The 133,632-nt window shown below is 46.0% G+C and overlaps 1 long non-coding RNA gene across 1 annotated transcript; it reads right to left on the minus strand.

Moving 5' to 3' along the window:
* Positions 1–13,596: 13,596 nt before the first annotated feature.
* LOC137616941 (uncharacterized) lies at positions 13,597–77,069 on the minus strand. The gene is made up of 3 exons (XR_011039523.1): positions 77,007–77,069; positions 41,218–41,362; positions 13,597–14,080 (listed from the first exon to the last, which is right to left on the minus strand). It is a non-coding gene; the product is annotated as an uncharacterized lncRNA (long non-coding RNA).
* Positions 77,070–133,632: the final 56,563 nt, after the last annotated feature.

The following is a 133,632-nucleotide window of genomic DNA, read 5'->3' on the forward strand; positions in this document are numbered from 1 at the left end:
GATTTTATCTCTTCTCTTTTCCTTTCTCTCCTCTGACAAAATTACCTACACTAAAAAATACACAAGCAGAAAGGCGATACAGTAATGGCAAGTACACAAAGATAATGTATAGGAAGAGTCGAACGAGATAAATCACAATTTCTCAATTGCTTTTTCTCAGTCTTATTTAAGCATATGTGATCTGAAACACCACAAAATCATTTTCATACTCACCAGTATGACATTCCATTTTGTTAACTCCATTTGAAGACCAACAATCTCGTAGTTGTTCCTTTCCTCGATACTTGTTCCTCTTGAGCGATGTCCCATACAAGCTGCTTTTCATTATCCTAGATTATCTTGTGTCAGGTGTGGGAACATTAGAATTACTCAAATGCTGACTGCAACACTCAAAGCATAATCTGCATCAAACTGTTTGTTGGCGCCTTTGACTGGCCAGACAGTGCTACACTGGATCCTTCTCTCTGGTTACGGTTCACTTTCCCTTTGCCTACACATACACCGAATAGTCTGGCCTATTCTTCCACGTTCTCCTCTGTGCTCAAACACTTGACAACACTGAGATTACCAAACAATTATTTTTCACTCGTGAGGTTAGCTACGGCACTATAATTGTTCAGTGGCTCATTTGGCCTTTAAATATTAGCCCCATGAATTTAGAAAATAGGTTCCTGACAGCCCATAACTTCTCAAGAAAAGGGATTTTGACGAAGGAAAAATCTATTTCTGGGGAGAGACCTGTGACGCCCGGCGAAAAAGTCCTTCTTTGTACTTTTTCTGATATAAATCTTCCAAATATACCAGAGAAAATTAAAAGCATGGAATGCAGAGGTTACAACCCTCGCGCGAGCACCTTGTTGGTGTCGTATATCTAACAAGGGCGTTTGTAAAACACTATTCACAGGCTGTCTTCCATTTAGATAATCCCTTCATCAAAGGGGGAGGGCCGTGACAGGCCCTAGAGAATACAGTTGGGTTACCCTACCGACACCCACCACTCGCGCTCACTAGGTCATCCTTCTGCAAGAACATATGGCTTGGCAAGGAAAGGGTGGGTCCGTACAAAAATCATCGGGAAGGGTTTCGCCGGGCGTCACAGGTCTCTCCCCAGAAATAGATTTTTCCTTCGTCAAAATCCCTTTTCTGGGTCGAACCTGTGACGGCCGGCGAAAAAGTACCAGAGAATGCCTTCCAAGCCCAATAAATTAATAACATAATGAGGAGAATACAATCACCATGTACGACAATACTATGATATAATAAAGTAATCGTCCAATTACCAACCAGCCAAATGACATAGGGAACGTAAGGTTAAATAATAATGACGACAAGGAACCAACTGAGTGTCGAATCGCAAAAGGCATCAAACCTTACATGTCTAAGTATATCTAAACATTAAAGGAACGGTAACTACAATAACAGTTAAACCATAGGAATTAAACATGGCAAATATCATAGGGCTAACGAACTACCAAGGAGAGCGGCGACGTGGTGTGAGTGGCGGGTAGGAGGGAGAAGAGAAGAGATGGAAGAAAGGAAGAAGAGGAGATTAATGGGGAGAGATAAGGCTCCCCTCTGCCATCGTTGGGTATTTAAGGGCCTGTAAGATCTTTAGATATTGGCGTTTGACAACCATAGGGGATTTCCAACCCGTATATTTTTTAAAATCACCAAAGTCCCTGTTCTGGAAATCATTGTTGGAGGCATCTACTGTCCGTATATCATGAGCCTGGGGAAATGATTCCGGATTAGTATGTTTAATGAAGTAGAGGATTTGTTGCCTGATACCGTGAATGGAAATAGTACCTCCTTGTTCCCTGATAACCAAGGAGCCAGACGAGCGGGTGGCAGTTCTAGCTAAAAAGGGGCTTGAGAGTGTGACTGTACACGGAGAAAAATCCTGGGGATGAAGAATAATCTTCCGAGAGGAGCACCTATTTTGCGGATCCTCATTTTTTAGCTAGGGAAGCTTTGTCTGGAAAGGAGTACTTCGGCTGAAGGGAGGAAATCTATGTTTTCCGGGTTTCGTGAGAGCTGCTAGTTCTGATGTTCCATCACCTGAAGCTATAGCCGTTAGAAATAAAGTCTTCCTAAGAAGAGTGATATAAGAGCAGGATTCATTGTCCGTGTCCATCGCAAGTTTGAGAACACCGTTCAGAGACCAAGAGTCCTTTTGTGGCCGAACCGAAGGTAGAAGCCTAGCACATGTTTTTGGGGTTGATGAGAAATAGGAATCAGCTAGGTTAATGTTGAACCCAACAAGGTAGATCTTCTTCAAAGCTGACTTGATGGTGGTTAAAGTGCTAACTGTTAGGCCTTTGTCAAATAGGAACCTCAAGAAAGAGATGGCTAAATGCGGGGACATACGAGTATGGTCTGCACTCTTAGGGGACCTACTAGTTGTTAACGGCCGAATCATATTGGCGAATTGTCGAGTCCCTTTTTGTCCCATTCGATGAAGAGATCGTTTCCGGTTCAATGTTCGCATCTCTACGAGCTGCCAACTTCCTGTAGTCCACAAAGTTAGAGTTTTGGCTATCCTTGAGTAATCTGACACAGTGAGTTTGGATACTCGGGTCAGTTTGAGGAACAGGATCCGGATGGGACTGAGTTTCAACTCGAGGAGGAGAGGAAACCAACTGTTCTTGGCCAGTGAGGTGGTACTAAAGCCACTGCGCCCGGGAAGGAGCGTAGTTTGTGTAAAAGTTTTTAGAAGATTCCCTGGGGGAGATAGGGAAATCTTCTTCTAATGGTTCCAATCCCGGGGTAATGCGTCCATGGCATAAGCCCGAGGGTCCAGGGTTGGGGTCACATAACAAGGAAGTTAGTGATTCATCTGAGTTGCGAATAGATCTACCTGGAGGCCTGGAACGAGCCTGAGTATCCACCGGAATGAAATTATGTCTAGAGACCATTCTGACTCCAGTGGATCCGTCCTGGATAGTGAGTCCGCTCTCACATTCTGGCCTCCCGCTAGGTGAGGTGCTGACAGGAACCAGTTCTCTTCTGTTGCCCAGGCGAAGATAGTGACCAGGATCTGATTCAGGTTGGGTGACTTGGATCCTCCCCTGTTGACGTAGTGTACTGCGTCTGTGCTGTCTGACACTACTCTGATGTGGGTCGACCTCGGAGGAGAGTCTCTCTTCAGGGTCAAGAACACTGCCATGGCTTTGAGAACAATGATATGGGACTGTTTCATGGAGAGTGACCAAGAACCTGAAACATCTGATGTTCGGAGTAATCCCCCCCATCCACTTAGAGACGCGGCTGTATGAAATGTCACTTGTGGAGGTGGGAATTGTAGAGGAACCGATTTGGAGAGGTCCTTCGGTTCGGACCATGGGTGTAGTCTCATTTTCAAGACAGAGGGGATCTTCGAGACCATGTCTCTTATAGGTACTGTAGCTCTCTTTCTCCAAACTCGATTGATGTCTTTGAGTTTGGCTTTTATTAGATCTGTTACTGAAGTGAATTGGAAAAGTCCGAGGATACTTTCTAAGGCTCTTCGGACACCTGTTTGTGTTTGAGAAAATTTTTTGATCTTGGAAACTATTCCTCTTACCTTTTGGAAGGGAGAGACAACGTGTGCTTCGAAAGGTCCCACTGAATGGCTAACCATTCTAAGCGGACTGATGGTTGCAGGCGAGATTTTTTTTTTTTTTTTTTTTTTTTTTTTTTTTTTTTTTTTTTTTTTTTTTTTTTTTTTTTTTTTTTTTGGAGATTGACCCGAAATCACAGGTTGTCGAGAAATTGGAATAATTCCTTCGTAGCTCTGTTGCCTTCTATGACCGGCCGGGCCCAAATGAGCCAACCGGCCAGATAAGCAATGATCTGTATCTCTTGGTTCCTGAGTTGTTCTAACACTCTCTCTCCTAGTTTTGTGAATATCCTGGGATCAATATTGAGGCCAGAGGGCATGTCTTGAACACAAAGGCTTTCCTGCTTAGGCGGAAACCCAGATAAGAAGAGAAGTTTCGAGCTAAAGGCGCAAGATAATAGTCGTCGGTAAGATCGACAGAGGTGGTGACGGTCCTACGGGGAAGTAAGGTCCGTACCTGAGAGATAGTCAACATCCGGAACTTGTCGCAGAGAATGTAAGAGTTTAGCTTGACAAGTCCAGGTCCACTCTCAATGCCGCCAAGCCTTTCTTCGGAATTGTGAACAGGTGGCTTTGGAACTTCAGTGATCGATCCCGTTTGATTGCTTCTTCTTGAGTAACCCTGTGGTGTACTCTTCCAGGATGGGAGTGGATTTCTGGGAGAAGGTCACTGGTGGAGGAGGAGGACCTTGTGACCATTTTCACCTCAAACCTTTAGAGATTATGCTATGAGCCCACAGACCGAAGGTCCAATGGTCTCGAAAGTGGTAAAGTCTACCCCCTACCGGGACCACCGCGTTGTGAGGGGGTGAATCTAGGTACTTTCCTTCTCCGAGCCCCCTTTTTTCTAGGTCCGTCTCGATGGCGAGACTGTCTTCTACTCCTGTAGCTTCCTCTCTGGTGTCCACGAGAGGAGCCTGAGGGTTCGGATCTAGGGCTGTATGCAGGTAAAACATCCCAACGGGGTTGGGCTGTGTACCTGGGGAATCAGTGAGGTAGACCACCTGATGAGGGGGATTTGGATGCATAGACGTCGAATCGGAGGGAGGCTGTGATGACGAGTGGGTAACCGACTATCGATTCCTGTCTGATAGAGGCCTCAGACAGAACGTATTTCCCACAACTAACCCGATCAGACCATCAAACGTGTAGGTCGAATTGGAAGGGCAGATCTTGGAATTATCGTAACCCCCAGACTGACAACATCCTGGTCCAGACAGATCGGGCCTGCCCTTTAGGAAATATTACTGTTACCTTCGGTACCTTGTCTAACCTAACCAAGGCAATCTCTTTCAATCGAATGAATCCGTTGAACGGGAATTCTAGTACCTGGGAGTAAATTCTAGGTCCCCCAGAGGGAGGATGTCTATGCCATCCAGATTTATGGTACCATCTATATATGGAACATGTAAGGCAAATCTCTATGCGTTGTTTTTATCGAAGGAGGTTACTTCGATATGCCTGGGGCTGTAGGGGGAAACTTCTGAGTTCCTGAATGGATCTGACTCACTACCATACTTTTGAGCTCCGTCATAGCCCCTTGGTTTTCCCTAGAATGTGTTGCTTTTAGCAGTCACGGTTTATGCAGGGTAACATGAACATCAGGATCCATTAAGGGTCCTAGGTCGGTGACGTAGGTAATTGCAAAGCTGAAGGCTCAAAATTCATCCCCACCTACCTGCCCGTCCATGGGGTCGTCGTCCAACCTTAGAGAGGACACTCTGAGGAGATAGGGACCTCTAGATGGAGCATTTCTTCCCAACCTTGATAACCAAGGGCGGAGAGCCTCTCTTGCAGGCCAGAGAGATTCATCATCATCCTGACGGGAACCATGTAGGCGAACCTTCTGTAAAAGAAAGGGGACATAAGTCTGGATGTTCCTTGAACTTTGGTTAGTGATCCTATTCACAGGCTGGGATCAACTGTACAACTCATAAAAATCATTTTTAAAGAAAAATCATTTAATGTACTATCTTTTGGGGTATAGTTCGACACTTGTATTCATGAAATGTGACACTGTTGGCGCATCCGCCACAGGTTGGCCACCCCTGACTCAGACGTTCAGAACCGGGTCTAACATTATTTACTGGCTATTAGTATTCTATTGATTCATCTGTTCACTGACCAGAGTTTCAAGGAACAGTAGATAGCCTCTCATGGCATGGTTAGTCTCGACCCGGCCCTTCATTAGAAGGGGCCAACGTTTGGTTCCCAGTACTGAGTGGAAACTTATTTCTATTTGAACACTATGTTGTATGGATATTTATTCATATTTAGGCATAGTTAGAATTGAATATGTATAAATATAGGCATAATCAATTTATTTCTATTTGAACACGATGTTGTATGAATATTTATTCATATTTAGGTATAGTTAGAATTGAATATGCACAAATATAGGCACAATCAATTTATTTCTATTTGAACACTATGTTGTATGGATATTTATTCATATTTAGGCATAGTTAGAATTGAAAATGCATAAATATAGGCATAATCAATGTATTTCTATTTGAACACGATGTTGTATGGATATTTATCCATATTTATACATAGTTAGAATTAAATATATGCATAAATATAGGCATAGTTATGTTCATATATTTTTATTTGGACTTTCAAGAATAACTAATGAATATTACCAACGCAAATTCAAAGTGTCATTAAAGTAAGTACAGTTTACTTTGTATTCATGTTAAATCCTTTCCTTTACAGCAAAACAAGAGATTGGCCACCCGTGGTCTGAGTGAGCTCTGTCTGTAACGGAGCTCCGGTAACAATCCCCGGTACAAAGGTCCGTCATAGTGACAACGTGAACACCAGAGGAAAACTAATATTAACCTCAATGCTGATCGCCTGTACGATATCCGGTTAAGCCGGAGATTCGATGAAAAGGAACGTAATAACGATATTGTGATTATTTATGAAAAAGGGGTTCATACCCTGATTCTGATCGTCTGATTGATCTCTGTTTGTAACGGAGAACTAGTGACAAAGGTCCGTCATCGTGAAAACGTGATCCTTAGCGGTACGATAACATTCTCTAATACTGAATGTTTGTGTTATCTCCAGTGAAGCCGGAGATTCGATGAAAAAGGGACCGTAATAATGAAACTGTTTAGTCTTCATCGGTATCACATTGTTAACTCCGGTTCTGGCCGTCTGCTTGATCTCTGTTTGTACCGGAGATCCGGTAGCAAAGGCCCGTCACCGTGATATCGTGACCGTTCCCGGTACGATAACATTAACCTCAATGAATGATTGTGTTATCTCCCGTGAAGCCGGCCGTAACGGTGTAATTATGATCAAACATGACAAAGGTTCGTGTGTAAAAGGCTTCAGCCGGAGTCCGAGTGCCGGATTACACCGTTGCACTCCAAAATCTGCTCCTGAACGTTAACTAGTTCTCACCCAATGAGTATCCATATAACGGAGCATAACTCAAGGCGGAGATAAGCATAACTTCGGAGCTAAGGGTGTCGGTATAAAACGACCCCAATTAATGACTCATACACTAACGTACCTATTAATATTGTTAGCTATATTAACAGTAACCACATCAATAAAAACGTTTATAATATTAAACGTACTATCATCAACTCTGATACTAAGAGGAGGCTTGAATAACTCGTGATCGTATAAAAACGGAGAACGGGAAATTCACCTCTCTTACTCGAGCTAACAAAGAAAACGAGAGAAGGAATAACTCATATCTGTAGAACAGGGAACGAGCAGTCTCTGTTTTCGCTCTCAAGGTTACATAATAAAAAACTAACATCACACAATAAAACAAGAACATTAATAAAATTGATTGCTTTTCTTAGTAATAACCAAGAACGAAGAATAACGTAACAAAAAAACAAGGATATAGTCTAAATCGAAGCCTCTGAGGCGAGAACAAACTAACAGACTAAATCGCTAAACTTTAATTCGCTATTCTTTAAATCGCTATTCTTCGTAGGTCCAAATTGGACTTGCAAGCAAATAAATACCATAGTAAAAATTAATGATAACACTAAAAGGCCATAAAACGTAAGTGATATAACCAAGATGACAGAGTACCAGATGGGCAAAATTAACTAGAATATTTACCGAAGCAAACATAACCCAAAATGGCTGCCGATACCTCGGCAAGACAATCGCTTCCAAAACTAAAAACCACCATATTGGAAACAGAACAAATGCCCGGTACTGTCAAAAGCTGCCAAAACAAACTATGGTACTTAACATTGGTAAGGGTGAAGTATCAACGTCAGTCATGTTGAATTAACGACAATCACTTCGAAAAACACTGGGCAAAACACTTATCAACTTTGCTGGCTAGTCCAAAACAGAAGGATGACCTAGTGAGCGCGAGTGGTGGGTGTCGGTAGGGTAACCCAACTGTATTCTCTAGGGCCTGTCACGGCCCTCCCCCTTTGATGAAGGGATTATCTAAATGGAAGACAGCCTGTGAATAGTGTTTTACAAACGCCCTTGTTAGATATACGACACCAACAAGGTGCTCGCGCGAGGGTTGTAACCTCTGCATTCCATGCTTTTAATTTTCTCTGGTATATTTGGAAGATTTATATCAGAAAAAGTACAAAGAAGGACTTTTTCGCCGGCCGTCACAGGTTCGACCCAGAAATAATGGGGAACTTCAAATGATCTTTTCAAATCTAAGGGTAAAAGAGACTCTTTGGCTATGATAAGCTTCTCTTCTAGGAGAAGGACACTCCAAAATCAAACCATTGTTCTCTGGTCTCGGGTAGTGCCATAGCCTCTGTAACATGGTCTTCCACTGTCTTGGGGTAGAGTTCTCCTGCTTGAGAGTACACCTGGGCACACTATTCTGTCTAACTTCTCTTCCTCTTGTTTTTAAAGTGATTATAGTTTATATATGAAAGATTTATTTTAATGTTATTACCATTCTTAAAATGCCTCATTTTAAATATTAATTACTTCTTTTGTATTTTATTTCCTTATTTCCTTTCCTCACTGGGCTATTTTCCTTGTTGCAGCCCTTGTGCTTATAGCATGCTGCTTACCATCTAGGGTTGTAGCTTAGCAAGTAATAATAATAATAAGTCACAGTTCATAAATGAGAACCTTAGTAATAAGAGATCCCACTCACTTTCTCACTCTCACTCCTCTGGGTCCAGCCCCATGTGGTCCTTAGCTGCCTCTACCATACTATTCACTGCGATACCATGCCAGCAGTCAGGCGCTCCAGGTCCCAGTTGTTCCACATTTCTTTTAACGTTATCTTCCCACATCATACGTGGTCTTCCCAAGGGTCGTCTTCCTTCTGGTCTACCAAGCATCACTCCCCTGGCAATCCAGTTGTCCTTCATTCGGACTACATGTCCAGCCCAGCGCAGCGTTTGTGCTCTTGCGATGTTGGTTATTAAGGGCAGCTCCTTCGCCAAATCTCCTCTTTGTTGTCATATACTGTACTGGTCTCCATATTCTCCTCAAAATCCCATTTTTAAATACTAAAAGTCTTCTTACAATTCTTTTATTAACCTCAGCGTTTAACAACCATAAGTCAATATTCACCTGACTTCTATTGTATGCCTGACTTTTATTGTACAGGGCAAAAGGCACAAGAAGAATTGGAAGACCCAGGCCCATACCAACCTACTTCACGCTTCATAGCCCCCAGCCATGTAGGCTGGGGGCTACGAAGCGTGAAGTAGGAGATGATGAATGGAGAAGTATTGATTTAAAGGCTCAAGATCGAGACGACTGGCGAAATCTAACCGAGGCCCTTTGCGTCAGTAGGCGTAGGAGGAGGAGATGATGATGACACATTATTGATTTAGTTTTTCTTATCAGGTTTCTGGACTTGACAATTTCTTTCAGTGACCAGAGGCACCTTGCTCCTCCTGTGGCTTTCCTTATCTTTATTTCTTCTTCAACTCTGTTACCTGAGGTCATTGTTGATCCACATAATTAAAGTTATCTACCCCTCCAAATCTAATCCCACACATGCAATTTTAGCAACTTCACTTCCTTGTCTTGAAACCTTTGGAATTTTGGTTTTTCTTCGCTGATTTTTAAACCAATTCATGAAGTGGCCTCTCTAAAAGCTCCACACATATGCTGCAGTTCTTAGAAATACTCTGTTTAGGACAACATCATCAGCACAAGCCAAACGATTACAATTGACTTCGCCTAGGTTTATTGTTGTTGTTGTTGTTTACCTCATTATCCACTCAAGGGCCAAATTAAACAATTATGCTGACAAAGTACAGACTTGTTTACGTCCCCCTGATACCAGGAAGGCATCTGTTGATTCGCATCCAACTCTTACTCCAACTAGGGTTGTAGCTTAGCAAGTAATAATAACAATAAAAATATCATATTACTGTAACACATTTGTGTCAGCCTAATCAGTTTGTCCGGGATTTTAAAGTACAAGAGGATCTTCCATAAGGAATCTTGGTGAATGCTATCATAAGCCCTTTTAAGATCAATATAAATTTATATTTTCCAACTATCCTTACTGTACTCCCAGTATTCCTCTAAACTCTCTCACAGGGTAAAAATTTTATCAACTGTGGATTTCCCTTCCATAAAACCGGTTTGGTAATCACAAAGTTCTCTCTTGCAATAAATATAAAGTCTTTTGGTAAAATCTTATAACCTACTGACAGTAGGCAAATCCCTCTAAAACTTGAACACACCGTTCTGTCATTTTTCTTGTGGATTAGCACTATTACTTCTTCTTCTTCCCCACCGTTAGCCCTACATTAAGGGTTTGGTTTCCTGATGCGCCCTCTCCAATGCCTTCTATGAAAGGCATCCTCTTCCACCAAACCTCTCCTCTCCATGTCATCCTTCACCTTATCTCGGCATCTAATTCTCTGCCTCCTTCTTGATCTTCTCCCCTTTGCAAGTTCCTACCAAACCCTCGTCTCCTTTTTCACATATACCATCCATATGTTAAGGACAATTTCTATGATTTATCTGAGTAGCCTCTGTCCTCCATACTTTATAAGCTCTGCGATGACACCATCAATACTTTAATATTTTTCAAATCTTTGATTTCCCACCAGATTTCATCTCTTGCTGGTAACTCTACTACCCCTTGTGGTCTCTCATCCTGCATCACCTCTTATATCGCTATTCTTCCTCCCTCTGGTCTATTTAGTAATTCTGGAAAATATTCATCCCATCTCGGGTTGACGTTTTCTTTGTTAACCGGTATATTTCTCTGCTTATCCCTGATCAATTAATGTCTAGGTTGGTATCCTTTTCCGATCTGATTTATTCCCCGATAATGTGTTCTTGAATGACCATGTCTCCTATTTTGTTCAATGTCATCCAGTTCTCTAAGGTTTGTCTCTTTTTCCTCCTGTTTATACTAACAGCAACAACCCTCGCCTGGCTAAAATACTTCTCTTCCTATGATTATTTCAATCTTCCAGCCACTTCATACAATACGTCTTCATCCTCTCAGCTATCGTACAATCCGAGTGAAACCATTCATTTTTGGAGCTTTTCCTTTTGAGGCCCAATTTCTCCTTCCCAGCACCAATAACTGTCTTGGATACCTTATTCCAATCTAATTCTGTGTTTTCATCTTCAAGTACCTGGAACCTATTCTCCACTTCCACCTGACACTGGCTTCTAAATTCCATGTCCCTTAGTTTTTCTGTATCAATTTTCCCAGCCCTTTGGATTCTGCTTCTTCTAATTGATAGTTTCATTTGGATCTTTGTTCTCAGCCCTTGGGATTCTGCTTCTTCTACTTGATAGTGGTAACAACATATCATGTCAAGGTATTCTGTCTAAAAACACTCTGTAATAAATCATAACATTTGTCTTTCTCTTGGTCTTCTGATACTTCAGATGGAGCATGTGCTAAAACAATGTAGGTAAGCTGCAAAAATTGGAATGGGTTTATCAGGGACGAGTAGTACTATGAAGGGAGAGGATATGTAATGGCTCCTCACCTATCCTCCTCCTTAGATTCCTAGACCGAGTTAAGTCTGTTTGGGGTGCAGATATCTAGGGTTATCTACGGATATGTCTCTGATTATACACGATAGTCGTTCAGGGGGTTAGAACCCTGTGATACCTGACGGTAATTCTCTTGTAATATCACTCACAGAAATGTCCTACAGTAGGAAGCTGCCCGAAGGAATTTCCATCAGGACGACATGGCTCGAGCCCAAAAATAGATTTTTCTAAGGTCAAAATTTGTTTAAACCATCTTGCATTTAGTCTCAACCTTACAATTCTACTACTTATAGCATCAAATTCCTCTACTGCCACCATGGACCTTCTGCTCAGATCATATCCGGCTACCTTCCGATGAAAACCATCATCTCTTCCGCTATACATATGAGCTCCTTTCTCTAAATCCCACTTTCTTGTCCCAGGCCATCTAACCTCTTGTAATGCAACCATTTCTGTACCATACTCCTGTAGTTCCCGCTCAAGTGTCCAAGCATATCCTGCTCTATATAGGGATCTCAAATTTTTCAGGCTGAAATCCTTGACATTCCTGTCTAATCAACTGTAAGGTCTGTCCGGGAGCTTTCTGAAGAGGCTTCTGTAATAAAATGATTTTTTACAAATTGGGGCTGTTAACCCCATGATCAATCCTCCTCTTTCATCTGGGCTTGGGACCCAAATGCTAAAACCATGGCAGTTTACAATTTGATTCTAGAGCTATGTTTGACCTAATTGACAACATGCCAGTTACAGGACCATGTGAGCTTTATAATTACTCTGTTCAGGGTAATGTCTTACCCTCATCTTTAACCTGGTGATAGATAGAGTAGATTTGTTGCTCAATAATGCTTCAGTTAACCTATATCTGTGAGTATTTCATTCCCACAGGCAGTAGTCTGGGACCTGTGCTAGTTATGGTTTTTAGCAGTGATAAAATTGTTTTTCAAGTCCTTTAACTAAGAAATAAAGTCATTGCATGCCTCAACAGACAATGAAATAGTTTGTGAATAGGACTTGACGATTTGCACCAGTTTTTAATGCAAAGGTTTAATCATGTTCTGACCTTATAGAACTAAATAATGTGTGTCTGCTAATACTTGATGTTCATCATCTTAATTTCCTCCTACGCCTAATGACGCAAAGGGCCTCAGTTAGATTTCGCCAGTCGTCTCTATCTTGAGCTTTTAAATCATTCCTTTTCCGTTCAACATCTCCTACTTCACACTTCATAGTCCTCAGACATGTAGACCTGGGTCTTCCAACTCTTCTAGTGCCTTGTGGAGCCCTATTAAACATTTGGTGAACTAATCTCTCTTGGGAATGTGAAGAGCATGCCCAAACCATCTCCATCTACACCTAACCATGATCTCTTCCACATATGGTACTCGAGTAATCTCTCTTACAGTTTCATTTCTAATTATGTCCTGCCATATAACTCCCAGTATTCTTCTGAGGGCTTTGTTCTTAAATCTACAAAATCTGTTGGATATTGTTTCATTGTCATGCTAAACTGATATATAGCCTGATCTTTATGTCATTTCAGGCGATTTGATTTCTAAATTCTACTTAACCTAGCCATTGTCTGATTTGCTTTTTTCATTCTTTCATTAAACTCCAATTCTAAACACCCTGTTTTAGAGATCATAGTTCCTAACTACTTAAATGATGTTATATTTGCGTATTTTCCCACAGCACTGAAAACCATATCCTCTTCTTTTGCTATAAAATTATGTCTTGTAACTTTAACGTCTTTTATTCTTGGTGATGATGGTACAGTATTGGCAAACCACCCTTCAGATCTATATATCATTGCCGGATTACTGGACTTGTATCTCGTAGCTCAAGAGCTTCCGATATCTTGCCCCTTTAGACGAAAGCCTTCTTTTTCCCAATTGAGGTACTGTATTCCACTTGTCCATTTCTCAAGCAGCCTATTCCAACAATCAACTTCCACAGACAAACACCAATATGTGATTCACGTTTTCCAACACATTAGCATTCGCAATTTGAGTGACAAGCTATTGTGCTAGTCATTTCCAGAAGGTTTTTTCGTCTCCATCGTTGCTGATCTTGAGTGAAAAGCGCCATATATAAACATCTTTTTCTGAGGTGCATCCACTTAGATTGCCGTGATTTCAGCAATCATGTGTCATCTGTTGACCCCGTTTGTGAGTACTATCTTTAGAAACATTTTAACTTTGTCCATTTAAGTGATTATTGCCTGGTTAAGTTGAGTTTTATCTATAAGATTGATTCTGATCATTAACTTTTCTCTACTATCTATTTCCATTCTAGTTTTGCAAGCAACTAGCATTTCAAGGTCTTTACTTGGAATGTCTCTTGATGTTGAATAACAGCAATGATAACATATACTCATATGCTGAAGACTGGGGCACTTCATAGATAGTGGACAACGGGCTTCGTGGGACTCGTGGAGAAGAAGCAGAGAGTACACTGGAAATGAGGCCTCTGCAGTTTCCTTCCAATGCCTGGGTTGGAATGAACAGCTCGGGAGATGACGATTTTAGTGCATCCCTGAAAAATAAAAGAAAAGAATTAATAACCAAAGAATACAGTGCATTACAGAGTACATGTTTACAATCACATGAAGAAAAATACTCATATTACAGTTGATTGAAAAATGACAAATTTCGTAGATAATTTGTATTTTTCCTACCATACAAACCTTAGCTATTTACATGGGGTATTATTTTGGCGGAGCTGAAATGACGAGCCATTAAATTTTAACGAGGGTTAACTACCCCCTCGCTAGTTAGCGGGGGGTAGGGAAGGGGTAGCTAGCTACCCCTCCCCCCCTCACACACTGTGAATAGCTCAATTCACTTAAAGGTAGGACTTAACTTGGGGGTCAGGGCTGGCGGGTAACATTTGCGTAAATAGCTAAGGTTTGTATGGTAGGAAAAATACAAATTATCTACGAAATTTGTCATTTGTTCCGTAACCTAATACAAACCACGCTATTTACATGGGGTGACTTACCCTTAGGAAGGGCGGAAAGTCCCCAGCCTTCTGGCTTCGGCTTTACCCGGGGACTCCAATTCCGAGTTGTAGAACTCAAGGAACGGGAGTCCCTAACCCTCGCACGTTGTCATGTTTGACCATCGTGCGGCCTACTAGGATGTGTGTGAGGGAGAATAACGTGACTCGTCCAAGGAAGTTGACCTGGAGTTCTTTATGTGGAACTCTAGGCTAGGACGTTCCCAATATCACCTCGTCAGGGTATGGGGGACGCGACAGTATTAAGGCTAATACTAGGAGCACAAGGAAGCACGGTTTACCTGCAGAGGTTGAGGTCAGCTGTGCAAACACCTGGATGCTGCTATCCCCAAGAGAGGGGAGAATGAAGAAAGAAGTAAAGGCCAGACATACTCTTTCATTCACGCAGACTAAAACCGGATAACAATGCCCTCAACCTTCTGCTACTTGTCCAATAAGGAGCCTGAGGTTAGACCAGCTGTTGTGCAGCCACCACAAGACCGATAGAAAACGTATCGAGGTTCCTGTGGGTCACGTCCTGCAGGTAGTGGGCTGTGAACGTCGTCTGACGTTTCCAGACCCCAGCTTATAGAACCTGCGTCACAGAGAAGTTTCTCTTGAAGGCCAGGGAAGTAGCAACACCCCTGACGTCGTGAGCTCTGGGACGACGTGACGGAGGAGAGTCGGGATTCAAGGTGCTGCTTATCACCTTGCGAATCCATGAAGAGATGGAGTTCTTGGTGACCCTCCTCTTTGTCCTCCCTGTGCTCACAAACAAAGCTTGCACATGAGGACGGGCTGCAGCTGTTCTTTTGAGGTAGCGCCTCAGACTCCTGACTGGGCACAGTAACAGATGGTCTGGGTCACTTGTTACAGAACATAGACTCGTTACCTTGAAGGAGTCGAATCTTGGATCCGACACCCCAGGGTTTTGAGTCTTAGCAATGAACTCAGGGACGAACTTGAACGTTACCTCCCCCCTTCCCCTTGAATCGGCAACGTCGTAGGAGAGACCATGAAGTTCACTTACTCGTTTGGCCGAGGCCAACGCGAGTAGGAATACCGTCTTCCACGTTAGATGGCGATCAGACGCCTGGCGTAATGGTTCAAAGGGAGCTCTTTTCAGAGCCCTGAGCACTTGAACCACGTTCCAAGGAGGGGGTCTGACTTCCGACTGGGGGCAAATAAGCTCGTAGTTGCGTATGAGTAGAGAAAGTTCCAACGAAGAGGAAATATCCACTCCTTTCAGCCTGAAGGCTAAGCTTAAGGCTGAGCGATAGCCTTTCACCGCTGAGACCGAAAGGCGCATTTCCACCCGAAGATATACAAGGAACTCCGCTATTGTTGGAATAGTGGCATCGAGCGGAGAGATACCCCTTCCACGACACCAACCACAAAAGACTTTCCACTTCGCCTGGTAGACGCTGGCAGAGGATTCTCCCAGGTGTCGAGACGTCCTGTCCGCAAGCTGTTGAGAAAATCCTCTCTCCGTGAGGAGTCGCTGGATAGTCTCCAGGCGTGAAGCCGAAGCGAAGCTACAGCCTTGTGGAAGATGTTGCAATGTGGTTGTCTGAGTAGCTCGTGACGTGGAGGGAGTTCGCTTGGGGTTCCGTTAGGAGTTGCAGAAGTTCCGGGAACCATTCCGCATGATGCCATAGCGGAGCTATGAGAGTCATGGAGAGGTTGACCGATAAGTTGGCCTTGTTGAGCACCCTTCTCATCAGACAAAAAGGTGGGAAGGCGTAAACGTCCATGTTGTCCCACCTGTGTTGAAATGCATCCTGCCAGAGAGCCTTGGGGTCTGGGACTGGAGAGCAGTAAAGGGGCAGCCTGAAATTCAAGGCTGTCGCAAACAGGTCTACAGTCGGGGAACCCCACAAAGTCAGGACTTTGCTGGCTATCTGAGGATCCAAAGACCACTCGGTACTCACTATCTGCGTCGCCCTGCTGAGGCTGTCGGCGAGGACATTCCTCTTGCCAGGAATGAAGCGAGCTGACAGTGAGATCGAGCGGGTTTCGGACCATCTCAGAATCTCTACTGCAAGATGGGATAGCTGTTGCGAGAAGGTACCTCCCTGCTTGTTGATATAAGCCACTACTGTGGTGTTGTCGCTCATCACCACCACGGAGTGGCCCGCCAGGGTTTGTTGGAACTCCTGAAGAGCCAGAAAAACGGCCTTCAATTCTAGCAGGTTGATGTGGAGGCACCTTTCCGATTCTGACCAAAGGCCTGAGGCTCTTTGGTTCAGAATGTGGGCCCCCCACCCTTGATTTGACGCGTCCGTAAACAGAGTCAAATCTGGGGGGAGGATGAGAAGATCTGTTCCCTTCCGTAGGTTCTCGTCGTCCAGCCACCATCGAAGATCCGCCCGTTCCGAAGGTTCTATGGGAACTAGGAAGTCCGGGGAATCGTTTCCCTGATTCCATCGTGACTTCAGCCGCCACTGAAGGGATCTCATCCTGAGGCGGCCGTTTGGAACAAGACGAACCAAAGATGATAGATGGCCTAAGAGACGTAACCACAGTTGGGCTGGAAGCTCTTCTCGTCTGAGGAAAGGTTCAGCTACCTTCCTCAGCCTTGCTATCCTTTCGTCTGGTGGAAAGGCTTTGTGGAGAATCGTGTCTAGTTTCATGCCTAGGTATACCAGTTTCTTCGTAGGGCGCAGAGAGGACTTCTCGAAATTTACCAAGATCCCTAGATCTTGGCAAACTTCCAGAAGCCTGTCTCGGAGTCGCAGAAGGGTCGACTCCGAGTCTGCCAGGATTAGCCAGTCGTCCAGATAACGAAGGAGACGGATGCCGTTCCTGTGAGCCCACGACGAGATCAGAGTGAACACCTTGGTGAACACCTGGGGTGCCGTGGAGAGACCGAAACATAGCACCTTGAACTGGTAGGTCTTGCCGTCTAGGCTGAATCTTAAGTACTTCCTGGAAGACGGATGGATGGGGATCTGGAAGTACGCGTCCTTCAGATCCAGAGTGCACATAAAGTCTTGTGGTCTCGCTGCAAGTCTGACCGTGTCCGCTGTCTCCATACTGAAACGAGTTTGTACGACAAACTTGTTTAGTGCTGAGAGGTCGATGACTGGTCTCCAGCCTCCAGACGCCTTCTTTACAAGAAAGTCGACTGAAGAAGCCTGGGGAACCGTCGTCGACCTCCTGGAGAGCATCCTTCTTGAGCATGGTCTCGACTTCTGCCCGGACGGCCAACCCCTTTGCCGATCCTAAGGCATAGGAGTTCAACGACACAGGATTCGCTGTCAGGGGAGGTAGAGATGTTGTGAACGGGACGCAATACCCTTGACCTATCACAGAGACCGTCCAAGGGTCGGCCCCGAGTTGCTGCCACCTCTGCACACAACTTTTTAGGCATCTCCCCACAGGTGGACACGCAGGGGGGCTGCCACTCCTAGTGTTTGCGACCTTTGCCGCTTCCTCTAGGAGTTCTACCTCCCTTAGAGGACTTGCCACGTTTCTTGTCTTTCGGCTGAAAGGACTGCGGCTTAGACACGCTTGTCTTAGCTGCCAGAGCCTGCTTAGGTGTCTCGCGAGGCTGCTGTTGACGTTGTTGAGGGGCTGGAGGTTTATAGGGCCGAGATGGCAGGGCCCTTTGGAGGAGAGAGTCCTGGTTCGATCTCCACCTCTCAGCCGTCTGCTCAATGTCACGAGGCTCCAGTAACTCCCCTCCAAAAATAGAGGAGTGCCTGAGCCTGCTGACGTCTGCAGTGGGGATCTTCGGATGGAACCTCTCGGACACTGAATCGCGTCTTTTGAGGATCTTGTTGGCCCACAGGTTAGAGACGACCTGGTGGGCTAGAAACTCAATAGAGCGAGTGCTTGAGAGGAGGAAGGTCTCCAAAGCTTTCCTATTGCTCTCCTTGGACAGATCCTCGGATCGCAATAGGATGCCCAGAGACCCAAGCCAGAGATCAAGCCACGAAGTTGCCTGCATGGCACTCTTCGCGACTTTTTCCAGGTTTTGGGTCTCTGACGCTGCAAACGTCACCTGCCGGGTAGAGAGCTTCTCGAAAGAAGTTCCCTTTGCTAGTTCTTTCACGGAATGATGGAGTGGGAGAGACAAGACTCCCCATCGATCTCTTAAATACCTCCTCTGATGGACTAGAGGAGGTGGGAGGAGTTTGAACCCGGCAGAAGAACGTCCTGAGGAGGCCAGACCGGAGAGTTGAGCTTTGACCTTGTCTCTGGCGCCTTTCACCCCTTTAGACCAGGGCAAAGCCGCACTAGTCTTGGGGGGCTTCTGGACACCAAAGACCTCGTCAAGCACGGTGTCTTTCCCCTCGCGAGGGGCTGTCTCCGGGTCCTTGATTTTGTTGAGCTCCCTCATCAATCCAAGGACCTGCCAGAACACATGTTCTGCCTCGCTGTGCTCTCCTCTTGGTGGACTGGCAGCTAAGTCTCCCATCCCCAAAAGGTCTTCTTAGGGAGAAACGTGGACATCCTCCCCAGGGATAGCTGGCTTTTGACGAATCCTCGATGAAGATTTTGGAACAGTCTTGGTGTCCTTCGATTCCCTCCTGGGAGGGAAGTAGGACTCCAACAAAGACGCCCGAGGAGGACCCTCCTCACGTGCAACCCCTCCTCTATCCGGAGAAAATTCTCCCCTTGGTGCCAAGGGAGAATTCTCCGAGTTAGAGGAATCCCCCGAGGACGAGATAAACTCATCTACAGGAGGGGATGGAGCTGCAGAGGTTGGAGAAGGAGAAGGGGTCCGCCTGATGGGGTTCCTGGAGACCAGCTTTTCCTGGGGAGGAGTCACCACGAAGCCCACTCCTTTCCTTTTCTTCAACGGTGGAGAACCTGTCACAGGGTCCCGTCCCTGATCAGTGCTGGAAGGCTTAATAGCCTGGACCACAGCATTGATCATGTGGCGGAACCATGGTAGACGGGTAACTGACGCTGTGTCAGCAATCCCCGCTGGAGAAAAGGGGATCTCACGACCCTTAGGAGTGGACACCACGGGGCCTTCCTGAAAAGAAAAAGATGATTGCCTAGACCTCTCTGCCGATCTTTCTTGTTCTGCCGTTGTAGTGGTTTGCGGACTGTGGCCAGAGGTAGCACCCGAACTGCCTAGTGTCCGAATGCCGACCACAACCCGACGTTCACTACACAACAAATATACAATGGTGGAATACCCAAAAAACCTAGAGGGGGGGAATGTGAAAAAAATTAATAATAGTTGGGGAAAATACAAACCATTTCCACATATAACATTTTATTCACTGTAAAGATTTCAATTTTTCTTAAATAGGTTTAAATGTTTTGCAAGCATAATGTATATGTTTAAGGGGTATGTATATATTTTTGTTTGGTCCTACTGTTCTTTCAATATCCAGTTCACCACTAAAATGCAAAGTCACTTAAAATTATCATACTCTAAACGGTAAGGCCGCATACGATGCCGTGCAGGTCTCTGCAGGCCCACAATAACAATGTCTCAAAAATTTTGTCAACAACACGAGCAATCGCCAATGGCCTTATAATACATTGGTTGTGGTATTATTCAGTCAAACACATGATGGTACTTACAGATCACAGGCAGTGTAAAATGAATACAGAGCAGACACACACACCACTACACACTGGTAACAGGCCATCAACCACATTCATAATTGTTATGAGCAGTACTAGACAGATTCTCTGTTCCTATATACTGTACATACAGTGGTCTCGAGTAAACTTCCCTTACAATTGGGAACTTCTGTCAACATAAATGTCTGCCGTATCTGTTCTTTTTTCTTTTCTTGATGAAGGAACCTATTCTTGTAAAGTACAGTACTTCTATTGACTCAAACTCTGGTTACACATTCAAACCCTACAGAGAGTAGGGCGTGCTGCAAAAACAAATGTTGTTAAGACAGTTGGTAGGACCAAACAAAAATATATACATACCCCTTAAACATATACATTATGCTTGCAAAACATTTAAACCTATTTAAGAAAAATTGAAATCTTTACAGTGAATAACGGATTTTGAGAGAAGCGAAAAATCTATTTTTGGGTAAGATGGCCATGTCGTCCTGATGGAAGTTCCTCTAAGGTAGCTTCCTAGGGTATATTACAACTACGGCAATATTCCCAGAGAATTTACCTTAAGGTACCCAGAATTCTAACTCCTGGAGCGAATATCCCTAATAAAAGAATCAGGGATATCGCAAAATATCAGCGGACGTATTCTTGACACGCCACATGGCAATCTGTACCCCGAACAGAGTTAACACTTCGTAGGGGTCAAATGGCAAGAAAACGAAAACGATAAGAAAGGGGGGAGCCGTTCGTAAGGCATCTCTCCTCCCCGTTTCGTAAGCGTGCTACAGATACTGTATGTAGGGAGGGGTCCTACAGCCCTTTCCCTTTTTTTTTTTTTTTAAAAGGAAAGGGGCAGGGCGGGTCCATCAGGACGACATGGCCATCTTACCCAAAAATAGATTTTTCGCTTCGCTCAAAATCCGTTTTTTGGGCTCAAGCCATGTCGTCCTGATGGAAGTGTACCAGAGCATTACTGTATCTGTGGATTCTCAAAACGTGCTGCACTCCTCAGAAATATTTCCCTAGTCAACTCAACTGAGAGACCTAAGATGTTACCGTTATACATCTTTTCACTAACCATAAACCATGATAGCGCTTCCTGCCCCCTACAGGGAAGAGTCCTACTAGACTCTGGGAAGGAACGAAGAGTACATATACCTATGTATGAATCACTGGCAAGCCCATATAGTGGTCTCACCCTATATGAAGTAAAGCATAGTCTGTAAGGAACTACAACATCAAAAGGAAATATCGACCAACCCCATGGTCGAAACTGAGTTGGACAAAAGGTTTATATCTGTGTAAGAATAAACTTGCTGCCGCTACCGTCCTCTGAGAAGGATGGAGCCCTTTACACTAAGGAAAGTATAAACCAATGCAACAAGGCTTGCATCAAGGAACAGGCTATTATAGATATCCCCGATTAACGTACATAGGCTGAATGCTCCATAACTGATAAGAAATTGACATAGGTGAAGGAGACGCAAGGTTCCCGAGAACAAGTTTATTGACAAACAATAAATAGACATGGTTACAACAATTATAGACATATAATAGGTGGATAACCAATAATTTGCACAAGTATGGTAGTAAACAGATATATGTTTATCTGAAAGAAAACATTAGAGCCACTTTTCACGTACCAAGGTATCAAAGTTAAAAGTCCATGTTACTAGCCACTGACATCAGCGTAAAAAACGCTCGGCACACATGTCTGTACTTATGCTAAATTCACCTTAAAGACGGAACAGTCACTGTGGGCACCCGGTGCCCCCACTCCCAGTTATAGCACCGCATATAACTATGCACTCACCCTGGAATTAATAGTCCCAATTAAATCCACTGTTCCTCGCAGAGTTAAACAGCAGGGTTAACGACGCAACCAACTGCTACCACAGACCTCTTTAGCTGCTCCACTTGCTTAGCATAGTGGCGAAAGAACACCCTGGAAGACTTCCAGCCAGTATATGAACGAAGGTGTTCAAAATCCATAAAGTTAAAGAAGTTTAAGGATGAAGCAACTTTCCTCGGATCATGACCTGCGGGTGAACTGTCGGGATCCGCTCTGCGAATAAAGTATGTAATTTTCGCCCTGAGTTGTTTCAAAGATAAATTCGAGCCCGATGTTTCTCCTCTGAACAGTTGACCCCCTTTGAAGTCTGAAGTTCTACGAAGATAGACCTTTAGGCATTCTACGGGACATAAGAGATGCATCTTCTTTCAGAGGGCAGATTTTCCAGGGACCCCACCTGTTGGTGGGCAACTCGTTCTTAGCGAGAAACGTAGGGTCCGGAAACAGGTTCAGTTCTCCCCCATCCAGGAACTGAACGCGGCCCTCATCTCTCGAGAGGGCTACAATCTCACTAACTCTGGCCCCAGACGCGAGTGCAAAAAGGAAGATAACCTTTTGAGTCAAATCCTTCAGTGCACACTCCTCATTATTCAGTAATGAGGCGAAATGAAGGACTTTATCTAAAGACCATGAAATAGGCTTTGGAGGAGCTGAAGGTCTAAGTCTGGCGCAGGCCTTCGGGATCTTATTAAAGATTTCGTTAGCGAGGTCTACCTGGAAGGCGTACAGAATGGGCCTTGTCAAAGCAGACTTACACGTAGAAATCGTGTTAGCTGCCAGCCCCTGTCCGTGGAGGTGGATGAAGAAGGACAGGCAGAAATCCGTCGAGATCTCATGCGGATTCTTCTCTTTGACAAAGGCCACCCATTTTTTCCAAGCAGACTCGTACTGCCTTCTAGTAGACTTGCACTTATATTCCTCCAGGAAGTCAATGCTGTCTTTCGAGATCCCAAACCGCTTCTTCACCGCTAGGGAGAGAAAATCATGAGCTGCAGGGTCCGGGTTTTCTGTAATGAAGCATAGACAGTCGACTTCTGGACTCTCTGGGACAGAACTGGGTCCGGGAGTGGCAGAAACTTCAGTCGTAGTTCCAGAGCCAGAGGGAACCACACGCTGTTCGGCCACTTGTGGGCCACTATCGCTGCTACTCCCTTGAAGGACCTCAGCTTGTTGAGGACCCTCAACAGAAGGTTGTGAGGGGGGAACAGGTAGATCCTGGACCATCTGTTCCAATTGAGGGACATCGCGTCCACTGCTTCCGCCAAGGGGTCCTCGTACGGGGACACATATCGCGGCAACTTCTTGTTGTCCTTCGTCGCGAAGAGGTCTATCTGCAGTTCTGGGACTTGACTCGAGATGAAGGAGAATGATCCTGCGTTTAGGGACCACTCCGACTCTACCTGTGTAACCCTGGATAGAGTGTCCGCTGTCACATTGCGGACTCCTTGAAGGTGAACTGCCGACAGGTGCCACTTCTTCTTCTCCGCCAGTCGGAATATGGCCAACATCACCTGGTTGAGAGGTGGGGACCTCGATCCCCGCCAAATCAGACATTTCACAACCACCTCGCTGTCCAGTACCAACCTTATGTGGATCGAAAGACGCGGGGAAACTTTCCTCAGGGTAATAAGTACTGCCATAGCTTCTAGAAAGTTTATGTGGAAGGTCCCGAATAGCTTGGACCAGGTCCCTTGGACCTTCTTTCGATGAGAGTGACCTCCCCACCCTTCCTTTGAAGCGTCTGTGTGAATCGTCACTGACAGGGGAGGTGGCTGAAGAGGTACCGACCTCTTTAGACGACTGGCCTGAGACCACGGTCTGAGAAGAGAACGTAGCCGAAGCGGAACCGGTCTCCTCAAGTCCCTTCGCGCGTTTGATGCAAAGCTTCTCCAAACTCCGGCTGCATCCTTTAGCTGTGCTCTTAGCACCGGGTCTGTTACCGACGCAAACTGAAGAGAGCCCAGAACCCTCTCTTGTTCGCGTCTTGATATCCTCTCGGAATCTAGAAGTCTCTTGACAGACCCCGCTATCTCCTTCCTTTTCGACATCGGGATGGAGAATCGGTGTGACACTAGGTCCCAGTGAATTCCCAACCACTGGAACCTCTGAGATGGAGAAAGACGAGACTTCTTTCTGTTGATCTTGAACCCTAGATACTCTAGGAACTGAATCACCTGTAGGGAAGCCTGCAAGCATTCCGCCCTGGATGCTGCCCACACCAGCCAATCGTCCAGGTAGGCTACCACCTGGATCCCTTTTAGGCGTAACTGTTTGAGCGCTGCGCTCGCAAGCTTCGTGAAGATCCTTGGGGCTATGTTTAGCCCGAAAGGCATCGCTCTGAAGGCGTAAAGTCTTCGTTGCAGCTTGAATCCTAGGTAGGGGGAGAGACGGCGACTGATTGGAATGTGCCAATAGGCGTCTGACAAGTCGATGGAGACGGTAAATGCCCTCTTGGGCAGTAAGGCCCTTATGTGTTGCAACGTTAACATCTTGAACTTGTGGTTCACTATGAACTTGTTGAGTGGCGACAAGTCCAGAATGACTCTAAGTTTCCCCGAGTCTTTCTTGGGAACACAAAACAGCCTCCCTTGGAAATTGATGGACTTTACCCTCCGGATCACCTTTTTCTCCAACAGTTCTTGAATGTACTCCTCCAAAACGGGGGTGGAGTGTTGGAAAAATCGAGGGCACGGGGGTGGAGTGCTGTACCAGCTCCAACCCAGTCCATTTTTGAGCAGGCTGTGGGCCCAGGGATCGAAGGTCCAACGATCCCGAAAGTACTGTAGTCTCCCTCCTACCGGCATCACTTCACTTTGACTGCTGCCCTGCAGTCTTGGCTCCTTGGCCGCAACCACCTCTGGATCCCCTTCCCCTTGAGGGGCATCTAGACGAGCCTCTGGCTGCTCCTCTAGGCTTTGCTCGAAAGGTAGTAGACTGCCCTTCGAACACTGGGTTGAATGCCGGGGATGGCGAGGACACGGCCTGGGGCACCCATTGGAAGGTGGTCGGGGCCTGGGCTACCATCTGGGGCACCGGAGGCAAAGCCGACTGTTGCTGCTGCTGACGTTGCGGTTTGAAAGGCTTGGCTGGGCGGGGAGAAAACCTAGATTTCTTCGTCTTCCCCTTCGGTTGGGGACCCTCATCGGGGGAAGACTTCCTCTTGAGGGACAGGCCCCACTTAAGGAGAAGATTCCTATTCTCCGTGGCTGCCTTGTCCATCACCTCCTTAACTACATCACTGGGTAAGAGATCTTTGCCCCAGATGTTGGATGAGATCAATTTCTTCGGTTCGTGCCTCACTGTAGCCGAGGCGAACACAAACTCCCTGCAGGCCCTCCTCGCCTTGACAAAGCTATAGAGGTCCTTTGTCACTGTGGCCAGATGGGTCTTGGCCACCACCATGAACATTTCATGGACCTTGGGGTCGCTTGCCATTGTCTCCATGGTTGTCTGGAGAGACATCGAGGCTGCCAGACGCTCCTTTGTCTCGAGCTCCCTTCGCAGAAGGAATTCAGACAGCTTAGGAAGGTTTTCGCCGAACTGCCGACCTGCGATATCGGCGTCCAACTTCCCAACCGAAAAGGTAAGATGGACGTCCTTCCAGTCCTTGTTGTCCATCGGCAAGGCTAAAGACAAAGGCTTGCATTCCTCCAAGGAGGGGCATGGTTTGCCAGCCTCGACTGCCTTCAGAACGGCCGCGAACCCCTTCTGCAGAAAGGGGAAGGCCCTAGCCGGAGAGGATACGAAGGAAGGGTGCTTCTTACTCAAAGCAGCAACTTTCGAGTTCGAGAAGCCCCTCTCCTTCATTGCAGACGCCAGCGAAGCTTGAGCCTTGGCGTGATCCAAGACGATCACCTCCTTCGGCTCCGTCTCCTCCTTCGAGGCCGGTTCCTTCTTCAGACGGACGTAACAGTCCGGATAGGCCCCTCTGCTGGGCCAGAATTCCACCTCCTCAAGGGGAACTGAACCCAGCTTCTCCGACATGACGATCTTCCCGACCGTCATCGGCATGTGCTCGGCATACCTCCACGGGTTGGCATCCGAGCACACAGGAAGGTCTTTCACGTTGAGCTTTTTCTGAGGCCCACGTGATGCTGCAATCCTCTGCATCTGTAGTTCCATTGCAGCTGCCTTCTGATTGTTCTCCTTCTGCATTTGTTGTATCATGCCAACAATAGAGGAGAGAGCTTGTCCCAGCTCTGGTGGAAGAGCGGACGAAGTAGAGGGGATAGGTTCAGGGGCCTGAACCGGAGCGTCCGATGGCACGGCATCCTCTTCCTCCACGACGTTTGGATCTTGATCCTCGTCCTCGCCCCCTGCGAGGAGGTCCTCTTCCGCCCTTTCGGACACGTCCGACATCTTGTCGTCCAGCTGAATGTCTTGCATGGCATCCGCGACTTCAGCATCCACGGGGATCTGGACGAGAGGGATCTCCGGCCGAGGATGGGGGATGACAGCGTCAGCAGAAGCCTTGGGAAAGAGGTACGCCCTCATCTTCTCACTTGGAAGATAAGGTCAAGAGGTATTCTTTTGGAAACCCCTTACCCAAATACGAAGCTTCTCCCTCGCTGCATCCCTTGACTCCGCCGACCTAGGGGAATCAAAGGCCTCAGCTAGCAGGTTAGTACACACTGAACATACCTGAGGGTCCCAGTAACGGAGATCATCCTTGGAGGCTGCGCAAGCCGCGTGCCTCCTACACGAATCATGCCAGCAGAAGTTCTTACTGCGGACGTTGCAGAAGACGCTACCGCACTTCGGATGTTCCTCCTGTAAAAGAAGAAAATTTCCATGAATATCAGGTGAATTTCAATTCACATGTATATACAAGCATGTACCAAGTTTAAAGGAAAGACACACACTTGTGTTTCCCACACAGTCACTTGCTGTAGCCTTCCAGCAATTAAAATCAAATGGTTAGTCTTTGCTAGAATAACCAAAGTAAATGTTTCCCAAGGGAAATAGGTGTAGCTCACACCTAAGGTGTGACTTTAACATACTGGCTAAAGACAGAAAGAACTCTTTCAATCTCTGTAAGGCAACACCAAGTGACTGCACAAAGCAACACAAGCATGTTAAAAAACACAGTGTTGTAACATTACTACAGTGGTCCCTCGGTTATCGCGGTTAATGGGGACCGAGACCACCCGCGAAAACTGAAAATCCGCGAAGTAGCGGCGCCTCTTCATAAATGCTTAAAAAAACGTATATATACCCCCCCCCCCCTGTATACAGTACACCACATAGAATACGGGTAGAGAGAGAGAGAGTGAAATTCATGTTATAACAAAAAAAAAAAAAAAAACTGTAAAATATGTTGTCTGTTTACAATAACAATTGAGGGTCTAGAACACTGTTCTACCGAACAATTTACTTGCGAACAACCAATTATCGTTATCAGCTTTCAAAAACAAGCAAACACTACAACTAGCTAACATAATTAGTCCGTCGTTTTGCGCAACAAATTAACATTTATAATTTCTATTTCTGGGGGTTTAAGATTACAGTAATACATAAATAAAATTGTACCATACCATATAGAAAATGGGTGTAGAGAGAGAGAGAGAGAGAGAGAGAGAGAGAGAGAGAGAGAGAGAGAGAGAGAGAGAGAGATTCATGTTAAACAATCAAACAATAAAACAACATTTAACTTACCTCTTACAATAAGTTCTTCTAAGCGTAGTTGATGAAAAGACCTGTGCAGTACGATGAGGTGATAACGATGAATGACTGCACAGGGGCATGAAGAGCTTTACTGCTCCTCGGATGACGCCGCAGACTTGTCCAATAAACTCACTTTTTCGTTAATTGTTAACATCTTTCGCTTTTTCTTCGGTTCACTAGATGCACCAAGGGATAAAGAGCGTTTGGGAGGCATCACGAAGGGCTTCACAAAACTTTTACACTTAAAAAATCACCGCGAGGCAAAGACTAACTAACCGCGATCTATGGCGAGAAGCGTATACGAGAAAAGCGTGGAGCGATGGGCATCGGGAGAAGCTTGGGCTAGTGAATGGGCCAATGGGGAGTCGAGTTCTCAGCGAGTGCTGGCCAATCAGCTTGCGTTTATGCCCGTGATGCTTAGCGTATACGTGCATTTCTTTTTGTTTTAAAATTTTGTAAAATGATGCAATTACTAATTCTAATTGAATATTTTGTTTTCAAAATTTGTAAAATAATGTAATTTCTAATTTTAATTTAATATTTTTCATTATTATTAATTTTTTAATATTTTTTGATATTTTTAATTTTTGAATATTTTTTAGACCCGCGAAGCTCTGAACCCGCGAAAGTTGAACCGCGAACTAGCGAGGGACCACTGTATATCATAGCCTCTCCCCACAGTATATGCTATACGGGGGAATACTGATACAGGATATGGGGTGGCGTGCCGGCCGGCACCCCCCACAGGTAGGTCTCAAGTATACAACTTCAGAACTCTAAGGCGGCAGAACTCTAGTTCCGATGTCTGTGCCGGCCGGCAGTGACTGCCGGCCGGCAGCTACACTAGGTGGCGCCCGGCTGCCGGCCACCACTCCTAGTGGCCGGCAGCTACACTAGGTGGCGCCCGGCTGCCGGCCACCACTCCTAGTGGCCGGCAGACAGGGCGAGGTAAAGGCCGGCCGGTAGAGGTAAACAACCCATGCCGGCCGGCAGCCACGCTAGGTAGCGCCCGGCTGCCGGCCGCCACTCTTAGCGGCCGGCAGACGTGTGAGGAGACCGGCCGGCAAAGGCATGTAGCCATCGCTGGCCGGCAGCGAGAGAACTAGAGAACACCAACTGCCCGGCTGCCGGCCACTAGACCGGCAGTCGGCAGAGTACAACACACAAGAAGAAAACAGAATGGGTGCCGGTCTAAGAGGCTATACTACCTCAACGCCCAACACCCGAAAAGAGTGCTGAAAGGAAGGGGAGAATCTAATTCAGGCTTCCTAACCACTGCCCACTGGATCTACAGACAGGCGGGATGAGGGACCAAGGGAGGACCGGGCAGCACTCAAGGTAACAGGTCCTCTGCCGGCCGGCAGGGAACCAAGTCAGCTCCCCATCCTAACCTATTCTAGGCACGGATGTAGGAAGGCAGACACTAATGACATTACGGAAAGGACAGAAGGGAAAGGGACAAGAGGGTCCCGTCCAACCTTGCACTGGTTAAGGATCACCCACGGCCAAGAAAGCCCATCTCAGCCTAGGGGGAATCCGGGGAGGGAGGCCGGCAATACTTGCTGCCTCCCTATAACCAATGCAAGGAAGGTATTGCTATTCCAGGGAAAGGGACACACCCCACACCCGGAACAGCAACAAGGACAAGTCTGAAGGGTCACCGAACGAAGGGATCATAACTACAGAAACCTTCAAGAGTGACCGAAGGAGGCTAAACCTCCTATGTCTGTGTCAGACAGCGAGGGAGACTCTACCCCAAGCCAGACCAACACAGACTCAGACTTAAAACACTGCTGTACTGCCCCTCTCTGAACAAGACTAGCTGGAGCAGGAAGGTACAGTACCACCCCAATATAGTTGTATCGAAAGTTAATTCAGATAAACCACTAGGGTTAAGCCCAAGGCTTAAGCAGAGGGAAAGGGTTTGCGCGCCTTCCCCGAAGAGAAGGGAGCAAACGGGGGGAACAAGAAAGCATATCAATAGCCTAAGACAACCTAGCCTAGGCACTGGGAGAATCGATTACCTAAATCACCGAAACTCACTCATATACCATCTTGGAAAAAACTCAGCATAACCTTATATGTATAACGTTGCCTAACGCTTCAATAAAATTTAAATAACCACACTTGGAAGACTAAATATCATGCAGGAAGTACAAGGGCCAAACGACTAGGCTACAAGGTCTAGCGTAGGCCAGCCTAGGCAAATCCTTCGCCAAGGCACCATTACTACAGCATCATAAAAGTATTCCTAAATAAGCTAAGCAGTTAAATTTATTAAAGCGAAAAGGGGGCTGGGAACGTCGCTCTGGCTAACCAAATAAATCCTATCTAGCGAGCGACAGCGTCCAGGACGCCTCCAGCAGGCAACAGCTCTTGTATCAAAGATAACTCTTTTAATTACTTTAAATTTTACCAAGAGCCTACATTTATACATAAAATAAATGGTACTCAACTTATCGGAAGCAGAAGAAGTTGGAGAAAGCATATTAGCTTGAGTAAATCCAAGATTTTTGGTAGAAACACAGGGAAAACACCGAGTTGTATAGCTACGCAAAAAGGGATACAGATGGCGCCGCGAGCGGCGCAGGGCACGCTTACGAAACGGGGAGGAGAGATGCCTTACGAACGGCTCCCCCCTTTCTTATCGTTTTCGTTTTCTTGCCATTTGACCCCTACGAAGTGTTAACTCTGTTCGGGGTACAGATTGCCATGTGGCGTGTCAAGAATACGTCCGCTGATATTTTGCGATATCCCTGATTCTTTTATTAGGGATATTCGCTCCAGGAGTTAGAATTCTGGGTACCTTAAGGTAAATTCTCTGGGAATATCGCCGTAGTTGTAATATACCCTAGGAAGCTACCTTAGAGGAACTTCCATCAGGACGACATGGCTTGAGCCTCAAAAAAATGTTATATGTGGAAATGGTTTGTATTTTCCCCAACTATTATTAATATTTTCCACACCGTTGTCCTCCTCTTGCGCGGAGGTGAATCCTGGGAACGCCTCCCAGGAGGAGCGTCCTGCTGATGATCCTTGCGATCCGTATGACCCACATGGGCGGGTACGATGCCGCGCCCAGGAGAGCTCGTGAAAAAAGTTTCGCGTGCGGGTGAAGGTTCGCACGCGGGCGTGGGCGCGTGAGGGCGCACGAGTGTGGCGATAGGGTGCGCTGGCGCGCAGGCGAGGTAGCGCGATGGCGCGTAGGCGAGCGTCCTGTGGGTGAGCGTTCGCGCGTAGGAGAATGGCGACCATAGGACCGCGCGTGGTGGCGCGCAGGTGATTGGTGCGCAGGTGAACCCGCGTGGGGGCGCGCAGGTGAACCCGCGTGGGGGCGCGCAGGTGAACCCGCGTGGGGGCGCGCAGGAGGGTATGCACGAGGTCGAGTAGGAGAGTGTGCATATGAACGCGTAGGAGAACGTTCCAGAGAACGAGCTGGCGAGTGGGCGCACGACCTCTTAGGAGAGCGCTGGTGATGGTGGGAGGGAGAGAGATGTCTCCTAGAAGACTTGGTCTCCCTCAACTGGTGGCGCGCAGATCTGTCAGTGATTGGGGCGCATGAAGGAGAGGCCCCTTCTTTAGAGCCTGCAGGCCCCACAGTGTGTTGGCGTGAAGGGCGAGCTGTAGGAGATCGTGGGCGTGGGTGCGCCAAACTCAAGAGGCGCTCAGTAATCGAAGGGCGCGCAGGAGCAACTGGGAGTGCAGGAATCGACGAGTGAGGCAAAGGTGAACCCTTGCGAGTGTCTGAATCAGATCTTGAGGGCGCTGGCGAGCGTGGGCGCGCAGGGCGTGCAACAGGCACTAGTGCGTGCTTGAGCGCGCGCGCAGGAGAGTGATGGCGTGCAGTGCGCCCATCAGGAAGTTGTTGCTTCTCAGGCTGGGGGCGCCCTAAGGAGCGCTGGCGAGCAGGGGAGCTCTGGCGAGTAGGAGATCACTGGCGCGTTGGAAGGCGTTGTACCTTCTCTGGATGTCCAGGAGAGCGCTGGCGCGCAGGAGATGGCTAGCGCGTTGGGGAGCGTTGGTCCTTCACAGGCTGAAGAACGCGCCCAGAAAGGCTCTGGCGAGCAGGAGATCGCTGGCGCGTTGGGGAGAGTTGATCATCCTCAAGATGAAGAGCGCACCCAGGGGCGCGCTGGTCAGCAGGAGAGCGCTGGCGCACAGGAGATCGCTGGCACGTTGGAGAGCGCTGGCGAACAGGAAATCGTTGACGAGTAGGTGACGAAGATGACCTATGCTCAACTGCACGCAAGCGCGTAGGTGCGCGCGCAGGGGCCAGGGACTTAACCCCAGAGTCCTTTTCCCCCGAAGGAGACGGTGCCTGTAGGATTACAGGTGACGGCAGCACTGAAGATCTGGCAGGAGTAGGGGATCGTGAACGATCCGCAGAGAGGTCAAGGGATGTTGCATGTATGACCTTCTCCTGACAAGGTAGTTCCTCCGCAGGGGGAGGAGAAGGAGACCCAAAGAGGTGCCTCTTCACCCCTTTATAGGGAGAAGGGAGCCCCCTCTCTCGAAGAGGCCTAAGGGGCCTTACGTCGAATGCGACCCATGGGTAAGGAGTCAGGGTCATCAGTCCTTCGAAGAGGTGTCTCTGAAAGCGCGCTCCCCCGGGGGGGAGACGAGCTCGCAGGAGAGACCGGAGGACCCACCTTCCCCTTCGGAGGCTGCGCGGAAGGGAGAGGTGAGTCTTCAGCAACATCCGAGGCAGCAGGATCCAGGGTTTGACTTGCCACGTCAGAAGGGACAGTCAAAACAGCGTCGACAATGTCCGAAGGATAAACCTCCGGAATTACCGGCGACAGTTTGACTGCAGCCCCCAGCCCTCAGCCGCAATAAGTCAAACAGGCCTTCCTTGGAGGGAGTGCCCTTAAGCCCGAAGAAAGCCCAAAGCTGAAATAAACCATGGTTAGATACCGTACAGTCAAATTCATCAAAATATAAAATATCCTCCCCGGGGGAGGAAAGGGAACAACCTCGCTAAGGGAGGCCACGCCCTCTCCACCACCCCGAGGTTGGCAAAAACCACTAGGGCCTGCGATCTCACTCGGCGGTTTCACAGGTGAAGCCGAACGAGGGAGACCTTCGGAGGAGGTTCAGGCGGCGCAAGAGGAGTCCTTAGAGACCTCCTTCTTCAAAGTCACCTTCGAAGGAGATCGGTCTCTCTTGGACTTCCTCTTGCGCCTACGGCCGAACTTCTCCCACTGGGAGGCAGACCACTCCCTGCACTCACTGCACACATTTTCCTTGTCACACCGTTGACCTAGGCAAATGGGGGCAAAGGGCGTGAGGATCCGTATCCATAGAGGACATAAAAGTCTAGCACGGGCGATTAGGAAGTCCAGGGCAAGTACGCTTTGTTATAGAGTCGAGGCCAACTTCACACACAAACTGTTTAAAGAGAAAGCAGAAAAAGATTAAAGGCTGTCAAGCGGGGGTGAGAGCAGAAACGTCTGATCATCACCCGAGCCAAAAGTGAATTGAGCTATTTACAGTGTGTGTGAGGGGGGGAGGGGTAGCTAGCTACCCCTTCCCTACCCCCCGCTAACTAACGAGGGGGTAGTTAACCCTCGTTAAAATTTAATGGCTCGTCATTTCAGCTCCGCCAAAATAATACCCCATGTAAATACCGTGGTTTGTATTAGGTTACGGAACAATTATATATCGGAGAGTAATGAAAAAATGTTTGACTTGATAGATGTAGTAACTTGATGAATGAAGAACTGTACAGTACACAATGCGTGTCTATTTAACCCTACACTAGCAAAAAAAAATGGTAAAAAATCATTACAGTAGACAGTACTTGAGATTCTTAAAAGAATCACTGAGGCCTCAAGTTGCTTCAATATTTGTTTTCACTTTCTATTTATTCCTTTATGTTTTCATCCGATAACTTTGTCTGTCAATACAGAAGGACCTCAAGTTACAAACTTAATATGTTCGAAGAAACTGTTCACAAGTTGAATTGTTTGTAAGACGGGTTTTTTAATTTTGGCTCAGGGTAGGGCTAATCTGAATCCCATGCATATGATTTGCAGCTACAAAAGTCAACAAATAGTCGGGTTTCGTATGAGATATCAGGTTATTACTAATAATTTTTTGCTTCTTGTATTAAATATAATAATTTTTGATAACAGTATTTCTTTATCTTATCTTTGTGTTTGTATCTCCGAGTGTTTGCACGTCAAATGTTTGTACGTTGGGGACTGTCTGCATACATGAATATCAAACTACATGTAAAATGTTATTTTCATTAGTAAAATAAATTTTTGAATATACTTACCCGATGATCATGTAGCTGTCAACTCTGTTGCCCGACAGAAATCTACGGTCGGGATACGCCAGCGATCGCTATACAGGTGGCGGTGTACACAACAGCGCCATCTGTGAGCAGGTACTCAAGTACTTCTTGTCAACAAGAACTCAATTTTCTCCTCGGTCCACTGGTTCTCTATGGGGAGGAAGGGCGGGTCCTTAAATTCATGATCATCGGGTAAGTATATTCAAAAATTCATTTTACTAATGAAAATAACATTTTTCAATATTAATCTTACCCGATGATCATGTAGCTGATTCACACCCAGGGTGGTGGGTGGAGACCAGCATACATGTTAACAAAGAAGCTAAGTATCCCGTATTTCATTTTATTAGTTATTCAAAAATAACATAAAATAAATAAGTACCTGGTAAGGAAGACGACTTGAACCATTACTCTGCCTTTATTAAGTACGTCTTCCTTACTGAGCGTAGCGGTCCTCTTAGGATGCTGAACGACTCTTAGGTGCTGAAGTATAAAGGGCTGCAACCCATACTAAAGGACCTCATCACAACCTCTAACCTCGGCGCTTCTCAAGAAAGAATTGACCACCCGCCAAATCAACAAGGATGCGGAAGGCTTCTTAGCCGACCGTACAACCCATAAAAAGTATTCAAGAGAAAGGTTAAAAAGGTTATGGGATTATGGGAATGTAGTGGCTGAGCCCTCACCTACTACTGCACTCGCTGCTACGAATGGTCCCAGGGTGTAGCAGTTCTCGTAAAGAGACTGGACATCTTTGAGATAGAATGATGCGAACACTGACTTGCTTCTCCAATAGGTTGCATCCATAACACTCTGCAGAGAACGGTTCTGTTTGAAGGCCACTGAAGTAGCCACAGCTCTCACTTCATGTGTCCTTACCTTCAGCAAAGCAAGGTCTTCTTCCTTCAGATGAGAATGTGCTTCCCTAATCAGAAGCCTGATGTAGTAAGAAACTGAGTTCTTAGACATTGGAAGAGAAGGCTTCTTGATAGCACACCATAAGGCTTCTGATTGTCCTCGTAAAGGTTTTGACCTTTTTAGATAGTACCTAAGAGCTCTAACTGGGCAAAGTACTCTCTCCAGTTCGTTCCCCACCAAGTTGGACAGGCTTGGGATCTCGAACGACTTAGGCCAAGGACGTGAAGGAAGCTCGTTTTTAGCAAAAAACCGAGCTGCAAGGAACATGTAGCCGTTTCAGATGTGAAAACTATGTTCCTGCTGAAGGCGTGGATCTCACTTACTCTTTTAGCTGTTGCCAAGCACACGAGGAAAAGAGTTTTTAATGTGAGGTCCTTAAAAGAGGCTGATTGGAGAGGTTCAAATCTTGATGACATAAGGAACCTTAGGACCACGTCTAGATTCCAGCCTGGAGTGAACAACCGACGTTCCTTTGAGGTCTCAAAAGACCTAAGGAGGTCCTGTAGATCTTTGTTGGTGGAAAGATCCAAGCCTCTGTGGCGGAAAACCGCTGCCAACATACTTCTGTAACCCTTGATCGTAGGAGCTGAAAGGGATCTTACGTTCCTTAGATGTAACAGGAAGTCAGCAATCTGGGTTACAGTGGTACTGGTTGAGGAAACTGCATTGGCCTTGCACCAGCTTCGGAAGACTTCCCATTTAGACTGATAGACTCTGAGAGTGGATGTCCTCCTTGCTCTGGCAATCGCTCTGGCTGCCTCCTTCGAAAAGCCTCTAGCTCTTGAGAGTCTTTCGATAGTCTGAAGGCAGTCAGACGAAGAGCGTGGAGGTTTGGGTGTACCTTCTTTACGTGAGGTTGACGTAGAAGGTCCACTCTTAGAGGAAGAGTCCTGGGAATGTCGACCAGCCATTGCAGTACCTCTGTGAACCATTCTCTCGCGGGCCAGAGGGGAGCAACCAACGTCAGCCGTGTCCCTTTGTGAGAGGCGAACTTCTGAAGTACCCTGTTGACAATCTTGAACGGCGGGAATGCATACAGGTCAAGATGGGACCAATCCAGCAGAAAAGCATCCACGTGAACTGCTGCTGGGTCTGGAATCGGAGAACAATACAACGGGAGCCTCTAGGTCATCGAGGTAGCGAACAGATCTATGGTTGGCTGACCCCACAGGGCCCAAAGTCTGCTGCAAACATTCTTGTGAAGGGTCCACTCTGTGGGGATGACCTGACCCTTCCGGCTGAGGCGATCTGCCATGACATTCATATCGCCCTGAATGAACCTCGTTACCAGCGTGAGCTTTCGATCTTTTGACCAGATGAGGAGGTCCCTTGCGATCTCGAACAACTTCCTCGAATGAGTCCCTCCCTGCTTGGAGATGTAAGCCAAGGCTGTGGTGTTGTCGGAGTTCACCTCCACCACCTTGTTTAGCTGGAGGGACTTGAAGTTTATCAAGGCCAGATGAACCGCCAACAACTCCTTGCAATTGATGTGAAGTGTCCTTTGCTCCTAATTCCATGTTCCCGAGCATTCCTGTCCGTCCAATGTCGCACCCCAGCCCGTGTCTGATGCGTCCGAGAAGAGACGGCGGTCGGGGTTCTGAACAGCCAAAGGTAGACCTTCCTTGAGAAGAAAGCTGTTCTTCCACCACGTTAGAGTAGACCTCATCTCTTCGGAAACAGGAACTGAGACCGTCTCTAGCGTCATGTCCTTTATCCAGTGAGCAGCTAGATGATACTGAAGGGGGCGGAGGTGGAGTCTCCCTAACTCGATGAACAGGGCCAGCGATGAAAGTGTCCCTGTTAGACTCATCCACTGCCTGACTGAGCATCGGTTCCTTCTCAGCATGCTCTGGATGCATTCTAGGGCTTGGTTGATCCTTGGGGCCGACGGAAAAGCCCGAAAAGCTCGACTCTGAATCTCCATACCCAGGTAGACAATGGTCTGGGATGGGACGAGCTGGGACTTCTCTAAATTGACCAGGAGGCCCAGTTCCTTGGTCAGATCCATAGTCCATCTGAGATTCTCCAGACAGCGACGACTTGTGGGAGCTCTTAAAAGCCAGTCGTCTGACGGAGCCGGACACAAGATCATGGTACTGCTGCACAGTCTGTGAACTGTCAACCATGGGGAAGCGAGGAAGTACAGCGACAACCCGAAACTGTCTAGACTGTCTGGGTAGTACAGACAACTCCTTATCGGGTTGCTGAGGTTGCCGCACTGCGTCACAACAAGTCACCTCTGCTGGTTGTTGAACGTCTTCCCAGTGACACACTGACTCCGTAAAAAAAATCCTCTATCAAGGACTAAGCTTGGACTGCATGTCTTGCAACAAAGCTCAAGGTCTATGGGAGCAGGTGTGGCAACAGACGGGGTTAGCGACTGAAGCGGAACCATTTACCCTCCCTGGAAGCATGTTATGCTTAAATAAAAGTCCATAGGAGGCTAAGCAGCTTAAGGCTCCTCTCCAAATGACAGAGTCCTCAAGGGAATATCAGAAGGAGGGAGAACAGCACTTTCTCATCTACAGGAACCATATCCGAGAAAAGCTAAGTTCTCTCAGTGAGGGTTTCACTGGTGCAAAAGCAGCAGACCAGAAGGCAACGTTATGAAACTGCTTGACAGTCTGTGAACTGTCAAAAACTGAACTGTCAACCACAACAGGAGCGTGAGGACATACAGCACTGGTGTATAAGTAGCAGACCAGAAGGCAACGTCATGTAACTGCATGACAGTTTGTGAGTTGGCAACAACCAAAGTTGTGTGGGGAAGCCTCAACTCCTGCCTGACTAGTTTGCTGCTGGCGAGTGGCGGTAACCACAGTGTGTTGCGGAGGCTGACACACCGTGTCAAAACACGGCAGCTTGTGGTAGCTCCCGCACGGCAACGGAGTGCTCTGTGTGTGGGAGTCATCATACATCTGGCAGGGTTGACTGTGCATGGGTGGAGGAGCTCTCACAACAAGAGTGTGAGAGCAGGAAGCCATGCCGGGCGCACAACCGTGGGAGGTGTAGGCCCACGGGTGCATCGTCAACCTTCTCCGCAGTCGGAGTGTGGGAGCTGGCAACAACAAAAGCAGAGTGCTGGTGCGTGGGAGGGGCTGCGGTGGGTTGAGGAGCATGCGGTATGGTATGCAGAGCATGCTGTAAGGTATGCAGAGCATGCTGTAAGGTATGCAGAGCATGCTGTAAGGAATGCAGAGCATGCTGTAAGGTATGCAGAGCATGCTGTAAGGTATGCAGAGCATGCTGTAAGGTATGCAGAGCATGCTGTAAGGTATTAAGAGCATGCTGTAAGGTATGCAGAGCATGCTGTAAGGTATGCAGAGCATGCTGTAAGGTATGCAGAGCATGCTGCATGGCTGCGGAGAAAGCCGCATAGTGCTGGAACCCGGCAGCTCTACAGAACCTTCCCACTGCTGATGCGGTAGCTCACGCATGTTAGCAGATGGTGCAGTAAGAACATGCGTCTGGCAGGGTGGACTGCGCATCGGTGGTGGAGCTCTCACAGGTGGAGGGTGGGAGCAGGCAGCCGCAGTATCTGCTGAGCGCACAACCTCGGCGGGTTGTAGGTTAACAGGCTGCATTGTCAACCTTCCAGCATGATACTCCTGCATGAAGGAGCAAGCTGAGACTGTATAGTCTGCAGCATGGACCACTAGGGTCTATGAAAGACAACAACAAACGGAGCTACTGTCCGTTGTGACTGAGGGTCTAAAACAGCTGGTGCGGCAACAGACGGAGTTACTGCCTGTTGCGGTACTACCTAGCCTCTCTTAGGAGGTGTGCAGTTGTCGTACTGCAGCGAGTCCGAACTGACCCAGTGGCTACACCTAGGCCGTTGGACTTGCGCGGAAGGGACCGACTTGCACTTAAAAGCTGCAAGATTTGGTCCATGGTTTCTGCGAGAAACCTCTTCCGCAGACGAGGAATAAATGGGCTCTCTCGTCTTTGTGTGGGTGGGGTGATCACGTCGGCAACGTGTGTAGATACACCGGAAACCACAGAGGGAAACGTCTGTTCGTCGATCAAGGCCTGAGGAACCCATAAGTCCTTCGACATTACTTCTCCCCTGGGCTTGGGAGCTTGTAAGAGGTATCGGACTAGGTGAACAACTGGCACGAACAGACGAACCCTCGAACGCAACACTGTAACACTTTGCGCATATCACTTTATCACTTTTGATTTTCTGTTTGCACTTATTTCACTGAACTCGAAACTTTAAGTGGTTTGTACCTGAAACACGCAATCCTATCCTTCATTAAAAGGTAGTAATTGCGAAAACAGTATTACAATGTAACAGAAAAACATAATGAAAGATAAAGAATTCAGTGGCTGGAAAAGAGACTAAACACTAGATCAAATAAACTACGTTTAAAATCTCTCACCGCATAAAGCCTGGGAACAAGAATAAAACTCTAGAAACGTTTTACCTTCTTCCCCTATATCGACTAGGGAGAAGAGCAAAAAAACGAGAACAACGTTACCCGCTTGAACGAAACGTTTATCCTCCTCTCTCTCCCTCCGTCTCTATCTCTCTCTCTCTCTCTCTCTTGACTTAGAACCTGAGAGATGAGCCCAATTATATATATCGTTAAAACATATTATTTGTTAAAGGAAAAAAACTGAAAGGTTTCCCAAATAAAAAGTTCCTTTATAGAATTAAAACCATTTAAGCTAAGAAAGAATGAACGAAACGCTAGAATCGGTTTACTCTTACTGCAACGTGAAACCGTGAAATACTCTCTCTCTATCGTAACGATAGAGCGCAAGTTGAACGTTCTGAACGTCAACAACTGCGGAGACTAAACAAAACGTTAGTTCAACTTTGAAAACAGTACGAGACTTATCAAAGAAATTCTTTCAAAAACATTAAAATTAAAATAGCATAAATTCTTAACAGGAAAAACGATATGACGAGCTCAATGTTAATTAACTTCGGTTCCAAGTAAGGACCGCCTACTATTAGGAAAGGTCGCATATAAACAAACATAAAAAAAATAATTTTTATAAGTTTATAATATAAGGAAAGTTAATCGAAGAGGCCTATAAATGGCGGAGAGATATAAAATAAAAAATGAAAGAGAGTCTATACTCTCTTCGACACCAACACTTCCGTCTAAGGGAAGGGTCGGCCATTTAAAAGTGAAAGAGAGTCCATACTCTCTTCGTCACCATAATTAAATCAAATTAATTCCAAAAGCTTGCTAAGCTAATGATAAAGCTTCCTGAATAGCGAAGGCTAAACTCTAGAGCAAATACATCACCAAATCGTGAACAATAACTCCAGAATCAACAGCGTATCCAAGTAGGTCTAGCCGGAGGCACGACAGAGGAAAAATTGAGTTCTTGTTGACAAGAAGTACTTGAGTACCTGCTCACAGATGGCGCTGTTGTGTACACCCCCACCTGTATAGCGATCGCTGGCGTATCCCGACCGTAGATTTCTGTCGGGCAACAGAGTTGACAGCTACATGATCATCGGGTAAGATTAATATTGAAAATACTAGAATACAATGCAGATTCACATAATGGTGTAGATGTTGTTCATGTTACTAGTGCTAAGAGTGCCAAATTCTCAACTTGAATTCATTCCTAAAATCCAAGCGAATTGCTAATCATGATTATAGGTACCATATTATAAAGTTGAACAACTTCTATGAAGGCACTGATAGGTCAGTGACTTGTCTGAAATGAAAAAGCAAATACTTGAAAAATGAGAAAAAAATTGAAAAGTCAAGTGGGAAGAATGGATAAGAGGTATGAGAAGAGAAGAGAAGAGAAGAAAAGGATCCATAGTTCTACATACTATGCATTGGGCATGATATCCTGATCAGGGGCCCACAGAAGTACATATTCTTGACTGAAAGTACTTCACCAAAAGTTTAACTGAGCTCCACAAGGCACTAGAAGAGTTGGAAGACCCAGGCCTACATGGCTGAGGACTATGAAATGTGAAGTAGAATATGACAAAAGGAGAAGTATTGAATTAAAAGCTCAAGATACAGACGGCTGGTGTAAGACCGAGGCCTTTTGCGTCAATAAGCGTAGGAGATGATGATGATGAAATTTTACACTTTCTCTAGCCTTTATCAGTGGTTCAGTCCTTAGACTTCTGTGTCGTCTCTATCTTGAGCTTTTAAATCAATACTTCTCCATTCATCATCTCCTACTTCAAGTTTCATAGTCCTCAGCCATGTAGGCCTGGGTCTTCTAACTCTTCTAGTGCCTTGTGGAGCCCAATTGAAAGTTTGGTGAACTAATCTCTCCTGGGGAGTACATAGAGTGTGTATGAAAACCGACCTGAGATGAAATCCTCTTGAATAACTTATTCTTGCAGTGAGATTAGAGCAAAGTAAAATACATTATAAGTTATATGCCAGAGTGGAATCTACTTACCTTTAAACCTTCTTCAAAGTTACACGACGAAAAGTGAAGTAATATTGATACTCAGCGAGTTTCTCTATTACGAAACCTTCCGTTGCTATTCTTCTTACTAAGCCATGTTTCTGAGATGATCTTAGCTTAAGTCAGGTTTTGCAGCCTAGAAACATTTCATAAAGATAAAATTCAACGAAATTCACTAACCGAAAAGGTCAACATTAAGTTGAAAATGACAAATTCGAAGATAATTTGTATTTTTCCTAACCATACAAACCTTAGCTATTTACAAAGGGTTATTACTTTTAGCGTAGCTGAAATGGCAAGCCATTAGAATTTAACGAGGGTGTATTACCCCCGCGCTAGTTAGCGGGGGGGGGGGGGTAGGGGAGTGGTAGCTAGCTACCCCTCCTCCCCCTCACACACAGGTGAATACTCACTTTCACTTAGAGGTAGGACTTGTCTTGGGAACAGGGCTGGCGGGCAAATATGTGTAAATAGCTAAGGTTTGTATGGTTAGGAAAAATACAAATTATCTTCGAATTTGTCATTTGTTCCGTAACCGAAATACAAACCACGCTATTTACAAAGGGTGACTTATCCCTTAGGAAGGGTGGAAAGTCCCCAGCCATACTGGCTTTGGCTTTACCCGGGGACTCAGAATCCGAGTGAGTCGCACTCGAGAAAAGGAGTCCCTGCACCTCACAAGTTCCTTGCTCCGCAAGGAACCATGTGGCCTACGTAAGCTTGTGTGTGAAGGAAGAAGTGTGACTCGTCCTAGGCAGTTGACCTGGAGTTCCAGAAGGAACTCTAGGTTAGGACGTTCCCAATACCACCTCGTCAGGGTATGGGGGACGCGACAGTATTGACTCAACACTCGGAACACAAGGAAGCATGGTTTACCTGCAGAGGTTCGAGGTCAGCTATGCAGAGACCAGGATGCTGCTTCCCCGTAGAGGGGATGATGAAGAAAGAAGTAAGGGCCAGACATACTTCTTTCGTTCATGCAGACTAAAACCTGATAACAATGCCCTCAACCTTTTGCTACCTGTCCAAAAGGGAGCCTGAGGTTAGACCAGCTGTTGTGTAGCCACCACAGAGCGATAGAAAACGTATCGAGACTCCTGTGGGTCACGCCCTGCAGGAAGCGGGCTGCGAAGGTCATCAGACGCTTCCAGACTCCAGCTTGTAGCACCTGCGTCACAGAGTAGTATTACTCGAAGGCGAGGACGTTGTGATGTATCCAACATCGTGCTGTAGGGCGACGTGACGGGGGAGGGTCTGAAGACAGGACGAGATGAATGTCCTTGAGTCCGGGCTGAAGAGGTATACTGGTGACTCTCCCCCCATGTCCTCCTTGTGTTCCCAAATCGGCTGCAACTGAGGACAAACTGCAGCTGTTCCCAGCGCTAACCTCTCGATTCCTTACTGGCAAGAAAGAGAAGGTCTTGGGACATCAGACACAGAATGGAGACTCGAAATCTTGAATGAATCGGACCGAAGGGCCGGGACCCTCAGATTCTGAGTCTAGCCAACAACTCAGGAGCGAGCCTGAATGTTGCCTTCCCCTCTTCCTTAGAAAGGGGGGAGTAGTAAGAGACCAAGAAGATTGCTTACACACTGGCCGTGGCCAGAGTGAGCAGAAGACCCAAGGCGGAATACAATCCGAGGCCTGTCGTAAAAGGGTCTTGAGAAGATCTCTTAAAGGACTAAAAGTCCGAGCCATGCTCCAAGTTGGAGTTCTTTCTCCGACTAGGGCAGGGACGATCGTAGCTTCGCATGAGCGAGGATAGATCCAGCGGGCAGGAAAAAGTTATTCCTTTAAGCCTGAAGGTCAGGGAAAGGCTGAGCGACAGGCTTCATTGCCGAGAGCGGAAAGGAGTTTCCTCCCGCCGAAAGGCAATAAGACCGTTATTGCTGGAGAAGAGGCCTCAAGGGAAGAGGTATATCTCCCACGGCACCAACCACCTTAGACTCTTCACTTTGCCTGGAAGACCCCTGCGGATGACCATCGCAGATGACGCGACCTCCGTACCGCGACTGTAGCGGGTTGTCTCTTCTAGAGGAGGAAGCGTAGTGTCTCCAGGCATGAAGCCGAAGCGACGCCCCGGTTCGGGAGAGATGTCGCAGTGTGGTTGCTTGAGTAGTCTGCGCCGTGGGAGAAGCTCTCCCGGGAGTTCCGTCAGGGGAAGCAGAGGGTCCAGAAACCGTTCTACGCGTAGTCCCAGTGGAGCTCTCCCATTGAAAGGTTGACAGACAACCTGGTCTTGTTGAGGCCCATTGTCCGCAGACAAAAAGGAGGGAAGACGCAGGCGTCGAAGTTGTCCCACCATCACCGGAATGCATCTTGCCAGAGTCTCGGGGTCTGAGACTGGGGGGAAGACTAGCGGAAGCTTGAGGTTCCAAGCTGTCGCGATCAGGTCCCCCAGACCAGCACTTGCTGGTTACCCAAGGTCAAAGACCCCTAGGTACACTCTCTCTATGAAGCTCTGCTCGGATAGTCTGAGAGAAACATTCCCCTGCCTGGAATGAGAGAGCCGATGGTGGTATTGAGAGAATCTCAATCATCCCGGTATCTCTACTGCAAGATGTGAAGGTGTGAAAATGCGTCCCCTGCTGGTTAGAATGAAGTCGACGCGCAACGGGGAGACTCGGCAGGAGCTGTAGGATCTGAAGAGGGGCCAGACTAAGGCCCCTAAGCCTGCCTGAATGATGGAGAGGTATCCTTCAGGTCTTGACCATAGGCCTGGACCAGATGCCCCCCCCCCCCCCCCCCTTTCCTTTGACGAGTCCGAGAACCGCATCAAGAATGTGGGGAAAGGACGAGAATATCCACTACCATCAAGAGGCTCCATAGGTCAACACCCATTGCAGGTCTAATAGTTCCGCTGGTCCCATAGGGCCAGGGAGTCCGGTTAAACATTGCCTGAAGCCACCGGAACTTGGATCGCCCCACATGGAACTTATCCTGAGGCGACCGTTCGGACTATAGACGGGTCAATGAGGAAAGAAGAACTAGGAAACGTTCCAAGGTAGGGCTGAAAGCTCTGCTTGACTGAGAACAGGTACTGCGACTCTCCTCAGTCTTGCCACAGTCAACCGAAAGGAAGGCTCGGAGGATGTGGTAACATAATCTGGCGTCCCCAGGTGGTCACTCATCCAAGTACCGACGTTGCTTAACCTCGCTGGATGGACGAGAAGCGGGGTTTCCAATGTGGTAAGTCGGTTGACTCAATATCATGGCCAGATACTCCAGATGTTGAGGCAGAGGAAGAGAAGGCTCCAAGCAAAATACCATGAGCCTACACTAATGGTAAGCATCCGGAAGCTTGTTCCGGCGCTGAAGAGGGTCGAAACCCGAGCCTACCGGAGTTGACCAGCCCTCCAAACAGCAGAGGCGGCGGAAGTCTGCCCCTGAGCGGCCAAGAGGAAGGCAGGGAGAGTTCTCTGGGGAAACAAACCTGCTATGCCTTGGCGGGATAGCCACACTGCATCATAAGTAGGAATACTTGCAGTCTAGGCTGAATTCGACGAGCACACTGGAAGATGGATGGAATGGAAACTGAAAGTACCCGTCCTTCCGATCCAGGGTTTAAGGAGTCCTGTCGCCTCGTTACCAGTCTGATCGATTCTGCTGGCCGAAGTTTGTTCGACAAACTTGATCGGGGCTGAGAGGTCGACTATGGACATCCCCTCTCAGATCCTTCCTTACAAGAAAGGATCGACTGAGGGGGCCGGGGGTGAAGCCGTCGATGATCTTAAGGAAGACCTTCGCCTAAGGTATGGATCATTCTGCCCAACCGGGCAACTCTGCTGACGCTATGGCATAGAGGTTCAGAGACACTGAATTTGCTGACAGAGACGGCAGGCGCGACATCCTTGGCTACTCACAGAGAATATGCGGGAATGGGCATCGGGAAGCTGTCATTCGGATGAGTAACCTTAAGCATCCTCCCAGTGAAAAACCTGCAATCCTAGAGTTCGTGAACTCCTTTTAGGACTATGCCCCCCCGGGGGAGTCTTCCGTGCCATCTGTTCCTGACAGGAGAAAACTGCAATTGGACACCTTGTCCCAGTTGTCGTAGCCGATAACTTAGGCCGACGTGGTTGAAAGAAAAGGCGCTGGAGCCCTGCAGAGTCTGGAAGAAAGCGCCTTGGAGGAGTGAAACTGGAAGTCGATTTACTCCGCACAGCGGCTGTCTAAGTCTCTGTCCTTGGGCACAAACAAACTCTTCTCAAGGATGGAAGGGTGTCTGAGGTCGTCGACCTCCACAGATGAGACACCCGAAGGAAGCCTTCAGTCAGCGCGTCCAGATGGTACAACATCGAGCTTGTCCGCAAGTTAGATACTTAATGACGAAAGGCCAAGGTGCCTGAGCTCGAGAGGAGGAAAGTACCCTTGATCTTCCTGTAGCTTCCTTGAACCAAACCTCGGGCCGTAACCGAGGAGGGAAAGAACCTGGTAAGCTCCCAGAGGAAGAGGTAAGCAGTCACCCCTTGTCCGATGGAGAAATCTCGAACGGAAAGCCCCCCCCCCCGCCAAAAGTCCTTCCAGGGAATGATGGGGAAGGGCTAACCCAGGTTCAGGAATAGAGGAGTGTTGCTCAGATCTCCCTTAAGTTTCTCCTATTCTTGCAAGTGCCATGCTCTGTGTTCACGGGGTGAGACAGTGTTATGGAAATACGCTCCAGAAGAACTCGCCAGGCTGGTCATGCTGCGAAAACCCCATTGGGAATCATGGTCGCAATTGCCCTGGAGCTCGCGCGACGGGAATTCCTGGTGGTCGGCGGGCGATAACCCATAGACGAGCAATGGATACTGCAAGAAATAAGCCGACATTTGTGCGAAGAAACACTGTAGGTTCGCGCGACGGAACACCATCCGTCTATGCGATGGAAAAAAACCGTTGGTTCGCGCGTGGGCGAACATTGGAGAGCATGAGCGTAGACGTGCAGGCACGTCTGCGCGCAGGCGAGTGGTCGCGCGGTTGCACGGGCGAGCGGTCGCGCGGTTGCACGGGCGAGCGGTCGCGCGGTTGCACGGGCGAGCGGTCGCGCGGTTGCACGGGCGAGCGGTCGCGCGGTTGCACGGGCGAGCGGTCGCGCGGTTGCACGGGCGAGCGGTCGCGCGGTTGCACGGGCGAGCGGTCGCGCGGTTGCACGGGCGAGCGGTCGCGCGGTTGCACGGGCGAGCGGTCGCGCGGTTGCACGGGCGAGCGGTCGCGCGGGCGCGCAGGCGAGCAGTCGCGCGGGCGCGCAGGCGAGCGGTCGCGCGGGCGCGCAGGCGAGCGGTCGTGAGGGTGGGCAGGTGGATAAGAGCGAGTCCGAGGCGGCGAACGCAAGCGTTAGTGCGATGGCGAGGAAACGCGCTGCCGCGTGGGCGAGGAGGACTGCTGGCGATATGGATCAACAAGCGATCGGTGGTGAGCTGGTGAGCGCTAACGCGCAGGTTGGCGATGGCGCGTTGTGATATGCCGACGCGATGGTCGAGCAGTATGCGCAGGTGAGCGATCGTGCGATGGCGAGCAGTATGCGAAGGTGAGCGATCGCGAGCAGTGATCAGCATGCGCAGGGTCGCGCGATGGTGATCAGTATACGCAGGGTCACGTGATGGTGATCAGCATGCCAGGGTCGCGCGATGGCGATCAGCATGCGCAGGTTGGCGGTCGCGCGATGGCAAACAGCATCTGCAGGTGGGCGATCGCGTGATGGCGAACAGCATACGCAGTTGAGGGTCGCGCGATGGCGATCAGCATGCGCAGGGTTGAGCGATGGTGATCAGCATCCGCAGGTGTGCGGTCGCGCGGTGGCGATCAGCATCCGCAGTTGAGGGTCGTGCGATGGCGATCAGCATCTGCCGTTGAGGGTCGCGCGATGGCGATCAGCATCCGCAGGTGAGGGTCGCGCGATGGCGATCAGCATCCGCCGTTGAGGGTCGCGCGATGGCGATCAGCATCCGCAGTTGAGGGTCGCGCGATGGCGATCAGCATCCGCAGTTGAGGGTCGCGCGATGGCGATCAGCATCCGCAGTTGAGGGTCGCGCGATGGCGATCAGCATCCGCAGTTGAGGGTCGCGCGATGGCGATCAGCATCCGCAGTTGAGGGTCGCGCGATGGCGATCAGCATCCGCAGTTGAGGGTCGCGCGATGGCGATCAGCATCCGCAGTTGAGGGTCGCGCGATGGCGATCAGCATCCGCAGTTGAGGGTCGCGCGATGGCGATCAGCATCCGCAGTTGAGGGTCGCGCGATGGCGATCAGCATGCGCAGGTGAGATAGTAGCTGGCGAACCATGTTCCTTCAGAAGTGTTGGAGAACGTTGGCGTGCCGGCTGTAACACACGTGGGCGATCCGGAGATCGCTGGCGAGCTGATGATCGCTGGCGGGCTGATGATCGCTGACGAGCTGATGATCGCTGGCGAGCTGATGATCGCTGACGAGCTGATGATCGCTGACGAGCTGATGATCGCTGACGAGCAGAAGGCTACGCGTGGAAGCCTGCGCAAAGAAGAAGAGTCCTTGACCCCGACCTGAACCGAAGTTCTAGATCGCGAGGGCGAACGTGGGCGCACAGGGCGCGTAACAGGAACCAACAGGAACCGCAGGGAAGATCATCTTGAAAGCGCTGACGAACAGGAGAGCGCTGACGAACAGGAGAGCGCTGACGAACAGGAGAGCGCTGATGAGCAGAAGGGCGCGCAGGGAAACCCTGACACGCAAGGGAAGAACCCCCGTGGGGGCAACCCTTTGCCCCGAAGGGATCGTTGTCCGCCGGGAGACTGATGTCCGTCGGAAGACCGCTGTCCGTCGGGCAGACCGTTGTCCGTCGGGAAGACCGTTGCCCGTCGGAAGACGAGATCAGACTGCTGTCCATCTGCACCAAGGCGGAAGATCGAGAAAAAGGAGTTGTAGGCTGCAAACGGAGATCCAAAAAGGCGCCTCAAGCACCCTTATAGGGAGATGAGAGGCCCTTACGACGAGGCGGACGGTGGGCCTTACGGCGAGGGAGGCCAACAGCAACAGCAACAGCAACAGAAGAAACCTCCGAAGAGGAGTCTCTATGAGTGTACTCTCTCGCGAACGAAAGAGAAACACTTCGTGGAAGAGACTGGTCAGCCAGTGACCTAAAAGGAGCAATCCTCCGAAGAGGAGCTCCTGCAGTTGCCCAGCCCCTTGAGCGAAACTGCAGGTGCGACCGCTCAGCACCAAGAGCATAGTCGCACGAAAAAAAGGCAAGAGAAGAACCCCCCAAAAGGAGAAAAACTCAAGCCTGGACAGGAAAAACTTCCCTCGGAAGGAAAGTTATCCGCCCAAGGAGGCAAGCCTCCTGACTGTTCTAAAATGAACTGGAGAGCTGTCCGTCGACACGGGAGTACTACCAGTAGAAGGAGACACGCCCCTGACGAAAATACAAGGGGGGAGGCAGCACCAGCCGAATCCCCAGGACTCAACCAGACAGCTCACACCGTTGCTATATTACAGAAACGAACTAGATCGGTAACTGTAAAAAAAAAAATAAAACAAATAATATTAGTACACATTCATTCCCCCGGGAAGGCTCCGAAGGGGAATCCCGAGGGAAAGGAACAAGAATTACACAACAGGCACGTGCCCTCACAACCACTTACACTCGCGGAAGGAGAGCTGTAACCAAAACAGAATTATAACAATTATAATTATGTAACTATGTAATTATGTAAATTAAAAATGAATGAACACTAAAGAAAGAACGAAAACCCCGAAAGGAATCGTTCTACAAGCCGAAAAACAAAAAACAACTACAATTAGATTCATAACTAATTGATACAAACGTACGGCGTAGCAACCCCCCACACGGAAAGGAAGCTAGGCTACAAGGGCGTAGTAACACGTAGTAAAAGGGTGAACGACCTCAAGAGAGAGAGAGAGAGAAAGACATAAGTCAAACTCGATCGCCACCCATAAAATACGCCGTGGTGGCCTAACTGCCGAGGCCTCCACGTAGATATCGTACACTACACACACACATCCGAAAAGGAAACATGATATTTTAATTATAAAATAAATTTTTGAATATACTTACCCGGTGAATATATAATAGCTGCTACTCAGCGGCTCGACAGAAAACACACTCAAAAAACTCGCGAGCGATCGCTATGAAGGTTGCGGGTGTGCCCACCAGCGCCAACTATCGGTCAGATACCACTCTTGCATGTAAACAAACCCTTCAATTCTTCTCGTCCCGCTGCGTCTCTATTGGGGAGGAAGGGAGGGCCTTTAATTTATATATTCACCGGGTAAGTATATTCAAAAATTTATTTTATAATTAAAATATCATTTTTAAATATTTAACTTAGCCGGTGAATATATAATAGCTGATTCACACCCAAGGCGGTGGGTAGAGACCAGAGTTAATTAAGTTTACAGCGTATAAGCTAAGAGTTTTTGACAGTTATCAATATAACAAAACCAAAATATATAGGTACCTGGTAAGGAAGTTGACTTAGACGATTACTCTGCCTTGTAAGTCTGTCTTCCTCACGAAGCCCAGCGATCCTCTTAGGATGCTGAAAGACTTCCAGGAGCTGAAGTATCAAGGGCTGCAACCCATACAACAGGACCTCATCAAACCCCTAATCTGGGCGCTCTCAAGAAATGACTTTGACCACCCGCCAAATCAACCAGGATGCGAAAGGCTTCTTAGCCTTCCGTACAACCCATAAAACAATATTAAAAACATTTCAAGAGACAGATTAAAAGGATATTGGAATTAGGGAAGTGTAGTGGTAGAACCCTCACCCACTACTGCACTCGCTGCTACGAATGGACCCAGTGTGTAGCGGTCCTCGTAAAGAGTCTGGACATCTTTCAAGTAAAATGACGCGAACACTGACTTGCTTCTCCAAAAGGTCGCGTCCATGATACTTTGCAGAGATCTATTTTGCTTAAAGGCCACGGAGGTTGCTATAGCTCTAATCTCGTGCGTCTTAACCTTAAGCAAAGATCGGTCTTCCTCATTCAAGTGGGAATGGGCTTCTCGTATTAAAAATCTGATAAAATATGACAAAGCATTCTTTGACATAGGTAAGGATGGTTTCTTAACCGAACACCATAACGCTTCAGATTTACCTCGTAATGGCTTCGTACGAGCTAAATAGAACTTAAGAGCTCTAACGGGACATAACACCCTCTCCAGTTCGTTGCCTACGATCTCTGATAAGCAAGGTATATCAAAAGATTTAGGCCAAGGACGAGAAGGCAGTTCATTCTTGGCCAGGAAACCAAGTTGAAGAGAACAAGTGGCTTTTTCTGTAGAAAAACCGATGTTCTTGCTGAAGGCATGAAGTTCACTGACTCTTTTAGCCGAAGCCAAGCACACCAGGAAAAGAGTCTTAAGAGTGAGATCCTTCAGGGAGGCTGAATGTAATGGCTCAAACCTGTCTGACATGAGGAACCTTAGGACCACGTCTAAGTTCCATCCAGGAGTAGCCAAACGACGTTCCTTAGAGGTTTCAAAAGACTTAAGGAGATCTTGTAAATCTTTATCGTTGGAAAGATCTAAGCCTCTATGCCGGAAGACCGAAGCCAACATGCTCCTGTAGCCCTTGATCGTGGAAGCTGACAGGGAGCGAACCCTTCTCAGGTGTAAGAGAAAATCAGCGATTTGGGCTACAGAGGTACTGGACGAGGATACAGATACTGACTTGCACCATTTTCGGAAGATTTCCCACTTCGATTGGTATACTCTAATGGTAGAAGCTCTCCTCGCTCTTGCAATCGCACTGGCTGCCTCCTTCGAAAAGCCTCTAGCTCTAGAAAGTCTTTCGATAGTCTGAAGGCAGTCAGACGAAGAGCGGGGAGGCCTTGGTGTACCTGCTTTACGTGGGGCTGACGTAACAGGTCTACTCTTAGAGGAAGACTTCTTGGAAAGTCTACCAGCCATCGAAGTACCTCGGTGAACCATTCTCTCGCGGGCCAGAGGGGAGCAACTAACGTCAACCTTGTCCCTTCGTGAGAGGCGAACTTCTGCAGTACCTTGTTGACAATCTTGATTGGTGGGAATGCATATAGGTCTAGATGAGACCAATCTAGAAGAAAAGCGTCTATATGTATTGCTGCTGGGTCTGGGACTGGAGAGCAATAGATTGGAAGTCTCTTGGTCATCGAGGTTGCAAAGAGGTCTATGGTGGGTTGACCCCAAGTCGCCCAAAGCCTCTTGCACACGTCCTTGTGGAGGGTCCATTCCGTAGGAATTACCTGACCCTTCCGACTGAGGCAATCTGCTAAGACGTTCAAGACGCCCTGTATAAACCTCGTTAACAGGGAGATGCCTCGATCTCTTGACCAAATGAGCAGGTCCCTTGCGATCTCGTACAGTGTCAGGGAGTGGGTGCCTCCTTGCTTGGAAATGTATGCCAAGGCTGTGGTATTGTCCGAGTTGATCTCCACCACTTTGTTTCGAAGGAGACTCTCGAAGTTCATCAAGGCCAGGTGGACTGCCAAAAGCTCCTTGCCGTTGATGTGCATGCTCCTCTGACTGGAGGTCCACAGACCTGAGCATTCCCGACCGTCCAGGGTCGCACCCCAACCCAAATCCGATGCGTCTGAGAATAGAACGTGGTTTGGTTTCTGAACTGCTAGGTGAAGTCCCTCTCTTAGATTGATATTGTCGTTCCACCAATTCAGGCATGTCTCTACTGTTTCGGAAATCGGGATTGAGACCGCCTCTAGCGTCTTGTCCTTTTTCCAGTGAAAAGCTAGATGGAACTGGAGAGGTCGAAGGTGTAGCCTTCCTAGCGAGACAAACTGCTCCAGGGATGATAGGTTCCTACCAGACTCATCCAATTCCTGACTGAGCAACGTTCTCTCTTCAACATCCGTTGGATTATGAGCAGGGCTTGCTCTATTCGGGGGGCAGACGGAAAAGCCCGAAAAACTGGACTGCGAATCTCCATCCCTAAATACAGTATAGTTTGGGATGGAATCAGCTGAGACTTTTCCATGTTGACCAAAAGTCCCAATTCCTTGGTCAGATTCAATGTCCAATGCAAATCCTGCAGACAGCGATGACTGGACGAGGCTCTGAGAAGCCAGTCGTCCAAGTAAAGGGAGGCTCGGATACCCGATAAATGGAGGAATTTTGCCACATTCCTCATAAGCCTCGTAAACACGAGAGGAGCAGGACTTAGGCCAAAGCACAGGGCCCGAAACTGGTACACCACATTGTCGAAAACAAACCTCAGAAAAGGTTGGGAATCTGAGTGAATGGGGATGTGGAAGTATGCGTCTCGTAGGTCGAGAGAGACCATCCAGTCTCCCTTTCTGACCGCTGCTAAGACTGATTTCGTGGTCTCCATGGTAAACTTTGTCTTCGTGACAAAGACGTTCAGGGCACTGACGTCTAGCACCGGTCTCCAACCTCCTGTCTTCTTCGGTACTAGGAAGAGGCGGTTGTAAAACCCCGGTGATTGAAGGTCCGAGACTTTCACCACCGCTCCCTTCTCTAGCAAAAGAGACACTTCTAGTTTCAGGGCTTGTCTCTTTGATTCCTCTCGGTACATGGGAGAGAGGTCGATGGGGGAAGTCGCTAGAGGAGGTTTGTGTACAAATGGAATTTTGTACCCTTCCCTGAGCAACTTCACAGACTGTTTGTCTGCGCCCCTCTTCTCCCAGGCTTGCCAGAAGTTCTTGAGTCTGGCACCTACTGCTGTCTGAGGCTGCGGGCAGTCAGACTCTGCCACGTGAGGACTTGCCTCCTCTCTTCTTTCCTCTCTTTCCCTCGGCACGAGTACTTCCCCTGCTGAGAGCTCTGCCACGAAAGGGCGGTATAAACCTGGACGCCGGAGTGTCTATCCTTGGTCTTGCAGAAAAGGATGTCGAAGGAGTCCCTTTGCGAGCAGAGGACGCTACCAAGTCATGGGTGTCCTTCTGCACGAGTGACAAAGCTATGTCCTTAACCAAAAGTTCAGGGAACAAAGACTTCGATAAGGGAGCAAAGAGTAGCTCAGATCTTTGACAGGGAGTAACTCCTGCCGACAGATAAGAGCAAAGAGACTCTCGCTTCTTAAGGATTCCTGAAGTAAAAGAGGAGGATAGTTCATTGGATCCATCGCGGATGGCTTTATCCATGCAGGACATAATGAGTAGGGAGACATCTCTATCAGCCGATGAGATTTTCCTACTTAAGGCTCCCAAACACCAGTCAAGGAAGCTGAAAACTTCAAAGGCTCTAAAAATGCCTTTCAGCAGATGGTCAAGGTCCGAAGATGACCAACAAATCTTCGAGCGTCTCATGGCTAGACGGCGGGGAGAGTCTACGAGGCTTGAGAAGTCGCCCTGGGCAGAGGCAGGGACTCCCAAGCCGAGAACTTCTCCCGTGGCATACCAGACGCTCGATCTAGACGAGAGTTTAGAAGGAGGGAAGGCAAAGGCCGTCTTCCCCAAACTCCTCTTGGTTTCCAACCAGTCGCCTAAAAGCCGTAAAGCTCTCTTGGATGAGCGAGATAGCACAAGTTTTGTAAAGGCTGGCATGTCAGCAGGTACGCCTAAAACAAACTCAGACGGCGGTGAACGAGGAGCAACAGAGACGAAGTAATCGGGAAACAACTCCTTAAAAATTAACATGACTTTCTTAAAGTCCATTGATGGCGGAACTGTTCTGGGTTCATCAATATCTGAAGGATGATCCTCAGGCTGAGGGTCAGCAACGTCCTCATCTGAAGGTTCCTCATCTGACAACTGCTGCGAAACAAGCAAAGGGGTTGGCAATGCTTGACACGCAGCGTCCACACGCACTGGTGCATTAGTAGCGGACCAGGACGCAACGTCATGTAACTGCTTGACAGTCTGTGAACTGTCAACAACAACAGGTGCGTGAGGACGCACAGCGTCCACCCGAGACTGCTTTGCCCGCCTAGTCTGAGCAGTCAAAACAACTCTAGACTGCGGATGTTGACGCTCAGCGTCAAAAGAAGTCAACTCCGATGGTTGGCGAACGTCCTGAACGTCAACAGGAGCATCAGCAAGTTGCCTAACGTCCAAATGCGGCTGAAAATCCACGAGACCGCATCGAGTGTGGTTCTAAACAAACTGATTGACGTGACTTGGCTACACCAACGTCAACAGGACGCACAAAGGAACGTTTGGGTGGTTGAAGGCCAGGATCTTGATGAGATAAACGGCTAGGCTCAACGGAAACCTTATCGGCAGAATAGTCTTCCATAAGGGAGGCAAGCTTAGACTGCATGTCCTGCAGTATAACCCATTTAGGGTCCACGGGAATGGGTGCGGTAACAGACGGGGTTAACGTCTGAGACGGCACAACCTTGCCTTGCTTAGGCGGCGAGCAGTCATCCGATGACTGCAACGGGTCCGAACTGTCCCAGTGGCTACATCCAGGACGTTGGACCTGTCCTGAAGGGACCGACTTCCGTTTAAGAGGCCTAGAAACCTTGCTCCACGGTTTCTTGCGTGAAAAGCCTTCGGAAGACGAGGAGAAAATGGGCTCTCTCGTCTTATAGTAGGGGCGATCTTGGTGAGATACGCCTGATACCATAGAGGGAACGTCTGTTCGCTGATCAAGGCCTCTCGAACCCATAAGTCGTACGACATTACTTCTCCCCTGGGCTTGGGAGCTTGCAAGAGGTCCCGGACTAGGTGAACGACAGGCACGAACAGACGAACCCTCGGTCGCAACACTGTTCACAACACTTTGCGCACTAATCACTTTCCCACTTTCCGCCGTGGCACTCTGACACTTAAGTTCCTTCACGTCAGCCATGAGTTGATTACGATCAGTTGCTAACGCTTCAACTTTTTCACCCAAGGCATGAATAGCACGTAACATGTCTTGCATAGATGGTTCCTGAGTGCTAGAAGGGGGGTTGGGAACAACCACTACAGGGGAAGGTTTAGGTTCAGGGGCATGTGGAGAGGAAAAATCTACAGACCTAGATGAACTCCTCCTTACCCTATCTCTCTCTAGTCTACGTGCATATTTATCGTATTCGAGCCAATCGAATTCCGAAAGGCCCACGCATTCCTCACACCGATCTCCCAATTGACAGGTTTTACCCCGACAATTGGAACACACAGTATGTGGGTCGAGAGATGCCTTTGGAAGACGCCTATTACAGTCCCTAGCATTACACTTCCGAAATCTAGTTACTTGTGAAGGGTCAGCCATTTTGAATTAGTCAAAGAAAATTCCAAAAACAATCCAAGTCATCAACAAATAATCTGAATCAATAAAGAGTTCAAGAGTTTATGTTGAGGAAAAACACCTGCACTGCGAAAGCTCAAACCAAAATGAAGTACTTCACCAAATATGTTGAGAAAACTCCAGGTTCTACAGCGAGAATTGGTACGTCTTGTCGTCAACGTCGACAAAGAAGAATTGAAGGGTTTGTTTACATGCAAGAGTGGTATCTGACCGATAGTTGGCGCTGGTGGGCACACCCGCAACCTTCATAGCGATCGCTCGCGAGTTTTTTTAGTGTGTTTTCTGTCGAGCCGCTGAGTAGCAGCTATTATATATTCACCGGCTAAGTTAAATATTTAAAATTACTTATTTCTATACTCAAATATATATACAAACATGAAAACATGTTTGCATATATATTGAGTAAATGAAAAGTAAGCGATTAAGTAAAGACAAAACAGACAATGGCTGCCAAGCGAGGACCAAGACAGACGTCTGTCACAGTCCGAGCCAAAAGTTAAAGTGAGTATTCACCTGTGTGTGAGGGGGAGGAGGGGTAGCTAGCTACCACTCCCCTACCCCCCCGCTAACTAGCGCGGGGGTAATACACCCTCGTTAAATTCTAATGGCTCGCCATTTCAGCTATGCTAAAAGTAATAACCCTTTGTAAATAGCGTGGTTTGTATTTTGGTTACGGAACAATTATATTTTGTGACAAAAACAGAATTGAATAGTAATAAAAATAAAAAAAAATTATAGATAATTTATATTTTTCATATCGGCATAAACCTGAGTCCATTAAAATAGGGAATGTCTTGAGCAGCCATTGAACTCATTAACGAGATAATTAATGACAGGTGATGAGCGCAGGCGAGTAACCCTGCCTTTCCCTTTGTCAAAGTCCCTTCACTTCTTACCTTCGGCTAAGAACTTAGAGGGGCGCTCAAGGTAGGATATTTTTAACTTTAAAGGATTTGAGTTTGTATAGCTAGGAAAAATACAGAATACATTTAAACTTTATAATTTGTTCCAACGCAAATACAAACCCTTCATCCTTCCAAATAGCGAGACTCTATTTTCGGTAGTAAATACGGTCGCTAAAACAGAACTGGTTAGTTCTTTTCCCTCTACAGTATAGAATATGCCAAATCTTCCTGACCCTGTACGGGAGCAAGGGAGATAACTCCAAGAACCCCTCCACCTAACCTAGGGATGAGTACGTTGATAAGGTCTGGCCTATACTTAGTACAGTATGTATCTGGTAATTGGTCAATGAAGGAAGCCTTCTCCACTGAAGAGGAGATACAGTCCGGAATGAAATACCTGACGTATGATGACCAATGGGTTTGGTATTCATTCCACCATCCTCCCCCCTGTTACAGACCTAGTCTTAATAAGAATGATGCTCAGACATGTAGCTTACCAGCATCGACGTCCAACCAGCACTTCAATCCAAAGAGAAGGGAATGTAATGGCCAAAAGAGCCAATCATTTTACCTGTTATCCAGCGCCACATTAAGGGTTAAAGGTGTCTGGTTTCAGTTCCAGTTTTATCATAATAGATGCTCACAAAAATGTCAGCCGGCCAAGCCCATAACCCGCCCTCCCCACCTGTGGTGCCTAATCACAGCAGTGGCCTCCCCAGTAAACAGCTTAAACTCAAGGTCCAGGGCTGGGATCGATCTTCTGCCACGCGAATGCTAGGCAAACACGTTACCACTGTTCGTGGCCATGGAAAAGATACTTTCTGTTCTGTGTAGAAGTTATGCTGGCTACACAACTATTTGAGCGGCCACGAAAAGTGGGTATACTCCCTTAAACAGAAAGCGTTGAAGGATGTTTGGCAGTTTAAAAATGCTAACATTTGGAAACCCAAGGGAAGACCAATAACCCCGAGCTGGTACTTCAACCCTTATCGATCGTTTCACAATGCCAGAAAGAGACTGTTCTTCGACATCTCTTTCTTGGTTGTGCCAGCACTAGGGAGGAGTGGTTGACACTATAGCATGAGATGTCGAGTCCTCTTCAGATAACACGGCACAACTGCCAAGGGATGCAAAAGCATCTCTTCCAGTTTCCCAACTGACTCTTTGCTTAGAGAGGGGACGGAAAAGGTCTTGAACCTGCGGTCGTGTGCCAAGGGGTTCTGGGTTTTGGGTACGAATTTGGGGACAAAATTAAAGGAAACCCCTGATTAACCCTCAGCGTGGATTATTACATAACAAACAAAGTCCATGTAACTCACCTACTTCCTCCGCCAATGGTAAGGCTATCAAAAATAGTCTTGATAGGCCGATCTCCGTCTGACGACCTTTAACTCATAGGGAGTGCGTGTAGGAGATTTCAAAACATGGGTCACGTCCCACTCTGAGGGCCAGAGATCCCAGGGGGGTTAAGAATACTCGAATCTCCTCACAAGCAGAGACAACTCCCACGAGGAGGAGAGGTATATGACCTTCAGTGAAAAAAACTGGGCTCAAGACTGAGCGGTAGCCTTTCACAGCCACAACTAAGAGGTACTTGTCTCACCAAAGGTAGACAAGAAGATCCGCAATCTGCGCCAGAGAAGCTCCAACTGGAGAAGAATCCCTTCTACGACATCAATCACAGAAAACGGTCCACTTTCCATGCTAGACATTTGCAGAGGACCGCCGTAGGTACTCAGACTTTACATACGCAATCCCTTGCAAAAAACTTTTCGCTAGAAGGAGATACATCATAGTTTCTAACTGTCAAGAACAAGCAACTTCAGAGATTGGTGGTACCTCCGAGGGTGCGGTGGACAGAAGTGTTAAATGCAGGTATTGCTGCAGTTCTCTCAGGACCTTGATTGAAAATATACTAACAGAATGGGATACCACTTAGCTTGCTGCAGTCTGGGAGCCACCAGAGTGATCCTGAGATTTGGAGGGATCAACCCTTAGTTGATAAGCTGGCGAATCACACAATCACACTTAACAGAGGAAAGCATCCTCAAACACTGCCCATTAGTCTAGAAAAAGGAAACAAAACATGACAAATTCGAAGATAATTTGTATTTTTCCTAACCATACAAACCTTAGCTATTTACAAAGGGTTACCTTTTAGCGTAGCTGAAATGGCGAGCCATTAGAATTTAACGAGGGTGTATTACCCCCGCGCTAGTTAGCGGGGGGGTAGGGGAGTGGTAGCTAGCTACCCCTCCTCCCCCTCACACACAGGTGAATACTCACTTTCACTTAGAGGTAGGACTTGTCTTGGGGGACAGGGCTGGCGGGCAAATATGTGTAAATAGCTAAGGTTTGTATGGTTAGGAAAAATACAAATTATCTTCGAATTTGTCATTTGTTCCGTAACCGAAATACAAACCACGCTATTTACAAAGGGTGACTTACCCCTTAGGAAGGGTGGAAAGTCCCCAGCCATACTGGCTTTGGCTTTACCCGGGGACTCAGAATCCGAGTGAGTTGCACTCGAGAAAAGGAGTCCCTGCACCTCACAAGTTCCTTGCTCCGCAAGGAACCATGTGGCCTACGTAAGCTTGTGTGTGAAGGAAGAAGTGTGACCCGTCCTAGGCAGTTGACCTGGAGTTCCAGAAGGAACTCTGGGTTAGGACGTTCCCAATACCACCTCGTCAGGGTATGGGGGAGGCGACAGTATTGACTCAATACTCGGAACACAAGGAAGCATGGTTTACCTGCAGAGGTTCGAGGTCAGCTATGCAGAGACCAGGATGCTGCTTCCCCGTAGAGGGGATGATGAAGAAAGTAGTAAGGGCCAGACATACTTCTTTCGTTCATGCAGACTAAAACCTGAGAACAATGCCCTCAACCTTCTGCTACCTGTCCAAAAAGGAGCCTGAGGTTAGACCAGCTGTTGTGTAGCCACCACAGAGCGATAGAAAACGTATCGAGACTCCTGTGGGTCACGCCCTGCAGGAAGCGGGCTGCGAAGGTCATTAGACGCTTCCAGACTCCAGCTTGTAGCACCTGTGTCACAGAGTAGTATTACTCGAAGGCGAGGGACGTTGCGATGTATCTAACATCGTGCTGTAGGGCGACGTGACGGGGGAGGGTCTGGAGACAGGTCGAGATGAATGTCCTTGAGTCCGGGCTGAAGAGGTATACTGGTGACTCTCCCCACATGTCCTCCTTGTGCTCCCAAATCGGCTGCAACTGAGGACAAACTGCAGCTGTTCCCAGCGCTAACCTCTCGATTCCTTTACTGGCAAGAAAGAGAAGGTCTTGGGACATCAGATACAGAATGGAGACTCGAAATCTTGAATGAATCGGACCGAAGGGCCGGGACCCCCAGATTCTGAGTCTAGCCAACAACTCAGGAGCGACCCTGAATGTTGCCTTCCCCTCTTCCTTAGAAAGGGGGGATTCGTAAGAGACCAAGAAGATTGCTTACACACTGGCCGTGGCCAGAGTGAGCAGGAGACCCAAGGCGGAATACAATCCGAGGCCTGTCGTAAAGGGTCTTGAGAAGATCTCTTAAAGGACTAAAAGTCCGAGCCATGCTCCAAGTTGGAGGTCTTCCTCCGACTAGGGCAGGGACGATCGTAGCTTCGCATGAGCGAGGATAGATCCAGCGGGCAGGAAAAAGTTATTCCTTTAAGCCTGAAGGTCAGGGAAAGGCTGAGCGACAGGCTTCATTGCCGAGAGCGGAAAGGAGTTTCCTCCCGCCGAAAGGCAATAAGACCGTTATTGCTGGAGAAGAGGCCTCAAGGGAAGAGGTATATCTCCCACGGCACCAACCACCTTAGACTCTTCACTTTGCCTGGGAGACCCCTGTGGATGACTATTGCAGATGACGCGACCTCCGTACCGCGACTGTAGCGGGTTGTCTCCTCTTGAGGAGGAAGCGTAGTGTCTCCAGGCATGAAGCCGAAGCGACGCCCCGGTTTGGGAGAGATGTCGCAGTGTGGATGCTTGAGTAGTTTGCGCCGTGGGAGAAGCTCTCCCGGGAGTTCCGTCAGGGGAAGCAGAGGGTCCAGAAACCGTTCTGCGCATAGTCACAGTGGAGCTCTCCCATTGAAAGGTTGACAGACAACCTGGTCTTGTTGAGACCCATTGTCCACAGACAAAAAGGAGGGAAGACGCAGGCGTCGAAGTTGTCCCACCATCACCGGAATGCATCTTGCCAGAGTCTCGGGGTCTGAGACTGGGGGGAAAAATAGCGGAAGCTTGAGGTTCCAAGCTGTCCCGATCAGGTCCCCCAGACCAGCACTTGCTGATTACCCAAGGTCAAAGACCCCCAGGTACACTCTCTCTACGAGGCTCTGCTCGGATAGTCTGAGAGAACATTCCCCTGCCTGGAACGAGAGAGCCGATGGTGGTATTGAGAGAATCTCAATCATCCCGGTATCTCTACTGCAAGATGTGAAGGTGTGAAAATGCGTCCCCTGCTGGTTAGAATACGCCAGAATCATGAAGTCGACGGGCACTGGGCGACTCGGCAGGAGCTGTAGGATCTGTAGAGGGGCCAGACTAAGGCCCCTAAGCCTGCCTGAATGATGGAGAGGTCCTTCAGGTCTTGACCATAGGCCTGGACCGGAACATGCCCCCCCTTTCCTTTGACGAGTCCGAGAACCGCATCAAGAATGTGGGGAAAGGACGAGAATATCCACTACCATCAAGAGGCTCCATAGGTCAACACCCATTGCAGGTCTAATAGTTCCGCTGGTCCCATAGGGCCAGGGAGTCCGGTTAAACATTGCCTGAAGCCACCGGAACTTGGATCGCCCCACATGGAACTTATCCTGAGGCGACCGTTCGGACTATAGACGGGTCAATGAGGAAAGGAGAACTAGGAAACGTTCCAAGGTAGGGCTGAAAGCTCTGCTTGACTGAGAACAGGTACTGCGACTCTCCTCAGTCTTGCCACAGTCAACCGAAAGGAAGGCTCGGAGGATGTGGTAACAGAATCTGGCGTCACCAGGTGGTCACCCATCCAAGTACCGACGTTGCATAACCTCGCTGGACGGACGAGAAGCGGGGTTTCCAACGTGGTAAGGCCATTGACTCAATATCATGGCCAGATACTCCAGATGTTGAGGCAGAGGAAGAGAAGGCTCCAAGCAAAATACCATGAGCCCACACTCATGGTAAGCATCCGGAAGCTTGTCCCGGTGCTGAAGAAGGTCGAACCCGAGCCTACCGGAGTTGACCAGCCCTCCAAACAGCAGAGGAGGCGGAAGCCTGCACCTGAGCGGCCAAGAGGAAGGCAGGGAGAGTTCTCTGGGGAAACAAACCTGCTATGCCACGGCGGGATAGCCACACTGCATCATAAGCAGGAATACTTGCAGTCTAGGCTGAATTCGACGAGCACCCTGGAAGATGGATGGAATAGAAACTGAAAGTACCCGTCCTTCCGATCCAGGGTTTAAGGAGTCCTGTCGCCTCGTTACCAGTCTGATCGATTCTGCTGGTCTACGCTGGCCGAAGTTTGTTCGACAAACTTGATCAGGGCTGAGAGGTCGACTACGGACATCCCCTCTCAGATCCTTCCTTACAAGAAAGGAACGACTGAGGGGGCCGGGGGTGAAGCCGTCGATGATCCTAAGGAAGACCTTCGCCTAAGGTATGGATCATTCTGCCCAACCGGGCAACTCTGCTGATGCTATGGCATAGAGGTTCAGAGACACTGAATTCGCTGACAGAGACGGCAGGCGCGATATCCTTGGCTAATCAGAGATTGTGCGGGAATGGGCATCGGGAAGCTGTCATTCAGATGAGTAACCTTAAGCATCCTTCCAGCGAAAAAACCTGCAATCCTAGAGTTCGTGAACTCCTTTTAGGACTATGCCCCCCCTTGTCCCAGTTGCCGTAGCCGATAACTTAGGCCGACGTGGTTGAAAGAAAAGGGCGCTGGAGCCCTGCAGAGTCTGGAAGAAAGCGCCTTGGAGGAGTGAAACCGGAAGTCGATTCCCTCCGCGCAGCAGCTGTCTAAGTTTCTGTCCTTGGGCACAAACAAACTCTTCTCAAGGATGGAAGGGTGTCTGAGGTCGTCGACCTCCACAGATGAGACACCCGAAGGAAGCCCTCAGTCAGCGCGTCCAGATGGTACAACATCGAGCTTGTCCGCAAGTTAGATACTTAACGACGAAAGGCCAATGTGCCTGAGCTCGAGAGGAGGAAAGTACCCCTGATCTTCCTGTAGTTTCCTTGAACCAAACCTCGGGCCGTAACCGAGGAGGGAAAGAACCTGGTAAGCTCCCAGAGGAAGAGGTAAGTCACCCCTTGTCCGATGGAGAAAACTCGAACAGAAAGGCCCCCCGCCAAAAATCCTTCCAGGGAATGACGGGGAAGGGCTAACCCAGGTTCAGGAAAGAGGAGTGTTGCTCAGATCTCCCTTAGGTTTCTCCTATTCTTGCAAGTGCCATGCTCTGCGTTTACGGGGTGAGGCCGTGTTCTGGAAATACGCTCCAGAAGAACTCGCCAGGCTGCGAAAAACCCCATTGGGAATCGTGGTCGCAATCGCCCTGGAGCTCGCGCGACGGAAATTCAAAGATTTTCGCGTGGGCGAACGTGGAAGCGCCCATGCGCGGCAACGCAAACGAGCGATAACCCATAGACGAGCAATGGATACTGAAAGAAATAAGCCGACGTTTGTGCGAAGAAACACTGTAGGTTCGCGCGACGGAACACCATCCGTCCGCGCGATGGAAAAACCGTTGGTTCGCGCGTGGGCGAACATTGGAGAGCATGGGCGCGGACGCGCATGAGCGTAGACGTGCAGGCACGTGGGCGTGTGAGCGCGCAGGCGAGCGGTCGTGAGGGTGGGCAGGTGGATGAGAGCGAGTCCGAGGCGGCGAACGCAAGCGTTAGCGCGATGGCGAGGAAACGCGCTGCCACGTGGGCGAGGAAGACCGCTGGCGATATGGATCAACAAGCGATCGGTGGTTAGCTGGTGAGCGCTAACGCGCAGGTTGGCGATGGCGCGTTGTGTTATGCCGACGCGATGGTCGAGCAGCATGCGCAGGTGAGCGATCGTGCGTTGGCGAGCAGTATGCGAAGGTGAGCGATCGCGAGCAGCATGTGCAGGAGGGCGATCGTGCGATGGTGATCAGCATGCGCCTGGTGATCAGTATGCGCAGGGTCGCGCGATGGTGATCAGCATGCGCCTGGTGATCAGTATGCGCAGGGTCGCGCGATGGTGATCAGCATGCCAAGGTCGCGCGATGGCGATCAGCATGCGCAGGTGGGCGGTCGCGCGATGGCGAGCAGCATCCGCGATGGCGATCAGCATCCGCGATGGCGATCAGCATCCGCGATGGCGATCAGCATCCGCAGTTGAGGGTCGCGCGATGGTGATCAGCATCCGCAGTTGAGGGTCGCGCGATGGCGATCAGCATCCGCAGTTGAGGGTCGCGTGATGGCGATCAGCATCCGCAGTTGAGGGTCGCGCGATGGCGATCAGCATCCGCAGTTGAGGGTCGCGCGATGGCGATCAGCATGCGCAGGTGGGCGGTCGCGCGATGGCGAGCAGCATCCGCGATGGCGATCAGCATCCGCAGTTGAGGGTCGCGCGATGGCGATCAGCATCCGCAGTTGAGGGTCGCGCGATGGCGATCAGCATCCGCAGTTGAGGGTCGCGCGATGGCGATCAGCATCCGCAGTTGAGGGTCGCGCGATGGCGATCAGCATCCGCAGTTGAGGGTCCTTGACCCCGACCTGAACCGAAGTTCTAGATCGTGAGGGCGAACGTGGGTGCACAGGGCGCGTAACAGGAACCAACAGGAACAGCAGGGATGATCATCTTGAAAGCGCTGACGAACAGGAGAGCGCTGATGAGCAGAAGAGCGCCTGTGTGTTAACACTGAGCAGGAGCAGGAGAGAACACAGCAGAAGGGCGCGCAGGGAAACCCTGACACGCAAGGGAAGAACCCCCGTGGGGGCAACCCTTTGCCCCGAAGGGATCGTTGTCCGCCGGGAGACTGATGTCCGTCGGAAGACCGCTGTCCGTCGGGAAGACCGTTGTCCGTCGGGAAGACCGTTGCCCGTCGGAAGACGAGATCAGACTGCTGTCCATCTGCACCAAGGCGGAAGATCGAGAAAAAGGAGTTGTAGGCTGCAAACGGAGATCCAAAAAGGCGCCTCAAGCACCCTTATAGGGAGATGAGAGGCCCTTACGACGAGGCAGACGGTGGGCCTACGGCGAGGGAGGCCAACAGCAACCGCAACAGAAGAAACCTCCGAAGAGGAGTCTCTATGAGTGTACTCTCTCGTGAACGAAAGAGAAACACTTCGTGGAAGAGACTGGTCAGCCAGTGACCTAAAAGGAGCAATCCTCCGAAGAGGAGCTCCTGCAGTTGCCCAGCCCCTTGAGCGAAACTGCAGGTGCGACCGCTCAGCACCAAGAGCATAGTCGCACGAAAAAAAGGCAAGAGAAGAACCCCCCAAAAGGGGAAAAACTCAAGCCTGGACAGGAAAAACTTCCCTCGGAAGGAAAGTTACCCGCCCAAGGAGGCAAGCCTCCTGAGAGTTCTAAAATGAACTGGAGAGCAGTCCGTCGACACGGGAGTACTTCCAGTAGAAGGAGACACGCCCCTGACGAAAAAACAAGGGGGGAGGCAGCAACAGCCGAATCCCCAGGACTCAACCAGACAGCTCACACCGTTGCCATATTACAGAAACGAACTAGATCGGTAACTGTAAAAAAATAAAACAAATAATATTAGTACACATTCATTCCCCCGGGAAGGCTCCGAAGAGGAATCCCGAGGGAAAGGAACAAGAATTACACAACAGGCACGTGCCCTCACAACCACTTACACTCACGGAAGGAGAGCTGTAACCAAAACAGACTTATAACAATTATAATTATGTAACTATGTAATTATGTAATTAAAAAATGAATGAACACTAAAGAAAGAACGAAAACCCCGAAAGGAATCGTTCTACAAAGCTGAAAAATCAACAAATACAATTAGATTCATAAACTAATTGAGACAAAACGTACGGCGTAGCAACCCCCCAACACGGAAAGGAAGCTACAAAGACGTAGTAAGTAACGTAGTAAAAGGGTGAACGACCTCAAGAGAGAGAGAGAGAAAGACCGAAGTCAAACTCGATCGCGACCCATGAAATTACACCATGGTGGCCTAACTGCCGAGGGCTCCACGGAGATATCGTACACTACACACACAAGCACAAACTCTGAAAAGGAAACTTACTGATTTCTATACTCAAATATATACATAAACATGACAAAAAAAGAAAATGTTTACATATATATTGAGTAAAAGAAAAGTAAGTGATTAAGTAAAGACAAAACAAACAATGGCTGCCAAGCGAGGACAAAGACAGAGACGTCTGTCCATGTCCGAGCCAAAAGTGAAAGTGAGTATTCACCTGTGTGTGAGGGGGAGGAGGGGTAGCTAGCTACCACTCCCCTACCCCCCCCCGCTAACTAGCGCAGGGGTAATACACCCTCGTTAAATTCTAATGGCTCGCCATTTCAGCTACGCTAAAAGGTAACCCTTTGTAAATAGCGTGGTTTGTATTTCGGTTACGGAACAAACTGAGAGTTTCCTGTTTAGCCATAAGGTGAACAGGTAGATTCCCAGTGAGACTCACAGGGCTAAAAGCCTTTTCCTTACACAAGGATGTAAGGACCACTCCAAACCTACAACTAGCCCCTGAAGACTGAGCAAGTCTGCAAGGAAATTCCTCTTGATTTGAATGTATCTGATTGCCAGCTGAAGAGTGTGGTACGCATCTGCTTTGTCAACTTGCAAAGGAGTGCCACCATGCCCACTGCTTGTTGACATGAGCTACGGTGTTGTCACTCATCAACACTACCGACTGCCTCATAAAAAAATTCTTGGGAGTATTTGCAGTGCTAGAAAACATTGCTAGCACTTCCAAATAATGATGTGCTTATACTTTTTTTCTGCTGACCACACACCTGATACGACCAGGCAGCCCAGACGCACTTCTGGGGGTATTCAAGAGGGACTCCCCTGTGGAAGTTTACTTCATACCACCATAAGGTAAGATCTGCCCGTACCTCATGTACCACTGAAACAGGTTGGCTTGGAGGATCCCTGGAGATAAACCAAGGATGTTCCAATCATCAGTGAAGGGATTTCTGGCGGAGACTCCTGTGAAGATCGAGTTTCTCCAAGGAAAAGTGGGCAAAAAGAACACCTGGTCTGGCCTCTCGAATGCTTGAAGGGAAATCACGCCAGAAGACTCCATGATCTCGAACTCAGAAAGAGAAAAGGAAGTGCCTTCTAATCTAAGACTCTTCAACAGGTCAACCTGAAGAGGTAATGAAACAGAAGAGACTAGCACATAGCAACTTCATTGCCTCAAGAGTGTACAGGGGCAGGATCTTGTCCTAGAGTTCTCAGAACCAATGGAAAGAGTGTACACATGGGGTCGTGCATCTACGGCCTGCATGGTTACTGGAATAATCAAGCCAGCCACCCGGGCAGCCTATGGACAAGATGGGAGTTGTCCACCTCTCCTGAAAGAGAAGGCGATAGAAGAATTGTCAGAAGAGGAGGAGATAGAAGAGGAGAAGCAAACTTGCTTCTCACTCTATCTTTCCCTTCGGACCTTACAAACAGATTGTTCCAGCAGGAACAACAAATCTAGTGATCACTGTCACAGAGGAGGCAGTAGGCCCTATCACATGCGCTCATAACCACGGGACCCAGGGTCAAAGGCACAGGAACAGTGGTGACTGGAATAGCAGTGACACATACAGGGATGTTGAAGACACGGCAGATCAGCACAGATACGCAAGAGCAACTTGTAACAACTATGCCTATTGGCACAGTTGTTACAAGCAGAGGGGTGACAAGCACCAGTGAAAAACCCACAGACCTCATTAGCATCGGAGCCTTCTTACACCTTCTCACTGGCTTCGGTACTGCCACCACAGGGATGGAAGTCTTCTTTGCAGCCTTTTTTGACACACGGAACACTGCACTAGTGTCACCCCTGGTCTTATTGAGGTCACCACTTTATTAACTGCCACAGCAAGGCTTGTCGGTGACAGTCTGCACAGCTACGGGAGAAAATCCAGCTAGTGTTAGTGTGCAGCAATCACAGGAGGAACTCCACACTCCAACGAACCTGAAAAACTTGCCAATGCAGATCAGAATTATTCCTGCTCCTGAAGCTTCAGCAACCACAGATGTCTATATAGAAAGTACTGTAGAGTGCTATACAGTCTTTTTGGCATCATCTTCTTGCTAAGGATAAGAATGGAAAAGACTTAGCCATTATTTCCTTCCTTGCCACTGAGCAGGAAGCCCTGATCTGCAACTGGAACAAGGGGATGATTGCGAAAAATCATGTCCCCTTAAAGAAGCGAAAAAAGCATTGATCTATAGCCGGTCATGCCACAAACCGTTTGCAGCATTAACCCTTTCCCCAAGATTCCTGCTTCAATTCCACAACTGAATCAAAGCCAACAATCAACCATTCATTCTATAAAGAAAAAGATCAAACCGCCTCTGGATAGAACGCAACAGTACGTCCGTACTTGCCGGAGCCAACGGCAAAAGTGAAGTGTCTTTGCCAGGAAAGTGGGCGGGGCTATTTGCTTGCTCTCACCAACTGTCATTAACTACCTAGTTCATGAAATCAACGGCCATTCCAACTCCGCTTCGTAGAGCATCATTTATCCTAACTGGAGTTGTGCGTTATGGTATCATTCCAAAACGGAACAATCATACGCTGCATTAATCCTTATTTGTTCCTACACAAATTAAAGCTCTCGTCCTTGAATCAGTGTAGGTTTTCAGGCGGTTGTCAAAAATTTAATGAGGTGGCGGAAGGCCCAGTTACTGCCGAGTGGCGGGGAAACCTGGCCTAACTGACAGGCCATGGAGCTCTTCAATTTACTTTCGGCCACCAAAGAGGACAGACGGATTCCCTGCACCATCAACTGTCTGTTTTAATCTCTGTTTTCTTTATATTATTATTATTATTATTATTGTTATTATTATTATTATTATTACTATTATTATTATTACTAGCTAATTTACAACCCTAGTTGGAAAAGCAGGATATGTTATAACGCTCGTTTGCGACGTCGTCATAACTCAAAAATATGTTATTTTTATAATAAAATGAATTTTTGAATATACTTACCCGGTGATTATATAAGCTGCAGCTCTGCTGCTCGACAGAAAACTCTACGTTCAAAATCCGCCAGCGATCGCTATGCAGGTAGGGGGTGTACATCAACAGCGCCATCTGTCGTGCAGGTACTCAGTACTCAATGTAAACACAGAACTCAATTTTCTCCTCGGTCCACTGGGTCTCTATTGGGGAGGAAGGGAGGGTCCTTTAATATATAATCACCGGGTAAGTATATTCAAAAATTTATTTTATTATAAAAATAACATTTTTCAATATTAAACTTAGCCGGTGATTATATAAGCTGATTCACACCCAGGGGGGTGGGTAGAGACCAGCAATAAATGTTTACATTATTATGAGCTAAGGATTTTTTATTTCATTTTAGCAGTTATTCAAAATAAAAAACATAAAATAAATAAGTACCTGGTAAGGAAGTCGACTTGAACAATTACTCTGCCTTTTTAAGTACGTCTTCCTTACGGAGCCTCGCGATCCTCTTAGGATGCTGAGCGACCCCTAGGAGCTGAAGTATCAAGGGTTGCAACCCATACTACAGGACCTCATCAAAACCTCTAATCTAGGCGCTTCTCAAGAAAAAAATTTGACCACCCGCCAAATCAACCAGGATGCGAAAGGCTTCTTAGCCTTCCGGACAACCCAAAAACAACAATAAAAAACATTTCAAGAGAAAGATTAAAAAGGTTATGGAATTAGGGGAATGTAGTGGTTGAGCCCTCACCCACTACTGCACTCGCTGCTACGAATGGTCTCAGGGTGTAGCAGTTCTCGTAAAGAGACTGGACATCTTTAAGATAAAAAGACGCGAACACTGACTTGCTTCTCCAATAGGTTGCGTCCATTATACTCTGCAGAGATCTATTTTGTTTAAAGGCCACTGAAGTTGCGACAGCTCTAACTTCATGTGTCCTTACCTTCAGCAAAGCTTGGTCTTCCTCACTCAGATGGGAATGAGCTTCTCGTATCAACAGTCTGATATAATAGGATAAGGCATTCTTTGACATAGGCAAAGAAGGTTTCTTAATAGAACACCATAAAGCTTCTGACTGTCCTCGTAAAGGTTTAGTTCGTCTTAAATAGAACTTAAGAGCTCTAACAGGGCATAAGACTCTTTCTAGTTCATTTCCAACCATATTTGAAAGGCTTGGAATATCGAACGATTTCGGCCAAGGACGAGAAGGTAGCTCGTTTTTGGCTAGAAAACTAAGCTGTAAAGAACATGTAGCCGTTTCAGATGAAAATCCGATGTTCCTGCTGAAGGCGTGAATCTCACTGACTCTTTTAGCTGTGGCCAAGCAAACCAGGAAAAGAGTCTTTAAAGTGAGATCTTTAAAGGAGGCTGATTGTAGTGGCTCGAACCTTTCTGACATAAGGAATCTTAGTACCACGTCTAAATTCCAACCAGGTGTAGCCAAACGACGCTCCTTCGTGGTCTCAAAAGACTTAAGGAGGTCCTGTAGATCTTTGTTGTTGGAAAGATCTAAGCCTCTGTGACGGAAGACTGATGCCAACATGCTTCTGTAACCTTTGATAGTGGGAGCTGAAAGAGATCTTTCTTTCCTCAGGTATAATAGGAAGTCAGCTATTTGGGTTACAGAGGTACTGGTCGAGGATACTGATACTGACTTGCACCAGTTTCGGAAGACTTCCCACTTCGACTGGTAGACTCTAAGAGTGGATGTCCTCCTTGCTCTAGCAATCGCCCTGGCTGCCTCCTTCGAAAAGCCTCTAGCTCTAGAGAGTCTTTCGATAGTCTGAAGGCAGTCAGACGAAGAGCGTGGAGGCCTTGGTGTACCTTCTTTACGTGTGGCTGACGTAGAAGGTCCACCCTTAGAGGAAGAGTTCTGGGAACGTCCACTAGCCATTGAAGTACCTCGGTGAACCATTCTCTCGCGGGCCAGAGGGGAGCAACTAACGTCAACCTTGTCCCTTCGTGAGAGGCGAACTTCTGCAGTACCTTGTTGACAATCTTGAACGGGGGGAATGCATATAGGTCTAGATGTGACCAATCCAGTAGAAAGGCATCTATATGAACTGCTGCTGGGTCCAGGATTGGTGAGCAATATATTGGGAGCCTCTTGGTCATCGAGGTTGCGAAGAGATCTATGGTAGGCTGGCCCCATGTGGCCCACAGTCTCTTGCACACATCCTTGTGTAGGGTCCATTCTGTTGGAATGATTTGTCCCTTCCGACTGAGGCAATCTGCCATGACATTCAAGTTGCCTTGGATGAACCTCGTTACTAGAGAAAGGTTTAGATCTTTTGACCAGGTGAGGAGGTCCCTTGCGATCTCGTACAACGTCATAGAATGGGTCCCTCCTTGCTTGGAGATGTACGCCAAAGCCGTGGTGTTGTCCGAGTTCACCTCCACCACTTTGCCTTGAAGGAGGGACTTGAAGCTTTTCAAGGCCAGATGAACTGCCAGTAGCTCCTTGCAGTTGATATGTAACGTTCTTTGATGCGAGTTCCAAGTTCCCGAGCATTCCCGACCGTCTAATGTCGCACCCCAGCCCGTGTCCGATGCGTCCGAGAAGAGAACGTGGTTGGGGGTCTGAACAGCCAGGGGCAGACCCTCTCTGAGGCTGATACTGTCCTTCCACCAAGTCAGGGACGACTTCATCTTCTCGGAAATGGGGATCGAGACCGCTTCTAGCGTCTTGTCCTTTTTCCAGTAAACAGCTAGGTGAAATTGAAGGGGACGGAGGTGTAGTCTCCCTAACGAAACGAACTGTTTCAGGGATGATAGCGTCCCTATCAGACTCATCCACTGTCTGACTGAACATCGTTCCTTCTTCAGCATGTTCTGGATGCATACCTGGGCTTGACTTGTTCTGGGGGCCGACGGAAAAGCCCGAAAAGCTTGACTGTGAATCTCCATCCCTAAATACACAATAGTTTGGGATGGGACCAGTTGAGACTTTTCCATATTGACCAGGAGACCCAATTCCTTGATCAGATCTAGAGTCCACTTTAGATTCTCCAGACAGCGACGACTGGAAGAGGCTCTTAGAAGCCAGTCGTCCAAATAGAGGGAGGCTCTGATGTCCGCTAAATGAAGGAATTTGGCTATATTCCTCATCAGCCTCGTAAACACAAGAGGAGCTGTGCTTAGGCCAAAGCCCAGGGCTTTAAATTGGTAGACAACCTTTTCGTAAACGAATCTCAGAAAAGGTTGGGAGTCTGGGTGGATGGGGACGTGAAAGTATGCGTCCCTTAGGTCTAAAGAGACCATCCAGTCTTCCTTTCTGACCGCTGCTAGAACGGACTTTGTGGTCTCCATGGCGAACGTCTGCTTTGTGACAAAGACATTCAGCGCACTGACGTCTAGCACCGGCCTCCACCCTCCTGTCTTCTTTACCACTAAGAAGAGACGGTTGTAGAAGCCCGGGGATTGATGGTCCCGGACTTTGACTACCGCTCCCTTTTCTAGTAAGAGAGACACCTCCTGCTTCAAAGCTCGTCTCTTGTCTTCCTCTCTGTACCTGGGAGAGAGATCGATGGGACACGTTGCTAGAGGGGGTTTGCGTACAAACGGGATCTTGTACCCTTCTCTGAGCAGCTTCAAAGATTGTGCATCTGCGCCTCTTATCTCCCAGGTCTGCCAGAAGTTCTTGAGTCTGGCTCCCACTGCTGTCTGAAGAAGGAGGCAGTCAGACTCTGCCTTTAAAGGACTTGGTACCTTTCTTCTTCCCACGTCTCCCTTCGGCACGAGCACCTCCTCTGCTGGAGGCTCTGCCACGAAAGGGCGGAATGAATCTGGACGCTGGAGTGTCCATCCAGGGTCTTGACAAGGTAGGCAAAGGGGTGGCTTTGCGGGCAGAGGACGCAACCAGGTCATGGGTGTACTTCTGAATCAAAGAGGCAGCAATCTCCTTAATCAAGTCCTCTGGAAAAAGGCACTTTGAGAGAGGAGCAAAAAGAAGTTCTGATCTCTGACACGGTGTTACTCCAGCTGACAGGAAAGAGCAAAGGTTCTCCCGTTTCTTGAGGACCCCGGATACGAACGAAGCCGCAAGCTCACTAGATCCGTCACGTATGGCCTTGTCCATGCAGGACATTATGAGCAAGGAAGATTCCTTGTCAGACAGGGAGATCTTCCTGCTCAAAGCTCCCAGACACCAGTCCAAAAAGTTAAAGACCTCGAAGGCTCTAAACACTCCTTTCAACAGATGGTCTAGGTCCGTAGGAGACCAGCATATCTTAGAGCGTCTCATGGCTAGCCTGCGGGGAGAGTCTACCAGGCTTGAGAAGTCGCCCTGGGCAGAGGCAGGAACTCCCAAGCCGAGAACTTCTCCCGTGGCATACCAGACGCTCGATCTGGAAGAGAGTTTCGCAGGGGGAAACGTAAACGCTGTCTTCCCTAGGTTCTTTTTGGACTGCATCCAATCTCCTAAAACTCGTAAAGCTCTCTTGGACGAGCGGGCGAGGACGAGTTTCGTAAAGGCAGGCGCGGATGACTGCGTACCTGAAGCAAACTCTGACGGAGGGGAGCGTGGAGCCGCAGACACAAACTGGTCCAGATACATCTCTTTGAACAGAGCAAGAACTTTTCTAAAGTCCAAAGAGGGTTGCGTGGTCTTGGGTTCGTCAAGGTCCGTATGTGGGTCATCAATGTGTGCCGCGTCGTCATCATCAGAGAGTCCATCATCTGAGAATTGAGGAGGAAGCGGCAAAGGAGTAGGAATCGGCTGGTCAGCTGAGTCCGGCAGCACGGGTGCACGCGTGACTGAACCGGACGCAACGTCATGGAACTGTTGCCCAGTCTGTGAACTGGCAACAACCATAGCAGCGCGGGGACGCATAGCGTCTACTCCAGACTGTCTAGTCTGATGTGGGCGAGCAGAGGTAACCACACTGGGTTGCGGAGGTTGACGCACCGCGTCAAAACAAAACAACTTAGACTGTTGTTGTACCTCGCGAACGTCAACGGAAGGTTCCGTGCGTCGCTGAACGTCAACATGCGGCTGGCAGGGTACACTGGAACGCATGGGTGGCGGGACTCTCTCAGCTGGAGTGCGGCAGAAGGTCGCCTCAGCGTCCACAGGACGCACAACCGTGGGTGGTTGTAGGCTAGAGGTTGGTGCAACGTCAACCTTCTCCGCACGAAAGTCCTGCATCAATGACGTTAACTGAGACTGCATGGTCTGCAGCAAAGACCACTTAGGGTCTACAGGAGCAGGTGCGGCAACAGACGGTGTGACTGCCTGATGCGGTACCGCTTTGCATCTCTTAGGAGGTGAGCAGTCGGAAGACTGCAGCGAGTCCGAACTGACCCAGTGGCTACAACTGGGCCGTTGGACTTGCGCGGAAGGGACCGACTTGCGCTTAAGAGGCCGCGAGACCTTGGTCCATGGTTTCTTACGAGAAACCTCTTCCGCAGACGAGGAATAAATGGGCTCTCTCGTCTTTGTGTGGGTGGGGCGATCTTGGGTAGATACGCCCGAAACCACGGAGGGAACGTCTGTTCGCTGATTAAAGCCTCTCGAACCCTTTGGTCGTACGACATTGCTTCTCCCCTGGGCTTGGGAGCTTGCAAGAGGTCCCGGACTGGGAGGACGACAGGCACGAACAGACGAACCCTCAAGCGCAACACTATCCACAACACTATCACTCACTTTATCACTACCCACTGCACTCTTACACTTCAGCTCCTTGACGTCTGCCATGAGCTGGTTACGGTCACTAGCCAAGGACTCGACTCTCTCACCCAGAGCTTGGATGGCACGCATCATATCTGCCATCGAAGGTTCTTGAGTGCTAGAAGGGGGATCAGGAGCAACCACTACAGGGGAAGGAATAGGTTGTGGGGCATGAGGAGAGGAAAATTCAACGGAGCGAGACGAACTTCTCCTGACTCTATCTCTCTCTAGCCTACGTGTATATTTCTGGAATTCGATAAAATCGAATTCCGAAAGCCCAACGCATTCCTCACATCGATCTTCCAATTGACAGGTTTTATCCCGACAATTGGAACAAACGGTGTGAGGATCGATAGAGGCCTTCGGAAGACGCCTTGAACAGTCCCTAGCATTACACTTCCTGAATTTAGGGACTTGAGAAGGGTCAGCCATTTTGAATTAGTCAAAGGGGAATTCAAAAGCTATCCAAAGTCATCAACAAATAATCCGATATCAACAAAAGAATGCAAGGATGTATTGAAGATAAAGCCTGCAAAGCGAAAGCTCAAAACTAGAAATGTGTACTTCACCAAAAAGATGTGAAAACCAATCCAGTTAGCAACAGCGAATTAGTAGGTCTTGCCGGTGGCACGACAGAGAGAAAATTGAGTTCTGTATTTACATTGAGTACTGAGTACCTGCACGACAGATGGCGCTGTTGATGTACACCCCCTACCTGCATAGCGATCGCTGGCGGATTTTGAACGTAGAGTTTTCTGTCGAGCAGCAGAGCTGCAGCTTATATAATCACCGGCTAAGTTTAATATTGAAAAAGCTATTTTTCAGGAGAGCCATTTTAACTCTCATATTATGTTATGTCGTTAGGACATTTAATGCCTCTAGCGATCATATTTTAGCTACAATTATGACACTTTTGCCAAACAAATCAGCATTTGAAGATGAATATGTCTATATGGATAACTCAAAAATACATTTTTTTGAGTTGACGTTGTCGCAAGCGAGCGACAAGCCAAATGGCTCCAACAAGATAAAATAGCCCAGCGAGGAAAGGAAATACGGAAATGAAACTATTAGAAAAGTAATGAACAATCAGAATAAAATATTTCAAGGGCATTAACAACATTGAAACCCATCTTTCATATGTAAACTATGAAGAGACATGTCAGCCTGTTCAACATAATATTCGTTGCAAGTGTGAACTTTTGAATTTCAAAGGCTTCTGTGATGTGTTAACTTTTTTGTCAATGACAGATGGATTACTATTCAGGTAATACTCAAAATCTGAATAAGTAACCTGCTAAAATAGGGGCAAGTCTAGCTATTAATAAAAAGAGTCACATCTTAGGTTAGGTCACATCCAGTTATGTCATATGACATATTTAGCCATACCTCAAGAGATTATAGAAATTAAATACTTATTGCCAAACCTGTTTAGCATCATCAACGTACTCGATTAGAATTGTAGTCAACAAATTCTATGAGGCAATCAAGTCTAATGCTGTAGACATTAGGTATAGACTATACTCAGATACAGTAATTACTATACACTTTTATCTATATATGCATATCCTGTACAAAATGATACATAATTAGTTAGGGTGTATGATTTTGGTATAGTAACTATACTGTAAAGGTGAATAACGACCACAAATACAAGGAAAGCTTCACAAGGCACAAAAACCTGGGTATTATTACAGAAAAAAAACAAAAAAGCTTTCTTAGTAAAGGAATGCGGTTTTATATAGAAAATCTCCCATTTTCTTTGGAAATGCCTATATTATTTCTGTCACAAGTAAATAGTTAATAAGATATCATCACCATCATCTCCTCCCACGCCTATTGACGCAAAGGGCCTCGGTTAGATTTCACCAGTCGTCTCTATCTTGGCCCTTTTATTCAATACTTCACCATTTATCATCATCTACTTCACACTTCATAATCCTCACCCATGTAGGCTTGGGTCTTTCAACTCCTCTGGTGCCTTGTGGAAACCAGCTGAACCTTTGGTGAGCTAATCTCTCTTGGGGTGAGCAAAGAGCACATACCCTAATATGTCCTACAGTAATGGGGCCACGTCTATCTGATCCTGCTCATACGTTTGTAAATACATTGTGACCTAGGTAAGGGGATCCAGGGGCATTACCCCATGGCTAGGTCTGTGACCTAGGCAAGTTTGTGACCTAGGAAAGGGGGTCCAGTCGTCTTGCCCCACAAACTAGGTCTGTGACCTGGGAACTACAAGTTAGGTTAGGTTGGTATATTGGGTTCTGTGGCCTTTTCCAAACCTCAAAAGTGTTAATTAATCATTTTTTTGTTTAATTGCAGTGGAATTAAAGGTCAAATTGGATGTAAGCACAATATTAACTGTGGTAAAAAGTGTTTTTTTCTACTGAATATATGGTTCCGTGTTCATTATAATTTTACCAAACAAAGCTTAAAATTATTCCATTTAGAGCTATTAATATATTAAGCAATTCATGTGTAACTTGATAGTTTCATTCCATATGAGTGTAGCTCTTAATTTAATGTTAACAATTAAAATAATTCTAATAAAACTGTCTTAGACCACCATGCTTTCCTCAGGGGGTAAATCGTGGCCTACTCAGATAATCATAAATTGACAGATAAATTTTAGACAGTCTCAATTTAGACAATTGGGCTTAGATATTTAAATAAAACTTTAAAATTAATGTACCAATAATTACCAAAATATCTATAGATAATCTACGGGTTACGGGACAGCCATATAATCAAGGAAAGACGTAGCCTATTTGGTAAGGGTAATCACCCAATAAAAGTACAAAATCTAATATTACTAAGACAAAAATACCAATACGGTACCTTTATTATGCTACTAAAATGCAACAATAAAACTTTAATGTAACTTACAATAGATTAAACCATAATCGAAACAAAAAATACTATTTTTTTGAGATTTCACTCTGTTTTGGTGTACGTAACGTTAAAGAAAATGGGTTGTCTAAAAAGAAAACGTATTCGGATAGACTTCGATAAATCTAACTTTGTCTTTAGTTTTTCTGTTAATTCAAGCTGTACAAATATATATTAGTTGAGTAGGTTGTACATTTGTTATCATTATCTTTATCATTAAAATTTCAAGCCACCAAATACATGAAATAACTGCGTTGGCTTTGAGTTTTATAATAATACAAACGAGAAATATCGCTGTATTTCGACTGTATTTAGCGAAAAGTACCAATTATAACTGTATCTGGAGTCATATTCAACGTCATTCCTCAGAGTTTGCAACACTGTAACTACCAAACAATAATGGATATAGCGATATTTCTTCTTTCAGGAGAAGAGTGATAAAATAATAGATTAGATTAGAAATTATTACATATATACATATATTTGGAAGATATCAGGTAAAAATATATTTACCTTATAACTAAACTTTATAGGCAAGACCTATTTGAAGATATTTTTCCATAGCAATTTATGTAAAATGCTATGTAAAATATGACTTCTATACGTCCTACTACTACTACTACTATTATTATTATTATTATTATTATTATTACTGGTTATTACTAATAATAATGGCAATGATTAAAAATGCCATACTATTGCCTTATCAGAGAAAATTCATCAACACATATAAGTAATTCTAAGAAGCCAAATAGCAACTTAAGAAATTACAAAATATAATAGAGGAGCAAGACTGATAAACAGTGTCCCACCCCAAGAAAGGATCACTCCTACACTAATTGATTTACAGTGACTGCCTATTATAGATATAATTGAGTTTGAAATATGTACAATACCCCACCAAGTTATCAGAACCAGCCGTTCAAAATATCCTAGAGAATTGCTACATATTGTGCAGCCAACAAATCGTGTTGACGTGAGAATAGTTACAGATAGCTTCAAACTATTGGAACAGATATATGTCTACTCTAGGCTCTAGAGCCTTTAAATATGCGACCCCTAGACTACAAAATAAGCTCACACTAGACATTCGAAAGACTAAAGATATTAAGACTTTCAAGAGGAAACTGTAGACTTTCTTTCTTGTTCTCTAAGTGCTTTGATAATGTGGACTATATGTAGTGTGAAATGCTGAATGCCTTGGAATGTATACCATAAAATGAATGTGAAAGTCACATATAGACTAGGGTTCCCTGCTGTATGGGACCAAAAAAGGCAATCGTTGAAGTAAAGTCATCATTAAGATTACATATAGATATATATTAGCCAAGTCACACATCACAAGAATGGGTGTGTGAGACCATTATTACATTGTCTATATAAGCAATGGTGAGAAAAGTATCATTATGATTTAGAAAGTAGGACTGAATAGGGAAACATACATGTTAATTGTATGAAAAGTTTGAATGTTAAGGGAGAAAATAAATTGACCTGAGTAGGGCTTAAGATAGAATATATAGAGAGGCATTATAGGTTCTCAGAAAGTATAGTATAGATATGATAAGTTATTTAGTCCATCCATCCATATACCAAAGGCACTTCCCCCAATTTTGGGGGGTAGCAGACATCAACAAAGAAACAAAACAAAAAGGGGACCTCTACTCTCTACGTTCCTCCAGCCTAACCAGGGACTCAGCCGAGTTCAGCTGGTACTGCTAGGGTGCCACAGCCCAACCTCCCACATTATCCACCACAGATGAAGCTTCATAATGCTGAATCCCCTACTGCTGCTACCTCCGCGGTCATCTAAGGCACCGGAGGAAGCAGCAGGGCCTACCGGAAGTTATTTAGTGTAATAATTAATTCATATGAGTTAAATAAAGTGTGCTCCACAGTCCATAATCCTCATGGGTGGATTTGTGCAATGTGTTGGGAGTAGGACACTAGATGGAAAGTACTGGAATGAGAAACTAAACTGTGAATTGAATATGGAATTATTTATGGTTGTAAACGACACTGGGAAGATTTGGGGCATTGGAAGAGAAGCTGAAGGAACTGGTAAAAGAATTTGAAAGTGTTTTCTAGAGGCATTTGCGAGTATGAACAAGCGCTAGGGAATGATGGTGGATCAATACGAGGAGGATAGATTGATGGGTACGAGTAATGTTAGTATGACGGGTGGAAGAATGGAAGTGGATGATTCATATAAGTATATCTGGGAGTAAATATACAGTATTGAGGGATATTAAGATGAAAGAGAAGATAAGAGAAAGAGTAGTAGAGGGGAAATGTAGGTAGCATGCGTGTGCGCCAAGGTTTGGTAAGAAACTAGAGTTATACGTAAAAATGAATGTTGGAATGAATAAAAGGAATGCTGAACCAACTCTTTCATTTGAAAATAAAATTAAAATATTGAAAAAGAAGAAAATAAAGCCGCAGCTTGTGAAGCAAAGCATAATATAAGACGAGAGGCGAAATGCGGTGAGTCATACAAGAAATGGTAAAAATTACGAGCGAAGGTGAAGGGATAGATTAGAGAATGTCGAGGTGGTGTAGACATGTGGAAAGAATGGATGACATCAGGGATAGGATTCAGTAATCCCCATAAGTAGGAGAGGAAATCCTTCAAAGGACTCAATGGATGACAATGAAGGTCATTGGTGTCTTGGGAGTTAAATAGCACATGTAAATAGAAGTTGATTTTAAATATAGTGAATGACTCAGTACTGATTATATATATATATATATATATATATATATATATATATATATATATATATATATATATATATATATATATATATATGTATATATATATATATATATATATATATATATATATATATATATATATATATATATATATATATATACACACACATATATATATATATATATATATATATATATATATATATATATATATATATATATATATATATATATATATATATATGTGTGTGTGTGTGTGTAACACAACTGCTTACCTTTCATCTCCACAGTTTTCTTCATTTCTTAGCAAGCTGTATTTGTACTTTTTCTATATATTTTCTTTTGTTATCAGTTTGTCTCGTCTGTATAGTATTCATTAACATCAACTTTATCACATTAGCAATAATGTTCTTTTAGATCCATCCTCTTGTTGATTTCGAAGAAAAAGAACACAAAATTGATAAAGCATTCGCACAGAATCCGTCAGTCTTAAACTGGCTATTATATCGATGCACTTCTGCTATAATGGGAAACGACCTATTCCTTCGAAGGCCTTGGCAACACTGACGTACGAAGTGATACTGTGATTGTGTTTACGAATGGGCATCTGTTGGATGACGTCACTCACATGAAAGCATTTATTACCTGAGGAAATGTCAGCCTTTACAACTACTACAAGATGACCTGGGGCTATGTAAACAAACCTCCTACCCTCCTCTACTCTTCTTCTTCTATCAAACTCAATTCTCCTTCTTTTTCTATGGAACTCGATTATTGAAATTCGATTAATATTGACGTTTGTGATTTTGATTATTGTCCTGGCTTGTTTTAATATGCCGTTATGAATATTTTCTCATATCTGTCCAAAATTCTCCCTTGGTGTCATACGACCTATAATGGGATCCTGCCCTAAGCCCATGTTTAGCTATCACAGATTGTATTTTTATGTCTTAGAGTATAGTCCAAGGGGTCACACTAGGACCCTTATTTCGGTTAGTACCTTAGATGAATTACCAACTGATCTGTGTAGTAAAAATATGGTTTAATTTTAATGAACCAATTGAGGTTTCATGTCGTCCTACACTACTCATGGTTGTTAAATGTAGATTGGCTACTTCTATGTTCTACACGTCTCAATGTCCTTACAGAGATATTAGATATATTTAAATCAGGCTTCACACTCCCCCTCAATTAGTGTGGTTTAACCTTAGCTCTTAAATGCAAGTTTAGGGTTGTGATGGCCGATGTGGTAACGTCCCTGACTGATGAATGCCAGACTGGGGTTAGAGTCCTGCTCAAACTCGTTAGTTTCTTTGGTCACTGCAATCTCATCATCTATGTGAGCTAAGGATGGGGGGTTTTGGGGGGTCCTATAGGTCTATCTGCTGAGTCATAAGCAGCTACTATCTGTCCCTCCTTGGTCCTAGCATGGGTGGAGAGGGGGTATGGGTGCTGATCATACATATATATGGTCAGTTTCTAGGGCATTATCCTGCTTGATAGGGCAATGTCACTGTCCCTTGGCTTTGTTATTTATGAGTGGCTTTTAAACCTTTAAATCAAGTGGTACAGCCTGATTTTTTAATCCAGAACAGACAAATTAATTATCAAAATTGTTCCTTAGAATTTTTGCTGAGGTTTTTTAACTATTACCTACTCAATAAGTATTACCTACACAAATTGTATGTTGTCTTGACCTATACTGTAGGGACAACATGTACAATATACTTTTCTTAGTATCATTGTCACAGATTTTTTTTTTTTTTTTTTTTTTGTAAAAATCAAAGGTTTGTTTTTTGCTTTTCAAAAGCTTAGAACCTGTTCTGAATATAAAAAAAAAACAAATCTTAGACAAACTATCACTGAAGTTGATGCGTATTAAGCAATGAAAATGCCAGTGTACATGTATAACCATGATAAATTTAAGTATAATATTAGTTACCAAAAATTGTAAATTTCACATCAGGTGGCTGGTGTCCTTGCCTCTGCTATTCGTAAGTGTCCTTTAAACCTTTAAACCCCATCCCTAGTTTTGTGACTAAGATAATTAATCCAACTATGAGAAGAGTCATTAGATTCCTCATACATTTGGCAACAAGAGTCGACATGAGACGAATCACGAACTCACACGCTGCAAACTGCAATTGGCAGAATTGAAATGGAGTGTTTTGACTTGTTGATTTAAAATGGTTGGTTGGTATAAATCAGAACTTGGTGTTGTTACTCAGTAGGGAAGCCGGGAAGGTTGGTGTACAAGGGGAAGAGGAGAGTCGATGGGTGGGATAAGGATGGAGAATTATAGGGTGTGAGAGGGACATTAAGGAACATGGTGGGAGGAAGAAGAGGTTTATGAAAGGATGGGAGTGGGATAATTGGACAGAGGAGGAGAGGTAAACACAGTTACGGGTGGTAGGGGAATGGGACAGGGTGAAGTGAAGGAGAGAGTAGTTAAATATTCTTAGAACTCTAAAACAGATTGGTGCTGCTTGTGAAAACTTTTCAAATTTAAATCATCTCTCTTTTTCTGGCTGTTTCCTCAAGGCTAAGCTTCAGTAAGGTTATTTTTCTCACATTTCCCTTTGAATGACACTTTCTCAGTGCAGTTCTAGATGGCATTAAAGGAAACAAATTAGATATGCAAATGAATATGGATGGGTCCACAACATTTACCCATGCATCCCAAACTTCACTCCCCCCACACCCGGCCAACACGATAGCCATGTTAGTAGACATGTAGATGCAGTTCCCATCTCTCTTCTCATTGAAACCAAACGACAAGCACGCCTGACTTTGGAAAACCAACCAACAGCAGCTAACAAATGTGCTCACAAGGTGGCTGAAGCTGGTTGCCAAAGAGGTATCCGTGAAGCCCAGAACACCTGGTGGCAAAGAAAAGCTGCAGAAATACAGTTTCGCTGACCAACGTGACCTGCGCAGCTTCTATGCAGCAACAAAAGAAATATTCGGTCCCACACGGTCATCAGTGGGCAGCCTGAAGGACGCGGATGGGGCCACGACCATCACCGACAGCGAGGGCATCCTGGCCAGGTGGAGGTCTCACTTTGAGAACCTCCTCAATGACCAAGCAGACACCCCAGACGATCTCCTGCGAATGACCCCACAGCATCCCGTCCGTCACTGGATGGCACTACCACCCTCCATCCATGACTTCAACAAGGCCCTGCAGCGCATGAAGCCCGGCAAAGCCCCAGGGCCAGACAACATCCCGTTGGAGCTCCTCACTCACGGTGGCCCCGGCTTGAGGAACCGTTTGATGCTCCTTATACTGAAAATATGGGAGACCAAGACCCCCCCCAGTGACTTCCGAAATATGGGAGACCAAGACCCCCCCAGTGACTTTCGCGATGCAAACATCACTACCATCTTCAAGAAGGGAGACAGGGAGAACTGTAACAACTACCGGGGAATATCACTACTAAGCATCGCGAGTAAGATTTTCGCTCTTATTCTCCTTGACCGCCTCCTTATTCTCGCAGAAGACGTCCTGCCAGAGTCCCAGTGCGGCTTTCGACCATCCCGCGGGACCATAGACATGATCTTCTGTGCGCGACAACTACAAGACAAGAGCCTCGAACAACAACAGCCCATAATGTTCATCTGGGATTTGAAAAAGGCCTTCGACAAAGTACCTCGACCTGCCATGTGGGCTGTCCTCAAAAGATATGGCTGCCCACCCGATTTTGTCAAGCTGGTGCGTGCCCTCCATGACGGAATGGTTGGGAGAGTCTGCCACCAGAACTCTCTTTCAGACCCATTCCCCATCAACGGCGGCCTGAAGCAGGGCTGTGTTCTGGCCCCGACGTGTTTCTCGCTATACACCGCAGCAATGCTCAACGAGATTCCCCCAGACACACCCTCAGTCGAACTACGTTTCCGCATGGATGGAGGCGCTTTCAACCTCGCTAGACTCCGCGCCAGAACCAAGACCACCTTGTGTGCAGTGCGAGAACTGCAGTATGCTGACGACAATGCCACCCCAGGTCAGACGGCAGAGGACCTGCAGTCGTTAGCTGATGCATACAACTCTGCTTACGAACGTTTTGGGATGCAAGTCAACTCAGACAAAACCAAGACCCTCGTCCAACATCCACCAGGACTGATGCTCCCCAACTTCAATACCACAGTGAATGACCAACCGTTAGAACAGGTGGACCAGTTCTCCTACCTAGGGAGCATCCTAACATCAGCTCCCACAAGCAAAAAGGACGTGGAGAACAGGATCAGGGCAGCCCACTCCGCCTTTGGCCGACTCAACTGCCGCGTATTTAACAACCACGCACTGACAATGACCACCAAAATAATGGTGTTCAGGGCAGTAGTCCTCTCCACGCTCCTGTATGCATGTGAAACATGGACGCTATATAGAAACGATCTTAAAAACCTAGAACGCTTCCAACAAATGAAACTGAGGCAGATCTTGAAAATCCCCTGGGAGAGCCACACCACCAACATTGAAGTCTTAGAACGTGCCTCGCTGACCAGCGTGGAGGCCACCATCATCCACCACCGCCTCCGCTGGATAGGACACGTGCATAGGATGGATCCATCTAGGCTCCCAAAGAAAATATTCTACGGAGAACTGACCCAGGGCACCAGACCACGAGGAGCCCCGAAAATGCGCTATAAAGATCAACTAAAGCGCACCCTGGCTCTAACTGACATCGATCCTTCCTCATGGGAAGAAACAGCCAGGGACAGGAAAACCTGGAGGAGTACAGTACACCATGGCACCGTGGGCTTCGAGGAGAGGAGGAGACAAAATGAGGAGGCTAGGAGGAGAAGAAGGAGAGAGCGATTAGAACAGCCCCGCCCACCACCTACCCTCCCTTGTGAACACTGTCCGCGACTCTTCCACCACAGACTAGGACTTAACAGCCACATCAGGCATAAGCACCCACCCCACAGATAGGAGGCTGATGGCTAACGACAGAACCCAATACTCGGACACGAGTGGGCGCCGACGACGAGATGCAGTTAATTCTCCTGTGCAGTGGACACAAAAAAATATTTAGATTAAAGACAGGCTCCACAAGGCACCAGAAGAGTTGGAAGACACAGGCCTACAAGGCTGAGCGCTATGAAGCCTGAAGTAGGAGATGATGAATGAAGAAGTATCGATTTAAAAGCTCGAAATAGAGATGAATGGCGGAATCTAATCAAGCCACTTTGCGTCAATAGGCGTAGGAGGAGATGATGACGAGCATAGAACGGACCCACCTTCCACTGAAGTTATCATCCATGGACGGTGGTTTTAAGAGGAGAGACTCAAATGTACAACAAAAAATGCTTGGATTTATATGAGATAGTTCCCAAGTTAGGGCTTCACCTACTTTTAACCTCAGCAGTAGTAAATAGATGCCTTCCTTTATTATCATATTAGCCAAGCTACAACTCTAGTAGGAAAAGCAGAATGCTACGAGCCCATAGGCCCCAACAGGGAAAGCAGCCCAGGAAGAAGTAATGAATAAAAAAAAAAGGACAAAATGGACCGCGGGAGATTCTTGAAGATGAAAATAACATCACGAATAGCATTAGCAAGAAGAATTGAGAAAGGACATCAGCAGCATAAACATGTGACATTAGAAACAGCAAAACATCAATAAAATGAAGGATATATATATAAATGATTTAATTTAATAATGTTATTGTTCTTAAACTTCTCTTGTAGTTTATTTCCTTTCCTCACTAGGCTATTTTCCCTGAAGGGGCTCTTGTGTTGGCAGCTTGTATAAAAAGACTACAAAAGTCTGTAAGAGGTTGAGAATGATTCTTCAATTTGATATAAAGGATGATAACCATGTTGGATCGGCACAGGGAACACAGAAGACGGACTACTGGCAGCGAGACGAATGCAGAAAGAACACTCGGGAGAAGACTGGACGGGAGGGAGTCCAGAGCTGGAGTCTAGGGGCGCTGGCTGCCCCACTTCAGTATACTGTACACTAAACGGGAAACCACTCGGGACCTGGAAAAATTTTCTTATACCATCCATACAAAAAAGGCACTAGAGTTTTACACTTGTTTAAAAGTAAAAATTGTCTAGTACAGTGGCAACATGTCTGCCTGGCATTCGCATGGCAGCAGATCGATCTCCACGCGCTACCGTGAGTTTAAGCTGTTTGCTGGCGGAGGCCACAGATGTGGTAGGGCAGCACAGTGGGGGGATGGGCTTGCTTGGCTGATGTTCTGGTGAGCATCTATTCTGATGGAACTGGAACTGAAATCAGACAACTTAACCTTACTATATAATTCCCTAATCTATGGTGACATACTGATAAAATGAAAGACATTAATAAAAAAGTGTTTTTATTGAAACAATCGCTGTACAACAGAATAACGATAACAAAAGACACTTACAAATCCGTACAATGCGCACACATCTTTGGCTTTATAATCAAAATAGAGATGTCTTTACAATTATTTAAGTGATCTTAAATATATTCTTATAATACAAAATTAGATTATATAACTTGTGTGATAATCCTGTATCATGTTTTATATGGAATGACTAGTTTGTGACCATATAAGACGTAGAGGTTTATGTGACCAGAGCTTAAGTGTTCACGATTCTTTGATTAGGTAAGTTGGATACAGTACCACGTCACTGGAAGAGAAAATGTCAGTTCCACAGAATAAAGTGACATATTTAGTATCTTAACCTGAATAAAATCAATCTATTCAGCATAATGAAGTACGATATTTTTTCTGCTCCAGTGGATGGCATCTAAAAAAAAAAATTAACAATGACATAAAAATTAAAAGCTGGTATGATTGTAACAATTCCAGTTTATAAAAAAAAAAGAAGATACAACCTCTCGGTAAATATTCTGAGCTTTACTTAATCAAAAGAATTAACAAAGTACCTTTTTAGAAGGCGTCTTTATCTTTTTATGTCCAATAAAAAAAGTACCCCCCTTTTACAAAGTATGTAAGTTTGATGTCGCACGATTCGTGACTTATCTGGTAAGAATGCATCCACTCGTGAAATAGCTGCACGTTGCACATCATAGAGGTTTCGTAAAGGCATTTATGAACGTGACGCAGTTCCGATAGGCCCTACTGATTCCTCCGGTCGCCTTAGTGGCCATGCTTCATTTTCTGTGTTTAAAGGCTGGGAGGAATGAAGAGAAGAAAAGTCCCCTTTTGTTCTTTTTGTTATGTCATCTACCCCCCAAAATTAGGAGGAAATACATTGGTATTTATAATAATATTTATGAATTATCAAAAGCTCCCTTAAGTGCAGTTGATTTGTATCGTATTGGCTCTCATCACAGAAGGCAAAACGGTTACGTACTGCAAATGTTTTGCAAACGCCAAATATCTCGGTTGTTGGAAGTCAATCCTTACGTGCTGCAAGTGTTTTGCGTTAGCCGAGTCTCACAATACCTGAATCCTAAGTATTGTCAAAGGCCAGATCTCAGAATCTCACTCTTCAAAACCTTCAAAAGCAATGGTTGGCGGAGCAAGCTTCAGCGCAAAATCTTGAACACCAAATATCTTGGTTGTTGGAAGTAGATCCCGGAGACCCATGTCCAAAGGACTTGATGCTGGCACCCACTGATTCACTGCCTGACCTGCTTCCTTCTCTGGGAGCAGACAATTCCTCCAAGAATTGAAGTCTGGATCCGCCGGAGCTTATGGAATTCACCCGACGAATACCCTCCAGCTAAGTGTCGTCTAAGCCAGCCTGAAATAAAGAAATATGAAATTATAGAATCAGTGCTACTATACTGTGATTCCTACCATCAGGATTCTACTATAGTGTGATTCCTACCCAATTTTTGGGATATGAGGTGATTCCTACCAAAGGAGGGTAGATAAAACATACTTCTTGACACTATTTTAACCCTTTTACCCCCAATGGACATACTGGTACGTTTAACAAAACTCGTCCCTTTACCCCCATGGACGTACCAGTACGTCTTTGCAAAAAACTGCTATTTACATTTTTTTGCATATTTTTGATAACTATGAGAATCTTCAAGCATTTTCCAAAATAATTAGACCAACCTGACCTCTCGATGACCAAAATTAAGGCTGTTAACGCAATCTAAAAAAAATATATTGCAAAATGTGCTTGAAAAAAAAAATGCCAGGGGGTTAAGGGTTAGAAAGTTCCAAATAGCTTGGGGGTAACAGGGTTAATCTATTATATTCTATAAAACATGCTGAAAAATCCATAAAACGCACTGTAGGTTAAGTTAGGTAAATTGGTCGTTTTGTTTACACTGATTGCTTGTTTAGTTGGTTTGGTAAGGCTTAATTGAGGTGTTACTCTTGTAATAACACCTTGGAAGGGGAATATTACATTATTGAGTTGTTTTCTTGGTATGAATCACCCTATAGTAGATTTGAATCCCCATATTGCGGTAGGAACAGAAAATGACGGTAGGAATCACGCTATAGTAGCACCGTAGAATCTCTTTAAAGCAAATATCAAAATGAATATTAATCAAAAGTTCAAACTTGCAGCAAATATTCTTATGTTGAACAAACTGACATAAGATTCTTTTTATAGTTCAGATATAAAAATGTTTTAAAATATTTCCTTTTAATTGTTTACTACTTGTCTTGTAGTCTATTTATTTCCTTATTTCCTTCACTGGGCTATTTTTTCCTTGTTGGAGCAATTGGGCTTATAGCATCCTGCTTTTCCAACTAGGGTTGTATTTTAAAAAGTAGTAGTAATAATAGTAATAATTATAAAAGTATTTGTAAGAAGAAATGCCACTTTTATAATTATTATTAGTCAAGGTACAAACGCAATTGGGAAAGCAGAATGTTACTAGCACGACTTCAACTGGGAAGGCAACCACTGCGGAAAGGAAATAAGAGAAAGAACAAGTAAATCATTGATGAAAAATAAAATATTTATATATACATAAAGAGCAGTAACCTCGTTAAATAAGTTATATATAAACTATAAAAGTTGATAATCAACCCGTTCAACAGAGAAGCATTTGCAACAGTTTTTAACTTATGAAGATCCTCAGATTCAAATACCAGATTAAGAGGATCATTTTCGAATAAAGTCACTGTGAAGTAACGACCCTTATTATAGAAAAGGCAAGACTATTTGAATTAACTGCATACTTTTTTTTGTTTGAATTAACTGCGTACTTTGTTTGAATGAACTGCATACTCTTTTTGAATTAACTGCGTACTTTGTTTGAATGAACTGCGTACTTTGTTTGAATTAACTGCGTACTCTACTTTAATTAACTGCGTACTTAGTACCACATGCTGGATGATAAAGTCTGGGAAGATCTGATCACAAATGATTGTCAGAATTATGAGAAATATATCAATAAGCACAAAGAACTAACTGAACGACAGTGTCAGAGAGTAATATCCAAATCAGTAATAAGGATTTTAATACATAACAAATTTTGTCCAACAAATTAAAGGAAGGATGCTCAAAATATTTCTCTCAATATTGCATAACATAACTTACAGCATTCATTGCTACTACACAACTCTTCATCATATTATGATCATCATCATCACAGTATTATGTAGTTTAACCTAACCAGTGAGTTTAGAGATCCATCTCTCACAGGGCTACACCAAAGCATTGGCTTTGGCATTAGGCTTTGAATTTGATTGAATAAACTGTAATTTTAAGAACATTACCAAGTTGAACTATATTAAAATATTAATCTAATTATCTGATTCTCAGTTTTGTCTCTTTTGTAATTATTTAATTTTAACTTTATAACCTGGCAGCAATGAATGCCAACGTCGGTCATTCCCTTGTCATGATGCAAACAAACTCGGACCATAGGTAGTAGGTTGGCCAGGACACCAACCACCCGTTGAGATATTACCGCTAGAGAGTTATGGGGTCTTTTGACTGTACAGATAGTACTACATTGGATCCTTCTCTCTATTTACGGCTCATTTTCCATTTGCCTACACACACACACCGAATAGTCTGGCCTATTCTTTAAATATTCTCTCCTCATGAGTTTATACACCTGAACACACAAGAGATTACTAAACAATTCTTCTTCCCTCAAGGGGTTACTGCACTCTAATTGTTCTGTGGCTACTTTCCTCTTGGTCAGGGTAGAAGAGACTCTTTAGCTATGGTCAGCAGCCCTTCTATTGTTCTCTAGTCTTTGGTAGTGCCATAGCCTTGGTTTGTTAAAGTTCTTGTATTCTATATAATAGATATTTATTTTAATCTTGTTGCTCTTCTTAAAATATTTTATTTTTCTTTGTTTCCTTTCCTCACTGAGCTATTTTTTCTGTTGGAGCCTCCGGGCCTACAGCATCCTGCTTTTCCAACTAGGGTTGTAGCTTAGCTAGTAATAATTATAATTATTATAACAATAATAATAATAATAATAATAATAATAATAATAATTAGAAAAGAATACAACCAAAAACAAACTTAAAAAACTATTGAAGATTCTGATTATTATTATTATTATTATTTACTTTAAAACCATAGTTGGAAAAGCATGATGCTATAAGCCCAAGGGTTTCAACAGAGAAAAAAGCCCAGTGAGGAAAGAAAATCAGAAAATAAACTACAAGAGAATGAATCTTTCATATGTAAACTATAAAAACTTCAAAATAAAGAAAGGAAATGATAGAAAAGTGTACCCGAGTATACCCTCAAACAAGAGAACTCTACCCCAAGACAGTGGAAGGCTATGGTACAGAGGCTATGCCACTACCCAAGACTAGAGAACAATAGTTTGATTTTGGAGTGTCCTTCTAGAAGAGTTGCTTACAATAGCTAAAGAGTCTCTTCTATCCTTACCAAGAGGAAAGTACCCACTGAACAATTACAGTGCAGTAGTTAACCCCTTGAGCAAAGGAGAACTATTTGCTTATCTCAGTGTTGTCAGATGTATAAACTCAAGAGGAGAACATGTAAAGAATTGGCCAGACTATTCGGTGTATGTGTAGGCAAAGGGAAAATAAGCCGTAACCAGAGAGAGAGGAATCCAATGTATTTCCATCTAGCCAGTCAAAGGATCCAATAACTCTCTAGTGGTAGTAGCTCAACAGGTGGCTGGTGCACTGGCCAACCTTAATTGTTTTAATGTCAAAGATTGACATTTTCTCATTAAAAAAGTGCAATTAATTTTGTACCTGTTGATTGCCCGAAGTCTCAGCAGCTTGCTCTTCTTCCGTCTGATCATCTTGAGCATTTCCAGTGCACAGCACACAGGACGACCCTTCCCCTCCACACTGCGCATGATAGCTGTGAAACCAAAAAATACAAACTTACAAACATTTGGGTATACAAACACAAATCCAATTGAATTCTTGAATCTCAGATATATCAAAAGCTCAAAATAAATACAGCACTGTAATAATAAATTATTATATACAGTAATTTAATATAGTAAGCATGACAACATTTGCAATATGAAACAGAACTATTTGTTGACTTTTTCAAGTTAGGTAAAACCTAAGACAAAATTTAACAAAATTCAACTTAAAACAGCTTTTTGGAACCTATTAAGTTAGTAAGTTGAGGACTTTCTACATCTTTATTCAAAGACAGTAGAGGAAAGACTGGAAAGGTTCTCTACAAAAAAAAAAAAAAAAAAAAAAAAAACATGTACGCATTAACTCTCCAATTAGCGCCATCTATTGACAACTCGGCCAACAAAAATCTACTGAAAACCCCTTCGGACATATCACAAATATCTATGGAATTTAAACCCTTGACAGTTGTACTCTGCTGTAGGTATTGTATTCTATAAAATACGTATTTTTTAAATAAAAATGACAAATTCGAAGATAATTTGTATTTTTCCTAACCATACAAACCTTAGCTACCGTATATTTCCGCGTATAAGACGACCCTGTATTCCAAAATTTAACCATTAAAAATGGGGGGTCGTCTTATACTACCGTTATAAAAATGACACCTTCAATTCTATGTCCGGTTTATCACTAGGCTAGCCTAGGTTGAGGTGCGATAACCACCGACACACATGAAATGATTTACATTAATATATAAATGTATGATAAAAGTAATAAAACCATTTTACCCTTATATTTTATTGGCATATCTACAAAAATGGCATAAATAATAAATTCGAGTAATAATTTCATATCTGATACCAACTTTAACCATACGAGCACAGCTGAGAAAATGTAAACATCGAGTATTGGTTGCGTTGTTAGCAGCTTTTTCTCTCGCTAACCTTTCAGTAATTTTAGTGATAGTGTTAATTACGATAGTAATAACATATTGGATATCATAATACTTATTTATTTAAAAATGATTATTATATTTAGCTACAAATAAAAAATTTTAGATTAAAAATGGTACAACCTTTATTTCTCAATAAAAACGACGGCACATCACAGTATTCCATTTAAAACTTAAAAAATTGTAAAACTTTATTTTCAATTAATATTAAACATCAAACCCAAAAAACTCGTCACAGTCATCACTGTCGGTTTCGAACAGCTGCTCGAACATATCAGGCGATTCATCACAAATACCATCATCATATGGATTCCAGTCCGGTTCCGGTGATTCGACTTCGGCTTCGTCGTCGCTCTCGTACACTAAATTGTCTTCACTCCCATCCAGGGCATTTGAGATCCCGCATTTTTTAAAAGATTTTATAACAGTTTCCACCTTTACATTATCCCATGCTTTTATCACAAATTCGCAAAGCACATCAAGTGAGGCACTACGCATAGCTCCACCTTTCGTAAAAGACTTTTCGCCAGTCATCATCCACTCATTCCAAAGTTCCCTCACATAATCTTTAAATGGCTTGTTTAAGCTTACATCAAGTGGCTGTAGTACAGAAGTTAAACCCCCTGGAATAACAGCAATATCAGTATTGCTTCGCGCTAACCGAGTTTTAGAATTCGGTGTTAAATGACTCCTAAACATATCCCATACCAACAAGCTGCGTTCGTTTCGCATGCGACCTGGTCGTCTGTTCCAAATATTCTCAATCCATAATTTTACACCAGTCTCATCTATCCAACCTTTCTCATGAAAATGAACAAAAACACCTGGAGGAAAACTTATTTTAGGTTTTGTTTTACGTTTGAAAATAACCATAGGCTTCAATTTTGTACCATCAGCCATACAGGATAATACCACCGTAAATCTTGTCTTCTCGTGTCCCGTACTTTTAACGTGTACTGTTTTGACTCCTTTCAAATCCACCGTTTTGTTACCAAGCATGTCAAAATTTAATGGAGTTTCGTCCATATTTCCAATAAGTGACAATGGAAATTGATGCTTTTTCCTTAACTGAATGATGAATTGGTGAAAACTGGTTACTTTGTGATCGAGATCTCTCGGGAGTTTCTGGGCGATTTTTGTTTTTTCTCGTATAACTAAATTTTTCCTATTCATGAAACGGTTACACCATCCCACTGTCGCTTTGAAATCTTTACTTTCTTCTTTGTTTGACTTGGCCCATTTCAAAGCATGTGATCTTATTTTATTTCTGGTTATAATGTAGCCATCTTTTCTCTGCTGGGTTACCCATTCCGCAATGTCGTCTTCCAGTTTCGGCCAGGAAGTGGTTCCACTTCTCATTGCACATTTTTTGGCAGGCATTTTCCTTAGATCATCCTCCTCCTTTCTCCATTCTCGTACCATCTTCTCAGTTACATCGAACTTTCTTGGAGCAGCACAGTTGTTCGAGTCCTTGGCAACTTGTATAACTTTTAATTTGAAACTTGCTTCATATTTCCTTCTCTTTGCTGGAGGTTCCATGCTTGATATGGGTACAAATTAGAAAAAAAAAATTGGCTGGTTTGGATAGAAGTTACAAACAAACTGAATAATAAAGTATTTAGTGGAAAACTTTTTATCGTAGGCTAACTGTTTGGAATATTGTAACGATTGTACCGTTAAGATTGTTGTCATTACAGTTTTGTTTATAGCGGTATTTTGTTATTGCAAACGGCCATTAATACATCAGGTTTCTAATTGTTTAGAACAGTTAGGTTTCTAATTGTTTAGAACAGTTAAGTCATACAAACACCATAATAGGTCATTATCGTATTGTTGGCGGTTGTTTTGAGAAAGAAGAAGAATCGGTAAAAGAAGAAGAAAAAGAGGAGGAACGGGCATTTAGTACGCAAGCAGCTGATAAGCGTAAACAAAACAATGCAGGGTAGGTGACGTGTGTTCTAGGAAAACAATGATAAAGGATTTACGGTACTTTATTATTTCAATGATTTTGAATTTATAAGGCTACAATAATATCATCCTCTTTACATAACCAGTGAACCCTCGCTACTTCGCGGTTCGACAATCGCGGATTCACCACTTCGCGGGGTTTTCCCATAACCCATATATATATACATATCGCAGATTTTCCGGAAAATTCGAAAATACCGCGAAATCTGAAGACCCCCAAATACGATATTTTGTTACCTGTAATTCCATTAATACTGTAATTAGTAATATCTGCTCTTACTGATTGTTCATTGCATTACATATGATACATAATTCAGCACAGAAAGAAATAAAACACGAAAAGAGAATGTGATCATACGATAATTCAGTACGTAGTAAAATTAAATCGAACATGAAACGCAAATCAGATGCAGTCATACCATATTAGAATGGTGTGTACTGTAATGGATGTGCTTCTTTTCCATGAATCTTTTGTATGTATACGTACGTAGTACAGTACTGCATCCAATAATATTCTTTGTTGCAAAAATCACATTTCGAATAAGCGTACGAGAGAGAGAGAGAGAGAGAGAGAGAGAGAGAGAGAGAGAGAGAGAGAGAGGCGTAAAATAGCGTACGTAAATTTTTATTATTATTGTTATTATTATTATTATTGTTGTTGTTGTTAATAAAATTATTATTGTTATTATTATTATCATTATTATTATTATTATTACTGTACAGTATTATTATCATTATTTATTATTATTACGGTATTGTACTTAATCTACGTACGTTCAGTATGCGCGGGGCATCTTCTATGAGTAACCAACGCATCATAGTACTGTAAGACGGGTTGTGATTGGTTCAAGCGCTGATAGATGACGAATCAGAACTCAAGTTTTGTTATCTAGCCTGTGATTGGTGTTTTGCCCGCATCTTCTACCCGCAGCATCAAAGTTCTCGCGGGGCTGGATCGTTCACTTTCTCTTACCGCGTATCGCTGAGTAGACGTTCTTAAGTTTGTGAAGTTTAATCTGTGCTGTGTGCGACCTTTTTAAGTTGAACTTTTTGTTACAGTACTGTACGTAAATCCTACTGTAATGGCTCCCAAGCGTTCTGCTTCTCTTAAGGCTGGTAGTGAGCCTAAACGCCACCGAAGGATGATGACGATAGCTGAGAAGGTTACGCTTCTCGACATGTTAAAAGATGGTAGAAGTTACGCGGCCGCCGGCCGCCATTTTGGCATCAACGAATCCACCGTTCGCTATATCAAAAAGGACGAGGCGAACATTAGAAAGACGGCTGCAATCACCTTTAGCAGATCAGCGAAGCGAGTCGTTACAACGCGTAATAAAACGATCGTACGCATGGAAGGTGCTTTAGCTGTGTGGATTGCCGACTGCCGGAAGAAGAACATAGCGTTGGATACGAACACCATCCAAACAAAGGCTTTGAGTTTATATGAGAATTTTGCTGCAAAGGAACCTAAAGACGACGACGGCAACCATGCTGAAGATGATGATGATGCAGATGATCCTCAACCAGGGACATCCACTGATTCCCAGCCTCAGAAACGTTTTTCCGCAAGCAAAGGATGGTTCGCGAAGTTTCAGAAACGCTTCGCCCTGAAAAGCGTTTCCCTGCATGGGGAGTCTGCTTCCGCTGACACTGCCGCTGCTGAAACTTACGTGAACCAGACGTTCAAGAATATTATCGCCGAAGGTGGATACAAGCCGGAACAAGTCTTTAATATGGATGAGACTGGCTTGTTTTGGAAGAGAATGCCGTCGCGAACTTTCCTGTTCAAAGAGGAAGCCAAAGCCTCTGGCTTTAAGGCATTCAAGGATCGCGTTACCCTCGTGATGTGTGGCAATGCTGCTGGATTTTTGTTAAAGCCGGGGCTTATTTATAAGTCGAAAAATCCTCGCGCTTTGAAAAATAAAAATAAGAATCTCCTTCCCGTGTACTGGATGCATAATCAAAAAGCATGGATTACGAAGATGCTGACCTCCAACTGGTTCCACCAGTGTTTTATCCCGCAAGTCAGCAAATATCTCTTAGAGAAGGGCTTGCCATTCAAGATCCTTCTCCTTATGGATAACGCTGGTGGACACGCAACTGACCTGTCGCATGAGGGCATTCAGGTTGAGTTCCTGCCACCCAACACCACGTCATTAATTCAACCGATGGACCAGGGGGTTATCAGGGCGTTCAAGGCCCTCTACACGAAGAATACCTTGGCGGACCTCGTTGCGTGTGTGGATGCTGCCCAAGATGACGAGGATGAAGATTTCAACTTGAAGGCGTACTGGCGGCAGTACACCATAGCCACGTGCCTGCAGAATATTCAGAAGGCACTTCAAGAGATGAAACCTGCAACCGTGAATGCGAGCTGGAAGAAGTTGTGGCCCGATATTGTTTACGACGACAAGGGATTTACTCCGTCAGAAATCCAACACTCTGCAATACGCAAATCTGTGCAGTTGGCTGCCATAATTGGAGGTGACGGGTTTGGCGACATGACGACTGAAGACGTCGACGAGTTGTTGGACTGCCATTCCCAGCCCCTAACTGACGCAGACCTCGAAGACCTGACGAAATCGGCAAGTGAGGAAGAAAGTGATACCCAGGAAGAGACCCAAGAAAATGTCGAAGAAACGGGCTTAACATTAGAACGGCTTGCCAAGTTCTGCAACCATATCAAGGAGGCGAAAGAAATGTTACAAGAGTGGGACGAGGATATGGTTCGCTCGATGCAATTCTCCAACAAGGTCGATGACATCATGACTCCCTACAGGATGCTCTTGGATCGAAAAAAGAAGCAGCGGCAACAACTTCCGATCACAATGTTCTTCCAGCCTCGCAAAAAAGAGCCAGTTCCTCCTGCTAGTACGCCTTCGGAAGAAATTGAAGAAGTTGAAGAGGTGTCCCAGGAAAAGACACCTCCGTCTGAAGAGACGTAAAATACTATCATTGACTGCACAGTAGAACACATCATCAGCTTCATCATCATCATTTCTACTGTGCAGCAAATTCATCGCCATCACCATTCAAGTTTTTCTTCAACTTCTTTCGTGGTGAGTACAGTAACAATCTTTATTTTTTACTTTAATATTCTTACTGCCTGTTTTATAGTTTAGTAATGTACGTACTGTATGCATTAAGTTAAAGGGAAGGTTTTAAAAGTCTACATGTTGTAACCTATCATATTTTTTTTGTTTAAAATTTACATTTACGTACGTAAAACAATCTCTCTCTCTCTCTCTCTCTCTCTCTCTCTCTCTCTCTCTCTCTCTCTCTCTCTCTCTCTCTCTCTCTCTCTCTCTCTCTCTCGTAAATTGTTTTCCTGCTTTGCTACGTACAATACTGTATAATTTATATTTGTAAGGTAACATATTTTGTAAATGCTTTTACTGTAAATACTGTATGTACTGTATCATTATTTATCACTATCATCATGCGCGTTAAATGCCTTGTTTGTTCTGAGCGTGGTTGTTTACTGAGCGTACACGCCGTCGTTTCAGGCGGCGTCATAAAGAAAAAGATTTCATTTGGAAGTCCTAAGAAAAATACGTAAACTAAAACATTGGTAATAAAAAAATCAACATACAGTACTGTATAATCAATATAATCGATGCAAAAACTAACCTATACATATATGTGTACACTAAATGAGTTTGGTTCTTCATTATGATCAGAGATGAACGTAAACAAAACATTGGTTGCCATTTTTTATCGTGCTTTTTAGGTGTTTAGGAAACGCATGATATAAAATCACCTTTAATATTTGTGCCTGTTTTAGTTTAGGGTGCTGTAGTACATGCATTAAGTGTTCTGTACATTAAAGGGTGGTTTGTTAACAGTACTACGTACAAGGGAAGGTTTTAAAAGTCCGAATATACATGTTAAATAAATAGGTAAATATGATGTCACTACTTCGCGGATTTTCACCTATCGCGCCCGCGTCTGGAACCTATCTACCGCGATAAACGAGGGTTCACTGTATATTTCATAAGATACCTGGAGTTGCAAAAGCTAGCCTAGGCTATACACAGATGGTTTTACGATTGAGCAGTCGTCTTATACTACCGATATGAGATAAATTCATAAAAAGTTGCTCTAATTTTGTACCTCGTCTTATATAAAGGTCGCCTTATACGCGGAAATGTACGGTATTTACATTGGGTTTACCTTTTAACGCAGCTGAAATGACGAGCCAATAATTTTAACGAGGATTAATTAATCCCGCGCTAGTTAGGGTATGGGGGACGCAACAGTATTAAGCTTAATACTAGGAGCACAAAAAAGCATGGGTTACCTGCAGAGGTCGAGGTCAGCTATGCGAGGACCAGGATGCTGCTTCCCCAAGAGAGGGGAGAATGAAGAAAGAAGTAAGGGTTAGACATACTCTTTCATTCAAGCAGACTAAGACCGGGTAACAACGCCCTCAACCTACTGCTACTTGTCCAAAAAGGAGCCTGAGGTTAGACCAGCTGTTGTGCAGCCACCACAGGGCCGATAGAAAACGTATCGAGGCTCCTGTGGGTCACGTCTTGCAGGTAGTGAGCTGTGAAGGTCGTCTAACGCTTCCAGACCCCAGCTTGAAGTACCTGCATCACAGAGAAGTTTCTCTTGAAGGCCAGGGATATAGCAACACCCCTGACATCGTGTGCCCGAGGGCGACGTGACGGAGGAGGGTCTGGGTTCAAGGCATGGTGGATAACACTTCGAGTCCAAGCTGAGATGGTGTTCCTGGTGACCCTCCTCTTAGTCCTGCCTGTGCTCACAAACAAAGCTCGCACTTGAGGACGGACTGCAGCCGTTCTCTTCAAGTAGTGCCTCAGACACCTCACTGGACATAGTAGAAGCTGGTCTGGGTCGCTTTTTACAAAACGGAGACTCGCGATCCTGAAAGAGTCGAAGCGAGGATCCGGCACTCCAGGATTCTGAGTCTTGGCAACAAACTCAGGGACGAACCTGAACGTTACCTCCCCCCATCCCCTTGAATGGGCGATGTCGTACGAGAGACGATGAAGTTCACTAACCCGCTTGGCCGAAGCCAAAGCGAGTAGGAAAGCCGTCTTCCAAGACAGGTGGCGATCGGAGGCCTGGCGTAATGGTTCGAAGGGAGGTCTCTTAAGAGACCTGAGGACTCGAACCACGTTCCAAGGAGGAGGTCTCACTTCCGACTGGGGGCAGGTAAGCTCATAGCTACGTATGAGTAAAGAGAGTTCTACTAACGATGAAGAAATATCCACGCCCTTCAGCCTGAAGGCCAAGCTTAAGGCTGAGCGATAGCCTTTCACTGCCAAGACCGAAAGGCACATTTCTTCCCGCAGATAAACGAGGAAGTCCGCTATTGCTAGAATAGTGGCATCGAGTGGAGAGATACCCCTTCCACGACACCAACCACAAAAGACTCTCCACTTTGCTTGGTAGACTCCCTCAGAGGACCTTCGCAGGTGCCGAGACATTCTCTCCGCAACCTGTTGCGAAAAGCCTCTCTCCGCGAGGAGACGCTGGATAGTCTCCAGGCGTGAAGCCGAAGCGAGGCCACGGCCTTGTGAGGGACGCCGGAGTGGGGTTGTCTGAGAAGCTCGTGTCGTGGAGGAAGTTCCCTCGGGAACTCCGTCAGGAGCTGCAGAAGGTCCGGGAACCATTCCGCGTGATGCCATAGCGGAGCTACCAGAGTCATCGAACAGTTGACCGATAGTCTGGTCCTGTTGAGCACCCTTCTCATCAGACAGAACGGTGGGAAGGCGTACACGTCGATGTTGTCCCACCGTTGCTGGAAAGCATCTTGCCAGAGTGCCTTGGGGTCCGGGACTGGGGAGCAGTACAGGGGCAGCTTGAAGTTCAACGCTGTCGCGAACAAGTCCACAGTCGGGGAACCCCACAAAGTCAGGACTTTATTGGCTATCTGAGGATCCAAAGACCATTCGGTACTCACTATCTGCGAGGCCCTGCTCAGACTGTCGGCGAGCACATTCCTCTTGCCAGGAATGAAGCGAGCTGATAGTGTTATCGAGTGGATTTCGGTCCACCTCAGAATCTCTACTGCAAGATGGGATAGCTGCTGCGAAAAAGTGCCTCCCTGCTTGTTGATATAAGCCATTACCGTGGTGTTGTCGCTCATCACCACCATGGAGTGACCCGCCAGGGAACGTTGGAACTGCTGAAGAGCCAGAAAGACGGCCTTCAATTCTAGCAGGTTGATGTGTAGGCACTTTTCTGATTCTGACCAAAGGCCTGAGGCCCTGTGGTTCAGAACGTGCGCCCCCCACCCTTCTTTTGACGCGTCCGAAAACAGAGTCAATTCCGGGGGGGAGGACGAGAAGACTCACTCCCTTCCGCAGGTTCTCGTCGACCAGCCACCACCGCAAGTCCATCTGTTCCAAAGACCCCATTGGGATCAGAATGTCCGGAGAATCGGATCCTTGATTCCACCGGGACTTGAGCCGCCACTGTAGGGATCCCATCCTGAGGTGGCAGTTTGGAACCAGACGAGCCAGGGAGGATAGGTGACCTAAGAGACGCAACCACGACTGGGCGGGGAGCTCTTCTCGCCTGAGGAAGGGTTCCGCCACCCTCCTCAGCCTTGCTATCCGGTCGTCTGATGGAAAGGCTTTGTGGAGATTGGTGTCTATTAGCATGCTTAGATAAACCAATCGTTGGGACGGCTGCAGAGAGGACTTCTCGAGGTTTACCACGATCCCCAGATCCTGGCAAAGATCCAGAAGCCTGTCTCGGTGCCGAAGAAGGGTCGACTCCGAGTCTGCTAGGATCAGCCAATCGTCCAGATAACAAAGGAGACGAATGCCGTTCCTGTGCGCCCAAGATGAAATCAGGGTGAACACTCTGGTGAACACCTGAGGAGCTGTGGAGAGACCGAAACACAGCACCTTGAACTGGTAGATCTTGTTGTCTAGGCAAAATCTCAGGTACTTCCTGGAAGACGGATGGATTGGGATCTGGAAGTACGCGTCCTTTAGATCCAGTGTGCACATGAAGTCTTGTGGTCTCACCGCAAGTCTGACAGTGTCTGCTGTCTCCATGCTGAACCGGGTTTGCTTGACAAACCCGTTCAGAGCTGAGAGGTCGATGACAGGTCTCCAGCCTCCAGACGCCTTCTTTACAAGAAAGAGTCGACTGAAGAAGCCTGGGGAGCCGTCGACGACCTCCTGGAGAGCACCCTTCTCGAACATGGTCTCGACTTCGGCCCGAAGGGCCAGCCCCTTTGCCGACCCCGTGGCATAGGAGCTCAACGACACTGGATTCGCTGTCAGGGGAGGTTGAGATGTTGTGAACGGGACGCGATAGCCTTGGCCGATCACTGAGACCGTCCAAGCATCGGCCCCGTGTTGCTGCCACCTGCGGACGCAACGCTGAAGGCATCCCCCCACAGGTGGACACGTAGGGGAACTGCCACCCCTAGGGCTTGCGGCCGCGGCCGCCACCCCTAGGAATCTTGCCTCCCCTGGAGGACTTACCGCCCCTCTTGACCTTGGCTGGAAAGGGCTGGGGCTTAGACACCACCTTCTTAACTGCCGGTGCCTGCTTCGGAGCCTTACGAGGCTGCTGCTGCTGTTACGGTGGAGCTGGAGGCTTATAGGGCCGAGCTGTAAGGGCCCTATGGAGGAGGGAGTCAGTGCTGGATTTCCTCCACCTCTCAGCCGTTCACTCCATGTCCTCAGGCTCAAACAGGTTCTCCCCCAGAAGGGAAGCATGTCTGAGCCTACACACATCCACGGCGGGGACCTTCGGATGGAATCTCTCGGTCACAGCATGGCGCCGCTTCAACACCGAGTTGGCCCACAGGGTGGTAACCTGGTGCGCCAAAAACTCGATGGAGCGGGTGCCCGAGAGTAAGAAGGTCTCCAGGGCCTTCCTATTGGTCTCCTTGGACAAGTCCTCAAAACGCAATAGGATGCCCAGAGTTCCTAGCCAAAAGTCCAGCCACGAAGTGGCCTGCATGGCACATTTAGCGACCTTTTCATGGCTAAGGATCTCTGCCGCCGAGAACGACACCTGCCGGGCAGAGAGCTTCTCAAGGGAAACTCCCTTCGCCAGCTCCTCCACAGAGTGATGGAGAGGAAGAGCGAGGCTGGACTCACCCAAGATCTCAAAATAACTCCTTTGCTGGAGACGAGGAGGAGGGATGAGCTTGTTCCCGGCAGAGGAACGACTGGAGGAGGCAAGAATCCCGTGCTGAGCGTTGGCCCTAGCTCTGGCACTCTTCAGACCCCGAGACCAGGGCAGAGCCGCACTGGACTTAGGGGCCTTCCGAACGTCAAACACTTCATCTAAGATAAGTGTCCTTGCCTTCAAGGGGGGCGATCACGGGGTCCATAAGCCCGTTAAGTTGCCTTATCAGGCTCAGGACCTGCCAGAAGGCATGTTCGGATTCCTGCTGATCTCCTCCTTGCGGGCTGGCAGCTAAGTCTCCTGTCCCCGGAATCTCTTCCTGGGGTGAAGCGTGGACGTTCCCCCGGGGAGCCGCGGGTTCCTGGCGAATCCTCGAAGATGATTTCGGGACGGTCTTGGAGTCCTTGGATTCCCTCCTGGGAGGGATACAGGATCCCAACAAAGAGGTTCGAGGAGCCCCTTCCTCGCGAGACAACTCTCCTCCATGAAGCGAAGTCTCCCCCCTTGGTGCCGAGGGGAAGACTACCACTTCACTGGACTCACCCGAGGACGGAAAAGCCTCGTCCACGGGAGAAGGAGAAAACACTCGAGCAGGAGAAGGGGGCTTCGCGACAGACCTCTTGGGAACCAACTTCGCCCTGGGGGAAGTCACCACGAAGTCCACTCCTCTCTTTCTCTTCAGCGTAGGAGAGGCAGCCGTTGGTTTGTTGCCCTGATCGGCGAGTGCTGGTTTCATTACCCTCACTAACGCCCGCATCAGAGGACCAAACCAAGTCTGTTGCTCCACGGACACAGAGTCCGAAATCCTCGCTGGAGGGAAAGGGATCGGGCGATCCTTTGGAGTGGACACCACAGTACCTGCCTGAAAAGAAGGGGGGGAAGAATGATGCACTAACCTCTCCGCAGTGTCTTCCCTGTCCTGCACTACAGTCCTGCGTTTGGATGGAGGCGATCCCGAGCGCTGTCTAGGAACACGCGTTCCTGCTGCTACCACTGGCTGCGAAATTCGCCGCGAACGATGGTCGCGCGAGGGCGAACGGTCGCGCGGGTGCGCAGGCGAGCGATCGCGCGGGCGCGCAGGCGAACGATCGCGCGGGCGCGCAGGCGAACAATCGCACGGGCGCGCAGGCGAACGATCGCACGGGCGCGCAGGCGAACGATCGCACGGGCGCGCAGGCGAACGATCGCACGGGCGCGCAGGCGAATGATCGCGCGACGCGCAGGCGAGCGATCGCGCAGGCGAGCGATCGCGCGGGCGCGCAGACGAGTGGGCGCGAGGGTGTACAGGTGAACGAGCGCGTGGCCAAGTCGGCGAACGAATGCGTTGGCGCGATGGCGAGGGAACGTGTTGCCGCGTGGGCGAGGAAGGTCGCTGGCGACGTAGATCAGCAGGCGATCGGTGGTGAGCTGGCGAACGTTGACGCGCAGGTGAGCGATGGCGCGTTGTCGCATGGTGATGCATTGGCGAGCGATAGCGCGCAGGACGCGCAGGTGAATGATCGCGCGATGGCGAGCTAGCAGATGGCGAACCATGTCCTTCTAGAACCTCTGGTCAACGACGCGTTGGAGAACGAGTGCGCGCAGGTTGTAAATCACGCGGGCGGTCCGGAGATCGCCGATAAACAGGTGATCATTGACGCGTAGGAGAACGCTGACGAACAGGCGATACTAGTATCGTCTGTGAACGCTGGTGAGCAAGGGGGCGACGTGTGAGATCCTGTGAAGGAACAGGTGGCGCAGCGCGTTCAGGAACAGGAAGAGCGTAGGCGCGTGGGCGAACATGTGCTTTTGAAACACGCGCTGGAGAACGCGGACGATGTTGCGTAGACACAATGTGGATCGCGAGAGAGCTCAGGAGACTGATGGCGCGCAGGGTGTCCAACACGAGCAGGAGAGCGCTGACGAGCAGGAGAACGCTGACGAGCACGGCCACGGGGAAGATCATCAGGACCATCAGTCCTCCGAAGGGGAGTCTCAGTCAAGGCACTTCCCTTAGAGGGAAGCTGAACAGCAGAAGAGCCTGTAGGACTCACTTCCCCCTTCGAAGGATGTACGGAAGGGGGAGGAGAGCCGTCAGCACCATCATCCTCAACTGCACCTGCAGAGGATTGCCCCGCCCCGTCGGAGGCCTCTGCCACCACGACGTCGACGATAGACAGAGGGTCTACCTCTGCTACCGCCGGCGACTGCTTAACGGCGGCCCCCAACGAGACAAGGTCAATCAAGGCGACCCTGGAGGGCAAGCCCTTAAGCCCCAGGGAAGCCCAAATCTGTAAGAGATCATCATTAGACAACGAATTATCAATAAGCTCCCCCGGAGGAGGAGGGGGGAACCGCCCCGCTATGGGAGGCGACGCCCTCTCCCCCCACCCAAGGTCGGGAAACAGAACTAGGGCCTGCGCTACCACTCGGCCGACTCTCCTTAGGAGCCGGACGAGGTTTGGGCGGCGAAAGAAGAGTCCCGAGAACCTTCCTCCTTCAAGGCAATCCCCGAAGGAGAACGGTCTCTCTTGGACTTCTTCTTACGCCGGAGGAAAGCTCCTGTGCGCTAACACTGCACGTGAAAGGGAAGAATCCCTTTGCCCCAAAGGGACCGTTGCCCATCGGGTGACGAGTTCCCCAGAAGGTGAAGTTCTAGCAGGAGTAGGAGAACGGTCTGCAGAGAGGTCCAAAGGAGCAGGAGCTGTAGGCTGAGTACGACAAGGAGAGTCCCCTTCGGAGGAAGAAGATCCAAAAAGGCACCTCTTAACCCCCTTATAAGGGGAAGGGAGGCCCTTGCGACTCAGCGGACGGTGAGTCTTACGGCGGCCGGCAACACCAGGGCACGTACGCATAGCAAAGATAATATAAGGTAGTCAACTTCAAACACACACACAAGCTGTAGTAAAGAAAAAGCAGAAAAAAAATTAAAGGCTGTCAATGAGGACGATGGACAGACACGTCTGTTCATCGCCGAGCCAAAAGTGAAGTGAAGCAAGTCACCGGTGTGTGGGGGGGGAGGGGTAGCAAGCTACCCTTCCCCTACCCCCCCCCTAACTAGCGCGGGAGTAATTAACCCTCGTTAAAACTATTGGCTCGTCATTTCAGCTGCGCTAAAAGGTAAACCCAATGTACAGTAAATAGCGTGGTTTGTATTTCGGTTACGGAACAAAATGTATTTATGATTATTCAGCAATAATTACAAATATAATTCATATTACGCATTTTTTCCCATGTTTAGATGTAAACAAAAGATCCAACTGATCAACGCCATCTATTACCAAAAAGGAAAAATCCCCATGGAAATTCAAATGACTTTCCGGTCTTCCCCTAAATGTCTTTGATCTTAAACCAACAAGTAAATATCTTAACATATGATACAAAAGCATATAAATGACAGTGTACATTTCTACTTAAAATACTGTACTCTTACTTTTGTAAATTAATTACTATATCAGAATGAAATTTATTCAAATTTCAAACAAATATATACAGTATATTAGAGAGATCAAGAATACATTAGATTTTCTAGTGATTAACAAAATTTACTAAGAAGGTTCATGAATCTTTAAAAAAAAAAAATAAAAGATAAATTTATATGTAAATTATTTTTGGAAACATTTCAAATGGTAAATTGTTTTCAAATTAAGAGATGAAATATTCTCAATTTCAAATATTTTTGTCTTGACAAATGAGACCATATTATAAGTAAACTCATCATCATCATCTCCTCCTACGCCTATTGATGCAAAGGGCCTCGGTTAGATTCTGCCATTTGTCTCTATCTTAAGCTTTTAAATAAATACTTCTCCACTCATCATTTTCTACTTCATAGTCTTCACCCATGTAGACCTGGGTCTTTCAACTCTTCTAGTGCCTTGTACATCTAGTTAAAAGTTTTGGTGAACTAATCTCTATTGGGGAGTGCGAAGAGCATGCCCAAATCATCTCCATCTACCCCTAACCATGATCGCATCCACATACGGCACTCGAGTAATCTCTCTTATAGTTTCATTTCTAATCCTGTCCTCCCGTTTAACTCCCAATATTCTTCTGAGGGCTTTGTTCTCAAATCTACAAAATGTGTTGGATATTGTTCCATCATCATACCACGACTCATATCCACACAGTAACACCGATCTCACTAAACGGATTTTGAAGCAAAGCGAAAAATCTATTTTTGGGTGAGATGGCCATGTCGTCCTGATGGAAGGTTCCTTTAGGCAGCTTTCTAAGGGATATTTGGCTACAGTGATACTCCCAGAGAATTGACCATAGGTCTCCAGAATTCTAACTCCTGGCACGAGTATCTTTAATACATCTTTGAGGATATCGCATAATCAGGGGACGTATTTCTTGATACGACACATGGCAATCTTCACCCCAAATAGAGTTTTCGCTCTGAGGGGGAAGAGTGGCGAAATTGAAGGGGAGCCGCCATCAAGATTACCCAGTGGATCCCCTTCCCGTACTACTACAGGGTCCAATATGGCTACCCATTCCTTGCAGCAATTAAGCATGGTGCTACAGATAGAGTTGTTTCGGTTGGGGATCGTTATACAATCCTTTTCTTAATAAAGGAAGGTGGGTCCATCAGGAAGACATGGCCAGCTCACCCAAAAATAGATTTTTCGCTTTGCTTCAAAATCTGTTTTTTTGGGCTCAACCATGTCGTCCTGATGGAAGCTTAGCAGAGAATTACTTGAAAGTACTGTATCTGTGGGTTTGTATAAGTGCCTCAACCTTGAGTCAGCTTCTATATGGTCATCCAGACCACAGAAATATATGACTATACTGTTATACGTCATATCCACTAAGCATGAACAATGTTAGGGCTTCCTGCCCCCTGCAGGGAAATGTCATCCTTGACAATAGAAGCAGCAAGGTTTGTATATGTATACAGTATAGGAACAAATGTAATTATCATTCAGATATTTTGTTCACATATAGAAGTACCCTCAAGTATATACTTTTACTTTAGGAAATTAAGCAAAGAACTCCGTCTAATTTCATTTAACTACATTTGGGGCGAATAAGATGCAAATACACATTATACATTTGTTTGAATAGACATCTTAAATGTAACAATTAGTGTATCAAAATTAGTATCAGAATTATACATCCAACATATAAAAGGTATATATAATTATTACCTGAAAGGGAAAAAATTATGATTAGCCACTCAAAATCAGTTGAAAAATTATTAAGATAATTTCACTGTAAATGTTGGATAATTATCAACACTGCATACAAGTGTACACATGGTACTGGTGTCATTGGTATGATTCTGCATCTATAAAGAACAGTCCTAGTGTCACCAGGGTGACACTTAATAAAAGGTATTGCACTGAAAGGTGTTAACACCTTTTCAATCAAAAACTGAAACAGTCCCAAACAATTCACTGTTCATCGCAGCACTAGACGACAGGTTTCACAACACTACCTGCCGCCACCACAAAATGTTTTAAGGCGTGCACTTGCTTTGCATAATGTTTATAGAAGACTCTGGATGATTTCCAACCAGTGTATGAGCGGAGTCTCTCAAAGTCCATACACTGAAAAGAGTTCAGTGAGGAAGCAATCTTTCTCGGATCATGACCTACGGGGGTACTATCAGGATCCGCTCTGCGAATGAAGTAGGTGAGCTTTGCCTTCAGTTGTTTTAGGGATAAGTTTGATCCAGAGGTTTCTCCTTTAAAGAACTGTTCTCCCCTGAAGTCTGAAGTTCTTCGAAGATAGACCTTTAGACACTCTACAAGACATCGAGAGACATCTTCCTTCAGAGGGCAGATTCTCCAGGGACCCCACCTTTTGATGGGTAGCTTATTTTGGCGAGAAAGGTAGGATCAGGAAAGATTCAGTTCTCCCACTTCTGTGAACTGAATATGACCCTCGTCTCTTGATAGGGCTACTATTTCACTAACACTAGCCCCTGAGGCTATGGCAAACAGAAATATCACTTTTTGTGTTACATCCTTTAGAGAGCAATCTTCATTGTTCAAGGTTGAAGCATAGTGTAAGACTTTGTCCAGAGACCATGAAATGGGCTTCGGAGGGGCTGCTGGTTTAAGTCTAGCGCATGCCTTCGGAATCTTGTTGAAGATTTCGTTCGCAAGGTCCACCTGGAAGGCGTATACAAGAGGTCTAGTCAAAGCTAACTTACACATAGTTATTGTTGTGGCAACCAAGTCTTGTTTGTGAAGGTGGATGAAGAAGGACAGGCAGAAGTCTATTAAGATTTCCTTTGGCTTCTTTGCTTTTACAAAAGCAACCCACTTCTTCCAAGACGATTCATATTGTCTTCTGGTTGACTGACTTGTATTCTTCTAGAAAGTCTATACTGTCTTTCGAGATCCTAAATCTTTTCTTGACTGCTAAGGCAAGAAAATCATGAGATGAAGGTTATGGGTTCTCTGTGATGAAGCGAAGACAGTCGACTTCTGAACCAATTGAGATAGAGCCGGGTTCGGTAGAGGAACCAGCCTCAACTTCAGTTCCATCACCAGAGGGAACCAATTGTTCTTGGGCCACTTGGGGGTCACTACTGCTGCAGTTCCCTTGAAGGATCTCGGCTTGTTGAGGACCTTCAGCAGGAGATTCGTTGGAGGGAACAGGTAGATATGGGTCCCTCTGTTCCAATCGAGGGACATGGCATCCATTGCCTCTGCCAGAGGGTCCTCGTATGGGGCTACGTATCAAGGTAGTCTCTTGTTGTCGCTCGTTGCAAAGAGGTCGATCTGCAGTTCTGGGACTTTTTCCAAGATGAAGGAGAATGAGTCTGCATCTAGGGACCATTCTGACTCTATCAGCTTTAGCCTCGATAGAGGGTCCGCCATCACATTGCGGAACCCTTGTAGGTGAACTGCTGATGAGTGCCATCTCTTCTTTCTCGCGAAACAAATGATGGCTAGTATCACGTGATTGATGTGTGGCGATCTCGAGCCTTGTCGGTTCAGACATCTCATTATCACTTTGCTGTCCAGGACCAGCCTGATGTGGGCTGATCTGTGAGGGGATAGCTTTTTCAACGTCAAGAGGACTGCCATGGCCTCCAGAATATTGATGTGAAAGGTCTTGAACAGGGATGACCAGGTCCCTTGGGCTTTCCTTTGATGGGAGTGACCTCCCCATCCTTCTGTCGAGGCATCCGTGTGGATGGTCACCAATGGGGGAGGTGGTTGTGAGGGAACGGTCCTTGTTAGGCTCTTGACCTTTGACCACGGCTTGAGAAGTGATCGTAGTAAGGTCGGTACCGGTCTCTGTAGATCTCTTTGAGCGTTTGATGCGTATCTTCTCCAGACTACTGACGCATCTTTCAGCTGTGCTCTTAGCACTGGGTCTGTCACTGCTGCAAACTGGAGAGAGCTCAGTACTCTTTCCTGTTGGCATCTTGAGATCCTGTCTCAGTAGTCTCTTGACATAACCCGCGATCTCTCTCCTCTTCTTTGGTGGAATGGAGAGGCGGTGACTTCAAGTTCCAATGGATTCCCAGCCATTGAAACTCCCGAGCTGGAGAAAGGCGAGACTTCTTGTAGTTGATCTTGAATCCCAGATGTTCCAGGAACTGGATCACTTTCTTGGATGCTTGCAGAGAAGCAGTCTTGGATGCTGCTCACACCAGCCAGTCGTCCAAGTATGCTGCTACCTGAACACCTTCTAGGCGTAGTTGTTGTACGACTGCGTCCGCAAGTTTTATGAAGATCCTTGGGGCTATGTTTAGTCCGACGAGCATGGCTCTGAAGACATACTTTGTCTTCTGTAACTTGAATCCTAGGTAGGAGGAAAGGGGGCGGCTGACTGGAAGGTGCCAGTAAGCATCTGCCAGGTCTATTGAGACTGTATACGCCCCTTTCGGTAACAGGGTCCTGATGTGTTGAAGGGTTTACATCCTGAACTTGTTCTCGATGAATTTGGTGAGTGGCGACAAGTCTAGAATGACTCTGAGTTTGTCTGAGTCCTTCTTGGGAACACAGAACAGCCTTCCCTGGAATTTGATGGACTTTGCTTTCCTTATAACCTTCTTGTTCAAGAGTTCTAAGGTATATTCTTCCATTAAGGGGGTGGAGTGTTGGAAGAACTGAGGAAATGAAGGTGGAGATCTGTTCCATTTCCATCCTAGTCCGTTTCTGATTAGGCTGTGGCCCCAGGAATCGAAGGTCCAACGATCCCGAAAGTGGTGGAGTCTCCCTCCTACCTGGAGCATTTCATTGCTTAGATGGTCCTGAGGGTTTGCCACCCTGACCACGTCCTCCCCTGCCTCGTGAGGGGTTTCTTGAGGAGCCACGTCGAGATCCTCTTCCTTTCGGGCGAAAGGTAGTGGTGTGCCTCTCAAACCCTAGGTTGAAGGCTGGTGACTGGGCTACCAGCTGTTGAGGCCCCACTTGGAAGGTGGTCTGTGGATGAGCAACCACTTGGGGCATCGCGGTCATGGTGACCGTGGGATGTTGCTGAACAGGCCGAGAATGTAGTCTAGGCTTCTTTGTCTTCCTCTTGGATTGGGGACCAGCATCCGGAGAAGACTTCCTCTTTGAGGAGATGCCCCACTTTTGGAGAAGGTTCCTATTCTCTGTGGCGGCTTTCACTACTACCTCTTGAACCACTTCCTTTGGGAAGAGGTCGTTACCCCAGAAACAAGAAGTAATCAGCTTCCTGGGGTTCGTGTTTGACCGTTGCATTGGTAAACACGAACTCCCTACAGGCCCTCCTGGCCTTCACGAAAGCGTACAGGTCCTTGACGAGGGTGGCCATGTGCACCTTGGCCAAGATCGTATACATATCTGGGGTGCTGGCATTGCCTGCACACATCTCCATGCAGTTCTAGAGGGAAAGGGAGGCGGCTAGCCTCTCCTTTGTCTCTTGCTCCCTTCGCAAGAGAAAGTCCGATAGCTTTGGTAGGTTCTTGCTGGACTGCTGTCCTGCGATGTCTGTGTCAAGCTTCGCTACCTCCTTCCATTCCTTCTCATCTGTGGGCAAGGCCAGAGACAAAGGCTTACACACCTCTAGTGTAGGGCATGGTTTGCCTGCATCAGCGTCTTTGAGTACGCTTAGGAGAGCCTTCGACGTGAAGGGGAAGGCTCTCGAAGAAGGAGCAAGAAAGGTAGGGTGTTTCTTGCTCAGTACAGAAACTCATGAGTTAGTGTATCCTGCCTTCTTCAGGCTACTTGTCAAGACAGCCTGTGCCTTGTCGTGGTCGAATACCATGATCTCCTTTGGTTCCGTCTCTTCTCTCGACGCTGCCTCGTTCTTCAGCCGAATGAAACCCTCCGGGTAAGCCGCAAAGTTAGGCCAAAACTCAGTGTCATCCAGGTGGACGGCTCCCAACTTTTTCGAGATGTAGAGTTTGCCAATCGGCACGTACTCCGCATACCTTCAGGGATTGGTCTCGGAGCAGGGTGGCAGGTCCTTCACTGTGGGTCGCTTGTAAGACCTTCGGGAGGTGATGATCTGAGTTGCTTCACGGAACTCTCTCGTCATCTTTTCTTTCAAGTCTACGTTCTCCTTACGTAGATTCTCCATCAGCGTGGTAATGTGGGCCAAAACAGCATGACCCATCACGTCTAATGGAGGGGTAGGAGTCGAAGACGTAGACGGTGACGGCTCGACTGCCGGCACGGGCAGAGGGGGTTTCTCCACTTCTGTCGAGTCGTGATCCTCATCTCCTCCGGGTGGTAGAGTCGACTCTTCATCAGAATCTTCTCGAAGGAGATCCTTCTCCGTGTCTGTGGACACTTCAGACATCCTTTCCTCCTGGTGGATGTCCATGCCTTGTAAGGCTTCATTGACATCGGCCTCGAATGTGATCTGGACGCAGGGAGGCCCAGGTCGTGCCTGGGGTATGACGGCATCAGCTGTTGCCTTTGAGAACAGCAAGCTTTGCATCATCTCGTTGGGGAGGTACGGTCCAGGAGAGTTCTTCTGGAACCCTCATACCCATTTCCGATGATTTTCCCGTGCTACATCCCTCGACTCCGCCAACTTGGGGTCGCCGAAACCCTCGGTCAAGGCCGAGCAGACGTTACAGTCCTTGGGGTCGCCGAAACCCTCGGTCAAGGCCGAGCAGACGTTACAGTCCTTGGGGTCCCAATACCTCAAGGTTTCAGTTTTCACTACACAGGCGGCATAAGACCTGCACATAGTGTGACCACAAAAGTTCCTACTTTTGTGGTTACAGTACACCATCTCACATTTTAGCTTTTGGTCCTCCTGTAAAGAAAGGAAATTGAAATGGGTATGCGGTAATTTATCAAACTTGATAAATTAATGTATTTTTATGCAAGAAAATTTTGGTATTATCTTAACCATTATAGTTTAGGATAGTAAGCTAGAAAGGAAATAGGAAAGACACAAACTTGTGCCTCCTGTCCAGCCAATTACTGTGACCTCCCTCAATATTAATATTTTAGAATTTCCTTATTAAGGTAAAACTAGAGTGGAAGGGTTCTAACTTCTAGAGTTAGAATTAGTGTATACTAGCACTAACCCTTTCATACAAGAGTATTAATATTGTAGGGTAAGATTAAATGATCTGATGACTATGGTTCATCAGGGTATTGAAGGAATACTTCACTTCAATATTATAATCGGTCTCAACAATGGACTGTGAAAGGATACACAGAATATGTTGGAAAATATAAACTACTGTATAATATATACTATAGTTTTCTGCCTGCAGTATGTACTATACTACAGAAATACTGGCTACTGTATAAGCATATACTGTAGTTCAGCCGGCATGCTGCCGGCTAAGCTAGTACCTGGCGGCACTGCATGCCGGCTAGGTTAGTACCTGACGGCACTAGCCAACAGAAAGAGAGAAAGCATGGAGAGAAAGGTTGCCTTATTATAGTTTAGTACAATGAATAAGGGTGTAGGTACTACTGTTCCTACTGCTTTCTTCCAGAATGAGGGTTCAAATGGAAGGGGGGAATGAATCTTTCTAGCTTCCACCCAGCCACAAGATCTGTTGCCAGCCACTGCCAGTTCCAGGGATGTGGATGGCAGTCCAAGAGAGGACTGAAGAAAACTCAAAGACATTAGGGTCTCCTGCCGGCAGCCGTCATGACCGGCACAACCTTTCCCTGAGCCTTGTGTCCGTAGGGGGAAGGTCAGAGCAGCTATCAAGCCGCCTATGTAGGAGCCCGGCCGGCACCACAGCCCACCCGGCAAGCGGGGAGATTGTAGGACACCGGCCAATGACATGCGATGGCTAGGCTATCGCTAAATGACAGAGAAGGGCAGGGAAAAGGTCTTGTGTGTTGTGTCGGGAGAAGGCGGCAGGATTGCCGGCCATTTCCAGTCACAAATCAGAAACATCGTTTTAATATCGGCACCGTCCTGGGCGGCAGAAGAATATCGATTCTTCAGCCCAGGACCTTGCCGAAACAAGACTTGTCTTCTAGATCGCAAGGGAGAAGGTGGCGGCATTGTACTACCACTTCGGATGCGGGCTAGGGAAGCTAGGCTTCCTATGTCTGCAACTGTAAGCCAGCAGTGGAGTGACTACTCCCCGGCAGCCGAGTTGTTGGCATAAAGACTGAATACTCTGAGTTACTGTTGTAATACCAAGCCGGGATACTCGCCGGCAAGGGGGAGGACAGAAAACACTAGCCTAGTCAAGCCGGAGTATATTACTTTATGGCAAGACCAAGATAGGGTTGTCGCCTTATGGCGACACTCAGAGGGAAGGAAGGGTTTACCCTTAAATATCTAAAAGAGATGAGTATCCAATTATATATAATTCTAGGAGATATACTATCTCCTGTTGAATTGATAAAACAATACGCGAGGGTAAACGGGGATAATGTACGAAAGTATACTAAAGCGCGTAGGCTAGGTTAGCCTAGCGTGGGGCGAGATCTCGGCTACGCTATATCCCCGAGAGACTAACATATATGATCGACACACTGTAAGGAAGAGGAAATATACGTGCATGATCTTATCTTCACTAGTATAATTTTGCCTAAATAGCTATAATTCATTAAAGCTAAATACCGGGAATGTTGTTCTACTGACTAAATAAGGCATATGTGGCAAATGACAGCGTCCAAAATGGTGCCTCCGGCTACCGGCTACGCTCCGATAAACACATCTAATTTATGCTAATTTAACTGTGAGAAGGGAGCGATAAATTATACACAGGAAAGATTAAATACTCAACTTTCCAGAGGCAGAAGATGCTGGAGAATGCATGATAAATCCTCGTAAATAGCGATCGAAACACTAAAAGCAAGCGGGAGTACATCGTGCCCAATTCGCTACAAAACAAGGAATGGGTAGCCATATTGGACCCTGTAGTAGTACGGGAAGGGAATCCACTGGGTAACCTTGATGGCAGCTCCCCTTCAATTTCGCCACTCTTCCCCCTCAGAGTGAAAACTCTATTCGGGGTGAAGATTGCCATGTGTCGTATCAAGAAATACGTCCCCTGATATTATACGATATCCTTAAGAAAATTTTTAAGGATACTCGCGCCAGGAGTTAGAATTCTGGAGACCTATGATCAATTCTCTGGGAGTATCACTGTAGCCAAATATCCCTTAGAAAGCTGCCTAAAGGAACCTTCCATCAGGACGACATGGCTTGAGCCCAAAAAACTGATAAATAGTCAACTAGCTAAGTTTAACTATTCACTTACTAAGCAAACCATATAATTAGAAAATATAAAATTTTGGCAACTCTACCGCAGTACACCTAAATAAATATATATATACACCTGCTATAAAAGTACTTATTTAATTCTCTCATAGAAAAATTCTATACTGTTACAAGTGTAATCACACATACGTAGTATTAAACTATGGTTTATTTGGAAAGGATTTTGGTATTCTATGCCAAATTGTGGTTATTTATTTGGCAAGGATTTCAGTATTCTATGTTGAACTTTGGTGAATTATTTGGCAAGGATTTCAGTATTCTACGTTGAACTTTGGCGAATTATTTGGTAAAGATTTCAGTATTCTATGTTTAACTGGGGTTAATTATTTGGTAAAAATTTTGGTATTCTATGGCAAACTCTGGTTAATTATTTAGTAATGATTGCAGTATTCTATGTTAAACTGGTTAATCATTTGGTAAATATTCCAGTGCAGTATTCTATGTCAAACTGCCATTAATTATTCTGTAGCACCATAAAACTTACAAGTGAGCAACCGCTTTGCTTGCCGGATGATACACGCTGTGGCATATGGCACAAGTTGTACTATATATGACGAGAGGCGATGCGGCCTGGCCGAGTTTCACCGTTAAATATCTCAGTTGGTCCTCTGCAATCATATTCACAACCCCAGAGTAGAGCGTTTCTTCGTAAACGTATCTCTCCACCATACCTGAAACATACAAGGTAAAATGCAGTGAAATAATAAAATTCATTTAAAGACATCCTTTTTTTTTTTTGAAACAGTACTAAAGTAAAATATTTCATAATTGGCTTTCAATTTCTTGATTTCATCATCATCATCATCATCACCTCCTACGCCTATCGACTCAAAAGGGCCTTGGTTAGATTTCGCCAGTCGTCTCTATCTAGAGCTTTTAATTCAACAATTCTCCATTCATCATCTCCTACTTCACGCCATGTAGGCCTGGGTCTTCCAACTCTTCTAGTGCCTTGTGGAGCCCAGATAAACATAGCTTCCAATCTCACATCTTTTACTCTCTATCATACTACATCCAAGCACATTCAGACACCCCAAAACTAGAGTGCTGGCAGCAGTCACTCTTCCCCCAGCTCCTCTTCTTTGATATCTAACAGGAAGTAACTATACAGGAGAGGGGATTCCCAGTGGCCTAGTCCCGTCCATTTTAGTTGTCTTTTACGACATACTAGGATACGTTGGCGCTATTCTAATTGTTGTTATGCCCTTGCGGCAACAGGGGGGGCAAAAATAACGGCAAGGGTAAGAAATAGAAATAATAACAATAATAATTACTGTAATAATAATAACAAAGGGATAGTTTAAGTACTTAACATAACTTCAAAGAAGAAAAAAATTTGTATGAGGACAAAATTGTGTATACATATGATGGAACTGAGTAAAAATATATATATTGTACATTTATGTGTATTAGTAAAAATGTGTTGCACTTTAAAAATAAAAAGATTTAAAAAATATGAATAATTGTGTATGTTACATAAACTAAATCACTTAAAAGGCCTAAATGAAGTAAGAAGTTAAAGTACGCTATAACATTAGAAATTCTAAATACAGAAGGTACTCAACTTACATATGTTCAGAGATACACACGTACCTTTGAAACACTAAAGTTTAATAAGTATGTACATTTGAATACGAAAGTTTAATAAGTACGTACCTTTGAAACACAAAAGTTTAATAAGTATGTACATTTGAATACGAAAGTTTAATAAGTACGTACCTTTGAAACACAAAAGTTTAATAAGTATGTACACTTGAATACGAAAGTTTAATAAGTACGTACCTTTGAAACACGACAGTTTAATAAGTATGTACATTTGAATACGAAAGTTTAATAAGTACGTACCTTTGAAACACGACAGTTTAATAAGTATGTACTTTTGAAACACGAAAGTTTAATAAGTACGTACCTTTGAAACACAAAAGTTTAATAAGCATGAACCTTTGAAACACGAAAGTTTAATAAGTACGTGCCTTTGAAACACGAAAGCATAATAAGTACGTGCCTTTGAAACACGAAAGTTTAATAAGTACGTACCTTTGAAACACAAAAGTTTAATAAGCATGAACCTTTGAAACACGAAAGTTTAATAAGTACGTGCCTTTGAAACACGAAAGCATAATAAGTACGTGCCTTTGAAACACGAAAGTTTAATAATTACGTACCTTTGAAACACAAAAGTTTAATAAGCATGAACCTTTGAAACACGAAAGTTTAATAAGTACGTGCCTTTGAAACACGAAAGTTTAATAAGTACGTGCCTTTGAAACACGAAAGCTTAATAAGTACGTGCCTTTGAAACACGAAAGTTTAATAATTACGTACCTTTGAAACACAAAAGTTTAATAAGCATGAACCTTTGAAACACGAAAGTTTAATAAGTACGTGCCTTTGAAACACGAAAGCATAATAAGTACGTGCCTTTGAAACACGAAAGTTTAATAAGTACGTACCTTTGAAACACAAAAGTTTAATAAGCATGAACCTTTGAGACACGAAAGTTTAATAAGTATGTACCTTTGAAACACGAAAGTTTAATAAGCATGAACCTTTGAAACACGAAAGTTTAATAAGTACGTGCCTTTGAAACACGAAAGCTTAATAAGTACGTGCCTTTGAAACACGAAAGTTTAATAAGTACGTACCTTTGAAACACAAAAGTTTAATAAGCATGAACCTTTGAAACACGAAAGTTTAATAAGTACATGCCTTTGAAACACGAAAGCATAATAAGTACGTGCCTTTGAAACACGAAAGTTTAATAAGTACGTACCTTTGAAACACAAAAGTTTAATAAGCATGAACCTTTGAAACACGAAAGTTTAATAAGTACGTGCCTTTGAAACACGAAAGCTTAATAAGTACGTGCCTTTGAAACACGAAAGTTTAATAAGTACGTACCTTTGAAACACAAAAGTTTAATAAGCATGAACCTTTGAAACACGAAAGTTTAATAAGTACGTACCTTTGAAACACAAAAGTTTAATAAGCATGAACCTTTGAAACACGAAAGTTTAATAAGTACATGCCTTTGAAACACGAAAGCATAATAAGTACGTGCCTTTGAAACACGAAAGTTTAATAATTACGTACCTTTGAAACACAAAAGTTTAATAAGCATGAACCTTTGAAACACGAAAGTTTAATAAGTACGTGCCTTTGAAACACGAAAGCATAATAAGTACGTGCCTTTGAAACACGAAAGTTTAATAAGTACGTACCTTTGAAACACAAAAGTTTAATAAGCATGAACCTTTGAGACACGAAAGTTTAATAAGTATGTACCTTTGAAACACGAAAGTTTAATAAGCATGAACCTTTGAAACACGAAAGTTTAATAAGTACGTGCCTTTGAAACACGAAAGCTTAATAAGTACGTGCCTTTGAAACACGAAAGTTTAATAAGTACGTACCTTTGAAACACAAAAGTTTAATAAGCATGAACCTTTGAAACACGAAAGTTTAATAAGTACATGCCTTTGAAACACGAAAGCATAATAAGTACGTGCCTTTGAAACACGAAAGTTTAATAAGTACGTACCTTTGAAACACAAAAGTTTAATAAGCATGAACCTTTGAAACACGAAAGTTTAATAAGTACGTGCCTTTGAAACACGAAAGCTTAATAAGTACGTGCCTTTGAAACACGAAAGTTTAATAAGTACGTACCTTTGAAACACAAAAGTTTAATAAGCATGAACCTTTGAAACACGAAAGTTTAATAAGTACGTACCTTTGAAACACAAAAGTTTAATAAGCATGAACCTTTGAAACACGAAAGTTTAATAAGTACATGCCTTTGAAACACGAAAGCATAATAAGTACGTGCCTTTGAAACACGAAAGTTTAATAAGTACGTACCTTTGAAACACAAAAGTTTAATAAGTACGTGCCTTTGAAACACGAAAGTTTAATAATTACGTACCTTTGAAACACAAAAGTTTAATAAGCATGAACCTTTGAAACACGAAAGTTTAATAAGTACGTGCCTTTGAAACACGAAAGCATAATAAGTACGTGCCTTTGAAACACAAAAGTTTAATAAGTACGTACCTTTGAAACACAAAAGTTTAATAAGCATGAACCTTTGAAACACAAAAGTTTAATAAGTACGTGCCTTTGAAACACAAAAGTTTAATAAGCATGAACCTTTGAAACACGAAAGTTTAATAAGTACGTGCCTTTGAAACACGAAAGCATAATAAGTACGTGCCTTTGAAACACGAAAGTTTAATAAGTACGTACCTTTGAAACACAAAAGTTTAATAAGCATGAACCTTTGAAACACGAAAGTTTAATAAGTACGTGCCTTTGAAACACGAAAGCTTAATAAGTACGTGCCTTTGAAACACGAAAGTTTAATAAGTACGTACCTTTGAAACACAAAAGTTTAATAAGCATGAACCTTTGAAACACGAAAGTTTAATAAGTACGTACCTTTGAAACACAAAAGTTTAATAAGCATGAACCTTTGAAACACGAAAGTTTAATAAGTACATGCCTTTGAAACACGAAAGCATAATAAGTACGTGCCTTTGAAACACGAAAGTTTAATAAGTACGTACCTTTGAAACACAAAAGTTTAATAAGCATGAACCTTTGAAACACGAAAGTTTAATAAGTATGTACCTTTGAAACACGAAAGTTTAATAAGCATGAACCTTTGAAACACGAAAGTTTAATAAGTACGTGCCTTTGAAACACGAAAGTTTAATAAGTACGTACCTTTGAAACACAAAAGTTTAATAAGCATGAACCTTTGAAACACGAAAGTTTAATAAGTATGTACCTTTGAAACACAAAAGTTTAATAAGCATGAACCTTTGAAACACAAAAGTTTAATAAGCATGAACCTTTGAAACACGAAAGTTTAATAAGTATGTACCTTTGAAACACAAAAGTTTAATAAGCATGAACCTTTGAAACACGAAAGTTTAATAAGTATGTACCTTTGAAACACAAAAGTTTAATAAGCATGAACCTTTGAAACACGAAAGTTTAATAAGTACGTACCTTTGAAACACAAAAGTTTAATAAGCATGAACCTTTGAAACACGAAAGTTTAATAAGTACGTACCTTTGAAACACAAAAGTTTAATAAGCATGAACCTTTGAAACATGAAAGTTTAATAAGTACGTGCCTTTGAAACACGAAAGTTTAATAAGTACGTACCTTTGAAACACAAAAGTTTAATAAGTACGTGCCTTTGAAACACGAAAGTTTAATAAGTACGTACCTTTGAAACACAAAAGTTTAATAAGCATGAACCTTTGAAACACGAAAGTTTAATAAGTACGTGCCTTTGAAACACGAAAGCTTAATAAGTACGTGCCTTTGAAACACGAAAGTTTAATAAGTACGTGCCTTTGAAACACGAAAGCTTAATAAGTACGTACCTTTGAAACACGAAAGTTTAATAAGTACGTACCTTTGAAACACAAAAGTTTAATAAGCATGAACCTTTGAAACACGAAAGTTTAATAAGTACGTGCCTTTGAAACACGAAAGCTTAATAAGTACGTGCCTTTGAAACACGAAAGTTTAATAAGTACGTACCTTTGAAACACAAAAGTTTAATACTATAAGTACGTACCTTTGAAACATGATATTTTAATTATAAAATAAATTTTTGAATATACTTACCCGGTGAATATATAATAGCTGCTGCTCAGCGGCTTGACAGAAAACACACTCAAAAACTCGCGAGCGATCGCTATGAAGGTTGCGGGTGTGCCCATCAGTGCCAACTATCGGCCAGATACCACTCCTGCATGTAAACAAACCCTTCAATTCTTCTCGTCCCGCTGCGTCTCTATTGGGGAGGAAGGGAGGGCCTTTAATTTATATATTCACCGGGTAAGTATATTCAAAAAACGGATTTTGAGCGAAGCGAAAAATCTATTTTTGGGTAAGATAGCCATGTCGTCCTGATGGAAGTTCCTTAAAGGCAGCTTCCTAGGGTATATTACAACTACAGCGATATTCCCAGAGAATTTACCTTCAGGTACCCAGAATTCTAACTCCTGGAGCGAGTATCCCTAAAAAAGACCTTAGGGATATCGTAATTATCAGTGGACGTATTCTTGACACGCCTCATAGCAATCTATACCCCGAATAGAGTTAACACTTCGTAGGGGTAAAATGGCAAGAAAACGAAAACGATAAGAAAGGGGGGAGCCGTTCATAAGGCATCCCTCCTCACCGCTTCGAAAGCGTGCCCTGCGCCGCTCACGGCGCCATCTGTATTCCTTGTAGCGATACACGAGGTGCTACAGATACTGTATGTAGGGAGGGGTCCTACTATCCTTTTCACTCATATTTATTTTGAAAAGGAGCAGGGCGGGTCCATCAGGACGACATGGCTATCTTACCCAAAAATAGATTTTTCGCTTCGCTCAAAATCCGTTTTTTGGGCTCAAGCCATGTCGTCCTGATGGAAGTATACCAGAGCATTACTGTATCTGTGGATTCTCAATACGTGCCGTACTCCTCAAGAGTGTTTCTTAGTCAACTTGACTGACAGACCTAAGATGTTACCGTTATACATCTTTTCACTAATCATAAGCCATGAGAGTGCTTCCTGCCCCCTACAGGGAGGAGTCCTACTAGACTCTAGAAACGAACGAAGAGTACATATACCTATGTATGAATCACTCGCTAGCCAGTACCATATAGTGGTCTCACTCTATATGAAGCGAAGTCTTACGGGACTACCGTATCCAAAAGAAAAAGTCCCGACCAGCACCCTGGTCGAAGTAAAAATAGACAAAAGGTTATATCTGCGTAGGATTAAACTTGCTACTACCACCGTCCTCAGAAAGGGGTGGAGTCCTTATTGCTAAGGAAAGTATAAGCCAGTATAATCCAGGCTTTGCATTAAGGAATAGGCTATTATAGATATCCCCGATTAATATACATAGGCTAAATGCTCAAAAAACAATATGAAATCAAAAATATAGGTGAAGGAGACGCAAGGTTCCCGAGAACAAGTTTATTGAGAAACAATAAATAGGTATGGTCACCATAAATATGTACATATGCTAGGTGGATGACCAACAATTTTCACAAGTACTGTAGTGCATGGATGAATGATTATCTGAAAGAAAACATATGTGTCACTTACACATACCCCGGTATCCAACTTAACGTCCATGTTACTACTTTGCTGACAATAGCGTTGGCAAACGCTTGGCACCCTGTCTGTACTTATGTTACCATCACCATCACGTTGGAACAGTCATTGTGGGCTCTGAGAGCCTACACTACCAGTTATATCAGCATATATAACTAACTATTCACCCAAGAATCCAAGTCCCAAATGATTCCGCTGTTCCTCGCAGAGTTAAACAGCAGGGTTAACGACGCAACCAACTGCTACCACAGACCTCTTTAGCTGCTCCACTTGCTTAGCATAGTGGCGAAAGAATACCCTGGAAGACTTCCAGCCAGTGTATGAACGAAGGTGTTCAAAATCCATAAAATTAAAGAAGTTTAAAGATGAAGCAACTTTCCTCGGATCATGACCTGCGGGTGAACTGTCAGGATCCGCTCTGTGAATAAAATATGTAATTTTCGCCCTAAGTTGATTTAAAGATAAATTCGAGCCCGAAGTTTCTCCTCTGAATAGTTGGCCCCCATGGAAGTCTGAAGTTCTACGAAGATAGACCTTAAGGCATTCTACGGGACATAGAGATGCATCTTCTTTCAGAGGGCAGATTCTCCAGGGACCCCACCTGTTGGTGGGCAACTCGTTCTTAGCGAGAAACGTAGGGTCCGGAAACAGGTTCAGTTCTCCCCCATCCAGGAACTGAACTCGGCCCTCCTCTCTCGAGAGGGCCACAATCTCACTAACTCTGGCCCCAGAAGCAAGGGCAAAAAGGAAGATCACTTTTTGAGTCAGGTCCTTCAATGCACATTCCTCATTATCTAGTAATGAGGCAAAATGAAGGACTTTGTCTAATGACCATGAAATAGGCTTTGGAGGAGCTGATGGTCTAAGCCTAGCACAGGCCTTTGGGATCTTATTAAACATTTCGTTAGCGAGGTCTACCTGGAAGGCATATAGAATGGGTCTTGTTAGAGCTGACTTACATGTAGAAATTGTGTTCGCCGCCAGCCCCTGTTCGTGGAGGTGAATGAAGAAGGATAGGCAGAACTCCGTAGAGATCTCGTGCGGGTTCTTATCTTTGACAAAGGCTACCCATTTCTTCCATGCAGATTCGTACTGCCTCCTAGTAGACTTACACTTGTATTCTTCCAGGAAGTCGATACTATCTTTCGAGATTCCGAACCGTTTCTTCACCGCTAGGGAGAGAAAATCATGAGCTGCAGGGTTCGGGTCTTCTGTAATGAAGCGAAGACAGTCGACTTCTGGACTTGCTGGGACAGAACTGGGTCCGGGAGCGGTAGGAACTTCAGTCGTAGTTCCAGAGCCAGAGGGAACCATACACTGTTCGGCCACTTGTGGGCCACTATTGCTGCTACTCCCTTGAAGGATCTCAGTTTGTTGAGGACCCTCAACATCAGATTGTGAGGGGAAAACAGGTAGATCCTGGACCATCTGTTCCAATCGAGGGACATCGCATCTATTGCTTCTGCCGCGGGGTCCACATATGGGGACACATATTTCGGCAGCTTCTTGTTGTCCTTCGTCGCGAAGAGGTCTATCTGCAGTTCTGGGACTTGACTCAAGATGAAAGAGAATGATCCTGCGTCTAGGGACCATTCTGTCTCTATCGGTGTTATCCTGGATAGAGCGTCCGCGGTCACATTCCGGACTCCTTGAAGGTGAACTGCTGACAGGTGCCACTTCTTCTTCTCCGCCAGTCGGAATATGGCTAACATCACCTGGTTGAGAGGTGGGGATCTCGATCCCCGCCGATTCAGACATTTCACAACCACCTCGCTGTCCAGTACCAACCTTACGTGGATCGAGTGACGTGGGGATACTTTCTTCAGGGTCAGAAGTACTGCCATAGCTTCTAGAAAGTTTATGTGAAAGGTCCCAAATAGCTTGGACCAGATTCCTTGCACTTTTTTCCGATGGGAGTGACCCCCCCACCCTACCTTTGAGGCGTCTGTGTGGATTGTCACTGACGGGGGGGGTGGCTGAAGAGGTAGAGACCTCTTTAGACGACTGGCTTGAGACCACGGTCTGAGAAGAGAACGTAGCCGAAGTGGGACCGGTCTCTTTACGTCCCTTCGCTCTTTCGATGCAAAGGTTCTCCATACTCCCGCTGCATCTTTTAGCTGTGCTCTTAGCACAGGGTCTGTTACTGATGCAAACTGAAGAGAGCCCAAAACCCTCTCTTGTTCGCGTCTTGATATCCTCTCGGAACCTAGAAGTCTCCTGACAGACCCTGCTATTTCCTTCCTCTTTGACATCGGGATGGAAAGACGGTGTGACACTAGATCCCAGTGAATTCCCAACCACTGGAACCTCTGAGCTGGAGAAAGACGAGACTTCTTTCTGTTGATCATGAAGCCTAGATATTCCAGGAACTGAATCACTTGTAGGGAAGCTTGCAAGCATTCTGCTCTGGATGCTGCCCACACCAACCAATCGTCCAGGTAGGCTACTACCTGGAACCCTTTTAGGCGTAACTGTTTGAGAGCTGTGCTCGCAAGCTTCGTAAAGATCCTTGGGGCTATGTTTAGTCCGAAGGGCATCGCCCTGAAAGCGTAAAGTTTTTGTTGTAGCTTGAATCCTAGGTAGGGGGAGAGACGACGACTTATTGGAACGTGCCAATATGCGTCTGACAAGTCGATGGAGACGGTATATGCCCTCTTGGGCAGTAAGGCCCTTATGTGTTGTAACGTTAGCATTTTGAACTTGTGGTTCACTATGAACTTGTTGAGTGGTGACAAGTCCAGAATGACTCTGAGTTTCCCCGAGTCTTTCTTGGGAACACAAAACAGCCTCCCTTGGAACTTGATGGACTTTACCCTCCTGATCACCTTTTTCTCCAACAGATCTTGGATGTACTCCTCCAAAACGGGGGTGGAGTGTTGGAAAAATTGAGGGCACAGGGGCGGAGTACTGTACCAACTCCAACCCAGTCCATTTTTGAGAAGGCTGTGGGCCCAGGGATCGAAGGTCCAGCGATCCCGGAAATACTGAAGTCTCCCACCTACCGGCGACACTTCACTTTGACTGTCCTGCAGTCTTGCCTCCCTGGCCGCGACCACCTCTGAATCCTCGTCCCCTAGAGGGGCGTCTTGATGACCCTCTAGCTGCTCCTCTGGGTCTTGCACGAAACGTGGTCGACTGTCCCTCGAACACGGGATTGAATGCAGGGGAAGCTGATGACATTGCTTGGGGAACCCATTGGAAGGTGGTCGGGGTCTGGGCTACCAGTTGTGGAACCGGAGGCAAAGCTGGCTGTTGCTGCTGTGGTCTTTGCTGTTTGAAGGACTTGGCTGGACGGGAGGAAAACCTTGACTTCTTCGCCTTTCCTTTCGGCTGAGGGCCCTCATCCGGAGAAGACTTCCTCTTAAGGGACAGGCCCCACTTCAGGAGAAGATTGCGGTTCTCAGTGGCGGCCTTGTCCACGATCTCTTTGACCACGTCCTTGGGAAAGAGATCCTTACCCCAGATGTTAGATGAAATTAGCCTCTTGGGTTCGTGCCTCACTGTGGCCGAGGCAAACACAAACTCCCTACAGGCTCTCCTTGCTTTCACAAAGCAATAGAGGTCCTTGGTTACTGTGGCCAGATGGATTTTGGCCATAACCATGAACATCTCTGGCATCTTGGGGTCGCTAGCCATCGTCTCCATGTTGGTCTGGAGAGACATCGAGGCTGCCAGGCGCTCCTTTGTGTCCAATTCCCTCCGAAGAAGGAATTCCGACAACTTGGGAAGGTTTTCGCCGAACTGCTGACCTGCAATGTCGGCGTCTAACTTCCCAACCGAGAAAGTAAGGTGCACCTCCTTCCAGTCCTTGTTATCCATTGGCAATGCCAGCGATAGAGGTTTACATTCCTCCAAGGACGGGCACGGCTTGCCAGCTTCAACTGCCTTGATGACGGCCGCAAACCCCTTTTGCATAAAGGGGAAGGCCCTAGCTGGGGAGGATACAAAGGAGGGGTGTTTCTTGCTCAAGGCGGCAACCTTCGAGTTTGAGAACCCCCTCTCCTTTAAAGCAGCTGTCAAGGTGGCTTGAGCCTTGGAGTGATCTAGGATAATCACTTCCTTTGGTTCCGTCTCCTCCTTCGAAACCGGCTCCTTCTTCAAACGGACATAGCAGTCCGGGTAGGCCCCTCTACTGGGCCAGAATTCCACCTCCTCAAGGGGAACTGAACCCAGTTTCTCCGACATGACGATCTTCCCAATCGTCATCGGCATGTGCTCGGCATATCTCCACGGGTTGGCATCCGAGCACAGAGGAAGGTCCTTAACGTTGAGCTTCTTTGGAGGTCCACGTGATGCTGTGATCTTCTGCATCTGGAGCTCCAAAGTAGCGGCCTTCTGATTATTCTCCTTCTGCATCTGTTGGATCATACCAACGATGGAAGAGAGAGCCTGTCCAAGCTCTGCTGGAAGAGCGGACGAGGTAGAGGGGATAGGTTCAGGGACCTGAACCGGCACGTCTGATGAAACGGGAACCTCTTCCTCCACAGCAATAGGATCTCGATCTTGCTCCTCGCCCTCTGCGAGGAGATCCTGCTCCGCACGATCAGACAAGTCGGACATCTTGTCGTCCAACTGGATGTCCTGCAAGGCGTCAGCGACATCCTCCTCCACTGGGATCTGGATCAGAGGGATCTCCGGCCGAGGCTGGGGAACAACAGCATCAGGGGAAGCCTTGGGGAAAAGGTATGCCCTCATCTTCTCGTTAGGAAGATAAGGTCCAGTGGTGTTTTTCTGAAAACCCCTTACCCAAACACGAAGCCTCTCCCTCGCTGCATCTCTTGACTCCGCCGACCTAGGGGATTCAAAAGCCTCTGATAGCAGGTTAGTACATACAGCACATACCTGCGGATCCCAGTAACGATGTTCATCATTGGAGGCTGCACAAGCTGCGTGCCTCCTACACGAGGTATGTCCGCAAAAGTTCTTACTGCGGACATTGCAGAAGACACTATCACACTTCGGATGCTCCTCCTGTAAAAGAAGAAAAATTTCCATGAATATCAAGTGAATTTTAATTCACATGTAACAAATGAGTATTCAACAAAAGAATAAGGGAAAGACACCTACTTGTGAAACCCACACAAACACCTGTGGAAGCCCACCGGCCAAGTCACATAGTTAGTCTTTACTAGAATAACCAGAGAACGTATTTCCGAAGGAAATTAGGTGTAGCTCACACCTAAGGTAAAATAATACCATTCGGCCAGGAATAAAAGAATTATCTTTTATCCTTGTAAGGCGACACCAGGTGATTATACCAGTAACACAAGTAAGATAGAAAAGACAGTGTTGTAACCAACTACATCATGAACTCCTTTGGTTGAATATACCACCAAGAGAGGACTGATACAGTACCTGAGGGTGGTATGCCAGCCGGCTACTGCCGCTCAGCACCCCCCCCCCTTGTTTTGGAAAGGCAGATCTCAAGTACACAACCTCAGATCACCTTTATTGGGGAGAACTCCAGAACCCATGCCTGAACCGGCCGGCAGTGGTTGCCAGACCGTAGCCACCCGGTTTGCACAGAGTTGCCGGCCATCATACTTAGTGGCCGGCTGACTGGGCAGTGTCGCGGGCCGGCCGGCAGCAGTAAACAAACCCTGCCGGCTAGCCCCCACACACTAGGCAGCACTCGGCTGCCGGCCCCACTTGTAGTGGCCGGCAGATGAGCAATAGACCGGCCGGCAAAGGTATACACCCAACGCCGACCGACAGCAAGAGAACTGGAGAACACCCCTCCCCACCGACAGCCGGCCTGTAGGCCGGCAGCCGGCAAGGACAACACATACTAAGACAAAAGAGTGAGTGCCGGGTTAAGAGACTATAAGTCTCTGAGCCCGGCACCCGAAAGAGTGCCGAAAGGAAGGGGAAAACACTATGTCAAGCTTCCTAACCGCTGCTTACTGAATTTTCAGACGGCAGCGATAGAGGGACCAAGAAAGGACCGGGCAGCACTCACAGTAATGGTCTCTGCCGGTCGGCACACTTTGCCGGCCGACAGGAGACCACGTCAGTTCCTCATCCCAACCTAGGCTAGGCAAGGATGAAGACGACTGACACAATGAACGGAAAAAGAGAAGGGAAGGACAGAGGGTCCTATCCAACCTTACCTTGGTTAAGGGTCATTCCAAACTAAGACAGTTCATCTCAGTAGAGAAAGACCCGAGAGGGAGGCCGGCACTACTGGCTGCCTCCCACGAACCACGGCAAGGAAGGAATTGCCTTTCCAGAAAAGGGAACATATCCCGAGACCGGAACGGCAAGGACAGTCTGATGAGTCACCGAGTAAAGGGATCACTACTGGAACCCAACAAGGTGGACTAAGGGGGGAACCCTTAGTGCCCGAGTCAATCGGCAAGGGAGACTCTGCCCCATGCCAGACAAACCGGGCTCAGACTAAACACTGTTGTACTGTCACCCTCTGAACCAATACTGTTGGAACGGAAAGGTACAGTACTACCCCAGCATAGATATATTTGAAGATTAATTCAAATAAACCACTAGAGTTAAGCCTAAGGCTTAAACAGAGGGAAAGGGTTTGCCCCTTCCCCTAAGAGAAGGGAGCAAACGGGGAACAGATAATATTATAATGACCTAAGACAACCTAGCCTAGGCACTAAGAGAATCGATTACCTAATTCACCGAAACTCATATCAATACTATCTTGGAAGGTACTCGAAAAGGACTAATATGTATAACGTTGCCTAACGCTTAAAGCAATAAATTCACATTTGGAAGACTAATTATCATGCAGGAAGTACATAGGCCAACAACTAGCCTACGAAGACTAGTGTTGGTAGCCTTGGTAATTTCGCCAGGCACATTACTATCGCATCATAACAGAATTCCTAAATAAGCTAAGTAGCTAATATTTAAGCGCAAAGGGGGCTGGGAACGTCGCTCTTGCTAACAAATAAATCCTATTCTAGCGAGCGACAGCATCCATGATGCCTCCAGCAGGCAACAGCTCTTGTATCAAAGATAACTCTTTTAATAACTTTAATTTTAACCAAGAGCCTACATTTATACATAAAAGAAATAATACTCAACTTATCCGAGGCAGAAGAAGTTGGAGAAAGCATTATAAACGAGAAAATTCCAAGATTAGGTAGTAAACAGGGAAAATACACCGAGTCGTAGAGCTACGCAAAAAGGAATACAGATGGCGCCGTGAGCGGCGCAGGGCACGCTTTCGAAGCGGTGAGGAGGGATGCCTTATGAACGGCTCCCCCCTTTCTTATCGTTTTCGTTTTCTTGCCATTTTACCCCTACGAAGTGTTAACTCTATTCGGGGTATAGATTGCTATGAGGCGTGTCAAGAATACGTCCACTGATATTTACGATATCCCTAAGGTCTTTTTTAGGGATACTCGCTCCAGGAGTTAGAATTCTGGGTACCTGAAGGTAAATTCTCTGGGAATATCGCTGTAGTTGTAATATACCCTAGGAAGCTGCCTTTAAGGAACTTCCATCAGGACGACATGGCTTGAGCCCAAAAATTTATTTTATAATTAAAATATCATTTTTAAATATTTAACTTAGCCGGTGAATATATAATAGCTGATTCACACCCAAGGCGGTGGGTAGAGACCAGAGTTAATTAAGTTTACAGCGTATATGCTAAGAGTTTTTGACAGTTATCAATATAACAAAACCAAAATATATAGGTACCTGGTAAGGAAGTTGACTTAGACGATTACTCTGCCTTGTAAGTCTGTCTTCCTCACGAAGCCCAGCGATCCTCTTAGGATGCTGAAAGACTCCCAGGAGCTGAAGTATGAAGGGTTGCAACCCATACTAACAGGACCTCATCAAACCCCTAATCTGGGCGCTCTCAAGAAATGACTTTGACCACCCGCCAAATCAACCAGGATGCGAAAGGCTTCTTGGCCTTCCGTACAACCCATAAAAAACAATATTAAAAACATTTCAAGAGACAGATTAAAAAGGATATTGGAATTAGGGAAGTGTAGTGGTAGAACCCTCACCCACTACTGCACTCGCTGCAACGAATGGACCCAGTGTGTAGCAGTCCTCGTAAAGAGTCTGGACATCTTTCAAGTAAAATGACGCGAATACTGACTTGCTTCTCCAAAAAGTCGCGTCCATGATACTTTGCAGAGATCTATTTTGCTTGAAGGCCACGGAGGTTGCTATATCTCTAATTTCGTGCGTCTTAACCTTAAGCAAAGATTGGTCTGCCTCATTCAAGTGGGAATGAGCTTCTCGTATTAAAAATCTGATAAAATATGACAAAGCATTCTTTGACATAGGTAAGGATGGTTTCTTAACCGAACACCATAACGCTTCAGATTTACCTCGTAATGTCTTAGTACGAGCTAAATAGAACTTAAGAGCTCTAACGGGACATAACACTCTTTCCAGTTCGTTGCCTACGATCTCTGATAAGCAAGGAATATCAAAAGATTTAGGCCAAGGACGAGAAGGCAGTTCATTTTTGGCCAGGAAACCAAGTTGAAGAGAACAAGTGGCTTTTTCTGTAGAAAAGCCGATGTTCTTACTGAAGGCATGAAGTTCACTGACTCTTTTAGCCGAGGCCAAGCACACCAGGAAAAGAGTCTTAAGAGTGAGATCCTTCAGGGAGGCTGAATGTAATGGCTCAAACCTGTCTGACATGAGGAACCTTAGGACCACGTCTAAGTTCCATCCAGGAGTAGCCAAACGACGTTCCTTAGAGGTTTCAAAAGACTTAAGGAGATCTTGTAGATCTTTATTGTTGGAAAGATCTAAGCCTCTATGCCGGAAGACCAAAGCCAACATGCTCCTGTAGCCCTTGATCGTGGTAGCTGAAAGGGAGCGAACTTTTCTCAGGTGTAAGAGAAAATCAGCGATTTGGGCTACAGAGGTACTGGACGAGGATACAGATGCTGACTTGCCCCAGTCTCGGAAGACTTCCCACTTCGACTGGTATACTCTAATGGTAGAAGCTCTCCTCGCTCTTGCAATCGCACTGGCTGCCTCCTTCGAAAAGCCTCGAGCTCTAGAGAGTCTTTCGATAGTCTGAAGGCAGTCAGACGAAGAGCGGGGAGGATTTGGTGTACATTCTTTACGTGGGGCTGACGTAACAGATCTACTCTTAGAGGAAGACTTCTTGGAAAGTCTACCAGCCATCGAAGTACCTCGGTGAACCATTCTCTTGCGGGCCAGAGGGGAGCAACTAACGTCAACCTTGTCCCTTCGTGAGAGGCGAACTTCTGCAGTACCTTGTTGACAATCTTGAATGGTGGGAATGCATATAGATCCAGATGAGACCAATCTAGAAGAAAAGCGTCTATGTGTATTGCTGCTGGGTCTGGGACTGGAGAGCAATAGATTGGAAGTCTCTTGGTCATCGAGGTTGCAAAGAGGTCTATGGTGGGTTGACCCCAAGTCGCCCAAAGACTCTTGCACACGTCCTTGTGGAGGGTCCATTCCGTAGGAATTACCTGACCCCTCCGACTGAGGCAGTCTGCTAAGATGTTCAAGTCGCCCTGGATACACCTCGTTAACAGGGAGATGCCTCGATCTCTTGACCAAATGAGCAGGTCCCTTGCGATCTCGTACAGCGTCAGGGAGTGGGTGCCTCCTTGCTTGGAAATGTATGCCAAGGCTGTGGTATTGTCGGAGTTGATCTCTACCACTTTGTTTCGAAGGAGAATCTCGAAGTTCATCAAGGCCAGGTGGACTGCCAAAAGCTCCTTGCCGTTGATGTGCATGCTCCTCTGACTTGAGGTCCACAGACCTGAGCATTCCCGACCGTCCAGGGTCGCACCCCAACCCAAATCCGACGCGTCTGAGAATAGTACGTGGTTTGGGTTCTGAACTGCTAGGGAAAGTCCCTCTCTCAGACTGATATTGTCGTTCCACCAATTCAGGCATGCCTTTACTGGTTCGGAGATCGGGATTGAGATCGTCTCTAACGTCTTGTCCTTTTTCCAGTGAAAAGCTAGATGGAATTGTAGAGGTCGAAGGTGTAGCCTTCCTAGCGAGACAAACTGCTCCAGGGATGATAGAGTTCCTACTAGACTCATCCAATTCCTGACTGAGCATCGTTCTCTCTTCAACATCAGTTGGACTTTGAGCAGGGCTTGCTCTATCCGGGGGGGCAGACGGAAAAGCCCGAAAAACTGGACTGCGAATCTCCATCCCTAAATACAGTATAGTTTGGGATGGAATCAGCTGGGACTTTTCTAGGTTGACCAAAAGTCCCAATTCCTTGGTCAGATCCAATGTCCAATGAAGATCCTGCAGACAGCGATGACTGGACGAGGCTCTGAGAAGCCAGTCGTCCAAGTACAGGGAGGCTCGGATTCCCGATAAATGGAGGAATCTTGCTACATTCCTCATAAGCCTCGTAAACACGAGAGGAGCAGGACTTAGGCCAAAGCACAGGGCCCGAAACTGGTATACCACATTGTTGAAAACAAACCTCAGAAAAGGTTGGGAATCTGGGTGTATGGGGATGTGGAAGTATGCGTCTCTTAGATCGAGAGAGACCATCCAGTCTCCCTTTCTGACCGCTGCTAAGACTGATTTCGTGGTCTCCATGGTGAACTTTGTCTTCGTAACAAAGACGTTGAGTGCACTGACGTCTAGCACCGGTCTCCAACCTCCTGTCTTCTTTGGTACTAGGAAGAGACGGTTGTAAAACCCCGGTGATTGAAGGTCCGAGACTTTCACCACCGCTCCCTTCTCTAGCAAAAGAGACACTTCTAGGTTCAGGGCTTGTCTCTTTGACTCCTCTCGGTACCTGGGAGAGAGGTCGATGGGGGAAGTCGCTAGAGGAGGTTTGCGTACAAATGGAATTTTGTACCCCTCTCTGAGCAACCTCACGGATTGTTGGTCTGCGCCCCTCTTCTCCCAGGCTTGCCAGAAGTTCATCAGTCTGGCTCCTACTGCTGTCTGAGGCTGCGGGCAGTCAGACTCTGCCACGTGAGGACTTGGCTCCTCTCTTCTTTCCTCTCTTTCCCTCGGCACGAGTACTTCCCCTGCTGGGAGCTCTGCCACGAAAGGGCGGAATAAATCTGGACGCCGGAGTGTCTATCCTAGGTCTTGCAGAAAAGGATGTCGAAGGAGTCCCTTTGCGAGCAGAGGACGCAACCAAGTCATGGGTGTCCTTCTGCACGAGTGAAGAAGCTATGTCCTTAACCAATTGTTGCGGGAACAAAAACTTAGATAAGGGAGCAAAGAGCAGTTCAGATCTCTGACAGGGAGTAACTCCTGCCAACAGAAAAGAGCAAAGGGACTCTCGCTTCTTTAGGACTCCCGACGTAAAAGAGGAGGAGAGCTCATTGGAACTATCGCGGATGGCTTTATCCATACAGGACATAATCAGTAAGGATATATCTCTATCGGCCGATGAGATTTTCCTACTTAAGGCTCCCAAACACCAGTCAAGGAAGTTGAAAACTTCAAAGGCTCTGTAAATGCCTTTCAGCAGATGGTCAAGGTCCGAGGAGGACCAACTAATCTTCGAGCGTCTCATGGCTAGGCGGCGGGGAGAGTCTACAAGGCTTGAGAAGTCGCCCTGGGCAGAGGCAGGGACTCCCAAGCCGAGAACTTCTCCCGTGGCATACCAGACGCTCGATCTAGACGAGAGTTTAGACGGAGGGAAGGCAAAGGCCGTCTTCCCCAAACTCCTCTTGGTTTCCAACCAGTCGCCTAAAAGCCGTAAAGCTCTCTTGGAAGAGCGAGAGAGCACAAGTTTTGTAAAGGCTGGCATGTTAGCAGGTACGCCTAAAACAAACTCAGACGGCGGCGAACGAGGAGCAACAGCGACGAAGTGATCGGGAAACAACTCCTTAAAAATTAACATGACTTTCTTAAAGTCCATTGATGGAGGAACTGT

Source organism: Palaemon carinicauda, chromosome 23 (genome assembly GCF_036898095.1).
Source record: "Palaemon carinicauda isolate YSFRI2023 chromosome 23, ASM3689809v2, whole genome shotgun sequence".
NCBI classification, from domain to species: Eukaryota; Metazoa; Arthropoda; class Malacostraca; order Decapoda; family Palaemonidae; genus Palaemon; species Palaemon carinicauda.